The following is a 144179-nucleotide window of genomic DNA, read 5'->3' on the forward strand; positions in this document are numbered from 1 at the left end:
TCTATTCGACTTGTAACTCAGCTTGGTTGTAAGTAATGTGAATGCTCTTCTTCAACTCTAAATACAAACTCTGAAAACAGTTGTCAAGAGAGCAAGAACCTTATAATTTGAAAATCATCTACCCTTCCCCTCCCTTATTTATCACAAGTGTTGGACTTTTCTTTTGGATTCTATCCACATTTAAGCTAATATTCAGTGTGCTCTCTGGTAAGAAGAAAATTCTGAGGTTTCATCAGTATGCAAAAATAGGATCTTACTTAAAAATTTTCCATTTCTGTGGATTTTACCTGGAAGCAAACAGAGAGCCTTAACTGAATGCAATAGTCTTCTATTGAAAGAAAGTTTCCAAATCAGGTGGATGTGATCACTAACTTATAAGAAATCCTTTATGAATGAGAAAATTTGCATAGTGAGAGCTATCCATCCCCATTAATCAAATGGGAAAACCTGTTATTGTTAGAGGTTTTCTATTCTTGTTTAATCATGAAAACCAGAAAATGACCTCTCAGAAATGTGCTAATGTTAGAGGTTTCCTATCCTTGGTTTTGATGATGGGACTAAAAACCTTTATGGGACTCTGTAAGACCAGAAATTTAAGAAGTAATGCAAATTGTTATTTTTGCAGGTAAGGTATCTTCTAATAGTGTGAATGAGAGCAATTCAGGGTACCTGAAGTTTGAGAACAAGCAGTGCTTTTGTAAGAAAAATGCTGCTGTGAGGATCTCAAACGCAGCAAACAACCCGAATATGCTCTATTATAACTGTGCAGACAAAAATAAGGGTGGTTGCAACTTCTTTCATTGGTATACTACCATTGGTGAACCAGGTCAATATAGCCTCACCATTGCTCCAGGTCCACCAAATACTATGGGTGAAATTAATTTAGAAGAGCAACAAAGGAAAGAAGAGTTCCACAGTCTGAAGAATAGAGTGGATGCTCTAGAAAAGTCAAATGCTGCAATGAAGAGCATATGTCAAATTATGTTAGCTTTGTTTGTCTTGAACTTTGTTGTAATTGTTGTGAAGATGTGATGAAGTGTATGGGAAGGGCACTTAATGTATGGGAAGGGGAGTGGACATTTGGTCTTTCTTGGTCTTTGGAATGTTAAAACTAGATGGTTTCAAAGAATTTGAGAATTTTAGAGTGGTTATATGATATGTTTAATGATTTTTCTTAAATCATCAATAAGTTCATTAAGTGTATGCAAACCTTGCCATATCAACAAGGCCTATGAATGGAAATTATTTTTTTTGGGTGAAAGCCTATGAATGGAAAATTAAAACCATCAAAATAAGTAAGTTGTTTCAAACAAAGTATAATTTGACCACATAGATCCATCTATCAAATTAAAACCAATAGTTGCAAACATAATACAAAACAACTATCCCACCGTCATCACACCATTACATTCTAAATTGTTTTCCCACCAAATAGATCCATCAAAATAAAAATTATTCAAACATAATGTTCCATCAAAATAAACTGTTATCCCGCCATTATCACACCATTACATTCTAAATTATTTTCAGACACCCTTGAATCCTACACATGAAGTCAACCCCTAGAGTTCTTCTCAGCAAATGAAGTTCTATCAGTTGTTCAGCTCATACACGCACTACAACAAAAAACATTTGTGGCGACAGTTAAAACTATAGTTGTAGCCAAACATCATTTAGCACGACAGTATTATATTTTTCGTCGCCCTAGATGATTTATAGTGACAGGATATAAAGTAGTGTAGCCAAGTCTCATTTAGAGCGATGCAAAATATAATACCGTTGCTAAATATTGTTTACAACAACGGTAGTAGAATAACCGTTGCAATAACATTTTTTAACTATAGTCAATATTCCAACCGTTGTACAATATTATTTTGGGCAACAGTATAATATAAACTATCGCCTAATATAATTTGCAAGAATACTATGAGTTTTTTTATGGCAACGCTATACTATAAACCATAGCTACATATTATTTTATACAACTGCAATATATAAACCGTTGCTTTTTATCATTATTGACAACGGTATAATATTAATAGTCTCCATTTGTAATTTAGAGCAACGAAAGATTATTTGCCGTAGCATTTTCTTTAATTTTTTCCCGGGCCTTTTTCATCTTGCGCGCCTGTCTATCCTGTTCTTGCACGAAACCACCCACTCTCTCTCTCTCTCTCTCTCTCTCCAATCTCAATCCGACATTTCTTCTCTCACTCTCCCTCTTAGAAACCCTCCTATGTTCAACCCCAACCCTAACCCCCTTCTCTACAGTTCGCCTTCCCCTCTGAGCTACCCACACGACGCAGTATTCTAATCCCCGCTCAAAACCCTTCTCTACAACCCTCTCCAACCCTTCGCGGTACTAGAGAATTATAAAAATAGGTGCAGGAGGATATATAGAAGAGAATACCAGAGTTGGAGAGGTATTTCAGACTTGAGAAAATCAGGAGGTAGGTTGGATTCTCTCTCTCTCTCAGGCTGACTGCAAGTTTTAGATTTCAGGTTAACTCATTCTTCCGTTCTTCAGTGTTGCAGGCTGCTGGGGGACCTTCTGCTTGCTGTTGAGGAAACTCATTGGCCAAGGGAGTACTTCCTCTGCATTCATCCATCCATGAGAATACATACTTGAAATCATTTTATCACAGATTTTCTCTCTTCTCTCTCTCTCTCTCTCTCTCTCTCTCTCTCTCTCTCTCTCTCTCTCGCTCTCGTGTTTCATGATGAATAGTAAAGGAACAAGACATGGTACCCCCAATCCACAAGGACTTACTTAGCCGTATGGTAGTACAGATTAAGCTTTGATATCTTACTAAGAATTGGTTTTTCCCACTTTTCTATCATGTTCAAAAATTAACGATGGCTGAAGGAGGCTGAAGGGTTAGCTTCCTTTGATTGTTGTTGTTGATGGTTTCTTTTGGTTCTTCAAGAATCTGAGGATTGTTTCCCATTGTGGGTTACTCGTACCACTGACCACTGCTTTACCCCAATTTGTTGTGTGTGTGTGTTTCTTATATATAAGGGCATACTCAGTGCACTGGGCTCCCACCACTGCGGGTCTAGGATGGGTCATTATGTATGCAGCTTTACCCCCGCTTCATGGAAAAGCTGTTTCGGATATATATCAGAACCCAAATAATTGGGTTATCAGCTATGAGTTAATTTTGAATGAATCAATAGAGAGGTGACACCAAGTAGAAAGCCTCCCTCTCATATTAAGTTGTTCAGTAGGACTCATACACCCAATAAGGGTGGATATATGGACACTAAGTCAGTTAAGACAATGGTATGCCTATCAAACATGGCACATGTATTGATGTTGATGTATTGTTTTCCTGCGAATGGTTTATCTTATGTTTTTCTTGTTTAATTTCATTTGTAGGGTCGATTACAAGATGCCCTGAGCAAAGAACCTGAAGAAAGACAAAAGGACAGTGAAGTTCCAGATGAAGTCTTCCGAGGTATATTGAAACGGGATTCTCATGGGAGGGTGCGCATGTATGGGCCTGCAGTAACCCAAAAAATTGTTTGGCATAGAGGGATTACGCACTGAGAGACAAGAACAACATATTGCAGATTTGAGAGCAGAGAATTCACAATTGAAAGAGAATATTGCACAACAGGATGACAAGATATGATTGTGAAAAAATTAAAATTTTTTTTTGTTATTATAGGTGTGGGGACAGAAATTTTTCTACCTTCGCCAAAAAGCCTAACTACATCGGCCTTTGCAACAGATATTTGCATAATTTATGACGGTTTATTCCGTTGCTAAAATACTATTTTGTGCAACGGTATTATTTATTCTGTTGCCATAATATTATATTTGGTCATGGTCGATTATATACCGTTTCTACAAATAAGTTTTTTTTTTTGCATTAGTATTTCTGTGACTGTCACCAAATATCATTTTTTCCAATGGAGCTCTTTTTCCGTCGCCTATTTTTGGTTCCGGCATTTAAGGCAACGGTGATTGCAACGGCTTGGCAAACCGTCGCCCGTATTTTTAGCAACGGATTTTTATTTTTGGCAACGGGAAAAAACCATCGCTGAAAATGAGATTTGTTGTAGTAACGGCAACTCCCAAACAACTCTTCAGCTCCTCAGCAATTCAACTGTACATGGCAAAAACACATACCAGTTCAACCACAAACTCATGCAACTCTTGAAACTGGTCAATAATTCAGTAATTAAAGGAATGTATTTTTCTGTAAACAAATCAACCCATACCAATTTAGCAACCACTTTGTGCTTGGGTAGCTCTGTTGGCTCTTCTGGCTCTCCTTGTCTTCTCTCATTTTTTCTTGAAAATCTTATCTTGTTCAGTTGTTAGTGCAGTTGTAGAAGACTACTGAGAGGACATGGTTACTCTCTGGGAGCATGTTGTATCATCTGGTTGATCGCCTTTCTTTCCTCTAAAGTTGCATCAACAAAACAAAGATTTAAAATGCTATTGCTTTATGTATAAAAATCTTAAAGGAATACAGTAAATTACAGTTAGTAGTGGCACCTTGAAACCAATATTCTTAGAAGAAGATGGCCTCTTCTTTTTAACTAGACCTCCTTAGCATGTCCTTCTATTATGATCAAAGGATTTGCATCTACCACATCTAACAGTGCTAGACCTCTTCCTAATATCAACTTTAGGTGCCTCGTCAGGTTCTCTCTTCCTTGACTTATTTGGTCTATCAATTGACCTCTTGATTGATGGAAGAATGAGGGGGTTGTCTTCTAAAGTGTTGAGATCAGATAATGGATCAACCATTCCCTCATGAGCCAGAAGGTATCTCTGAATGCATCACACTATTGCAGAAGAGGTACCCTATTAAACTAAATGCATGCTCCTACATGTCTACATGCAACCTAGTTGTCATGTAGATCCCACACTCACAGGTGTTATTTGCTAGGTCCACCACATATAACTAATAGAGCCATCTTGTACCTCATACTTATCTTTTCCAGCCAATGTTGATCTACAATACCTGACGTTTTTTTTGCAAAGCATCAAGTTTTTTCTTTATTCTTGGAGTGATGGTAACTTCAAAGTTACAACCCTTTACAAATATTTTCGGTAACCTACCCATCAACTTAGCTCTGACTAGATTGATTAAGATACAGATTGGCTCTTCCTTCCAGGGTCCAACCCACTGGTTGAATGACTCAGTCATATTATTGGTTATGTGATCACTCTTGGCTCTATGATCAAATGCATGTCGACTCCATATACTAACTAGAGTATTCATCAACCAATCATATGCATCCTTCCTTTCTTCTTTCATACCATTCATGGCCTGTTGAAACTGAAAAACATTGTATGTTTTGCTAGCAGCCTAGAAATAACCTCTCAATGTAGGCCCACCTCTAAACACTTTCTTGGAATTGTTGTATAATTGTCTGTTGCAGAGTCGATAGTTTTCTTCTGGAAAAATGATTGAAATTACTTCAATAACACCCTATAAAACAAATTAAAACAAAAGATATTAATGAGTAATCTTAAGAGCAAACCATGTTTTTCAGTTTTGGCTTTAAAAAAAAATATATCGATCATACCTTTTGTTAGTTTGTCATAAATGTGAGTGATATATCAAGGGTATTTGCTCCAATGGTTGTGTCTATGCATCTCTCAATGGACTGGTGTAGGAAGAATAGCCAATTGTCCTTATCTTTAAATTCTATAACTCCATATGCAACTAGAAATATCTCATTGTTTTCATCAACTGAAACTGCAGAAACTAAGACTTCACCATATACCCCTTTCAAATGACAACCATCAAGGCCTATGAATGGCCTACATCCTTCAAAAATCGTTGTATGCATGCATCAAAAATACAAACATATAGTTGAACTGTGAATTTTCTCTCACTACTCCATGTGCATCCTCCTGTCCAAATTTATTTCCATTCTGGTACTGGATCATAAATGAATTACTAAAGTTTTTGGTCATTATCATTTCCCCATATTTTGCCAACTTATCAAATGACTTTGCATGGGTTCCATCAATTTGTTCCTTGGCTCTCCATCTTGCCCTGTATAGAAGCATAAAGTTTGTCTCCATATTGTACTAATCTCTCAACACCTGTTCCATGACCTTGTTGCTCATTGTTGGGTCTGCCCTAAGATTGGAAGTAAGTTTCTTTGCTATCCATTTCGAAGTTATATTCATGTTTCTATCTTCCCTTTTACAAGTATGATTATCAATAAGTGTCTTGATCACAAATGTGATCCTATCCCTTGGCAATGGTGAAGCATGGATCCTCCATGGACACTCTTCCCCTCATATATTACAGTCAATTAATTTCTCATATTTTTTTTTCAAAGCATGGAAGCCCTCTTGAACTTCATAATCCTGTAGGACCTCCTTAAAATGATTCACACCCTTGAATTCTTGACCAACTGTCAATGTGATCTTTTGGTCTACACTCCCTTCTCTATCAATCACATTATCTCCTCCTTCAGACTGACATTCTGAAATGTCATCATTACTGTTATCCTCTTTTTTCACCTCTTCAGTACTAACATGCATCATCTTCACTACTAGTTGTACTCTCGGTTATTTCATCTGATTCTCCAACCTCCCCATCATCATCATCTGATGAATCACTGATGAACTGGTCTTCGTTGTTATTCTCGTTGGGTGAAGCAACAGTTTCAAGTGCAATACTGGTAGCACTTGTGGTAGATGCCCTAACAAACCCACCACCTCCGCCTACACATCTAGTAGACATCCCAACCTCTTCAAATGGCATACCAATGCCACTCATAGTTGTAGTACTCTTGTTGTAAAATGTAACATCAGTAGGAGTTCCATCTCTAACCCCGAGAAGACAAATGTGACTATAATCAGTCCTCACAGTAGGATTAATGTGGGAGGTACTACCAATACCATCACCCCTCCTTACAGTGGGTGTACTACCAGTGGTACCACTCCTTAAATTGAGTGAACTTGAAATAGCACCACCTCTCCTTAAAGTTGCTTTTGATCTCCTCCTAGTAGTGGCAATATCATATCTCTTTTCTCTTTACCACTAAATAGCTCAGCAGGAGAAAGTAATGCCTCTTCACTTCCTAGTCTATCAATGGCAGTATCACCACCAATCAATGTAAGTGTGTGCCCGTTCACATAATTAGATGATACTGGATCACCTACTTGCACATTGTAAGCATACAGGTATATGTCATCTTGGTCCTTCAACACATCTCCATCGGTCTCCTAGTCTATATCTTGATTCTTATCAGGTGTTATGTATTTCACACAGAAGACCATAGACCTTCCTTTGGGTATATAACGCAACATTGAGTTATATATGCATGTAACCAATCAAGTTTAGATACCCAAATCTGTCCACATCTACCATTTAAGATTCAGACTTCACATAATGATAGACCAGCTTGCATACACTATTCTTCATTCTTCAAATCTTGTCCTGTCATCAAAAACATTATTCAAAATGCATAGAGTATTAGACTAGAATATGCACTATATTAGACCAGAATAAAATGCAATTCAGAGAATTAGACCAGAATTAAGAATTGGCCTTCTAATGCAAAGAAGGGAGTTTAATCATATGGCAATGAAATGACTGAGAAGGGTTTAGCTCCAAATGTAATTATATGTAGCACATTGAATGTAGTCTACATAGGTTTGATAGGATTGATGAAGTGAATTTGTTGTTGCAGCAATTTGAATAGTTTAGGATTATATGCAGCATACTGGTCATTCTTGGTCATGGATGCTCTAAAGAAGCCATTTAGCAATAGATTTCCTTAAGGTAACACTGGTCACACTGGATATATATGATGTTTCCTTAAGGGACAGTGGTCACACTGGCTTGAGAAGGAATCCAAGCCTTTTCTACCATTGGATGTAATTTAGGTTCATTGAGAACAGCGTCATGGCCTTGACCTAAAGAAAGTCAGGGCAATCAGAAGACAACTTGAAACCTCAAGATCTTAGCTATCCATCAAAATGTCCATGCTAAATTTAAGGAAATATCATAAATAGCCCAATATATAGACATGCATTATTAGATACAGATTTGAAGAAGCCATTTATTAAGGTATTTCACATAAAACGCCTTAAAGGAACCACAAGAGGGAAAGGGATGCAACTAATTGGTTGGGATGAAAGGCGTTATCGCTAAATCTTCAATCCGCCTGCTCCAAGTTGCAATCAAAGAGGGTGGAGTGTACCAACTTACGGCGAGCGAGAGTATGACTAGCTTCTCTAGACAAGCTTGCTGCTAGGTCAAGATTGGGAATATGAGTTGCAGGTATCTCATCTGGAAATGTTCTTGTGCAAATTGGGTGTTTTTTCAAACCTATAACGATCGAATGCTCATTCTATCCTATCACCAAGGGTAAATTGGTCAACATTTACTTAATTCTAATGTTTTTAGTCTCAAATTAACGACATAGGTGCATGTTAACTTTTTTTAAAAGTAGGGCGCATGAGTAATTATCCAAAGTTCATGGGAGTTTTATAATTATGTGATATCTCAGGGAAGGTACGTGTAAATTTCCCATTATAAAATTGGAAAGGTTCTGCACTGTGAAACCCTTTTGCATGTCCACTCACAACTCAATGTTCACCTAGGACATGAATTGTCTTAAATATCCCACCAACAACCCCATTGGTACTCTGGTGCATAGTTGGAAAACCAAATTTTCTGACTCGACTCGTCTTTCAAAAAAACCTAGTGATTCGGCCTTGTGAAACCCGATCAAGGTGAGTCAAGTTTTTTAATTTTTAATGCAATAAAATATATATATATATTAGTAAAATAATTTAAAAAATATAGGAACAAATTTGGGAAAACCATTAAAAAAAAATCAAGGAATCACACATCAATGCATTTTGAGTTTATACCATTGAACGAGAGAAGGGAGTCGAGGGGAGTTGAGGGTTTCTTATTATTTTTAAATACAGATTTACTATTTTACTCAACTCAGTTTCTAAGTGAACCAGCTTTATGGTTTTCTGAAAAATGACTAAAATTGCAGAGTTTGTCATGACTTGGGTAAAAACACCGAGTCTTATTTGACTCGGACGATTTATGACCCAATCTCGTCATTTTTTACCCTGATCTAATCTACACGACTCTTGACTAGATTTTCCAAAATTTTGACTTGACTCGAGCGACTCACCCCAGTCAAAACCCGGTTTTCCAATTATGCTCTGGTGTTGGAGGGACCCACTCTTATTAATAAAATGGAAAAATAAATTATTCAAATTTATCTTGTGATCTTCAAAACATAGACTTTTATTGTTACATGGATAACTACCCCTTTTCATTTATTTTTTGGGAATGGGCTGATATGCACCCGACCTAGATGCAACAGTCTATGGGTCTTTGTTCCACCAATCACCAGCAATGAAATGGAGAAAATCCCAAGGAGAAGAGGGGGGAGACAAGCTCAGGTTCACATATGAGAACCACTCGGCAACATGGGGGGAGGGAGAATGACAAGAAGCAAATGAACACTACTATGCCACGCGAAAACTCCTTTGGTAACAATTGGCTGGGGACTAAGGCTATGTTTGGTAACGGTTTGCCAAACGTTCTTGGGCATTCTTTCGTTCTTCGAGAACGGAAAAACAGGTAAATGTTGGTTGGCAAAATAGTTTGTTCTATTGTTCTAGAATAACAAACTCGTACAATATTTTGGTCTATGGAACGGGATTTACAAAACACCTCAAACTTGTTTTTCATTCTCAAGAACTAGTTACAACAGCACAAATACTCTCCTAAAAACGAAAAATACCCTATAGTGCCATCGATGCTTTCACATCTGTGGCTGGGAGAGGAAAAACTCCACCTGCAACGATAGAGGAAAGAAGTGGTGCAGGTGGTATCTCTCTCTCTCTCTCTCTCTCTCTCTCTCTCTCTCTCTCTCTTTGTCCTTGCGCTCTCTACTTTCGATTTTGAATGTCAATCTACCTAGGTTCTTTCCACTGATTTTGTCTCAGAAATTGTTGGAGAATCACTCTGTTGCCTTGCCTCTGAGTGATAGGTTGAAGAAATTCATTGATAGGTATGGATTTTACATAGAGCAATTTTAAGACTTTTCTTAAATATAACCTTCTCACAATAATGGAACTGATTTTAGGACTTTTCATGTTGAAAATTTTAAGGATTCTGGTTGAAGTGGCCAATCCGTGCTTTGACAAGGTAACCAAAGGGGTACGTTTTCGATCTCAAATGATGTCTGATTTCATATGCCCTGTTTTGGGTTTTTAATTGATATGGGAATCATTAAAAATCAAAGGATTTGATGGAAAAAAATGTTAGGGTTCAAAGAGGGTGTTTTTTTTTGTAGAGAAATAGAAAAAATATATATATAAAATAGAAGGCGGAGATGAAATGGGAAGAAGATGAAGAGTGGAATGGCGGTCTTTTTCAAACCTTACTTTTTTTGGATTATTATGCTGCAGTTCAATAGCTATTGCACCTTAGATTGACCAGCTCATCTTGGTTTCCTTGGTTCCTCTCTACAATATTATTTTTTGTTTCCTTTCTTGTCTTAACTCTTGTGGATATTCTTTACGTTATCCTATTTTGTCCTAGTTGTGTAATTGTATGGTAATCAATCGATAATGTGGAATTCTCTCTTTCATTTTGGATTACATTTACTTATCAGATTAGTGATTGGGGAGATGTGCTCATGTGTTGGTTTGTTACGTTTAAGAACTATTTTTTTAGTTTGGCTTCACATGCATACAAATGGGGCAAATGAGCTGGTCATAGATGAAACAAATGGGCTGATGCATTTATCTAAGCAAAATCCCCAAACATAATGGGTGCTCCCCAAGCATAATGGTTGTTTAATGTACATGCTTTTCAATTATATATCAGTTTTGTACATTGAAATTTGGGAAGGTTAGAGAGATTTGTTCTCGATCATCTCCACAAATAATGATGAAAATTGAATCTAGTAATGTTTTCCCGGCTATAAAGAGCTATAGCCCTCAATTTTCTAGATCACCATTAGAGAAGTTTTTAGCTTACGTAATATAGTCTTTATAGCCCGTAGGAAACATGCTCATGCCAACTTAATTAGATATTTGGATGTGTAGTATTTAGGCATTATGAATTAAATACCCTCCCCCCTTGGTACCAAAAAAAAAAAATTACCCTCCCCCTTCTTTTCTTTCCTCTTCCTATGATTAAGTGGATGTATGACTATTTTATCTGGAAAAATGTATGACCATGGAGTATTTTCAAGTGGATGTGTATGTGTTGTGTAAGTCACTATTATAGTCCCAAAATATTCAAAGAACTAGATTTTGTGTAGCCTGTTGTTTTTTATTGTTGAACCTTCATTCATTAATATTGTGTTTTGTTTGTTTGGATTCGTGGTTACTTGTAAATCCCAAACTCTATTTTAATGGGTCTTTAGTTCAAATTGGTAGAGCACTTGGAACATGAGCATGTCTCAACCATATTCCAAGGGGATAGTGGTTCGAATCCATTAAGACCTTTTTTATTCAATTGTTTTATGGTCTTTTGTATACTATGTAATATGCTTGGAACCTCAATGGGAAAGGGAGAGGTGATAGAAAACATGAACATCTTGACCATCCATTTCCTCTCCCAAACCAGCACCATCACCTTAATAGCAACCACATGTGGTGATGGTGGATGTGTTATACCCATGGTTCAAAATTTCACGATATATCGCCGAAATTTTGGTATATTTTGGTAATTTTGACACTACCGAGACGAGATGAGCTTCCGAAATGAAAAATGTTCAAATTTTAAAATATTTAGTTATATTTCGTCAAAATTTTGTGAAAATTCGGTATATTTCGTTAACAATGAAAATTCGGTATATTTCGTTAAACAATGTGTATTTAAATTTTTATTATACATCAGGGTCCGACCATATACTGTCAATCAATGGTGCAAACCCAAAACATCACTTTGAGATCATTTTTTAGCAATATGAAGGTTTAAATGTGTTTATTTAGCTTAAACAATGGTGTACATGAAGTATCAAGCCTTAATATGACCAAAAACCCACCGAGAAGGAGTGCCGAAATATGACAACAAAAAAAAAAACCATATTTTGGCGATATTTCGGAAATCTCGACCAGCCCGAAATGACGAGACAAGACGAGATTTTAAACCTTGGTTACACCCGCACCCAAAATACACCTTAATTTTTTGGGCCAAATTGAATTTTTATTCATAAGTGTTGCGACGTTGCCAAAAGTCGACACCTGTGATTTTGGACCATAGCAGTCAAGGGAAAAGCTTGAACAAAAGAATGGGAATCACACGTTGATAGGCGATAAGACCACACAATGGGTAAACTTTTAATCCAAAATGTTAGGTATACATACCCCCCTTGAAGCCCTTGAAGTGCGGACCAAGGCTAGGTGGCTTTATCCTTTTATTTAGCCTTTTAATAAGAATAGACCCACGAACGGACCCACTGCTGATGAGTACGTTTGTAAATCCGTTCATGCTATTGGGTCATTTGTGAAGGGAATCTCGTGGGACCCACATGTCCGTGTCTCGGACATTATTGTCGTATCCCCAGATATGGTGGACCCCACCCCCCATCTTTACCTCACCATGTTGGGTCATGTAGGTGGGCCCACATTGCTCAGCATGGGCTTTAATGAGATTTGAGTGTTAGAGATGGTCAGCCAAACAGGCCCTCAGACCCATTTCATATTATAAAAGAGGACTTGAGTTCTAAAGACTCATTTCATTTCTCCTCTAAGCAAAATAGTGTAAGGAGGAAAACAAGAGAAAGAAGAAGAAGAAGGAGATGGAGAGAGCTCGAAGGGGGCTCACCTAGCCTTGGATCCTTGCTTCCTCCTTGGTGATGAGTGTTCTTCCTATTCCTCCCTCTCCATTGCTCTATTTCTTAGCTTTAGGGTTTGGATTTTGAGGTTTGGACCCAAGGGATGGATGTGTACAGCTATGTGGACTCATAAAGAGACCAATGCCACTCTCCTAATAGCCATTGACCTCCCCCTTAATCCCATTGAAAGCCTAAGGCTTCAACCTCTCAACTCCTAGGTTTAGTTCATAATGGAAGATCAATCCTCCATTGAATCCTTCAATCCCCTCAATCCCTTGGTTTAGGTAGGTTTCCTTGACCTTAAGGTGGCCCTAGAACACTTTCCCCAAGCCCCTGAAGCCATTAATGGCCTTAGGAATCAAGTTGGATGAATTTTGGGCTGAAAACTCGTGTTTTGAGTGCGAACGGACTCATTGTAATGAATCCGTTCGTCCCCAGGATTTCTGACTACTTGACCTCTGCTTACTATTTTGGCTATAACTTGATCTATACACATCATATCGATGCAATTCAAGTTGCATTGTACACTAGACTTCAATGGCTACATTTCATATGAACAAACATCTGACCAACTTAGAGTGTATGATCCTCTAAAGTGGGCCCAACTTAGAGTGAAGCCATTAATGGCCTTGGGAATCAAGTTGGATGAATTTTGGGCTGAAAACTCGTGTTTTGAGTGCGAACGGACTCATTGTAATGAATCCGTTCGTCCTTAGGATTTCTGACTACTTGACCTCTGCTTACTATTTTGGCCATAACTTGGTCTATACACATCATATCGATGCAATTCAAGTTGCATTGTACACTAGACTTCAATGGTTACATTTCATATGAACAAACATCTGACCAACTTAGAGTGTATGATCCTCTAAAGTGGGCCCAAACTTTGTTGTTGTGTTTTGACAGCAATGTTGGAATTGGAATTGTACCCCGGTAACCCCACTTACTTCGGGGATGTTTAAGTAGACTTTGAAAGGTTCATTGGGGTTTACCTACAACTGAAAATGACTCCTAAACATGCTAATTAGGTAATCCTAAGTAGTGCTGAGGTCTACCCCTTGATGCCCCATCGATCTCCCTCCCCCTTCGTTTTGGGTTTTGGGATCTATGGGTTTGGTTTGGCTTAGGGTTTCACTTGGATCCAAGGCCTATTAATGAACTCCTACATTAATCCAAATGTGAGCTAATGCTCACCATTTTAGGCTCTAAGTACCTCCCATTGAACCCTCTTATCTTGAACTTAAGACTCTAACATTTCAAACCTAGAAATGGGATCTTTGGGGATTCAATCCATTGGGTCCCCTAATCCCTTGGGGTGAGTATGTTAATGAGACCCTAGTGGACCTTAGAGTACCCTACCGTAACCACTGAAACCTTAAAATCCATAAAAATGATGTTGGGTAGGTGAGGATCTGCAAAATCCCAGCTTGGCCTCGAACTGACCCACGATTGGACTCACCAGTCTGCCTCTGTTCGTAAGTCCATTCCACCCGATTTTATCTGACTGTGAACGGGCCCACAACCAAACTCACTTAAGTGAATCCGTTAGTAAATCCATTCCTTGTATTTTGGGCTTTTGCCCTAGGTGGACCCAGGAACGAACCCAAGTGTTGATGCCTCCGTTCCTGAGTTTGTTCATGCTCTGTTAGACCTTATTGAAGTCCAAACATCGGGGACCCTCGGAGAACCCCTCCTACACTATCTAATACGAGTTTTCAAGCATTCCTAGGCAACTGAACTACTACGGGAGGACGTGTAATACGCCGGTCGGGACAAATCTTATAAACAATACGCAAACTACTAGGTGAGTGGATTTGGGTTTGTTTGTTATTTGAGAATGCCTTGTATCTAATATATATGTATATCATTGAATATACATGTTGCACTCTTGCATTTTATAATTGTGATTGTTGAATTGTTGACGAGTATATGATGTGGATTTAAATCTTATTGTTTATGTCGGGTTACAGTGTCAGGAAGTGCCAGCACCGGAATCCTATGAGATAAATTGTTGTCGTATGTCATATTGGCATGTATGTGTCGTGTCGTGCTGGTACTCGAGTACTAGATGGAATGGGACTTTGATGCACCCGGAATACCTCTCGACATGATAGAATCATGTATTATAACTGCGGTTAGGATTATCTTCTCTATGCTACGACCCTTACCAACAGGGGTTTAGGTGTTGGGTAACTAGGGTTCTTTGCGGGCCTAATGAGTAATACAAGGCCAGGTTAGGGATGATCACTAGTTATCGGGGTCTGCCTCTGGGTGGCCTGGGGCTTCAATCGATGCGGGTCCCAAGGTAACAATTGAGGTTACACCATGGTAATAATCTAAGTGACCTGCGATGTCTCCCGAGTTGTTGTAGTAGCATATGTCTAGTGACCTAGATTGTGAGTTAGGTGGAAACGTATTAATAACATCCATGCATCATGGACTATGTGTAATTGCTATGTATGTGCACCCCATACCCTCACTAGGCTCAGTGGAGCTTACCCCTCGTCGTGCAACCTTTTTAGATGTGTGCAGGTGATGTTTTGATGATGCTCTTTTTGTTGGTTATGATCCATTCGGAGACGGTGACCTAGGACTCTAATGCTGAATGTACATTCAAGGACTGTGCAAAAGGGACACCTGGATCGAGGAATTTCATCTTTTGTTTCCTTTTTGGTTTATCATTTGCATTGTATAAATTTTGTAATATTTACTGTTGTTTTTAGTTAATCTATTAGGATAAAATGTAATATACAATATTATCTATCACTTAGACTTTTGAACCCTTCATATCGTTGATAAACGCTTCCACACTCTTGATTTTACATTTGATTACATTGTAAATGTGTTTTCTTTCGCACTCTGGTGTACATGTGAGTTGTAATTTAGTTGACTGTGATTCGGGTTATTGCATCGAGATCCTAATGATGGTTTGAGATATTAGGAAAAATCCTAGTCATACCAAAACCCTAGGGTGGGGGTTGGGGTGCAACAAGACAAGTTTAGAGCGGAAACTACTACCATTGCAACCATCCAGTTAACCTTGCATTCATTGAAAATTATTTGAGGATGTTGAAGTTGTAATTTCAATCTAAAAAAACTACAATTTGATATATTTTTACAATTATTTGGGAAAATTTCACAGACACCGCCTGAAAGTATCCAATATCTCAGAAACTTACTATACTTGGTCAAAAAGGCACAGACTACCCTTATTTTATGAAGATATATGAACTTAGTCCACTCCGTTAGGCTTTTGGGGTTAAGTTGCTGTTAGTTTTATCATAATGGTGAAATTACCCTTACCACAGGTGAATTTTCCATAATACCCTTAAGGGTAAAACCCCAAAGAACAACCATTCTCTTCATCGTCTTCCATGGTCTGAAGGCGGAAGAAGCAAGAACAGGGAAGTGCTTTGCAAGGCACCATTTGTGCTTCGATGTCGCGAAAGAGTGTGTCTGAGAGAAGGAGACTCAGAGAGAAGAGATTTCATTTTTCAGAGCATTCGAAGCTCGGTTTCTAGGGTTCCGTTCATTTTCCAGCCACTTCGGATGGTTTTGATCTGATCGCAGTGCTCTCTGAAGAATTTCTGTGTGAAGGTAAAGTAACAAGACTCGGGAGGATCTCTTCTACTCTTGCGAAAACCTAACCCTAATTTCTAGATTTGATTGCAACCTCAAATTTTCTTCTGAAGAAGTTTCAGTTCCTATTTACAGAAATCATGCTCTTATCACCGGGTCATTCTCCTCGCCACATCTCTTTCTCCCCTTCACCTTCTCCATCCGAGGGAATCCGAGAAAACCTTTGTGATTCATCGACAATAAATCCTCCCAGAAACCCTAACAAGCGCCCCAAGGTCCTCGATGAGGACACCTATGTCGCCGCCATAGAGAAGATCATCGAACGCAATTTCTTCCCCGATATTTCAAAGCTCCGTGATCGCATCGACTGGCTCGAAGCTGTTCGCAGTGAGGATCCTGTTCTAATCCGAGTGCCCAGTTGAAGATCTTGGAGCGACAAAGAGGCAAGGCTTCAAATTCCCATGCCGAAGGTAATAAGACTCGAACTCCTGGTTCTAATTTACAAACGCCCGGTTCGATTTTCTCGTTGAATTCTACTCCGTTTGATTTGGATAAAATCCCAATTCAAGCGGATGCCGAAGGCGAAGAATTCGTTGGATGATTCGGTCGATGTTTCCTTGACGCTCGACGAGTTCTTCCGGCGTTATACAAGTGAACATAATAACAGTTTTTCTAAGATCGTGGAGAAAGTGAATCGGAAGAGGAAGGAACGATTTGGGTATTTGATTGAAGGTGAGAAGGAGCAAATTAAGACAATTGAATCTGGAAAGAGAGACCAGATCACTGATGGGTATGGTATCTGGTCAGCCTCCGAGCACGTTAGATGGTTGGAAATACACAGCAAAGAATCTGTTGATGTATAATCCAGCGGATCGTGGTGAAGTCCCTTTGATAGAGGCTGAGAAAGAAGTGAGACTTAAGGCCTTGACTAAAGAAATTAACCGCACAGGTCGAGAGTTTCGTCCTCTGTCTCAATCTCACCTCCGGCAGCGACGACGGTGGCCGCAGCGGCACATCAGCCGTCAGGGAAGAAGGGGGAAGGTTGATATTTTAGGGTTAAAATGGACATTTCAACTTTGGGGTTAAAATGGATATTTCATTTTATTTTTTTAAATAACTAAGAAGGTAAAATTAACATTTTATCTTGGGGGTCACCTGCTTAACGTAAGGGGGAAGTTTGCTATTTTGACCAAGTATGGTAATTTCTGAGACATTGGTGGATTCTTTTAGTGGGTGTCTGTGAAATTTTTTCTAATTATTTTGATTATGTTAATAAGATATTTTAATTTTATACTAAGATTGATAAGAGAAAAAGATTTGACAAAGTATTTTTTTGTATAATTTAGAAGAAAATGACATTACTATAATTAATATCAAATTTGTAAGAACATATTTAAACATACGACATTTTTTGTTTTATAATTATTCCAAAAAAATTCTAAGACGGATTAGCCAAACAGTCATACACATACACAGAATGCTGTTCTGAACCAAAAATAGATAAGAACATTTCTGATCAAGAACGGATGTTCTACCAAACGTAGCCTAAAGAACTAATAATATAACTCCACCGCTCAACGGGGAAATGGATGGCGGCCGAAATGTGAAAACTAAGCCCTGCTTTTGTTAAGCTCTTCCGGGCAGAAAACTACTGCCGTTATTAATAACTGGATTTTGAGCCAAACAAAAACCTATTCCTCAACCAACTGCCGGTTTACCAATCCGACTAGTTGTAAGACATTGAATAAAATATGTGGAACTCTAGTGCAAATGCAAAATTGTGAAGTTTCTAAATACAGGGTCGCACAACCTCCTTGTAGAGCAGAAAAGTAACACAATCAGTTCCCCTGGGCGAACTTGATTCCCTTCTCAATAGAGGCCTTCAGTTCGGACTTGAGATTTTCCAGGCCCTGTTTTTCATAATCTGAGAGAGGACCCAAATCAAAGACTTCCTCGACACCATTCTTTCCAAGCTTAACCTGCACCATTGCGACAAAGTTGCAGCACCCAGTTCAGGAGAATACCCAACAATTGGCGTGAAACAGTAAATATAATCAATTTCCACTAGCAGTCATTGGACAAGAAGAAATGAAGAATCCTTCGATGGAACTATACAATATATTTGATGACAACCATTCTAAACTGCATTAGTTCGTTTCTCACCAGAGCATCAAGATACTTAATGGACCAACGCTATACACCTATAGGAGCAAAAATTAAGCTACAGATGATGCCCAAATTATTCGTTAGTTCTAAAGTGAAACTTCATTCCAGATCACCTTAACCAGATCCATTGAAGTGCTCTATGGTATGACACATTCTGCAGATATAACAGGGTTTACTATTCAGAAAGTTGGCCCAATTCACCATTTATTTTTGAGATGGGAGGAAAAACCAATGTAACACAAGTTTGGACTTAACTAAGCAGAGCCAACCCTGCTGACCAAGGACTTGGGAAATGAAAGAGGGATCGGATCAGCAGTGGTTAATCTTGGTATGATCCCATGTCAACCTGACCATGATTCAGCTCGATCGGTCCAAACTTGAGCAGAGCAATGCCACAGGGAGACCTGCTTCAACTAAATTCCAAGGGGGATCAGCGAGTCAACTCTGAACGGGTCCCAGCCAATACCAAGACATCTAGGCTGATACAGCCATTCTAATCCCAATCCCTAAATCATTGCTGCAGACACCTAATTTACTGTTCTTGTAAAGGACCCATGACGTGGTTCCTGAAGACATGTTCTTTAAATCATACCCTCATTCTGGTTTCCAGAATTCACAGAGAAAGGAAAAGAGTAATCCCACAGGAAGTGATCAACAAGATGGAATCAAGCAATAATCAACACAAGATATTAAACAGAAACCCAATGTTACTAGGAATGCTTCCCTCAGCCCTCTCTGCTCCAGAAACCTATTATTGTTGGGAAGCACTCCTAACGAGACCATATAGTATAATCTCTATAGGGATTGACAACACACAGTGTAAAGCCTCGCTCTACAATTTACATGAGAGCCACTGCTTTCTTCATATCACAGTGATAAAGGACAATGAGACTCCTTTTTCCAAGCCTCTGTCAGGAACTCTTATTGATCAGTGATTCCAACACAAGAGGCAACAGCACACTCAATTCCAGTAAAAGACATCCCTGAACCTAACCATATTAAAACGGATAGTCTTGAAACCATTGGTTACTACTAATACCATTCACATCTAACAACCACCAACCAATCTGGAGACTGCCTAACATGCTTAAAATTAAATTCTACGATTTGAACAATGCCTGCAATTATGGATACAAACAAAACAGACACTAATTAATGAAGAGATTGCAAATATAGCATGACCACCACATTGGTAACATCCATAATTAAGTGATTCAACAAAAAATTTACATAAGAGAAACCCACAGGAAGAAAAAGAGAGATTTAATGATAAACAAATGTAATAGTTAGATTTGAATCAATAAGGTTCAAGTCATTCACCTTAGAGGCAAAGAATGGTAGTTCTGTGATGCTTGATTGCACAAAAGAACATTCCACAATGTCCGGAACTCCATTAAGTCCCTTCAAACAAGCATCAGCAAAAACAGCTCCAGCATAACTGCAAAAGAGTCGCCACATTAGTACTCAAGTGGTAATTTACAGTTGACTTATATAATCCAGAATAAGATAACTGCCAAGGGAAACTTGGTGAGGTGCCAAAAAAAATAAAAAAAAGGTTCTGGTAGGGAATACATTGAATTTCCGATTAGAGGAAATTCTGCATTGTAAATCAAAATGCACATATGAGTTAAATAGTAGAGGTTACGGATTTATTAAACAAGTATTTATCAAAGCGTATTGCTTTAGGTTATTTCTGATTTGAATAAATTTTAATCTGTCATGAATAGAAAAAAAAAAAGCTACGTAGCAACAGGAGGAAAGCATTAGCAATCAGCAAGACAATGCATATTCATGTAAACTCCTAAAGAAACATCCGAAAAATCCTATGGCATCCACCACAATAAAATTCTTACATCAAACTTTGCAACTAAGACCTCGAATGTGTTTATGACCATTAACTAGAAACTAAAAGTAGCCAAAATCATTTTGATAGTGAAAGAGAACTCCACAGTAATCTAGCCAGGGTAGGAAATCAAGTTTCAACTTTCTATTTCCAACCTCAGATGACTCATCCATAAGAAGAATGACACGATTTTTCCTTACCACGATAAGCGCATAGAATCAATAAAATATGCTGTTACCCAACCTTTCAATCAACATAAAACACATCAGCTAACCAATAACATCATTCACTAGCAGAAAACTAAAGAACTAGTAGCTCTATGTTGAGGGTTTTGTGTCTACACTTACGCCATTGATAATGTCGCAGAGCCCTTCCCAGCCTTCGCTTCCACAACCTCCGTGCCTCCATCTTGTGTTCGTTTTGTAAGAGCCACAATTTCTTCATCCGACAAATTATTGGCCTCGGGCGTTGCCTTTTTTTTCGTAAGAGAAACAGAAAAAATGAAAATTTAAAACTCTGCTGATGGTCCTTATCCCCAAAAACCAATAATATAGTAAAGAAATCTATCGGATATTTAAAAAAGAAAAATACAGGGTTAGTTAGCGTACCTGGGAGAAGAGAGGGAGAATGGTAACACCGGCATGACCACCAACAACAGGAACATTGACCTCTGCAACATTAACCTTGGCCTTGCCAGCATAGAAGGTCTTAGCCCGCACAACATCAAGCATAGTCACACCAAATAGCTTCTTTTCATCGTATGTTCCCGCTTTCTTAAAAACCTCAGCAGCAATAGGAACGGTGGAATTCACGGGATTACTGATCATATTAACCAGTGCCTGAATTCATCAAATTTGCCAGTAAGCAAACTATCTCTTAGATCACAAGGATGGAGGAAGATGGACAATTGAAAGCAAATGAGAACGAGACTTACATTAGGGCAGTACTTAGCGATGGCAGTGCAGAGAGACTTAACGATACCGGCATTAATGTTGAAGAGATCATCACGGGTCATTCCGGGTTTCCTTGGCACACCGGCAGGAACGATGACCACATCAGATCCTGTTAGAGCCTGCTCTAGTTGCTCTTCGCCCATGTACCCAGCAACCTAAACAAACACAGAAACATATGAATCAATAATAGAAGGAAATTTACGGAATTGAGAAGCAAGGAAAAACCCTGAAAAGGAGTAGATAAGAACCTCAGATCTAGTGTTGATGTGGCTGACATCGGCGGCAACACCGGGGGTGCCGGCAATATCGTAGAGAGCAAGCTTAGAAACGAGAGGATTTAGTTTCATGAGAAGGGAGAGGGGCTGACCAATCCCACCCGCAGCTCCTAAGACGGCGACTTTACGGTCGGGATGAGATTCGGATGAATAAGATCGGCGAAGTAGATGAGAAAAGGAGGAAGAAGAAGAAGAAGAAGAAACCCTTCCTCTTCTGAGAACGGATTCAGCGGATCTCAACATTGAAGTCCTCATTTTTTTTTTCTTCTCTTCCTCTTCACTGCTACTGCAGAGCTATGGAATAGAAGATCCGGACTCCTTCGGGAGAGTAAATACTAAAAGGACAAAAACTGTGACGAAGAAGAGAAGGTGGGGGATGATGTGGTTTTCGAGGCTCCAAATCGGTCCGTTGTGACTTGCGACTTGTGAACATGGATTCAAGAATCGGGAATCCGATCACTGCCGATTTGATCGGAATCGGCAATCGTCGATCCCGATTCGGGTTCCTAAACAGGTTCTACTAAATAGATCCGATTCCAAGTCATTGTCTTCATATTTTTAATTGAATCAGACCGATTCTGATTCCAAGGTTGATCCTGTTTTTACATCAAAATGGTTTGGAATCGATTAGATCGGATCGATTCAGGCCAATTTCAATCTAATTCGAATCGAAATCAACACTAACTGATTTTGATCTGCTTATGAACAAACAACAAATAAGCAATGATCCAACGAACTAAGGTGTCGTGAGAACTTTTTTTTTTTTTTTTTTTTTGATAATAGCACTATATTTAGTAATGTAGAAACTCATGGCTGAAGACTACAAAACTCCAGGATCCATGGATCGGAAATAGGTCATACTATTGTACACGTCAGCGATAGGGCCTTCCTTGCCAGGGAGTCAATCAAGTTGTTAATCTCCCTTGGAATAAAGAGAAAATTACATGTTTCCAAACAAGAGGACAAATAAACAATATCTTCCAAAATAGGTCTGAGGTTAAGTGGTGAAGAAAATAAACCTCCCCGAAAATAATTGATGACACTCTTGTTGTCAGACTCCAATTGCACACGATCAAAACCCTTTGAAATGGCCTCCAATAGTGATGCTCTTATTGCCAATGCTTCCTCAACTACAGAATCATTGAAAGCCATGGGATTGGACACAACATGAAGAGGTTTCCCATGACAGTCAGGACAGATGATACCAAGACCAACGGTTGCTGAGTATGGTTGTAGACTGGCATTACAAGTGATCTTCACCACACCAAGAGGAGGAGTGGTTCAGGATGGTACAACATTGGACTGAATTGGTGAACCTGCTTGGATAGAAATAGATGGTTGAGCATTTGAGAACTCATTGAAAGCCGAAAGGGACACATGAATTACTTCCGCTGGAATCCAAGTTCTACACCCAAACACCACATCATTCTTCCTATTTTCTTGGTCAATAAGATCTCCCACCTTTTGGACAGCACATAAATCGGGTTGTGATGCGGTAACCATAAAACCCTTTGTCGTGGGTATCCATCTATCCCTCCAGATAACAATAAGATCTCCAGTGCCAATATGTCAACAGATTCTTTTTTCCAATAATTTGCATCCTACTAGGATACTCCTCCAACCCCAACTCGGTCCATTCCCTGTCTTTGTTTGTAGTATTGAAGATTTTAGATAATAAATTGACTTCATAAAAGGGCTAATATACTCCCATCATTAGACCAAAGTCTCCAAGCTATTTTTGCTAGTAAGGCATTATTATGGTACGATGGATCACAAAAGCCCAAACCACCCTTTCTCTTGGATAGACATAGACGATCCCAAGAGATCCAATGCATCGTAGGCTTTCCATTTTTCTCCCCCCCAATAAAAGTTTGGAGTAACTTGTCTCAAATGTTTATGATATAAGACCGGCAACTAAAATGCATACAAACATAATTTGACATAGAGAAGACAACTAACTTCAATAAAAGTTTTTTATCTACATAAGAGAGAAGCTTGGATTTCCAGCCCTGAAGTTTACTATCCAATCCGGTAGCAATATCTTGAAAAAGTAAGGATTTAAAAATCCCAAAATCAACAGGCAGCCCAAGATATTTTTTTGGACCATCGCCATAAGGAATATGCAACACTCTAGAAAACCACCTCTTCCACTTTGTATGAGTGTTTGGAGAGAAAGTCAAACATGGGTTTTGAAGATTAATGGTTTGACCTAATGCCTTGCAATAAGTAGTAAGCAATCCCCTAATGTACAAAGTTCCTCCAATTTAACTTTCGAAAAAAGGAGACTGTCATCAACAAAAAGTAAGTGTGAGATAGGCATAGCCCGATTCTTGACCTTGAAACCATGGATTACAGCACTTGCTTCATGTTGCATAAGAAAGCAACTTAATGCATGTGAACATAGAATAAATGATGCCGGAGATAGAGGACAGTCTTGTCTCACACCACGAAATGGGATAATATGTCCATGTGAAGCACCATTGATAAGAATTCCATATAATACTGTGGTTAGACAAACCATAACCATCTTCACCCAATGCAAACCAAAACCAAGTTTCAAAAGCATGGATTCAATAAAATCCCATTCAAGTCTATCATAGGCCTTCTTTATATCAAGTTTCATAGTCACAAAATTCTTCTTTCCTTTCTTTTTCTTTTTAATATAGTGAAACAATTCAAGGGCTATGAACACATTGTCAGAAATAGACCTATTAGGAGTAAAAGCAGGCTGGAAAGAGTAAATCACATCATCCAAGATCAATTTCATCTTTGTAGCCATAATCTTTGTTATCACCTTATACACCACAAGCAATAGGCCAAAATTGAATTGTTTTCTCTGGATTCTTAATCTTTGGAATAAGGCAAATTAAAGTCTCATTCAATTGTGAAGAGAGAGCCTCAATTTTAAAAAAGTCCAAAATTAAATAATAAAGATCTACCTGAATAATATCCCAATAGCGTTGGAAGAAAGTTGATGGAAAAACATCAACACCAAGAGACTTTAAAGCAGACATAGCAAATAATATTGTCTTCATCTCTTCAATTGAGGATGGGTTGCATAACATCAAATTATCTGCTGGTGTAATAATTGGGTCAATTGAAGCCAAATTTGTAGAAAGAGAATAAGGATCAACCCCATCAGATTGGAAAGCATGCTGAAAATAGGAAAGAACCACTTGAAACATCTCATCTTCATGCCCTAGATTCCATAATGATGGTGTTGATTAGTAGGGAGGTTGTACATGATACTTTATTATCATGTAGGGAGTTATTTAGAATTTGCTAAAATAATTGGTTATTTATTTAATTAATGGATATGGTGATAATTATAATTATCCATAAATTAACATAATTAAATAATTATATCATTCCCTATTAGATTCTACTTCTTCACCAATTAGAAGCACTTTGAGTTTAAACAGGAAAGCCAACAAGGAGAGAGAGAGAGTCATACTCTCACAGGGATTTTTCCCATCCAGGGTTTTAGAAACCCTAGGTTTTATAAAACCACCAAAAACGCAGAAGGGGGGGTAGTGCTCCACGTTTTTGGCTGTCTCCCCCCCCCCTAGACAAATTTTGGCTCTCTCCCCTCTCTCTCTTGTGATCTCTTCTTTTCCCTTCTTCTAGATCTCTAGACTTTTGAGAATTAGGGTTTTGGAAACTCAGATCTGTGACTGAGGAACTGAAGAGGATCTAGGATTGGCTTGAAGAACCTTGGCTGCACCATTGAAGGTTTAGATCTGTTTACTTGGAGTGCACATCGGAGGAAGAACCATTGTCTATTGGAGGCGCAACACTTGAGGCTCATCAGGTTAGCAAATTTATGTTAATTTCTATTGTTTTAATTTTATCATCATTCATGGGATGTGAAAGTAACCCGAATCGATTCCTTTCCACTGCACATTTGGGTATGGGATGGATCCCTCTTTCCATGGTATGGAATAGAGATGACTTTTCTCTATGACATGGATCCCATTATTTTATGGGACGTCAAATAAATAGACTGGGCATTGTTTTGTCATACCAAACCCTAGTAGGGCACCGTGAGCGAGCACGGGAAACCCTAAAAATTAAAAATAGAATGCCCAAGCCAGTTTAGGGTGCCCTAGGGAAACCCTAGGGTTCCCTAGGGACAACCCTGGAGATCACAAGAGTTTGGAACTCGAAAAACATATATTTTTATTGGTTTCCCAAGGTGAACCACCATGATCCCATGGACCATAGCATTGCCTACAAGTGATACCTAACATTGGGTGCAATTGCCGGTTCCATACTATTCCATAACCAAATCTTAACAATTGAATTATCACACATCCAGGTAGTATCGGCAGTAGTAGAATCCTTATCTTTAGGATCATGAGAAGGAGGATCTTCAATGAGATGCTGGATTTTATCTTTTGCATACAGATAGGTTTGCACAACTTGCACCAATAAAGTATAGTTAGAAAGTCCAACCAACTTAACACCAGTAATAGGTAGGTGGATATGATCCACAATAGTTTTGGGCTCGTCCATGACACCAAGACAATAGATAATAGTAAACAAAAGTATATATGTTCAAGGAGACCAAAAGTAGGTCACATGCAGCACAATCACAACAAAACTTGCAGCAAAAAAAAACTAATATCGAGAAGCACAAAATAGAGGCAGAAATAGGTTCGATTTGAGCCTAAATACAACAAATTAAAGGCACCTGATATGGCTGTCGAAGAATGCTTTAACAAAGGTAGATAGAAGCCAAGAGACTCAGAACTAGATGCCAACAGTACCACCAGTTAAAGTTGAGAGAATAGTCCCAAAAAAAAACTGGAAAAAATAGAGTATCACCAACCAAGGAAGAAGAACACCAGGAGCAGCACTTGGAGAGTTCAGATAGGCTCAAAAATTGAGTCGAGTGGCACTTATTTTAAGAAGAATAAAACCCCCAAAAAAAATTTGGAGCACATCGACTGGTTGAATGAAGAGAGCCAAAGTTAACAATCATGAAACTTGCAGAATCAGAAATTCTTCCACTCGATCCTGAAGAACCTGTAGACCTTACGGTAGTTTTAAAAATATGAAGAATCAATCTTCACACATCAAATACAATAGTAGAGAAGGATCCTAGTTTGCTTGCGTAGACATAAACTAGGATTTCAAGTAGGTAGGCAGCATAGGCTGCTACGGCCAGCAAGAAGGAAGAAAGCTGAGAACTCAATCAAAATAGTATTGTAAGATGAACAATCCTGGATTAATCAAGCCCTGATACCATGTAATAAAATAACACAAAGGAAAACTGAGAGAAAAAGGAGAAGATGCAAGAAGAGCTGCTAAAGATGGAGCAGTCTCGATTGAGAGAACTGCTCCGCCACTGCAGGAAATAAATAGAATATTACCTTCCAAAATTAGCCCTAACATAATTAGGAAACATATTACAAAGAATCTCAGAAAATAAGGAAAGTAAAACTAGCTAAAGATAGCCTAACTTAACCACCAAGACTAGTTGACCAGACTTGATCCATGATAACTGTAACCCATGGTACAGCTTGACCCCTTACAAGAAATCGACATTTAACAATCCCTATCGATTTTCAAGTTTTTTTTCTCATTTTCTTCTCTTTTTATTAAATTAAGATTCAAGTATGTTGTAGATCATATGTTATGTGCCTAATGGAGTTCGATCTAGTGCATGGGCACTAGACTGGACCAGCCTAGTATGAGAGAGGTTAAAGGGCTTGATTTAACGCCTTCCATCAACTCTGGAGCTTTTGGTGTATCGGTCAAGTACCTAACATTAAGTATTAGAGCCAGACTTCCACATATCAAAATATTGTGTCAGCAAAATTCAACATGGACAAGGCAAAAGCCATAGTGGAGCCCATAACCCAATGCACAAAAGACACGACCACCCATCGTAAGCATCAAAAGTTCGACCAAGCTGAGTTGAACAAGCAAGATCAACAAGATTATATTACAGCAACGAGGCAACATGGGGAGACCTTCCACTATACTTAAAATAAAATAAAAAAAAACCCTAAGTTAGCCGTTGATGACAAGGCCACTTTTTAAGGGGAAGCGATTTCTTACGTGCACCTTGCCATGTGGTATGTATTTAGTAGTAGTTACACATTGGTAGTCATTATGGAGTAGGTTTTTTGTTCTTTAGGAATTATGGAGTAAGTTATTGTGCATGTAATATTGCACGTAGAAAATGGAAGAAGATGTAACTAACCATAGTGGGAGGCTGAGGTGTCGGTAATGTAACTGTTGTCTCTTTAAGCAACTTTTTTTTTTTTGGGTAATAAGCAACTTATTTAATAGTAATTTATAATGAAGAAGTTGTTTGGAATTTGCTAAAAAATCTCTTTTAGAGAAGGAGATCGGGCTTCCTCCGTAAATTCTAAATATCTACAATTTCTGTCTTATGAGAAAGAGTATCGGCGACCTCCTAATTATGCTAAAGCACCCTTGCTTCGTTTGTAAAGCATATATTTTCTCCTTTTTTTTTTCTCTATCTTCCCTCTCATGTGCTCGTAACATTTTGTATTAGAGCCAGTCATCACCACGTCCATGTTCAAGTCATGGAAAGGACTACCTAGGAGAAGGGCTACTTGGAGTAGAGTTAAAATCGCCAAGAAATGGCTACCTGCTGCTAGGCAAAAACCCTGAAGCAGATTGGAGCCGATTGAAAAGGACCATCTACTGCTAGCATGAGAGATGCCTAGCCGCCAAGGATGACAATTGCAGAATTGTGGTGGTTTGTTATGTGCTTAATGGGGTTTGATCTCGTGTATGGGTGCCAGATTGGACCAACTTAGTATGGGATAGCTTAAAGAGCTTGATTTAACGTGTTCCATCAGCTCTGGAGCTTTTGGCGTATCGGTGATGTCACGCCCCCATCCTGATGTAAAATATTTTGTCACATAGGAGGTGACTGGGATGACACACATCATCCCGATACCTACCAGGATCACAGATACAGTGTCTCGAGCCACAGTCCACCCTGTCATCAATCGTGATAACAGCAAGGAACGCACCGAAATAGAATAAATCGTTCCAATCACAGAGTTAGTGGAAGCGAAATTTAATTTAAAATATGTGAAATTATAGAGCATTGGTTCTCTAATGATAACACATAGTACAATATCAATGTTTGTAACCATTCAATCTCTCCTATAATTAAACATACAGTTTATACATGATTGTGGAATGAATACATAAATTAAATAGTAAATAATTGCCCCAAGGGCACCATTCTTAGGTGTACATCTACATCCAAATCACAGCTACCGGTTCCACTTGAATCGCCTCCAATGGTGCTCGTCAAGAGTAGTACCTGCTGCATATCAACTAAAAAGGGGGTTGCGCAACGAGGTTAGCTACACCAGCTAGTGAGGGAGCAAAGGGGAATGCACATACATCATACAATTAATATCAAGCAGAATGATGCATGCTAATGTTATATTCATTTTCCACCTAGCACACAAATTCTATCGGTCAAGTGTATGCTACTGCGATAACTCAGGAGACACTGAGTGTCACTTAACTTATCGCCCCAGTGAAACCTCAATTATCACGAGGGGACCTACGCCTATAAAAACCATCAGGTCACCTAGTGGTAGACCTTGATAGTCATCACTACCCCTGTACTGGCCTCTCCCACCTCCACAGACCACAGGTGCTCAGACTATCCAACACATAAACCCTTGTTGGCAAAAGTCGTAGCATAAGGGAGCAAGCATCCTAGTCATAGATATACTATATGCAAGTCCTATAGTCCCGAGAGGTATTCTGGGTGCATCAACGTCCTATTCCATCTAATACCCGGGTACCAGCAAGGTACGGCACATACAGATCAGGATGGCATATAACAATTTTCATAATTAAATAAATTAGGGTTCCGGTATCGACACACCCGGCATCGTAGCCCGATACAATGGTGAGGATAATGTCACATTCATAACAGTCCACATTTGAATAACAATGCAATGCGCACAATGCTTATAATTATATAATAGCATGCTTAAGATTTGCTTGTTACATATATATTCAAGCCCAACAAAGTCACCCAGAACCCACTCAACGAACTCGGGTGTCACCCGGCGTGGTTGACATGAATCTCACCAGTGCACCAGCTATCCATCCAGTTAGGTAGCCTAAAAATACAAAAGCAATCATTAAAGCGGGTATAGAAGGGTCTCATGCTAGGCCCCCAAGGTTAAATCAAGTTTCAACCATAACAGCACGAACGGACTCACGGACGGTTGCAGTAGAGGTGAATCCGTCCCTGACTCCATTCTGGCCAAAAGGTAAAACACAAGGATCGGATCCATGGGTGACTTTTACTTGGATCCGATCATGCATCCGTTCGACTTCTGAGACACTCCCGAGAGCGAGCGGACCCCCGGGCGGATGTGTTTCCTTAATCCGCCCCTGCATCCGGTCGATCCCTGAGACATACCCGAGAGTGAACTGCCCCTGGGCGAATGCAACAGACTTGAGTTCGTTCCTTCATCCGTCCAAGCCAATTCACAGGGATTACACTGGGCAGACTGACGGGCGGTACCACGATTGGTGGATCCGATCGTGCGTCCATCGGCAATCTTTTTTGAGATTTCAAAGGGCTTGTTCTCCAGCTTGAAGCTTGGAGCACCCAAACACTTCAGGATCATGGAGGGGGTGTCTAAGCCTCCCTATGGTCACTAGAACCTAAGCTCAACCCATGGATCCAAGATCACAAAAGGGTTGGTCTCAATTTGGTCCGAGGGTTGGGTTCCAAAGTCCAAAACCAAAAGTAAGCAGCAATGGCTGCAAAGCAGCATTTAAGAACCATTCCTAGAGCTTAGTCAGCACCATTAGAGCTCCCAATTAGGGCTGAGCTACACCTTGAGTTCCAAATGGAACCCTAGGTTAGCTCAAGCTCAAGATTCCAAAATCCTAGGTTAGTAAATAAAGAAATGGAGAGGGAGAAATGGAAGATTCACTCACCTCCAATGGAGAAGCAAAACCCAAGGCTAGGTGAGCCCTCTTGCTCTCCTTCCTTCAACCATCTCCTCCATCTCTTCTCCTTCACCTTCTTCTTCTCCCTTCGTCCAGAGAGTAAGAGGAGGAGATGTGGGGCTGCCAGCCATCTTGGCATGGCCTCCATGTTCTTCCCTTCCCCTCCTATTCCTCTCCTACTTCTACTTCTTCTTCCTTCCTCCTCCTCCTTCTTCTCTTGTCTCTTCTCCTCCACGGTTTGCTTGGGAGGGGGAGAGATAAGGGAATGAAGGGTTTTCTTATCCTTTTAAGGGTTAAATGGGCCTTAGGCCATGTTTGGTTAGGTATCCCCCAAACACAAATTAGTTTTTTGGGTTTAATTAGGTCTTAGGGTTTGTTTGGTCCAAGTCATAGACCATTAGGTCCATTTAGTTAATTAGGGTCTGTTTGGGGTGCACACTAAGTCCATAGGACCTATTTGTCCACTAAGGCCTGTTTGGTTTAAGTTAGGTTATTTAAAACCCGTTATTCATTTAAGTTATGCATTATGGGCCCACTTAACCAATCAATGGTAAGGGCAAGGTCCACATAGTCCAAAGGTCCAATTAAAGTGTCTGGGACACAGGAATGTGGGTCCCATAGGAAAAATTATCAAAAGGGCAGGCAACAACACAAGAGGATCCTCGAGTGGATTCAGTTCGAGTGAGTACGTTCGTGACTCCGGTGTTGCTGTCAAGGCCTGAACTTCATGGAAAGTTGCAGGGCTTTGACCCATACTTCCAGGACTTTGAGGGAGTAATTATAATAATATTTTAAGTTTGTGGTCACAGGTGTTAGCCAGTGCCACCGTGGCATTACCCTTGGTAAAGGTCTAATTTACCCCGGGGCACAAGGGTATATTTTGGGTGTGGGTGAAACATCCCCCCAACCTTATTAAAAATTTCATCCCCGAAATTTGAGGCAACCAGGGTCTCAAGGGTGAGGACTTGTTGAACAATAATACCTCTAATTACCCGGCACATAAACTAAGCTAAGGGTTGGGTCAAAATAAGACAGTGCCTACATAACACAACAGGTAAGGTTCTACAATTTCTCTTCCCTATAGGGTCACATTACTATAGGAGGTGTGGTCCACAATAACCCTGGCTCCAATTGGTTGTAGAGCCGGTGGTTATAATATTCCAATGGGTAACATAAGACTTTACACACTAAACTAACCCACAAGGAACAGACGGTTCTCTGGATCTTTCAGATCAGGTGATACCACTTTGACCTTCACTACTTTGGTCATTCTTGGGTTACAGGACTTAACCTGTCCAATCCCCAACATAGGGTTCACTTTCTGAATGCTCTCACTTCAGGCCATCTAATTATCTGACCCAATTTTAGAATGATTTGGAATATTGATGGAATCTCCTATTGTTCACTCCCAATACGGAGGGAACGCATTTGGTGACCCATTACTCCATTCATCTATCGTTGGAAAAGGTCTTGTTACATCCTTTAGTTTCCAGCTTTCTCAACCTTATAACCTACTGCTCAATCATTCCACAGGGAAAGTCCACATCAGTCCTCTTTCGAGAACCACACAACCTTCTAATAGTTTTGGCCTAAGTTGATTCCTTTATGCAGGTTCCAATAACTAACCTACCCGGTTATTATTAAATTTATTTTCTATTAACTTAAGGTTTGGTTGACCCAGGTCGGGGCTTAAACTAGCTACCATGATAAGGTCAAACCAAAGTCACACTTGTGGCCCAGAAAACTAATCTAGCCACACACAAGGATTTAAGAAATATATTTATGTTTTTATTTTCACACCAGTACATATGCATAAATTCAATAATTATATTCATATCCCTTATGGACATGTCTGTAATCCTAGGCCAATTCACAAGAACAAAAGTTCTCGGTTACGGTATACTAGGTCCTTTTTCGGAAGTCAAGTTACGGTGTAGGACTCCCTCTATGAGTCTAAACAAGGTTTGGATGAACCAAGTAAAGTACAAATAGAGTCGTCACTAGCTTGAGGTGTCATGAATGATCTCCAAGTACCCGTGGTCCCAATTGATTACCCGAGCTAAGTTATTCCAACCAGCCTAGTGTTTCCTTCTTTTGTCTGGCTACGACTTGGATCCTATGTACCCCTATAAGGGTTTCTACATCACATGGGTTTAGGTTTCCCTATCCACAGGTTTTGGTTCACTCATTAACGGGGTCTAAGGATTTTCATCCTCCAAGGGTACTCTCCTTCCCTTATGTGAGAAGGGAGTCACGGTGTACACTAATGCCTGCCATTTCTCATTGGCTGGCCCAGCTAATGTAGGCCCACGAATGTAGACACCATGGTTTACATTCAAGGCAAGCAATAACTATGCATGGGCCAAGCAAGATGGGTGTCTAATCTAGGGTATGGGCACAAAATCATCACATACAGATGTGGGCAAAATGTCTCAATATTTGGGCTCAAATTCCTAAAAGAAATCGGGTGGACTCACGAGCGGTATCAGTACTCTGGGTCCGTTCGTGGCTCCTCAGTGAAGATAGAGAGAGCAGACTAGCGGGCGGATGTGGAACGTTAATCCGTTGCGTTCGTCCATTCTCAGGAGATCCAATGGTCGAGAGGATTTGAATCAAACGGATCTACGAATGGACTCATGGATGTGGATCCATTCATTGATCCGGGCAATTTTAAAAGTGAAGTTTTATGATTTTGTGCGGGGCGAATTAACGTCCAGAATCACGATAAGTGGATCCGTTTGTTCATCCATTAAAGGAATTTGGACAAAACAGAGCCGCGAGTTTTAAAACTCACTTTTGGCTCCAAAGAAAGGGACTCGACCGTAGGGGAGAAAGGCTCTACAGGGTTTTCCGTTTGGGCTTCCTAGCACTTCCTTGAGTGGATTTTCTTGTAATCTCAAACCCTAAGATCAACTCTCACACACTTAAGGTAAGGTTTCTCTTCTCTTTTCTCTTTTCCATTGTTTCTTCTCTTCATTTGTGAAGTTGTGGCTTATGTCTCTTCATATTCCTTCCCTTTTCTTCTTGGATTTGAGATGGATAATCCTAGGTTGTGATTGGATTTGATTTTGTTTACCTTTTCATTGCTATGTACACCAAGTTCATGCCAAAATCGGTTTAGGCTAAGGTTTTTGGGTTTATCAAGCCCTAATTGATCAATGGCACTATATGGTTTGATCCTTGCTTGATTATTGCATCTTTTATTAATTTTAAAAGTCTTTACAAGTATTTTAGAGATTGTTTACCATGTTTGCCATGTACAGTTGAATTTCTTAAATTATTTTCTAGGTTTTTGGGTAGTATAAAATCCTCAAATCTCAATATTTTGGGCAAACTCTTTAAGTTCATGTTTGATTCTTTGTATGCCATAAAATCTCATAGAATTCATTTCCTTGATATCCCTTCAAGTACATTTCTCATTTTCATTCAAATAGTTGCTAATAATTCCTTGGTATTTACCTCATTTTTCCTCAATAAATTAATCTAGCCTCTTGTTGGGGTATTCCACTCTATTACTTACTTATTTGGTGTTGGTTGGAATGTAAGATAATCAAAAGCACATCTTGTTTACATCAACCTCACTTCTTCACACCCACACACTAAAGATTTCATATAAGCTTCATGTGTGAATTGATCTTGTCTCTTTTCCTTTACTCCAAACACATCTCCAATGGTATCCATATCCTACATTATTATTATTATTATTATTATTATTATTATTATTATTATTATATATATATATATTTTTTTTGATCTTCTCATCATGTATGATCTTCGCATCTAACCATTCCCATTTCACTTAGGCATTTTACTTCTCTAAATTTTCATTTGCCATTCATGACTCATTATTCCAATTTGACTTACATTTGTTGTCTTTCTTTGGATGGTGCCTTTTGTGTAGGTAACTAGCCATGGCTCCTAAGAGAAAGAGGGATCTTGTTATCGTGCCTTCCATCCCCATAGCCTACAATGTGAATCGGTTCACTTCAGAAAAGATCGAGGGAATCTTTCGAGAGCACCTTTTCAACAAAAAGATTTTGGTAGAGAGAGATGTGACAATAGAGGAGCTTCTAGCATACAAGGTAGGTGTCAGATTTGATCGGTTAAAGTGGAATGGTATGCTAGTCCAGCCAGAGCTCTACTACCCCACCTTGGTCAGAGAATTCTACTCAAATCTAGTACTAGTCAAAGAGGATGATGATGAGTACAAGTTAACTTCCTATGTGAAGGGACTTATCATTAGTTTTACTGCAGTGGAGTTGGGGATTCTTCTCGATGTTTCTTCAGAGGGTGAGAGGGTTTGTTATCCTCCAGGTAGCCACCCAGACAAGTGTCTGCATCCAGATGAGAAGCGAAGGTTGTTCAAGGTCCTCTCCAATGACAGGTTCAAGGAGAACGAAGATCTTTCCCAATTCCCTCCTTCACAGCGAGTTCTCATATTCATTGCCAAAACTAATTTGGCTCCTTCTAAGGCACACAACACTCAGCCTCCTCTGATGTCTGCAGTTCTAGCTCATTCCTTGTACACTGATCGGCCTATTTGCTTACCTCATGTGGTCATGCAGCACATGGCTCGTGCAGTGCTGAATCCTGCCCGCAATAACACCTTGCCCTATGGTAGACAGCTTACCCGTATCTTTCTATACTTTAGGGTTGACCTTGATCGTGAACCCAGGGAATCAAGCACTGAGGAGCCCATTGGATTTAATGCCTTGCAGAAGATGAATTTGTACTATGATTATGATAGTGCCGCATAGTAGGTCAAGTACGGGGATGGTAGAGGGGCCAAAGATGATGAGGATGATAGTGAGGATGATATTGAGTTCATGGGCTCTGGGCCATTTGAAGCAGGGTCTTCAGGTGCACTATGGGGAGGTAGTGATATTCTGACGGCCATCAGGCGGCTGAACTTGAGAGTGGTGGATGGCTTCGATGAGGTCAAAAAGCAACTCTCTGACCAGACTCGGCGCCTAGAGGGTATAGAGAGAGGGATGGATAATATCAATACCTTCCTGGGTCGCGGTCGTGGCGGTGGTGCAAGCGATTAGCCTAGTTTTCTCTCCTCAGCAGTTCTGGAGTTATTTTGATCAGTTCTTGTTTACTTGTCCTTTGGATTTGGGATGTTGGAACTATTTTCTTTTGCTTTTCCTTTAGTTTTCTTGCATTTTCTCTTTTTCTTTCTTTTGATCAGTTGGTTTGAACAATTTGGAAACTCTTTGGAATCGATGGATGTATATTTTGATCTTGGATAGTTAGAATCAAGTGTTTTGAGTTGAAACAGGTGGAATCTTGCATTTTGGATTGGAAAGGGCACAGTCATGCCCAAGCAGGAATTTGGAACAGTCATGGTGGTTGAATTTGTGTATTTTGAGTTGGACAAGATAGAATCTCAGATGCTGAATTGAGAAGGCATAACTGCCTTCAAGGAAGATTTTAGAACAATTGGAAATTGTAATTAATCTTATATATACATATATTCACATTTGCTTATTTCTCCTTATTTGGATTATTGTTGGTAACTGTGAGTTGATTTTATTTGACTTATTGTTTATTATGAATCTTTACATATGGATGCCCATCTATTACCTATTTAAAACCCAATAAGCAATTGCATAATTATATTCAACAGCTTATGTTTCAAGCACTACTTTTCATGTTGTCTATTATTTTCTAAGTTCTTGTTTCATCACAATCAGTTTTCTTCCTATGTCCACATATAATGATTTATGTTCTTGAGATTTTTAATTTAGAACCTAATTTATGGAGAGTAAATCATGAGGTTACGTCCAGGCTGTGGTTGGTGCAAAGCATCATTGCTCTGATACAACTCTATCACGTCCCCATCCCGATGTAAGATATTTTGCCACATAGGGGGTGACTAGGACGACACACATCATCCCGATGCCTACCAGGATCACAAATACAGTGTCCCGAGCCATAGTCCACCCTGTCATCAATCGTGATAACAGCAAGGAACGCACCCAAATGGAATAAATCGTTCCAATCACAGAGTTAGCGGAAGCAAAATTTGATTTAAAACATATGAAATTATAGAGCATCGGTTCTCTAATGATAACACATAGTACAATATCAATGTTTGTTACCATTCAATCTCTCCTATAATTAAACCTACATTTTATACATGATTGTGGAATGAATAGAGAAATTAAATAGTAAATTATTGCCCCAAGGGCACCATTCTTGGATGTACATCTACATCTAAGTCACAGCCACCGGCTCCACTTGAATCGCCTCCAATGGTGTTCGTCAAGAATAGTACCTCCTACATATCAACTAAAAAGGGGGTTGCGCAACGGGGTTAGCTACACCAGCTAGTGAGAGAGCAGAGGGGAATGCACATACATCATACAATCAATATCAAGCAGAATGACGCATGCTAATGTTAGATTCATTTTTCACCTAGCACGCAAATTCTATCGGTCAAGTGTATGCTACTGTGATAACTCAGGAGACACTGAGGGTCACTTAACTTATCGCCTCAGTGAAATCTCAATTATCACGAGGGGACCTACACCGGTAGAAACCATCAGGTCACCCAGTGGTAGACCCCGATAGTCATCACTATCCCTGTCCTGGCCTCTCCCACCTCCACAGACCACAGGTACTCAGACTACCCAACACATAAACCCTTGTTGGCAAGGATTGTAGCATAAGGGAGCAAGCATCCTAGCCACAGATATACTATATGCAAGTCCTATCGTCTCGACAGGTATTCCAGGTGCATCAACGTCCCATTCCATCTAGTACCCGGGTACCAGCACGGTACAACACATACAGATCAGGATGGCATATAACAGTTTTCATAATTAAATAAATTGGGGTTTTGGTACCGGCACACCCGACACCGTAGCCCGATACAATGGTGAGGATAATGTCACATTCATGACAGTTCACATTTGAATAACAATGCAATGCGTACAATGCTTATAATTATATAATAGCATGATTAAGATTTGCTTGTTACATATATATTCAAGCCCAACAAAGTCACCTAGAACCCACTTACTGAACTCGGGTGTCACCCAACGTGGTTGACATGAATCTCACCAGTGCACTAGCTATCCATCGAGTTGGGTAGCCTAAAAATACAAAAGTAATCATTAAAGCGGGTATAGAAGGGTCCCATGCTAAGCCCTTAAGGTTAAAATCAAGTTTCAACCAAGACAGCACCAGCGGACTCATGGACGGTTGCAGCAGAGGTAAATCAGTCCCTGACTCCGTTCAGGCCAAAAGGTAAAAACACAAGGAGCGGATCCACGGGCGAAACTTTTACTTGGATCCGATCATGCATCCGTTCGACTTCTAAGACACTCCCAAGAGCGAGCGGACCCATGGGCGGATGTGTTTCCTTAGTCCGCCCCTGCATCCGATCAATCCCTGAGACATACCGAAGAGTGAACTGCCTCCGGGCGGATACAACAGACTTGAGTCTGTTCCTTCATCCGTCCAGGCCAATTAACAGGGATTACACTGGGTGGACTGACGGGCGGTACCACGATTGGTGGATCCGGTCGTGCGTCCGTTGGCAGTCTTTTCCGAGATTCAAAGGGCTTCTTCTCCAACTTGAAGCTTGGAGCACCCAAAAACTTCAGGGTCATGGAGGGGGTGTCTAAACCTCCCTAGGATCACTAGAACCTAGGCTCAACCCATGGATCCAAGATCACACAAGGGTTGGTCTCAATTTGGTCCAAGGGTTAGGTTTCAAAGTCCAAAACCAAAAGTAAGCAGCAATGGTTGCAAAGCAGCACTTAAGAACCATTCCTAGAGCTAGGTCAGCACCATTAGAGGTCCCAATTAGGGCCGAGCTTCACCTTGAGTCCCAAATGGAACCTTAGGTTAGCTCAAGCTCAAAATTCCAAAACCCTAGGTTAGTAAATAAAGAAATGGAGAGGGAGAAATGGAAGATTCACTCACCTCCAATGGAGATGCAAAATCCAAGGCTAGGTGAGCCCCCTTGCTCTCCTTCCTTCAACCACCCCCTCCATCTCTTCCCCTTCACCTTCTTCTTCTCCCTTCGTCCGGACAGCAAGAGGAGGAGATGTGGGGCAGCCAGCCATCTTGGTATGGCCTCCATCTTCTTCCCTTCCCCTCATATTCCTATCCTACTTCTACTTCTTCTTCTTCCTTCCTCCTCCTCCTTCTTCTCTTGTCTCTTCTCCTCCACGGTTTGCTTGGGAGGGGGGAGAGATAAGGGAATGAGGGGTTTTCTTATCCTTTTAAGGGTTAAATGGGCCTTAGGCCATGTTTGGTTAGGTATCCTCCAAACACAAATTAGTCTTTTGGGTTTAATTAGGTCTTAGGGTTTGTTTGGTCCAAGTCATAGACCATTAGGTCTATTTAGTTAATTAGGGTCTGTTTGGGGTGCACACTAAGTCCATAGGACCTATTTGTCCACTAAGGCCTGTTTGGTTTAAGTTAGGTTATTTAAAACCCATTATTCATTTAAGTTCTGCTTTGTGGGCCCACTTTCATGGCCCACTTAACCAATCAATGGTAAGGGCAGGGTCCACATAGTCCAAAGGTCCAATTACAATGTCTGGAACATTGGGATGTGGGTCCCACAGGAAAAATTACCAAAAGGGCAAGTAACAACACGGGCGGATCCTCGAGTGGATTTAGTTCGAGTGAGTCCGTTCGTGACTCCGATGTTGCTGTCAAGGCCCAAACTTCAAGGAAAGTTGCGGGGCTTTGATCTACACTTCCGGGACTTCGAGGGGGTAATTATATTAATATTTTAAGTTTATGGTCATAGGTGTTGGCCAGTGCCATTGTTGCATTGCCCTTGGTAAAGGTCTAATTTACCCCGGGGCACAAGGGTATAGTTCGGGTGCAGGTGTAACAGGTGAAGTACCTAACATTATACTAAGATCCACAAATATGATTTTATGAATTTTGTATTTTAGTAGGGTTTTTTTTTGGGGGGGGGGATTTTCAAAAAATGCTATATGGTAGATGAAATATTTTTATTATAAAATAATAAAATATAAAAAAAATACAAAATATATGGAAATGATGATTTATATATAAGAATGCATGATGGATAAAATTTATAATTTTTCATATTTATTAGTTTGGATTTTGTAGAAAAAACTTACTTTGATGGAAAATAGGGTTTTTTTTTTTAAGTTTTAAATAAAAAAATAAGGATATATATGTAAAATATTTTTGAGGACTAATTATATACGTTTTGAATTTTAAAATTTTTCATGTTAATAAAGCCCAATTTGTAAAAAAAAAGTTTCTTACATGAGTGAAAAATAGGGTTTTTATAAATTGTAAGTATTAAGAAATACAAGAAATAAAAAAAAATGAGATATGTGGAAATATTGGTTGATGACTCATTATGAATGAATTAACTACTTTTTTTTATGTTATTAAAGGCTATTTTTGTCAAAAAAAATGCTTAATTTTAAGGAAAATAGTACTTTTTATAATTTGTAAGTAATAAAATAGTCACATATAATTTAAAAAATTATTAATATGTGGAAATGTAATTTGATGATTGATTATGAATTATCACTAAAATTCAGATTTTTTTTAATGTTATTAAAGTCTCTTTTTCAAAAAAAAAAAAAAAAAAAAAAGAAGAAACTAATCTTTAATCCGAAACATTTTTGATTATTTGTTGTGTTTATTCTTTTATTTGTAAAATAATGCATGGTGTAATGATAAATAGAGTTTATTTTTAAAAGGAGTGTCTGAATGATACCTTTATAGTTGTACTTGGAACTTGACACCTTACTATCAAACATCATAGGAATGTGTTTGATATAATTCAAGGGCTGATGTTCTGTGCCACACCGTAGCCTACGCCCAGACAGATGGGCTTGCCATTCCAAGGGGTAGGGTGATCATTTCGCCTACCCCCATGTGTCTGGGCATAACCTATGCACCCGACACAGAGAACTTTGGTCATAATTGAATTATCTATCCCTTGTTATAATGTGCGTAAGTATACGGGATGATTTGTGGCAATAATTTCATTACTGGTCAAGGTTCTTGATCATCCATCTAAGGCAGCAAGTGACATTTCAATTACCTCAAAAACAAAAAATGACATTTCAATGGAAATCATGTGCCTTGTGTAAGACCAAGTTTGCGTGAGATGTTTTCCAACAATGGATTAAGAGCTTCAACATTTTCATTCAGTAAAGAACCATATTTGAAGGCATTTCTAGTCTTAGGATTTTTACCATGTACTTTGTATATCTCTTGTAAAATTCTTATAAAATCCTAACGTGGTCCTCATACTTTGGATGCAACTAAATTAATTTTCAAAGGCATACCTTGACTTTTTGATCTTTTGGAAAACCGGCCTCGAAAATTAACTTGACCAAAATTGAATGGTTTTTACTTGAAACATAATGAAATAACATAAAATCAAAATAGTTCATACAAAAAAAAAAAAACATAAAATTAAAAGAAAAAGAAATTAACTTAAAAGAAGAACAGAGATAACTTGCATAATATTTTATGTGGAGGAAATGACCCTACACCAAGACATAGGGAAATGACCACCGCACTCCGTGAATCCACCGTTGTTTGCATGTAAGTGCACTTCCATTTGCCCCGCATTGGCGTCGGGGCCACACGTCATGGCAGCCTAAATAATTAAACAATTCATGAAAATGCAAATTCAAAGACTTCTCCCGAACCAAATAGAATTTCCACTTCAAAGTATGTGTGCACAAACATACTCACATTCATTTTGTTTCGACTATGAATACTTTCCGCACCAAGCATTATCAATGATTACTTTGTTACGATTACACATCAGTTATAAAGGGATGTGGTTGATGGAATCCGTGGTTGATCCCACATTGGTAAAGCGGTTTATCGAGTCAAGTTCTCCCAAGAGGCGTATCATCTTTCTATGATTATTAGGATGAATTTAACTACTGGAAATTAGATTGATATTATCTTTGGTCAATCGCGGATAAATTTAAACAAGCCAGATTCGGTACACAGATGCCCTCTTCCAATGCGGAGTTCACTCAAATGTTCGGTGCATCAGCTTCCTAACATACTAACCTTCGAGCCATTCCAAAACAGGGATATACTTTAAACAGACTCAGACCAGCCTAAACCCAAATATTTACTATGAAGACAATTACTCTATGAATTAACATTACAGACAACACTACCATATACAGGGACTTCCAACAAGCACAGGATAGCAAACTTTGCGCATCATCTCATTCACCGTGGTACTGCATATGAAGACCCCCGTCCAGAATAATTAAACCTAACCCTTTCCCATTTGAAAGCTAACAATGGCAGCCAACAATAAAACCTAACACGAATCGGCATACTGAAATGAGTAGCAGAAGTTAGCAATGTACATTTGCTACACAAAGCAAACCAATCGTCACCGCTATATGCTAACAATATCATACAAGCCTTGATGGAGAAGAACCTGCAAATAAGGATGTAGTTCCAAGTTATGGCAAGAATAAATCCAGTTAAAGGTTGTCGCCTCTCTGCAACTTGAAAACAAACACAATTCACTGTAGCAGGAAGGTCAGAAAAGCTTTAAGAATGTCTGCTTCATAAAAACCATCTTATGCAACAGCCAGAAATACCATCTTTCAAGAATCATCTGGCGTCAGGTGCGTCACCAACTTTGCATCTTATATTTTACATCTGAAAAGCATGCCACATCAACTTAGTAAACAGCTGCCTATCAGCACACTAAAGTAACAAAAAAAGAAATTTACTATTTTATGCTGGCTACGGATCGCATAGACAAAAAAATTGGCTTATTAAAAGCATGCATGTAGATTTGAAGTTCAAATATAAAAAAGAATCAAAAGCTGGAAATAAAAATTCCAAAAACCGCATTCAATAATCCCATACTCTAGAATAAATGTCATATTGAGCCAAAAAAAAAGGGGGCATACCCAGTGCATGAGGCTCCAGCCATTGCAAAGTCTAGGGAGCGTCATAATGTACAAAGTCTTACCCTGCATTCGCAGAGAGGCTGTTTCCAGAAAAAAATCTTACAACATTTGCATGCTACTAATTTTACTGCTTTTAATTATAATAATCAGCCCAACTAACCAATCTAGTGACATCCTGAGCAAGTGCCACCAATATCAAAATACAATCACTTCTACCTTGAAACATACCAAAGTTGTACCACTTTCCATGTGGTTATGCATCCTACGGGCAAGGTGGTAAGACCTTCAGAATTCTACATAATGCAGGTGTGCAAGGAATCATGAAACAGCAGCTGCAAGGTGTAGGGAAAATGAGGGCAAGAATGATGCAAAGTAATGCACCACATGACCAAAAGTAATTCATTTAAATTTAGATGGTAGGTCTACTTAATTTGAATTTAGATGGTAGATTTACTGGAAACCAATACACCTTCAGAGATGGATGGGGTAATACGAAATAGAAGGAACTATGGTGAAAGGGTGTACTCAACGTTGGGAAAACATCCAACAAGGTGCAAGTGAGGTCAATGATTTCTGGTTTACAGCTCAGGACCCAGAGACTTGGCCAGTAGGGCCTCCTCCTTGGAGGACCAAGGGCCACAGTACTTCACCAAACCTATTTAGATGGTTGTGAGATCATCAATTCTAACTTTTACATCTCATCTACATGGTGGTTGAGATCTTCAACTAAAGAAGCAGGAAGGGGAAAGCGATCTTGCTCATTCAATCGCGGACATAAGTTCATCTTCAGGACAGTTGGTGGATAGTGATGAACCAGGTTCCACGACCCCGACAGTACAGCAGCTGTTTGAGAATATATGTGGGCAAGAAGAAACATTTAGGTGAAATAAACTATTTTTCTTTTTGCCTTCCAATAGCTTGTTTTGTTCATTTGATGGACTTAAGCTTCATTGAGTAGTAGTTCCCATCCTTAATATACATCATTCTAAATGATCAATTAAAGCATTTTATTGAAAAGGAGGAAAAGGGACCTTCTTCACAATGCCGGCTTTTCTTTCTTTTTACGAGCATCTTCATAAAATGTCAATCAACATCTGAAAATGTGTTCCAATATTAGAAGGTTCTTCGTGATCAAGGAAAATGCTATCCCTAATTCATTAAAAAAAATGCTATCCCTATTTCAGTTGCAATATGATGACCCTTACGTCAAAGGAAATTCTTCCCTTCGTATGGGGCAACATATGGTGATTTCACTCTCAAGAAGTCCTAACAAATGAAGCACAACATGTGCAATAGCAATGACATCATGACAATTTGCAGGAACTTAATTGCATGACAAAAAATAAGACCCAAGGAAACTTCCACTAATCTGGTGCTGAAAGAATAACCAAAGCCTTTTTGTTTGAACGTTACCATCTTCTGTTTTTAGTAGGACCTCTCCACAGGTAAAAGGGACAAAAAATGTGACCAAAGAAAGTATCATACCGATACAACTATAAAATCAATTCTTTCTTACATTCTATTTAAAACTCTCTCTCTCTCTCTCTCTCTCTCTCTCTCTCTCTGAAGTCTGAACCATGGTGTAAATCCAGCTGGAGATCAGCTTGCGACAGGATTGCAGGAGAAAAGGACCAACCAGATTAAGAGAAAATTGAAAACTAACCAAAAACAAATCAGATGTGCAGAAAACTCTGATCAAATTGTCAAATCAATTAGTAGAACATGACTGCAAAAGATGATTTAAATCTGACGGACAAATTTCAAGTTCTAAATGAATCCACCTTGTATTAGGAAACTGAAACTCAGTCTAAGAACAGAATTCAACAACAAGAATCTTTAAGGACCTGTTTGTTTGGAGGAAAAAAAGGAGTGGGATAGTAAGAGGGATGGGACCCATGTGTAATGGAGAAACCCAACAGGACAGGTTAGTAAAGGAAAGGATGGGAAAAGTGATACTTGTGGGCCCCACATTAATAAAATAACCAATTCCCTCCCTTCCCCACAAAATCCTACCTAAAAGGGAAGGATTTTGGAGAGGGATGGGTGGGAAAATTTGACTGACACGTCAGTAGACAATCCCTTTAAATTATGGAAAGTTGTCTCCTCATTTCTCCCAGTCCCACCCCCCAGCAACCAAACATAGGTATTGCTGTTTTATGGAAAACTTGAACTTTTTTCCCACCCTTGTTTTCTCACCCCCCTTTATTCTCACCTCCCTTTTTTCCCCCAAACAAACGGGCCCTAAAGGTTCAAACAGTAACCAAATATGAACTGATTTAGTGATGAACAGTAGTCTGAATCATTTTTTTGGGGGAAAATTACATGCCCCTCCCCTGACTATGGGCTAATTACACATTCCTCACCTGGACTTTCCCCAATTACACTCAGACCACCTCTAGTTTGCAATAAATTACTATTACACCCATGCCATTAGCGTCCGTTTGTAAAGTGGTGACGTGGCTTAGTAATATTTTAAGTAATCCCCAAATTAACCCTGGGTCCTTGTGAGAAGACCCTTTTACCTTTTTGATTAAAAAAGAACATAGAGGCACTTTCCCTTTCTTCTTTCTCCCAACTTCATCTTCCACCTTTGTACCTTGATATCGCCAGCGACGAAACCCACTCCCATTGCCTGCTTAAGCACTGCGGCTAGAGAAGAAAGATACACTGCGCCGAGAGAAGGTATTCACTTGAACTCCATCTTCTTTGATGCAGCACCAAGTAGGAAGAAGGAGAAGAAGTCCTGACATTAGGGCTTAGTTAGGGAACCATAGCTTATGTTTACATTCTAGTATTTCCATTCCATACTTAGTTTATTAGGGTAGATAGGTCATTTTACTGCTTCAAGTTATTAGCTTTAATTTTAATTCCTTCCCTTCCACGATTTATCAAGGGAGATGTTATTTTGTACTAGGATTTGGCCATTTGCCCTTTACTATAAATTTAGAAATCGTGGGAGGCTCCCCCACAGTTTATTTGAATTAAAAAAAATCGAGCTTTGCTTGTTGGCTGCCATTGTTGCTGCTCCTTGCTCCTTTGTAAGTGTGCATCCATGTGGATCTCAAGGTGGAAAGGGACTGGTGGAATCCAGTTGACTCCTTATGCCGTGACGGGTGGGAGGATCTTCTTCAGCTGGAAGGTGGTTCTATCTTTCTATCACATAGTTGCTGCCTCCATTGAAGAACTCCTTCAACAAGTAAGTTATTTATTTAAATACAATCATTCCCTTCTTCTCCTAGCCCTCTATAGTCCATCCCCATCATTCCCCTTTTATTTTATTGAATCCTTTAAACCTTAACCAGCATCTTCCACCCAATCGATCCCTTTATTTTTAATTTGAATTCTGTCCAGACCTGTTCCCTCATTCTTTGACCACAGCTTCTCATCAACACCATAGTTCGAAAACTCGCGAGATCTTACCGAGTTTCTTGGTTTTTGGAAAAACGAGACGAGACCTTAGGCGAGTCCAAAAGTGTGAGATCTCGACGAGATCTTGTTTTGAACCATTTTTATGAGACATCTTGTCCATATCTCTCCAAGATCTCGGCGAGATCTCGGGTTGACCCATGGAAATGACCCATCTACTATGTATTTACTTACCTAACTCGACAGAACTCTTATATGCTTGCTGTGGAGCATCATATGCAACATTACAGCAACACTATGTCATGGGAAGACTATGTGACACTAGTGGGGACTGAATACTTGATTCAAAGTCATTTTATGTGATGATAGTTGTAACATTGTTAAACAGTTTGATTTATCACTTTTAACATTTCTGATTCTTATTTAAGTTGTTTAGCTATTAATTGAATGTTTTGCTTGCTTTCTATTACTAAATTATGTGTAGAGTAGGGTATTTTAGTACATCATCGCCTACCAACCTATGGTCCAAAGTGAAACTCATATTTGGACTTTGTTTTTGCAAAATCTGATAGTGTCATTGTGTTTAAATGGCCTAAAATAGGTAGAATACCAAGTTTCAAACCCAAACTAGTTCTAAAACCCACCAAGATGAGGCTTCGAGTCCGGAAAAAAAAAAAATGCACCAACTCGCCGAGATTTCGACTCGACTCGACTCGGTTTTTCCCAGAACCGAGTTGGTTCCGAGTTTAGAGTTTTAGAACCTTGCTCAACACCCCCTATACTCGATCCAAACTGCTGCCCCTTCTCATTACTCAAACCCTAATTCCCCTCATTCACATAAAACTCAAAAACACCCTAAATTCTGTAAAACCCAATTCAGCCATCAGAAAACCTTCATATTACAATCAAACACCCCCCTCCCTGTTTAGAAAACTCGACCTCAGCCCCAGCCCTTAGATCCCACTCAAAACCCTAAATTTTATCTAAATTCTAAAACCCAAAACCCGAAACCCTAACCCTAGAATTTCAGAATTTTAATTTTTTGCTTAAACCTATTTAAAACCTATACCATTAGCTTCCTTTAGACCTGCCCAACATTATCATATATCATTCCCCTTACCTAACCCTAATTTTGAGCCAAATCAGCCTAATTTGCCCCAATCGGCTGGTCAATTTCAGAACCATTTACACCTGGCCTCTAGTAGGACTGCCTCCTATTTAGAGCTACATTATTCTTCCTCTGTTTTCAACCTTTTCCTCTTTCGAACTCCTCCTCCTCCTCCTCCTTAACCTAAAAATCGCTTCAATATACAGGTATCCATTGTCCGCTAATTGTGGTCTCTATCAATCCTTTGATCGATTTGTAGTTCTAGTATCATTGGGGAAAGAGAGAGAACTATAGAAGGTAGTTCTTTAATCACTGTACATATCAAGGAATAAGAAAGAGAAGAATGTCCAGCAATTAAGAAAATTTGTTTATTGAAGCAATGTGGTTGTTCGAACTCGCTCGCAGATGTTTTTCGCCTAAGACATGCAGCAAAATAACTTGTATTTCACGTGGAGAAGAAAGAGAAATATCCAATTTGCAGGTGCAGAACTTCAAAGCATGTGAGCTACAAGACCTCAATGTACTCCAAGAGTCTAGGTACCAAAGCTAAAGAAGCGGCGTCAGGCACCAATTATTTTCCACTTCATTGCCTTATAGCTATTTTTTGTCCTTTCCTATGAGTCATTAATTTCTTCAGCTCGGTGTATGTATATTCAGCTCTTCTTTGCATAATCCCTTCAGTTGTATTCTTATGAGACATTCTTGGATGAATTCATGAACTTCGTCTTAATGTTCAGATTCATGCTTTGGAGAGTTGGGGTAGGATCTATGTTGATGCGGAGACATGGCTTTCCTAGGAAGATTTGATTTTATCAATTTTCAAAATTGGAAACCTGGTCTGCAATAACAATTAACACATTCACTCGTGATGAAGTGGAATATGAAATAGGAATCCTTTCTCTAGGTCTGTCACCATGATTAGCCCTTTACTCTGCAAGTGAGTTGCAGATTGTCGTGACATGAATTGATCTCCCATGGACATTTGGGGCTATTATAGATTCCTATTTTGTCGGTGTTGCTCCACAATAAGGAAATGGGCATAAACGCTCCAACTTGTAGGATCCAACTTGCAGCTGCTATCATACTCCTTTCTTTTCTCTGGATAAAACTACAACTAAAATGTATTGCCGAGGAAAACCTAAACATGGAGTACCAACCGCTATTACATCAAAGAGTACACAGCAGAGGAAGTGAGAAGGCCTGAGAAGAATGGGGTGGGGGTTTGCTATGGCCAACGAGTTGGGCGACTGATTGGCAACCATATTCCCTCATGACAAACAGGGAGGTAGGTCCTTGTCCCTGTGGACAGATATTAAGAGACAATAGTGGATTGCTCCCCTCCATTCCAAGATGATGTTTTTGTCACCCTTTACGATGACCATGCAGCCCATGCTGGCTCTCTGCTGTTAGAGAAAACTAAATTCCTACTTGAGCCTTTTCTGAATGAATAGATCACCAATAAAATTCCAGTTGGACCAGGAGTTCCATGAAGAGAGTTTCTGAAAATCAACCTAATTTTAATGTGGGAAGCATATTACACTAAGGTGAGGCTGAAGTGAACGACGACTGTAATACTTACCTTCGCCGTAGATGAAGACTTCATTTCGGCCAGTTTGTGGGAGGACTAGCTTGGAGCTCATTGGAGATGCTTGGAGGTAGATGGAGATGATTCAATTTGATTCGTTTTCCTCTGTTATGGTGTTTTAAGTTGAACATAATGAAAAGGGTAGAATTGTAATTCGCTTTTTAATGTTTTAGTACAAGAGTAAAATTGACTTTTCAAACCAATAATAACAGCAAGCTAACATTGTCAGCCAGAGGGGGTCTGAGTGTAATTGGAGAATGTCCAGGGGAGGAATGTGTAATTAGGCCATAGTACAAGGGAGGGGCATGTAATTTTCCCCTTTTTTTGGCTAAAGAGCAACAAAGTATATAATAATTATAAGAAAGTATATACAAGAATAAGTCCAGACATTCCTAGACAATAATACAGGATGTCTAAATACCCAACCTTCAGCAAAGCCATCAGCAGGGAACCAGACCAACCAAATTGACTATAGCTCCACCTTCGGCATTGCCATCAGCAGAAAACCATAGCCAATCAAAACTGAAGATTACCTTCCTTACAATTGAAGATTAAAATCAAAATCAGAAATCCAAGCCAGAAAGAGATTTAAAAGTAGACTTGGAGGACTCTAGAAAATCGATTTTCAAAAGTAGACTTGGAGGACACTAGAAAATCGATTTTTAAAAGTATACTTGAAGTACTCTTGAAAATCGATTTGTTTTAGGGTTTGAAATCAGCAACTAAACTAGATCTGAGAACTAGTAAACATAATAAAAAATTTGAAGAATGGAGCACGAAAAACAACTAACAAACTAGCAAGTAGTCAAGATGAAACAGAAACTAAAGAAATGCCATGCATAGGAAGTAAAACCAAAGGAAGAATAAGCAAAAAAGATAAGACAAGAAGAAGATATCAAATTCAGGAATCACAACCTGAATCACTGAGTTGGCATCCCACCAAACCCAAGCTTGGAATCACCACCAGTTTCCACTAAATCACCACAGCAGAGAGAGCTCTAAAACTTACAAAACCAAATGGAAAAGGCCAATTTTATTCATCAAATTCGAATGCAAGGGTGACGCTACTCAGAAGAAGGGCAAGCTCGCGAGGAAGTATGAGGCATCCAGGGTGAGATCAATCGGATAGTCAGATCAGCATCTATGGGTGATTCCTAGTGGCATTAGGAATAGTAATGCAGACCCGGGTTGGAATAACCCTTACTGGGTTGCTTGTGGACCCACTCAAGGAAAGGAGCACTCAAATTCAAAATTGATGGCAAAATAGTAAATAGTTTGAAAATTTTTAAGAACAGTGGTGGAATTGTAAATAGGCAGAAACTTAATAGTGTATTTGGGTACGCAAGAGTAAAAGGATAAAGAGGGGATTTCAACTAATGTGAAGGGTCAGAAATGGAACAAAGCAAGATAAAAGGGATAAGAGAGGATAAGGAATAAAAGGGCAGGGGTATTAAAGGAAATAAAACAAAAAGAAGGTTAAAAAGAAAGACTCACGATTGAGGTCTTCTTCAACCTTTCGACAAGTGATTCCAGCAGAGGTGAGTCATCTTGCGGGAAGGAGAGCTTTCTCACCTAAGGACCAATCGAACCAGGGTCTTAGGAATAATCTCTCAACCCTCAGACCTGTTGATTCCTTCAAAGAACAGGTTCAATAAACAATACATAAGCTGGGAGAAGTCTCTGCAATCTGAACCTGGCGATGGAGAGGAAACCAGATCTGATCTTGAGTTATAATCCACAATATATGAACCGATTGGAAGCAGGGATCCAAGAGCTAACTCGCCCTAGGGAAGAGAGCCTGTGATTCAAATTTCAGGTCCAGTCGACTTGTATTAGTGATCCAATGAGACCTTTTTCTGAATCTGGTAGTATCGCCCAGAAGAGAAAAAAACAAAAAACCAATAACCAGTGCTAAATCGTGAACAGGGAAAGAAGAAGATGAGAATAGAAATAAGAAGAAGAAATAATCAAGAGAAGGAAGAAGAGGTCACGTAACCTGATTCATCCATACCATATGGTAACAAATAATTCAAAATTTCATTAATCAAATATCATTATTGTTTGATTACACTGATATTTAAAGAAAAACAATTAAAGACTCCTAATTAAACTCTAAAATCGAAACTAACCTTAACTCTAATGGACTCATAACTTTAAAAAAATCCTAGATAGACTTTACAACTAAATAACCTATTAAAACTAAAACAGAAAATTACATGATAAACTCACTAATAAAAAACCCTATTAAATAAATAAATTAAATACCCAACTGAACCCAAAGACCCAGTTGGACCCGGTTCATCTTCACATGGATACCCAAATGGGTATGGGTCGGTCCAAGGCAGTGCACCTGCATCAAATAGGGGTAAAATGGTAATTTAACTATTGTACTTAGGGTTCAGAGGTTGAAGATGAAGTGCAGGTTTCAGACATGTACATAACCTAACACGTGCATCAGTGCATGTAACCTGTTCTAATGATTTTTTCCACCTCTCTACCTGATTCTCTCAGCTTTAGCTTGTGTGAGCCTCATTTTTCTATCCTCTTGTCAGAATAAACCAATCAAAGTAGTCATCAAGACAAGCAAACTATTCATAGAATACTAGGGGATCGAGTTTCCTGTAGTACTCTTTCAACTCGAGCTTTATCATCAATAGTCCTATTATTCAAACCATTCTCTAATATACCACACAATGTATCATTAAAAAAGGGTTGGTTTGTTTGAATTCTCTGGGTTCCTCTCTGAACTCTTATGGTATTATTGGCAGTTAAATTAGAAGGCAATTCTTCCTTTGTTCTAGGATATTCAAGAATATCAGGTGAGGGGAATGGATTAGAACCATCACGTTGTCGTTCTATGGCAGCAATTCTCTCCGATATCTGACTATTATCACCATATATCTTTTGAAAACTTTCAGCAATTGGTTGTAATTTTCATCAGACTGGCTATATTAGAAGGCCTTGGCTCATTTCTAGCCATAGCTCTGACACCACTTGATGAGCTTCTAGAAACTAAGGTTACTAGGTTCAGAAATCAAATAAAACCAGAATCGCAGTGACAGTTTAAGAAACCATATTTCAAGAGCAATTCGATAACTCAATCAGAAACTCAGATGGGCTTAGAATTCTGGTCGAAGGTCAAAAGTATGTACAAGAATGACTCCTCAAAAGATGAATCTGATCCAATGGTCTGATCTGGAATTATAAGATCCTACTACGAACAGGATTCTTTAAAACAGAAATTCAAAAGTGACAATCAATGGCAGATCTTATGGAGTTCAAACCAGCAATTAAAGTGTATTAAAACATCAACATATTTCAGCAATATATAAAAATACTAATTTGAAATAGAAAATCAAATCTGATCTTAAAACAGGGTAGAATTAGAAATCCAACTCAAAGTGGGGCTCTAAGAAATCAGCACAAAAATCAGATTTTGAAACCGTGGGAGTGTCTAGAATACCATCCAATAACCAAATATGAAATAAGATTTGAAATCCCAGATGTAAACTATAAAGAACTGATATTCCAGTAAGTAGGTATGCATAAGAGCATACTAAGTAAAAATACTAACATAGTTTGATGGTGAATAAGATGAAGAAGAATGGAAGAAAGAAGGATGTGAACCAAGCATCTCAACTGGAACTAAACTTAAATCCCATCAGCCCTACCTTAGCATCTCACCAAGGGTTGCTACTACACCTCACAGAAGCAATTCTCAATCAAATTAGAACATACGAGCACAGCCAAGCTTTATTTAATATTTTAAAGCATGAGGAGGCTCTATAACCTTACATTCTTTATATAGAAACTAAAAGTGTACTTACAATAGGAAAGGAAAGTATACTTGAAATAGTCTGAGGCGATATGGTCATTGATTTTAAAAAGTCCCATGTTTCGATCCTACTCGACTAGTTTTGACCATATTTCGACCTAAACACCTATATAAGCGTCACTTATCCCCATTGAAACTTGAGGAAGCCTGACTGGAAACCAGGACATGCACTTATTTATGCAAAAAACCAGGACAGATACTTATTTATGCCTAATATCATTTAAGACAATGTTTTTATATTTGTTAAAAATATTTACCTAAGTTATTATTCATAAATAAACAAATACCCCCTATTTGAATCCAACAAAAATAGTTAAAAAATCAAATTCCAAAAGGATAAAAAGTCAACCCCCCAGGTCAAGAACAAAAATTGGATTTTTGGCAGTAGGTAAAATTTTCAACTTTCTAATGCTGAGGTTTTTTTCAAATCTAAAAATTTCATAAATCTTAATATGGAAAAATATTGCTAAAAACCAAAAGTGCGATAAAATATTCATTTATTTTGATGTCTAAAAAAATATTTTTTTAAACAGTATTCGCGCACACCAAATTAAGTTTAACTGGAATATAACTAACGTAGTTCTAGATTAGCAGGAGACCAACTAGAAGCCAGTAAACCAGGATGTGCTATGAACACCAATCGGGTAGGCCAAAATAGGGTTTTCGGTTAGGGTTAGGGTTTTGATCTTTGATGTGTGGGTTATGCTAAGTTGATGTAGGGGAGTCTTCTAGTGAAGGTCTTGTTAAGTTTTAACAAGTCTAGGCCTTTTAATTAGAATCGACAGCAAGGTTAGGGTTTTGGGTTTCGAAAAGAGGAAAATATGGATTTTTAGGGTTTAGAATGGTCAATTTGAGCTGCAACTTGGATCGAGTTTCCCAATGGGAGAGGGGAGAATTCGATCCAAAATTGGGGTTGTTTTGATGGCTGAGTTGATCTGGGTAGAAATTAGGTCTTAAGAAATGTGAAAACAAAAAGGGGAAATTTAGAGTTTGGATGTATGGAAGGATAAAAGAAGGGTAAGAGGTTGGGGATAAAAATCCAACCTTGAACTAGAACTTGAATGTAGAGTTTCAAAAGAACCACCCGGGCTTCCCACCGCAAGGTGTCAATTGGATCAAACACCAATCCCACCAACCTTGATCCAGCACAAGACAAAAATCTTCAATGAAGAAGAAGAGCAGCAAAAGCTTTTCATTAATATCAAAATTCGTGTTCAATGCTTTGCCCCCTTACAACCTTATATAAAAGACTCAAAAATAGACTACTACACTAAAAAGGAAAGGCCTAACTCAATCCTTAACTAATAAGGTAACCTAAACTGATTAGGAAATGAAATAACAAAAGAAATAGACTCAAACAAGACTCAAAGTAGAACTAGGATTCCCAATTAGGATTACAACTCAAATAGGAAACTAAAGAAGTGTCTAATAATAAAAATAACACCAACAATCAACTCTCTAAGCCAGCAGTCCACATCAGCCCCTAAATCACTATTCATGTGAATAGTGTCACGTGAACAACGTTACGAGGTACTGTTCACGTAAACAGTGTTATGTTGTACTGTTCATATGAACAGTAACTTTTTTTTTGGGGGTCTTCTTTATGCTTCGATATACATCAACTCCTCCAACAAATCTAGGATTGCTTAAATCTGATTTATATTGAAGGAATTATGTTCCAGTCAAACATTATTTGGTATGTGCAAATGATGTTTAAAATCACCCTGAATGAAAATATTTTTTGACATCAAAACAAATGAATATTTTACTGCACTTTTGGTTTTTAACAATGTTTTACCATATTAAGATTTGTGAATGGCAGTCCTGCTGGGTTCTTCCCTTCCTCTGTTGGTATCCGCCAAGGTTGTCCCCTCTCTCCTTTTCTCTTTTGCCTGTCCCTTGAGGTTCTCTCTCGCAGCATCCAATCCAAAACCGACCTTCACCTCATCTCCCCCATCCCTAAATGTAAGCCCACAAACCTGACCTACCTTGCCTTCGCTGATGATCTTATAATCTTCTCCAAGGCCGACCCTCTCTCCATTGAGTTCATCATGTCCTCCCTACACCTTTTTCAGGGCCTCTCGGGGCTTTGCATTAACCTAGTTAAGTCCCAAATCTTCCTCGCCGGAGTCCCTGACACCACCAAAGCCTCCCTTTCCTCCCTCACCGGCTTTACCATTGGCACCCTTTCAGTCCGCTACCTTGGCCTCCCCCTTATCCCTGCCAGACTTTCTGCCCACCACTGCTCCCCCATCTTGGATCTCCTTCGCAAGAGGTTGCAGCTTTGGAAAGCCAAGCTATTATCCTATGCAGGTCGCCTCGAGCTTATCAGATTGGTGCTCCAGTCTTGCTACATTTATTGGAGTGGTGTTTTTAGTCTTCCAAAGGCTACCATCAAGGCGACGGAATCTATTATGTGTGCCTTCCTTTGGAAAGGTGTTGACTCTGTCAGGTTCCTTCATCCAAGGAGTTGGGCTTCCCTTTGTGTCCCCAAATCTGAAGGAGGCCTCGAGCTCAGGAGGATAAAAGATGTAAACATTGTTGGATCTATCAAGCTCATATGGAAGATCCTCACCAATAGATCCACCATCTGGACTTCTTGGGTGTATGCTGGACCCCTTCGCAATGATTCTATTTGGTCTGTTAGCCCACGGGCTGATTCTTCCTGGGTTTGGCGCAGAATTCTTCAGGTGAGGCAGTTAGCCAGAGATGCCATCTCGAGCAGGATTGATGATGGTTCGACCACCTTGCTTTGGCTGGACAAGTGGCACCCTTCTGGTGTCCTCTCTTCTATTGTCAGCCCCAGGGATTTTTACTCCTCCGGATTGGACAGATCTGCCCCCTGTTGCTGCTATCATCTCCAGTGGCTCGTGGACCCCTCCCCCCCCCCCCCCCCCCCCCCCGCCGACCTTTGGAGCTCCCTTTCACCCCATCCCCCCTGGGCATAGGGGCAAAGGCGACACCATCTTATGGCTTTCATCCCTATCGGGCAGATTCAGCTCTCACTCCGCTTGGGATTCGGTTAGACATAGAGGGACGCCTTGTCCTTGGCACAGAGTTGTTTGGTTTCGTGGTCACATACCTCAACATAGCCTCACCGCTTGGCGCGCCCTTGCAAGTTGTCTTCCTACCCAAGCCTTCCTTATTTATCGGCATATTCAAGTCCCTCCCGGCTGTTGTCTCTGTTGGAATGGGACTGAAGATGTTGATCACCTATTCTTCACTTGCCCCTTTGCCTCCTCCATCTGGACCCGTGTTCTTCACCATTGTTGGCCTGGTCGGCGCACTCCTCTTCCTCTCAGCAGGGAATGGATTTGGATCGACATGACATTCGGAGGGAAGTCGATTTGTGACTCAGTTGGCAAGATTGCCTTTTGTGCCACTATCTCCCACATTTGGATGGAACGTAACCTTAGAAGATGGACATCCAAGTCCCGCTCTTTAGACATGATTTGGAAGGCCATCTTTTTTTTATGTTTCATCTAAAGTTAGATCCCTCCCCCTTAAGGATGTAAAGGATTCCCCAAGGAACAAGCTCATTGTTGTCTCATAGGGTCTCCTTACATCCATTTTGCGCCCTAACTAGTCCCTAGTTTCGGCTTGTTTGCCCTTGGGCTTGTATATTCCCTCTTTCTCTTTGTAATATATTTTTATTCATCCAAAAAAAAAAAAAAATTTGTGAAATTTTTAGATTTGAGAAAAAACCCAGTATTCTAAAGTTGAAAATTTCATCTACCGCAGAAAATCCAGTTTTTGTTCTTGAACTGAGGGTTGATTTTTTATCCTTCCGGAATTTTATTTTTTAGCTATTTTTATTATATTCAAATAGGGGAATATTTGCTTATTTATGAATAATATCTTAAGTAAATGAAATAACAAATATTATTTCATTTACTTTAAATGATGTTTGGCATAAATAAGTGATTGTCCTAGTTTCCAGCCAATGTCCAAGAACAATATACACTCAAACTTGGGCAAAAAACCACAAGTACCATTTTGAGTTTTTTTTTTTTTTTTTTTTGGGGGAAAATAGTTCATGCATTGTATTTAGAAGGTCAAAAATAGGCTGAATACAAAAAATCAGATAAAAAAAGGCATTTCCGGGCCTAAAAACCACCAACTCAAGTTGGCAGGGGAAAAATCACAGGTTTCAACCATATCTCGGTTTCTGGCTGGTCGAAACCCAAGTTTTAGAACCTTGATTAAAACTTTATCCAACGTAGGAACAAAAATTCGATGCAGCCAAGACTTTATCCTATCCTTAACAACCAAAGCAATGGCAATTACTTAACAAAATAAATACCTCAAACTAACCTCATAAAGAAATCCCGTATTCCTACCTCCTACCCATAATTTAGGCTCATTAAAGTAGCCTATTACAAAGGAAACCCATTAGACTAACTTCTCTGTTTTATCTGCATCATTTTTTTTTCTGTTCTGACTTCCTTTTCCTTATAGATGTAAGCAGTAAGCACTCATCAAGATCTGGAGAATAGATTTAAATGAGTAGATTGTTGTTGTCGCTTGACTGTTGGTCGACCTAACTGAGCTCAGGTACCCTGTTTTCACGACACCTTTCAGCTAGCATAACACCTCCATATCTGATTATCATGGTTCAAAATCTCGCGATATATCGCCGATATTTCGGTATATTTCGGATATCTCGACACTGTCGAGACGAGATGACCATACGAAATGAAAAAAGTCCAAATTTTGGTATATTTTGTGAGAAATTTTGGTATATTACTTAAACAATGTATATTTAACTATTTATACATCAGGGTCCGACCGTATACTGTCAATCAAGGGTGCAAACCCAAAAGACCACTTTGAGTTCATTTTTTTGCAATCTGAAGGTTTAAATGTGTTTATTTACCTTAAATAAGGGTGTACACGAAGTATCACGCCTTAACATGGCCAAAAACCCATCGAGATGGACTGCCAAAATATGGCAGAAAAAATACAATATTTCGGCAAAATTTCGGTAAATTTCGGATATTTTGGAAATCTCCACCTACCCGAAATGGCGAGACGAGACGAGATCTTGAACTATGCTAATTATATACTGATCGAGTTGGCCCCAAGTTTCATATCTGACATTTATTTGTCTATTTCTCCTGATTTCTAGTGATAATCTTGAGTTTCTAAGCCAGAATAATCCTACCTATGGTTGATGCTCTGCTTCTGGTTTTTTTCACTGCAACTACCCATCAAACCTTGATATCCTAATTAAAATATTGTTTTCGGGCCTGGGATGTACCAAAGGACCTAGGCAATGCTGTTGCTGAAGTCTCAGACTTGTTTGCGAATGATTTGGGAAGTTATAGTTTAGTCATTGGTATGGCTTTAGTGATGGTCCTGTTTTAAACTAGGTTATAAATCTAGGGGCCGAGGTGGGTTTCGACCAGCCAGGAACCGAGATTTCCCAGGTTTCAACCAAAACCAGGTTGAAACCTGGTATTGTCTGGGCAAAACCCGACATGTCATGTGTTGCCAAAACTGGTGTAAAGCACTGAAACGGGTCGAAACTAGGCTGGTCAAAATTAGTCGAAACTTGTATTTTTTGGTCGAAACTACCGAAATGTGCAGAATACGGTCGAAACCTGACTTGTACAAAGTTTCGTCTCGGTTTCTTGGGAAACCGAGATATCTTGAGCCATGGTTTTAAACAGAAGGTAGAAGAGCAACCTTTATTAATTACTTGTAAGGACAGGTTTTTTTAATTCTTCAAAAGCCCATTCCTTCACACCTTTGTTTTAACTTATCCCTATTATTGATTTTTTTACAAAATTTCGAAATAGTCCCTTTCTTTCAAGTTCTGCTATCTACCTTCTCTGAAGTTACAGATTCGTTATTCTTCTTTACTGTAATACTATTCTACCCTAGACATTGTGTCTTGCCCAAAGGGGTCCCAAACTGTTCTCAGAATGTATGAGATTGCCACTGCACATTATTTTGAGTTTTATTCACTTTCGTGGGCCCAAAGCTATCTAATTAAGGTTTTGGAACCTAAATTGCATTAATTGGTATCAAAGCCAAATCTAACCATCACAAGACCCTCCCTTATTGTTAATCCTGAGCTTCACAAGTTGTACAAGAAATTACAGGAATACCAACAGAGCAAAGGTAAATTTGACAAGTTCATGGAGGGACTCACAATGGCAGAAAATTTGGCTGAGCGAGAACATGGAAGCATGTCTGTGCACAGTGACCATACTATGCAGTGGGTTAATGAACAGATATTTTTTAGTTTACATTGAAGTGTCCAGTGACCATACTATGCATTGGGTTAGGGAACACATATTTTTGGTTTACATTGAAGTCCATTTTGTTCTTTACTTCTGATGTCTTTCAAGAGATCAGCAAGCTTTTTTTGGGTGAAAGCATAGTTGTCACATCATCACGGCGATCCAAGTCGGTGGAGGGGTGTCATGTCAATATATCGACATGTCGCCCGCCATATCGACCATGTTTTATTTTTTATTTTCTCTATTTTTAATGTAATTTAGTATGCTATAATATATACCCTATAACATCAAAAATTAACATGAAAGTGTACTACTAATCTACTATGGTTTAATTCATGAAAGTGTAATATCCATTAGTGTATATGAAATCATGGATTATCAAATAATTGATAGCAATAGTCTTGCTGATAATAAAGTTGAAAAATCATGAGAGTTGAGATATGATTCATTTGAAAGTGACTACAAAAGTAACAAAACACAAAAACAATTACAAGAACGTAATTTATATTGAGTGAATAAAGCTAATAAACAACCCATCTAAATAAAAAAAAAATTTTGCTGATGTGAATATGTGATTGTGTATTAGTGAATTGTATTAATGTTTTCTGTTTGATTTTTTTTAATTTTTTTTATGTTAAGGAAAAAGCATTAAAATAAAAAATGGTTAAAAAATTAAGTTTTATAATTTGAAACAACCATGTCGCCCGATATGGCCATATGTCATGGTATGGCGTCCATGGCGGCGCCATGGCGATGACATTGAGGCCATGGCACCACCATGGAGGCCATATCGGTCAATATTCTTACATCATCCATATCGGTGGGTCGATATGCCCACTTCTCCAACGATATGACGCCATGGCGCCGCCATGGCGTTGCCATGACAACTATGGGTGAAAGTGAAGAGAGATTCCTGAAAAATGTAAAAAACAAAAAAGAAAGAAAAGTAAAATAAGGAGGATACCTAACTCTGCAAGCCCCAATGTAATATAGATTCATTTACCTTGCGGTAAAAGCTTTGTCGTTAGCGAAATCTCTTTCTACCGGAAATTCAAAAAGTTTTTTTGTGCGACAAATAAGTAATCAAGCCTTGGACTAATCTGAATCAACATGACTTGATAAATTGGATAATTTAATTTAACTTTATAAATTCTAAGATGAATGATTTACATTCACTAATATTTTTTATTTTTAACTGATCAGATTATGGAAAAGTAAAAACACAATCAGCATGCATTTTGTTATCCATTATACCCATGAACTAGTCACACAATGTAAAAGCCAAAATCCTAATTCAAGATCTCAGCGGTGGAGGGCCAGTTAGGAAAGAGAAGAAATTTGAGATGAGATCTCAGAGCTGTAGGGGAGAGGACTCACTTTCATGTTGAGTAACCAACACTTCTCTATTGTCAAATCTGTGTTTCCATCGTTGGATTAGAATGTATAAATAGACAGAAATCTAAAGAGTCCTAATTGAAATGTAAAACTGAAACTAATGAAACTAACTTGCAATCAAACTATATCTCCTAATCCAACTCTAAAACTAATATAGAGTTCGAAATTAACTAACCTATTCCTACATATCCTACCCAAAGCAAATATAAAAGACAAAGATTAACTAAACTACTACCAACCCTTATTGGGCCAAAAAACCAGGTAGTAACGGTTACGTCTTGGTTTGGGTTTCTAAAACCAATCATGCTTGTCCAACCAGTGAAGTGCTACTGCATCACTCAGCATTTAAAAAGAACGTACCCAGTGCACGAGTTCCTGCCATTGCGGGGTCAGGAGAGGGTCATAACTCATAATGCCCACAGCCTTAACCCCCACTTCATGGAGAGGCTGTTTCCCAACTCAACCCCACAACCATGAGGTCACAATGGAGCAACCTTACCGTTGCGCCGAGGTACACCCTCTCTTTGCATCACTCGCCTTTAAAGAAGAAAAAAGGGGAAAAAATGAATAACAAGATTCATCAAGAAGTATATCAAAAATAGAATTAAGACACTAAAAATGAAACGCCTAACCCATTCCTTAACTAATAAGATATCCTAAATTGACTAGGAAAGCAAAATAATAAAGATAAGAGACTCAAAATAGGACTCTGACTAAATTAATGAAGTAAATCCAGTTTTCCTACTTTCTACCCATATTTTAAGCTTATTAAATTGGCCAATTACAAAGTAAACCCATGGGACCAAAAGCCCAACACCTACATAACCCACCCCACAACTTATTTTCAAAAACAATAAGCCCTCTAAGTGACTTATCTGCATCAACCCCATCAAAGCTGATGTTTGTGAATGCCGATCAAATGGTGCCAATTCTCTCATTTTACAAAACTCGAGGTCGAGTTTTTCTCAACACCAGGGGAATGGATGCAGGAGTGCACTTCCATGGGTTGGCTCGAACCCATCCAGATGGAGATGAACAGGGTCCAATCGGATTTTTTGGTTCAACAGGGTATTTTAGATTAGTTATTTAATATTTACATTTATCTTGTAATCTCCTCATTAGTTATAATAGGCTAATTAGTCGTAGAATTTGATATAGTATTTTATTTCAGCTTTATAAGAGAGAGAATCGTCCGGAATTTCTTAGTAACTGAAGAGGATGTTTTGGGAAAAACATCATAGGGGTTGATAATAGGAAAGTTGGTTGGGTGGATCTGTTGTTCAGCCGGGGTATAGCTGAGTTCGTACAGATAATCAACCTTCGCTGCATGAGAAGTTTTAAGAGAAACACCAGAAGAAGAAGGAGGTTGAAGACTCATTGTTGATGAGAAGTGTATCTTATCCTGAAGCATCCATGCATAGATCTAAATATGGGTTAACTGCAGAAGAGAAAAACGAACAGTGAAAACGGCAGGACTCAGACTGAAGGTAATCCGAGCGTGCCGGGATTTATAGCGGTCACAGCCTGCAACCCACACCTTGCTCAAGGAACTTTTATCGGCCTGAGGTCTGAGAAAAGACCGAATACTGTTTCCTAACAAGCCGGTTCTGATGCAGAGGATCCGTCAAAAGCGGCAAGCTGCGAGCATCTTTGTGGCATGGACGATGGCGATATCACACCATAGGAAGATAAACACAGAGCTGCGATGGATAAAATACACAAGAGGAGGTTTAGCCAAACATGGCTCTGATACTAAATATCAGAGATGTGGTATCAGAGACTGCTCATCGTCCAGGAAATGAAATCATCTCTGAAATCATCTCTGATACCACATCTCTGATATTTGGTATCAGAGCCATGTTTGGCTAAACCTCCTCTTGTGTATTTTATCCATCGCAGCTCTGTGTGTTTATCTTCCTATGGTGTGATACTGCTCATCGTCCATGCCACAGTATGCTCTACAGTTGCCGTCTTTTGACGGATCCTCTGCATCAGAACCAGCTTGTTAGGAAACAGTATTTGGTCTTTTCTCAGACCTCAGGCCGATAAAAGTTCCTTGAGCAAGGTGTGGGTTGCAGGCTGTGACCGCTATAAATCCCGGCACGCTCGGATTACCTTCAGTCTGAGTCCTGCCGTTTTCACTGTTCGTTTTTCTCTTCTGCAGTTAACCCATATTTAGATCTATGCATGGATGCTTCAGGATAAGATACACTTCTCATCAACAATGAGCCTTCAACCTCCTTCTTCTTCTTCTGGTGTTTCTCTTAAAACTTCTCATGCAGCGAAGGTTGATTATCTGTGCGAACTCAGCTATACCCCGGCTGAACAACAGATCCACCCAACCAACTTTCCTATTATCAACCCCTACGATGTTTTTCCCATAGCATCCTCTTCAGTTACTAAGAAATTCAGGACGATTCTCTCTCCTAAGAAGACACCTGGTCTCAAGGAGTACGTCCAAGCACCACCATTCTCTCAAAACCAGATCACTACTAGTGGCAAGGAACAGTATTTTTCGGTCGAGATCAGTCCCGATCTCATCAGACGGTGGATCGCCCTTGGTTACACGCATCTCCATCTTGGAGCTGTGAAGATCACGGCCACTTTTCATGGTCGCAAAGGACTGCCCATGGCTATGCGTCTTAATCTTCTTGATACCAGATTCCGCAACTTCCCACATGCCACGATCACTGATGTCCAGACCACTTTGAATGACGGCACAGTCTTCTACACAGTGTACCCAAACTACAATGTCTCCCTGCAGGATCCCAATCTCCCGGATGCCTGGCAGTTTCTTGTCCAGCTTACTGGTGCTCCTCAGAAAGAATCAGCAATTGCAGCTACTCTTCACTATCAGATCTGTTACCGGCTTCAGAATCATGCCATGAATCTTAATACTGGCTTCTCCAGTAATGACTCCGCTTTATTTGTCCAGATCGGTGAAGATCGGATTCCTACGATCACTCACGTCCCCCGGCAGATTAGTCGTGCCGAGTTGATCAAGCTGATCCCTGAATCTTGGATCACTGCCTATGAATCCACTCATGCTGCCCCAGCTGCAACTCCTCCGATCACGGCCACGAACCCTGTCTACAAACCTCTCGATGATGGCAAAACCATGGTAACCTACTCCAGGCCAACTGATTTCTGCACAGCCATCCCGATCTCCCAGAACGGCTACCCCATGTTCCCATCGAGGCGTTTGACAGTGACGGTGCTCCGATCTATCAGTTCTCTGGCCCGACTAGCCATACTTGGTTCGATGTCTGTGATTGCCCAGATTGTGGTCACATAGACGACGAGCCCGAGCCTCCTCCAAAGCCTAAGAAGCACAAGAACAAAGGCCCTGATCTTCTTTGGCAAAGATATCAAGCAGGCTGCCCTAATGTTGGCCCCCTTGGTGAAGATAGAGGCCGTTATCAGTTCATTGTTGAATACGGCTCCAGCAAGCCTTGTTTTCTAGGTTGTTGCCCCCCTGTCTCTCCAGCTCCAGAGCCTCCCTTCCAGGAACCACCTCTTGTTACGTGCAAGCCAGATCTTCCTCCGACGCCAAAGCCACCACCAGCATCACCGCCATTGATGCTTTGGCAGCAACAAGTTCAGCAAGCCATTCCCTGCTTTATGGCCTCAGGCTCAGAAGGCATAAGCAAGAATTTCCCCCCCGCGACCGATTATGAAGATTCGGATCGCCGCCGGCAAAGTGGAAAGTCACTCCTCCTAGTATTGTTGATAACTTGGGACAGATGCCAGTCAATTCCTCTGTCGAAGCTCAGCTCAATTGGCCAGCAGAAAATGCCCTAGTCCAGAACCAATATCTGCACAAATTGGTTTCTTACCAGGAACACCATACTCTTGCCTTCCAACAAACCGAAATTGATATACGGTATCTCAAAACGAGGATTGAGACTTTCCATCAAGAGCGCATACATATCCCAACCACTATGAAGGATGTTTCTCATGCCTCTGTTCTTATTTCTGTACGGGAGAAAGAAAAGAAGCACCTTGAGGACCAGCTGAGATATGCCCAAGCTCCGATACCCACAAGCCCACCATCCTACAATTATCCTTTGCTCTCTGACTCCTTTTCTTCCCCTTCTTATCCATCACAGGATGTCCCTCATACCTTCCCCACTGCCATGTTCAAAGAACTCCAAGAACAGCAAAGAAACCTGGCAGCCCAAAGGGCCAAACCCTCAAAACCAAAGAGGTTCCACCCATCTCATCCACCCATTGTTTCCCTTCCTTCGTATCCTTCATACCTTACACCTACGCCTACCCCAACTTCTCAACCTACCTTTCAACCTATTCCGGGTCACACCCCATGGGTACCTCCTGCATTCGTCCCATGGGTACCTCCTCCTAAACCCTCTATTCCTAAAACTGCCTTTGCCCTAGTCCCTTCGCCTCAGAACCCCAATACCTTAAGCACCTATCTCACCCAGTTGACCATACAAGACGCTATCCCGGTGCTATCCCTTGCGAAGGAGCTCTCCTCTGATACCTCAGGTTATGACTCCTATGATGAGCCTCCACCAGTTTTTCAGACTAATCCCAGGACTGAAACCCAAGCTCCGACTGAGAATCCGACTGAAGGTGTTACTGAACCCATTGTCCACAGTGACAGTGACCATGGATCTACTGGCCAACAGCCGCGACAAAGACAGCAACCTCCTCAGGCTACTACTCAACCCTTTGCCAATCAGGACCCTAAGCAGCTGTTCACTTTTGATGGTCTTCCATTCCACAAATGGCCTGATAGAATTTCTGAGTTCCATGCCTGGCTGACTGCGGAACTTTTACAAGAAGGTTCTACAAACAACACTTCTCAAAATCAAATGCAAAGAAAATAACTGCTCTTGTCCTTCCAAGAAGAAGTCCCACTTCTCCAAGTTCAGCACTCGCTCCAACGAAGCTTGTCCTCACCACAAGCGTACCCATTTCAAGAAAAGGCAGCATCACCCTTCTTCCCAGAAGTACAAGTTCTTCAAAAGAAAGAAGTTCCGCAACAAAACTTCTACCAAATGCTATGCTTGTGGAAAAATGGGACATTTTGCCAAAAATTGTCCTGATAAGACAAAGAAGGCCAAGCTTATGCATATGCTTACCCAGTTCTCCATCCAAGATGAACCTGATGCTGACATAGAATCATTATATTCTATAGATGATGATTTTTCTCCGAACCTGCTCTTTACTTTGGAAAATCGTGATGATGAGTCTGATAGTCTTTCTGACACTGAGTCCGATGGATTTGAACCCATCTTCCCAGTCCTCTCCACAGATCCTCCCGACCTTCCTCAGGCTCCACCACTCTCTCAGCCCGTGCTAGCTGTTACTAAAACTCCTTTACCACAGGCTCCCCTGTATATTTCTGCCACAACATGGGACCGCCTGGTCTTCCCCATCTCCGATGGAGCATCCATGGTCTCACCCATAAGAAACATTTTCTCCCCTGGACCCATGTCTCTAATTTGTTACTAACATCTCCTCTTGCAAATATAAAGCAGCAACTAATCTCCCAATGCAGTGCCAACTCTCACTGAGTTTCTCACCAAGTGTGACCACCCTCTATGGCAGAATCCAAAGTTTTTCATTCGTCTTCCATTTAAAAAGAACGAAGATGCCAATCCAACAAAGGCCAGCCATTCAAGAATGAATCCTGAGCATCTCATCCTTGCTCGTCAAGAAGTTGCTCTCCTGCAAGCCCAAAACCTTATAGAGAAGACATCTTCCCCTTGGGCATGTGACGCTTTTTACGTCAACAAACATGCTGAGCAGACTAGTGGTAAACTCAGGTTGGTCATCAATTACCAGCCTCTCAACGCCTTCCTAGCTGATGATAAATTCCCTCTGCCCACACAGCCCGCTCTCCTTCTCCAGCTATCCAAGCCGACTATCTTCAGCAAGTTTGACTTAAAGGCAGGTTTTTGGCAACTTGGCATCCATCCAGACGATCGTGCCAAAACAGGATTCTGCATTCCAGGTTATCATTTCCAATGGACTGTCATGCCATTCGGTCTGAAGGTTGCACCTTCCCTGTTCCAGAAAGCAATGCTCCAAGTCTATGAACCCATTCAATCTTAGGCACTCATCTACATTGATGACATTCTCCTCTTCTCTGCCAATGAAGAAGATCATCACCAGCTCCTGCAACGGTTTCTTGACTTAACTGTCCAACATGGCATTATGCTTTCCCCAAGCAAGATGGAAATAGCAGTTTCTATAGTCAATTTCCTAGGTGTCACTATTTCTGAAGGCAAGTTTCATCTTCAGCCTCATATAGGACGATCTCTCCTTGAGTTTTCTGATGGCCCTCTCCAGACACCAGTTACAGCAGTTCCTCGGAATTGTCAACTACATAATAGAATTCCTCCCACAGCAGATTCGGTTCACCAGCCATCTTCATCGTCTTCTCAAAAAGGACCCTCCTCCGTGGTCCCAGGCCCACACTCAGGCTATTCAATCTCTCAAGAAGCTTGCACAGGCACTTCCCACCTTACAGATACCCTCCACAGGTCTGTGCATCCTCCAGTCTGATGCCGGTGATACCCAATGGGGCGCCTTCTCTTGGAAGAAGCCTCCGACAAGACCAGAAAGCTTTGTGGTTATCACAGCGGTGAATTCAAGCCTTCCAAACAGCATTACCACTCCACTTTCAAAGAGATTCTGGCTGTTAGGCGAGGTATTGAAAAGTTCCAGTTCTTCCTCATCGGTCACACATTTCAAGTTGAGATGGACATGACCTCTTTCCCCAGGATGCTCCATTTCAAACAGAAGATTCTCCCAGAATCCCAACCCTTACGATGGGCTCAATGGTTCTCACAATGGTCCTTCAAGGTCAAGCACATAAAAGGAAAAGACAATTCTCTGGCTGATTTTCTCTCCAGAAACAAACCCCCTGTTTCACCAACCATCCCTGTTTTATGCATGCCCTTATACCCGGCAGCCTCTTCTTCCTCTGACCCATCTTCCTCCTCTGGACCACCACCCATAGACCCATTAACCTCTTTACTCCCTGCTCTCCCTCCACCCTTGATGTGTGAAATCTCCCTTCAAGCATTACAGGCTAACAGTATCCATACCTATCAATCTGTCCTCACAGCCATGATTCACAAAAATGGCCTCCAGTTTGATTGGGTTGTCTGCCATCCTGATTATCCGTTTCTTACTCCCTTCACCATTCGTGTCCCTACCATGTTCGATGAAGACTGCGTAGTCTTTTTCTGGCATCTCTTAGCCGTCCACCATATTGCCATTACCTTCAACAAACCAAGTCTTCTACACTACCTACGCACAGTATCTGCTATCTTCGCCAATCCAACTCATACGTATTTCTTCCGTCTCCAACATCCCCAGTACTTGGCCCGTTTTCTCTGCCTCTTTGCCCCTCTCCCAGTGGATTGCCATGCTCCAAGATCTCCCTAGTGACGATTTCTATGTCACGTATATATTCCATCGACCCCCAGACTTTATTCACCATGACCTAGTCTCTCCACCTACCCTTGAGCATCATTTTGTTGCTTATGACCCCATCTTCTTTCTACATGGAGCCAGCCAAGAAGATATTTTCACCCACCGTGATGACTCAGAAAGCACCAAAGAGGGATGGATTACTTTCATGCACACCATGTGCACCCACAATAATGTGGACCCCAATACTTTACCAGCCTGTCTTGTTCAGACCACCAACACCGCCTGGGAAGTCAACAATCAGCTACAGCACCCTGTCATCCACCACTTAATACGACACCACGTGGAGTTTGAGATCGACCATGCTCTGGATGAGTTTATCCCCTACTCAAGTGACAGTGGACCCGACACCAACTAAGGGTCGCCAAAAGTCCAAAAGTAACCATAGTTTGCTCAAGAAGTTCAAAAGCAATCGTAGTTTGGTTTGCTACTGTTTATGTAATAATTGCTTGGTTGTAATCATGGTTTTGTTAGTATGTAACCATAGTTTGCTGTAAGCCTATAAATATGGCTCTTCTCTTTGTACAAAACAGATCGAATTGGAAATGAAATCATCTCTGATATTTGATGAGTCTGATAGTCTTTCTGACACTGAGTCCGATGGATTTGAACCCATCTTCCCAGTCCTCTCCACAGATCCTCCCGACCTTCCTCAGGCTCCGCCACTCTCTCAGCCCCTGCTAGCTGTTACTAAAACTCCCTTACCACAGGCTCCCCTGTATATTTCTGCCACATGGGACCGCCCGGTCAAAGTTATTGGTTATTTTGACACCGGGTGTTCAATGAATATCTTAGTCCCCCCCATGTTATCCCTTCTTGGTGTTGGAAGCCCCACAAACAGTATTTCACTGCAGCTGACGGAAAAACTTTCTCGGTCGACCTTATCTCTACAGGTCCTGTCCGGTTTAAGCTTTTTCCCACTCTTACCCTTAGCCATACTGTTCTAGGCTCCTCTCTCCCCATCTCCGATGGAGCATCCATGGTCTCACCCATAAGAATCACCAGAAGGAGGAGGTAGAATGCTCATTGTTGATGAGAAGTGTATCTTATCCTGAAGCATCCATGCATAGATCTAAATATGGGTTAACTGCAGAAGAGAAAAACGAACAGTGAAAACGGCAAGACTCAGGACTCAGGCTGAAGGTAATCCGAGCGTGCCGGGATTTATAGCAGTCACAGCCTGCAACCCACACCTTGCTCAAGGAACTTTTATCGACCTGAGGTCTGAGAAAAGACCGAATACTGTTTCCTAACAAGCCGGTTCTGATGCAGAGGATCCGTCAAAAGACGGCAACTGCAGAGCATACTGTGGCATGGACGATGAGCAGTATCACACCATAGGAAGATAAACAGTTCATGTTAGAGTCAAGTTGTGTTTAAGCTTTAGAATCAAATCAGAAGTCTTTATTATATTCTTTTTTTTTTTATTATATTCTTTAAGTACTTGGTTGTACCCAAAATATTTAGATTGAATAGAATGGAATGTTGAGTTTTGGTTGAGTAGCTGTGTACCTGTATGTGATCCTCCCCCTCCCCCCTTCTTTTGTGCGATCTCTCCTTCTTCCTATTTAGTTCTGTCCAGCGGTACCCTAGCCTTCCCAGACTGGTATCGATCTCCCTCTTTGCCCTCTCTTTCTTCCAAATACTTTGGCTATGAGCTCTCCTATTTCAGGAGTCCCAAACCCCAGTTCTCCTTGTCCCTTTACTTATTTCCCCATCATGAGATTTAAACCAGAAATAAGATCTGGTTCTGAAAATACTGCCAACCCTGTTTGATCCTATTTTATTAAGGTAATACTTAACTATTGGAGTGGTGCTTGGCTGCTGCTACGAGGTTTAGAGGCTTGCGAGCCTTCACCTGAAGTTTCGGGTGCAGACGAGATCCCTTGAAGGAGTTTTAAGCTTCTTGATGTCTTAGTTTCCACCACTGATTTTGTTGCTGGAGGTTGAAGATAACCCCAAACTTCCCGCACGATACCGTCTTTTAAGTCTTTTTTCTACCTTTTCCCATATTACCCTCCCCTTGTGTCATTATACTCTCTTATCCTTGTTTTGTTTCCCCTTCCAAGTTTACCCTTTTCCATTATCCGTTACACCCCACTTACTTTGTCCCTTCTCTTATAGTATGAACTGCCATTTATTTACTGTTTTGCCACTCCTTTGATTTGAGTTTCCTATTATTTAGGTGGGCCCATAAGCAATCCAAACCGGGTTTTGGAACCTCAGATCCGCATCACAAATTTTGGAGACTTCAGTAACACATGCCTGAAGATGCTAGCAATGAAACGCCTCCATAAACTTCCCCATCATTAGCAAACCTACATCCATACCCAATATGAAAGTGGCATGTGGCATACACCCCTTCCGTGGGCAATATAATATTGGCACATGGATTCCACAACCCTTTGAAAAAGCACTCAAACACCAGAATGATGTGACCCTGAAAGTGAAGCAGTCCATAGTAACGACGTGATCTAAGGAGGCTGCCCAATGGAACAATTGGACTTTCGAGGGGAACACTTCTTTTAGACAAAAATCTCACACCAAGTACTTTCTTAAGATCTCAAGGCCACCATGTTTGCAGCTGCTGTGGTTTGGCAGAAAATTACAGTAGCTACAGCAGATTGTGAAACTCATTGTTGTTCAAGTTCCTTCAAAGAGATGGTGACCACATTTGCTTGTTAGCAATTCCCACATTGTAGACAGTACCAAAGGCAAGTTGACCTTGGCCCAACCATGGGCCAAGTCAAGGATCTCCAGGGAAAGATCTTCAAAGGTGGATGCTCTGAGCAACCCAGATCCTCCAAGACAAAGTGTCATTACCACTTCCAACCTCAAGCTTAATAACCTGAGAAGTTCGTCTCATGATGCCACGTCAAAGTTACTCCGATGGTATCACACTTCCAAGCAGTCCCACCAACCAGTGAGCCCATACTTCTATGCAATTACATGATGCTGAAGAGGGGTGTAGTATTCAACCAACACTTCCACTTGATACAAACAAACCTGATCCCCAGTTAAGTGTTATAAAGCCCAAGGTCTTCCAAGCCTCTAGGGACCACACAATTTCAAGTCAATGAGTGAAGGAAACCATGTTGGAGCATCTCCAATCCCCCAAGTAATTGAGGCTGCTATGTTAACAAAGAAGAGAAAATATGCACAGATTCGACAAAGACGAGCCCTGATCAAAGTATGATTATCCTATAGAGAGATCACACTCCACACAGAAGGATTCTGCTCAATCTCTTCAATGACTAGACCTAAAATTTATTTTTGAAGATAAAATGCATCCAACGGGAGTCCAAGAAAAACTGAGAGAAGCTGCCTCATCCGGTACTGAAGGCAACTGGCTAGATCATCTAAGTTGAAGACGTTCCCAATCCTAAAGATCTCGCCTTAGGAAAAATTAAGATGATACACCACAAATATATGAAATCGTGTTATGAATCATTACAGAAACCAATAGGACAGCAAACTGGCAGGATAACTTTCACAAAACTACAATAGCACAGGGTACAACTTATAGTAATTGCCTTTTCACAGGTTGGTTGAGCAAACAGGTGAATAATTTGATTCTTTCATCATACACGAGGGCCAAAGTTGGCTCCACTTATACATTGCAAGATGCTCATGACTTCTGGCAAGTATGAACCATAGCTAAAAGTCTCCTAGACATCTGTGTAATCAAAAATTCAAAATACTAGGAGATATATTGTGTCAGTTTTGGATATTTTACCAAGTAATGACTGTAACAAAATTAGGTCATTGAACTCAAGTTTTTTATGTAGAAAATAATTTGGCATTAAAAAGGCATACAGCCATCAAACAGAACTTCTGTTCAATTCAAGGCTAACCTCAATAGCAAGCCATGACATCTTCCATGGCCAAAGAGAGTAGAGCTCTATCAGTCAAATGCTGACACCACATATCAGTATAGTTCTTTTATTTATTTATTTATTTTGATAAGTAACATGTAAGTATAGTTCTTGTAACACAATGCCACTTCCCCACACACACAATTATTAGATTATATGGATATGTTGATACATGTCAATAAATGGTAACTTGAGCAGAAGCATAACATAAAAGCTTCATTTATTTAGTAAATAAGTGGATTTATTGAAGAATTCAAGCACAAGATTATTGTTTACAAATGAAAATATTTAATAAACAATTCAAGCAGGACTAATGCAGTAAAACAAGAGCCATCCATCAATAATGTTCCAAAGAAGCACAAGTCTACCTGAAATGAACCCATTCAAGTCCTTGGGGAATGTCCAGCATCAGATCCAAATGCAGAGGAGCTTTCACTGTCAGAATCTGTAGGATATAGCTTGGAATGAGTGAATACATCAATTAATATTGCTTGTGTCAGAGAAGACAATATAATAAAAAGAGACTCAAGTGGCATCACTGAATACGTAATGCAAGTACCCTGAACTACTAAAAACAAATTTTGTTAGAAATTCATAATATTACCGCTTGAAGAGGATCCAGAATCACTGCTAGAGCTGCTTGAACTACTTGATCTACTCCCGTTGTCCCCTTGCTTTTCTGCTTGGACAGGGGAGGAAGAGGAAACAATCTTATCATCTGTGACAACCAGCACATAATTGCAGGGATCATCGAGTCAACAAACGAAGTTGCCAGTGGGATACAAATTAGACAAAATGCAACTCATAGGGTCATTAAAGCTTTTACCTCCTTTGGTTTCTTTGTGTGCTTCTACCATTCCCGAGGCTGGATTCTGTCCAGATTTAAATTAAAAAGAAAAATCACGAACCAAACTCTAGTAAGAGAGTTGAAAATCATAAAAGTTATGATTTAGAGGCCTACCGTTTCCTGTACATTGTGCTCTGGCTCCATTTCTGCTTCTGCTCTTGCTTGGATTGCAAGTTCAGCTTTCCTTTTGTTCTTGCTCAGACTCTTCTTGTAATTGGTTACAAACCTGTCAAGTTCCCATAGAGTTTCTGCATCAACGCTATCAATGTCCACTTCAATCTCGTCATCATGCTGGCACAACGATGAATTCCTCTTCTTAATAATCTGAACAATGTTGTCCAGCTTTTCGGAAGGCAAACTCTGAAGGTTTGTGCTGAGCCTTTGCTTCTCCTCATATGTCATGTCCCTTTTGTGAGGATCCTTTGCCTTAGGCTTCTTTGGAGCAGGGGTCCGACCTGGAACTGGAGGGGCGAAGTTTGAAGCTTTCAGGCTAGAATCAATGGGAAGTGTTGTTGACTCTGATCTATCCAGAGTTCTTCTCATCTCAGGATATGGAGGAGGTGGAAGGGCCTTCCTCGAAGTAGGGGTAGGAAGAATAGCATCATGGTCTGCTCCAAGCCTTGTATTAAGATTGTATTCAACCTCTACAGCAGCCCACTTATCTTCAAATATCTTCAAAAGTTGTTCCGCCATGACATGAACATCCTGCCCTTTTGGGTTATAAGTCATCGCATTCCGGAATGTAAGTCTCACATCCTCTGCAAACTCCTTCGGAGCCATATACCAATTCTTATTCAACCTTGATTTCACTGTGCCCAAGTCCATTGGATGCTTGATAATGGTGTAGTAGTCATGAAGTCCAAGCCCCTTCACGTCCACGGGGGTATTAAACACCCAACCATGCTTGTGCTTCATCAATTTGGCAAGCAAGATACTGCAGCTCTTGAAAATCTGACTGGAATACTTGTCCATTCCAAACCCCTGAAACCCGTATTCCCCATCTCCATGTTTCTTACCATTAGACTTCGACTTCTTGTTGCTCTCTGGAGGTGGGAATTTCTCCTTTCCAAGCACAAAATCCGAATTGCGATAGTACTGGTTTGCCTTCGGGGTCCGCTTCTCTTTCTCAACAACATCGCTAACTCCTTGGCTGTTCTCTACCACTGAGATACTAAGCTGGTGCAACGGCCTCGACTCATGATGCCCCGCGGAACCAAACTCAGAATTCAACCTTTTTGTGCCACCGTTGTCTACAGCATCATTCGCAGAAAGCTGCGAGTGACTGTAACCACCGGAGAACCCAGTGAGTTGCAGTTCCCTAGCTTCAAGCTTTTTCACCAGACTCCGAACCTGATCGAGCTCGTTAGTGAGCTTTCGCCGTAGCTCTCGCATCTCCTGCTTCGACCTAGAAGAGACGTTAATCGTGACACGATTTTCTAACCTGGGGAAAACTGGGCGAACGGAGCCATTACCGGAAGGCGGATCACGACTGTTGGGAGCGGCTGATTGACGACGGTTCAGGCTTGACGAATCGTCAGAAGCGGCATCGAAACGAGTGAGCAGCAGCTGCTGAGACGAGTTGCCGTCTTCAGGACCCGTGGTTTGAGAGGGCTGCTGTTGAGGTGCGTTCTTCGAACCCTTATTGTGAGCCTTTCTGGTGTAGACTTTGCCATCTCCCCATCTATGCTTGTCTCGAGAACCATCACCGCCTCCCCCGACCATAGGCCCGGAAGCCATACATACGTTGCTGAATCAAAACCCTAAAAAATCAATCGATCCGTTCGAGTAAAGGAGACCGAAACCCTAATTAGGGTTCCGTGAATCCGCCGGGGAAGAGGACGATGTAATGTGTTATTAGGGTTTATTTGGGGGGAAGAAACCCTAATAAAGGGCGACAGGGGACGGAGGAATGAAACGTTGCAGGGGAAAAGGCTAGGGTTCACTCTTACCCTGTTTTCCGATCTGCTGTCTCTCTCCCTGCCTCTCCTTATGCTACAGATGTACGGTTTCTCCTGCTTTGCTAAGTAGATTTCGGGGAGTGTTTAGGGATTGGAAAGACCTTCCAGACGTTTTCTTCTAGAGCTCCAGCAATAAGCATCAATGGCGTCATTTTTTCCTGATTCATCGCTCATCAGACCACGAATGCTTCTGTAATTCTGTTCTGATGCTTTGGAGTGTGGGGACAATATATGTGTGAGGGCGGTGATTACATCGCCTGAACTAAACCGTGTCAAATCAAAAGGTGAAAAATGGTATCTCAGGATATCCATAAGGAGGCCGGCTCCGGTTCACGTACGAGAACATTCTCACACGCATTGAGCCGACCTGATAGAATCCACAAAATGGGGTCCACAAGTAGGGTCCACAAAGTGGGGTCCACAAAATAGATTCCATCAAGGTGACTCAGGGGAATATGAGATGGTACTCCTACATGAAGCTGAGTCGAACTCATCTTTAAGAATAATTACAAGGGTATACCCAGCACACGAGGTAGGGGTGAAACACGGCCGAGTTGGGCCAGGATTTTGAAAACCCCAACCCAACCTTAAGTCCTCTTAGCTCAGCCCAAGCCCAACCCGGCCCTAGGTCGGGTTGAGATATCTCAGCCTAGGCCCAACCTAGCCTGGCCCTAATTGACCTTGACTGGGCTGAGCTAGATTAACTTGGCCCAGATTGATCCTATTTTTGCGATCCTAACTGACATTTCCTTTTTTCCATTTACATCTTCCTATGCATTAAAGAAATGAAAAACATGTGATTAGGTATTGGTTTTAGATTTTTCTTTGAGTTAAAAAACTTAGTCCAATCTTAAAATTTTAAACATTCGTTTAATAGATAATTAGACCTTTTTTTTTGGGTAAACCAATAGATAATTAGATACTAAACAAAAATTGTAATATGTAAACACTAGATTGTAAAGCATAACCTAACATAGGGCCGGGCCGGGCTTATCCAAGACCTCAACCTTGGCCCGGCCCGACCCTAACCCCGGCCTAAAAATTCCAACCCTAACCCTTCCTCAAGGTTGAAAAATCCAGCCTAGGCTCTGTCCGGGCTCAAGCTGACAAGGCCAAACTTACACCCCTAGCACAAAGGTTTTTACCTCTGCTTTTGCAGAAAGGTTGTTTCCAAATTTATGTATAATCATGAGGTTACCCAAAAATGGCTTTCTCTTTACTAAATGGGTGAGTATGGGTATCGATGTTTAAGCACTGAGAACCTACCATAGTCACTGCAATCCATCAGAATGGTTGATCTATCTTACAGAAATTCTAACTATCCATTAATTTACCTCTCCATTTAATTATTACCAGCTATTACAGACACTACCGGTTACTATCATTTTGTATTTTGTCCACTGAATGTTTAGGGGGAAACCTAATTGAAGAGAGAGGAGGGGGGGGAACTAGCACGATGATGTACTTTCAGTGCTAGTTTCACACATTGTTCAATAGTTAATCTTTCTTTCTCATTAAAAAAAAAAAAGAAGAAGGGGAGGGGGGAACTATCCTTAACCAGCAGAAACGCCATTGGCACCGACGAAGGGATCTCTCAATGTTTAGCCAAACCCTCATAAAAAGCTAGGTGTCTCTCTCTCTCTCTCTCTCTCTACGTTGGATCTGAGGATTTTATTTCAGTATTTCAATGTTTCTCTCTAAAGTCTTGTCTATATAGCTACAATTCCTCATGGTATGAGGTGAATTAGGAACATCTTTAGGATGATATCAGTATTGTCTAATCATTTTAAATTTCTCCACAATAGAGGTCCTAGAATCTAGGAAAGAGAAAAAATGATGGCAACCCTAATGACAGAGGTAATTGTTGAATTAGAACTACTGACTAATATGAATGGATGTTCAATCAAGACCATGACGACCAACTTGCTCCTTTTATGTCTTGTGTATTAGGTTGAAGCATAGAAGAGATTGGCATAGCATAGAACAACCCCTACAATGGGGCGGCAAGAGTAGTGATATTGTAGAAGTTCCTCATGCTTTCTGTACACAGTAGCCAGTCTATTATCATAAATTTTGATATTTTACACTACCATATTTATATCATGTAATGTTGCTAACCAGATATGAATCTTCCATGCTTGATATCTGATACATCCAAGATTCACCGAACCAATCAGCGGCTACCACGTGTCACAAAGCGACCCGCTCCAGAACCAAGGAGAATTAACCGGGGGTCCCACCCAGGCGCGGCCTCACCCAGGCACGGCCTCTCACCCAGGCGCGGCCTGCACCCAGGCGTGGCCTCTCACCCAGGCGCGGCATCGTGGACACAGACGTGATGTATACAGACACCAGGGCCGCTCGTCTATGACCCAATTGTGTCACTACAGACTCATGCCACCACCAGGACTCTAGGCCACCGCTTAGAAGTCACGTCACCTAGACGGATTCAAGCACCAATGACGTCATCACCACACATGGGTATCTATCCGCCAAGGATCTTGATACCACCAAGACACTCTCTCCCTCGGGGAGATGGCCAATCAGGATAGAGCCCTGTTACCCAGGGCCTCTATCCACTCAACGACACACTCGCCATCAAACTGGGACTCTCCACACTGTCATACACTACTATAAAAGGCAAGGTACACAACCCCATCAAGGGACATCTAAACTCATATTGAATAATCACTATTCATCTGTTTGCTCAGGAGATCTAACTTTGGCATCGGAGAACCCTAGGCCGGAACCACACCGGTTCTCTCTGTTGACCCCTTGATCCACTTGCAGGTGACGGCACTGGCAGGACCACTCGACGATTTCTTGACGCAACAATATCTTTCCCAAATTCATAAATGTTGTTCGGATTAATGCTGCCATAGACATACCTCATTTGTCATCTGAAAACTTGCAAATAGTGTTTTGCATATTTAATGGTTGGTTTTAAATGTCAACTTTGAAAGCTTGCAAATAGTTCATATAACCTAGCACTTCTTAAATAAACCATGATAGCCCAGTTTAAAAAAGATGAAGTTTTACCTATCAAATGAGTAATTGAGGTCATTTAGAAATCAAGAGAATTGATTTAGAAATTGCAATGAAGAACATTTACTAGTTTGGTTCTAAACTCCAAATCTAATGGTATAAACCATCAGACCTAGTAGCTTAAATCAACCATATTAATTTAATTTAAAAAGCTGAAGTTTTTCCCATCAACTGATTAACTTAGCTGATCTTGGTGATTCCTAGGTTGCTGCTGAGAGGGGTTGAATTAGGGTTACAAAACTGTTTATAAAAAAAAACATAGGTCACAAAATTCTTTCCAAATTAATTCTCAAACCATTTATAGAACACTTTCGCTATTCCCAATGCCGATGGCACTGTCTAAATATCAACTCTCATGCCAAGGCACTCACAACACAATCTCATTACTAGTCCCATTGACGATGTATCTCACTTCCGTACACACACACAAACATGCACACGTTGACATAGTTGTCTCACAACTGCCACACACACGTAGATGAACCCCCACAAATGCTTTGCATGCACTGGCACAAACACCAACTGGTTAGGGCACCCCAATTTTACCAATCTACAACTTTCTATGTCATTTTGCCTCACAACCATAATTGGTCAGGCCAACCGGGAGGTACACACCCATCCTGTCATCACCATATAACTCCAATATCCAAAATGATAAACAAACTGCAATCACACAGGGTTTTACGTGATTCGGCAATATGCCTACATCCACTGAATAATGGTCAAACTGACTTCAGTGTTTTTTTTAACTGCAAATACAACTCAGGAACACCCTAGCCTACTTCAATACTTGCCTACACAATTGCAAGGGTTATAAACCCAAATGGTGTGTTTCAGCCACAACAATGACTCAGGAACACCTTTATGCTTTAACCCTTGACGACATAAAGGCAAGGACTACAATCCCAAACCCTAGACAAGTCTCAACTTTCTAGGTGTACAATGAAAGATCATATAAATCAAATCCCCATCCTTACATACATAATCTAGGTCTTTTCCAACAATAAACAACTCAATAAATAAAGAATTTTTAATGTAGAATACCTCTACCTGTGTAATCCTCTTGACAACTATCTACTTGAAGCTTACGTGTGGCCTCGAATACACTCAAAAACCGAATACATAAGTCATGAACATTAAAACCCTTCTCAGCAATAAACTAGAATTTTGGAACAATAGAATACCTCTCCCTAGGTATTCCCACACTCCATTGTCTCTTTAGAGAGCAACCAGTGCATTGCATGCACTTCCATCTTCACGTAGATTAAGAAAACCTTCATTGAAGCATTCACTATGAAATCCTTACTATTTATTAGTATTTCTTCTTTTTTTTCTCTGCATTGGGATAAAGCTCTCTGAGTTCTAAGCACGTAGCAACAAACGACTAGCAAATCAGAGCTAAAATGAGCAAGTTATGGTTTTCCAAAGTTGTACAGTCCAACTTGAAAAGGGGAAGGGCATTTCTATAATTTTCAGGGGTATCTCATGATGTTTTGGATCATAGCAAGTAGTGATGTGAGTTTTACAATGTCACAAAGTTTGGCAGGTCACTTTTGGACCGTCCGATCAAGGCTTGAAATGGTGAGTGGAATACAGAAGCTCGGATCAGAATCTTTTCTGTCTACGAGCGCGGGTGAGTTTTGAGCATATGAAATGGAATCTGTCAGTGGTTTATGGTGTACCTACTTAATATCATAGAGGGTGTAGGGGTGGACAACAGGTGGCATAACACGTCATCCATTAGATCATAATCCAAATTCACATGATTGATAGAATCCACATGTTTGGATCGTTCCGCCAGTCAAAATGCGGAGGCTACCAGAATCTCCCTTTTGGAATCGTCAATAATGAGTATTGTATCTATGCATAGCACAATCGAATGGCATGATCCAAAGCCCTTAGATTGGGATCTTCAAACTCAGGTGTGACATGAATCATTGGATCAGCATAGCTTCGTCACGAAAGCATTTAGATTTAGTCATTTAGAATCTTTCACGTAGTCTTGGTGTATTCACAAAGTACGATAGTGAGATCAATTGCGGGACTTATAATATTTCAAGAATTGAAATCTTTGCCATCATTTGCCTGGGAGTGCATAACACAGGAACATTGCCTGATTCAATAGAACACGATCTATTTTACCTGATACTCCCATCCAACCACAAGGTGCACTGTAGAATCTTCTATACCACCCTCGCCTGCACAAATGCATGCTTCAATAATAGCCACAGATTCGGAATCCCGCAACGTGGCCAAATCTAAACCATATAAAAGTTGCTCCAGTGCTAGACAAAAGCACCACTTTCAATGCACCAAGCCACAAAGGCTTTAAATGGCAATGTTTAAAAAAATCAATTATGATGTTGTTGTAGTCTTTTGGAACAGATCTTATATGTGTCGTCCTGTCTGGTTTTTTGGTTTTTTTTTTAAACGAACTAGGTATAAAATAAAAAACAGATTTGATGCCCTTTGTAGAAACATAACAAAGTTGTACTAAAAAAACATAAACAAAAATTACGGATCAACATGCAACGAAAAACAAAACTTATGACATTTCAAAGGATGCAACTGTTATACCCAATGGATCACTGAGAGGGGGGTGAATTAGTGATATCTAAAAATGTTTCCTCACGTACACTTTCGTCAACAGTTACTTGAAAGCATAAGAACAATCCACAAGGCACACAGAGAATTACGTGATTCACTCGAAGGCTACATCCACGGTGCAATGACCACTCGAGCACCGACTCAAATAATGGCATGTATGTATAAGCACGATACGGACCAATTTCACTAGCACCCACAAGTGAGAAGCACCCACCCCTTACAAAATATTAACACAACACCCACTGTATTTGGAGCTACAACCCCAAATGCACTTGTCACGCATCCACACAATAGTGTTTACAATTAATCATCAATAAATTCAGGTTTACAATGAAAACCCCATTACATGATCTCTACCCAAACCCAAAAGTAAACGTTCATGTAAAATTAAAGACAAAAATAAAATAAAAATTAGCTCCTTTGTCTTCTATATCTTCAACTGGTAACCGCCTTCTTAGACAGGTGTGACAACACCAATCTGATATCAGTCCTTGCTGCCCTTCCTATAAACTTACAACAATTGTAATATAATATGATGACTATGTATTACACACAGTCCCAGATTTGTGTATGAAAAATTAGAAAATATGGGTTTGATAATGCTTGCAAAAGACTATTCAAGTTCATATAAATAATAGATTAATGTGTTGAACCCAAACTTGAGATAGCTCATTGACTTTCTCTTTATTAATCAATAGGAGCAATAGAAGACTCTTGCAACTGTACACAACAACAAACAATAGCAACAACAACAAGTATTCTCTCTTCTCCTTCTCTTTTGAGCACAAACTCTCCTTCCTCTTTGTTTTTTAGAGAATGTGTAGCAGCAACAACAACAACAACAATAAATAGTAACAACAACAAAATTCCTCTTGCTTATATCTTTCTCAACCTCTCTCTTGATATTTTCATATTGCCCAGCTCTTTTTTTTTTTTTTTTTTCTGATTCTGCATTTAATTTATCTCTATGTTCTCAGTCTCTTTTTGTTTTGCATAATCTCAAAAGGAGGGTTAAGAGATTTGCGGAGACAATGTGTCTATATATAAAGCAAAAAAGAATTCTGCCAACCAAGCTTCTCAAACACAAAAATTGTGTTCTCCTTGAATTTAATTTTTGACAGCTTGTCAATTTGAAAATCAAAGTCGGCAACCACTTTGTCTTCTTCAACACAGTCTCATATATCTCTAGCTCTTAAATTTTCAACTCACCATTAATGACTCAAGTGAAAACTCAAGATTAGTATACCAGCCATGAATGACTTCTCTTTCTAAATCCGCAACTTGCTCAAGAGTTGTTCACACATAGGATAAAGAATTTCAATCCATCTTAACTTCTTTTCCTCCTCAAGTCTTTCTTTTGTTCTTTGCTATAACAACTCTTCTCGAATTCTAATCCTAGCTGCCCAATGTCTATCAATGTGCTATAGTGAAAGAAACATAGTATTTAAACTCCTTAAAGTCTTCTTGCTACAGTTGTCCAAGTCATGTAGCTTCAAGCTTTAGGATAATCAAATCTACTATTTACAACTAGTTGAAGAGTCCAATTTTCATTGGGTGCTCTCCCTTTTTCTTTTTCTTTTTTAATTTCAATAGCACAAAAGTCCAACTTACTATACCTCTCGTTAGAGTAACGTATAGGACCTTGACAACATTGATTGCTCTTCAAATTTTTTTTTTTTAATTATTATTTTTATAACACATTGATGTTGACATGGGCTGTTCAAAAGACAAGAAGTTTGCATCTCTCAAATCCTATTTCTCTCCTTCTTCTTCTCAAATTGCTGAAGTATAAGTTTTTTTAATCCAAGATGGGGCTGCCTTTTATTTTTTTGACATATATATAGTTTGTAATAAAAATCCCACTCCATGGACATTAATGCCAAGTGTTAGGCTAGTCCTAAAATTCAAACATGATAAATCAATGTGTTGGGCTGGTCTTGGTTCAAGAGGCTGCACAACCATGTAATTGAACCATTGACTCATTAATCAATTCAATGAGTAGAACCAATGATTATTATGTTCACACCAATTTCAATAATAAATGTGTTGCAACTTGCTCAATACATAGATAACAAACTCTCCCTTTGGAATTGGTGGCAACATATAACTTCAAGAGCAAAAAATGAACAACAAATCAACCTTAGGAGTGCCCACCACATCTTTCCTATTATATGAGTTGAAGATATAAAGTTGCTCACACACACACATCACAAAATATCACCCTAACTGAGATAAATCCTTCAAGTTGCCTCTCTCCCCCTTTGTCAACAATTTTAAATGGAAGATACATACCTTGGAAAAACATCAAGTAATAAGCTCGAGCTCCCCCTTTCCCATGTGCCTCAATGCCAGGGAAGGATAACCACACCCAATTTCTGATGAAGATACTCAAAAACATCCTTTAATGGTTTGGTGAATTTATCGGCAACTTGTTCCTTAGTTGGAATAAAATCTAACTAAACCTCACCTTCAACAACCTTTTCTAGTAGAAAATGATAACAAATGGCAATATGCTTCGTACGAGAATGCATGACAGGATTTTTGGAAATATTGATGACACTTGTATTATCATAAAATAAAGAGATAGGTCGTACCTGCTCAACATCTAGATCCTTCAACATTTGTAGCATTCACAATATCTGTATACAACATGTCGTAGTTGTTATGTACTTTGCCTCTACCGTAGATAGAGATACTGAATCTTGCTTCTTACTATGCCACGCAACTAGACTGTTGCCTAAGTAGAAAGCTCCACTACTCATACTCTTATGATCATCTACACTGCTGGCCCAATCTGCATCTGAGTATGCAGTAAGTGTGAAGTCACTCCCCCTGGATTACCATAAGCCATGCTCCATGGTTCCTCTCAGATATCGAAATATCCATTTCATTGCTGCAACGTGTGACTCATTTGGACTAGCTTGATAGTGTGCAACCATGCATACAACTTGCAATATATCTAGTTGTGATGCAATTAGGTATACTAAGTTCTCGATCATGGATCTGTACATCGTCTGATCAACTACAGGTGACTCATCATCCTTACTTAGCTTGCATCCTATCATCATGGGTGTACTCACCGACTTGCAATCTTCCATCATGAAATTCTTGAGTGTCTCTTTCACATACTTGATTTGAGAGATAAAAATACCATTTTTCATCTGATGTATCTGCAAACCAAGAAAATAAGATAACTCACTGATCATGGGCATCTCGAACTAATTTGTCATTTGTTCCACAAAGTCCTTGCATAACTCATGCTTGTGACCTCTAAAGAAGATGTCATCGACGTAAACTACAACAACTATCTGATTGTTATTCTCGGACTTGATGTAGAGGTTACTATTCATGAACCTCTTCCTGAACCCCAATTGACATAGATAGGTCTCCAAGCATGAATACCATGCTCTTGGTGCTTGTTTTAATCTGTATAGTGTTTTCTTTAGTCTGCACACCATGTTAGGATCTTCACTCAATTGAAATCCATCTGGTTGTTCGACGTAGAACTCCTCCTTGAGCATCCCATTTAAGAATGCTGACTTGATGTCCATCTGATATACTCTGAAACCACGATGCACTACCAAAGCTAGGAATAATTTGATGACCTCTATTCTTGCAACTGGAGCAAATGTCACCTCAATGTCAATGCCTTCAACTTGTGCGTAACTCTTGCACAACAATCTTGCCTTGTTTCTCACAACTTGGCCATCTTCATTGAGCTTGTTTCTGAAGAGCTATTTTGTACAAATGACATTCTTGTCAGCTGGTCTTAATACTAAACTCCAAGTGTTGTTCTTTTCTATTTGATCAAGCTCTTCTTCTATTGCTTTCACCCAACTTGCATCATGTATTGCCTCTACAACTAATTTAGACTCTACAAAAGACAACATGGAATAAGCGTTAGCAATCTTCATTCTTCTAGTTTATACACTGATATTTGGATCACCAATGGTTTGCTGCTTTGGATGATTCCTCTGCCATTTGGTGGGGGTTACTGTAGTGTCCTTTAACTGTTCCTCTGAGTTTTCATCTGCAGGTTCAACAGACTCAGGTGTATTGTCCTCCTTGATTTCACTATCTTCAAGGTCATTAGTGAAATCCTCAAACACTAGAAGCTCTTTAGTGGGATCTCTGGGTATTGTCTTCTTCTCCTCAATAGTGACATTAATACTTTCAACAAGCCTCTTCAATATTTTATTGTAGAATCTTTCTGCCTTGCTCTGATTGGAGTAGCCTAAGAAAATGCTTTTATCAGCACGGTCTATAAATTTTTCCAAATTTTGATCTAGCCTCTTTATATAGAATCAGCTACCAAACAATTTAAAGTGCTTAACAACCACTTTCCTTCCAAACCATAGCTCATAGGATGTTTTGGTCTCATGGGGTTTGAGCATACATCTGTTTTGTATGTAGATAGCTGTGTGTACTGCTTCCTTCCAAAATGTGGTAGTAACATTATGCGAGCCATCTCCTATTCTGTTCTGTTCTTCCTTTCAACCCCATTCTGCTTAGGTGTCTTGGCTGCTGAAAATTGTCTTCTAATGCCGTGCTCATTGCAGTAGTCTATGAAATCATCTACAGTGAATTCACCACCTTTGTCAGACTTCAAACATTTGGTTGTTTTTCCAATCATGTTCTCAGCCTGCTTCTAAAAGATCTAGAACCGATGTAATTCCTTTGACTTGTGCCTTATGAATAGTACCCATGTCATCCTAGAATAGTCATCAATGCAAAGCATGAAATATCTATCACCATTCAAGCCCATGGATCCACACAAGTCAGTGTGTACCAGCTGCAGTAGCTTTGTACTATAGTGTTCCTGTGCTTTATGAGTTACTCTGGTCTAATTGCCTTTCTGACATGAACTACATATAGAATCTGTAGGCTTGCTGAGATTTGGTATGTCTCTCACTGCCTTCTTGGAACTGATATTGACTAGGTTGTCGAAGCTGATGTGACCTAGCCTTTTGTACCATAGCCAGTTATATCCTGTTGTCCAAACAAACAAGAACCTTCCATTTTATCAGACAACATATAAAGGTTTCCAGAAGTTCTCGTACCTACTGCTACAAGCTTGCCATTGCTTTCTTTTCTAATCTCACATCCATAGGTGTTGAAGATGACATCATGCCCTTTGTCATAGATTTGACTTATATCGAGAAATCTGTGTCTCAGTCCTATTATATAGAGAACATCATAGGATTTGGCTTTGCTTCCAAAACTGACTGTGCCTTTGCCAACTATCTTGCCTCCATCATTGTTGCCGAATCTGACAGAGCCTCCATCATATTGCTGATACTTCTCAAACATGTCTTTATTGCTTGTCATGTGCCGTAAGCATCCACTGTCGAGAAGCCAGGGCTTGTGATCGTTCTATGCTTTAAGGGCTATTTTCACAACCATTGAGCTGGTCTTTGAACCATTCTGACTTTACTTCACCCAAACAGTCCTCTTGCTGGATGTTTTGTCCTTCTATTGTACGACATTCTTTGTAGCCATTTTATCTTTTCTATTTCTATTGGGTTGGTTCGGCATTTGTTTCTGCTACATGGGGTTAGCTTGCAACATACTTCTACAATATCTAGTAGTGTGTCCATAGTTGTTACATTTATAACACTCTACAACATCATGCATCAATGGAGAGAAGGGATTCCTAGTATATAAATTTCTAGGAGCAGTGTTCATCCTACACTCAGAGATTCTATAACCATAAGTATTGCATTTATAATAGTAGCCATGAAAGGGAGTGTACCTGGGTATTGTAGCTGGCTAGGTAATTGGTGCAAACCTCCTTGGTCTTTGATGTGTTACTCTGATAACACCATCATGGTCTACCACTCTGGTTATTTTCTGTCTAGGGGGTGTCTTTTTCTGCTTGGAATTTCTCAATCTGCTTTGATGACTCACCTTCATAACCTAGGCCAAACTTGATGTATGCAAATCTCTAGCAGTTTAGTATCTCATCAAGTTTGCTAGTCTGAGGATCAGTGGTTGGAGGAGTGCTTTCTCCTGATTTCTCCACTGTGATCTAAGCATGACAACCTCTTCCTCAAGCTTACAGCAATCAACAAACTTGAGGGAGAGTTGAGCTTCAAGGTCATCAATAACCTTTTTCAACTCATCGATCTGAACCTTCATTTCAAGGATTTTCTTCTCAACTTCTTTGAGTTGCTTTGTAGTCTTCTTGTGGCTTTTGCGTTCAGTCTTTAGCTCATCAAGAGGTGTAATGAGCTCCGCTTCTAAGTCTACCTCAGCCTCCTCATCATTGTTATCGGTGTCGGAACCAGTGGTGGGGTGCTCATCAGATTTCTCAATAATTTCATCTAATGCCATAAATAGTGACCCATCTGCAACATCATCATTTGACTCATTTCCAGAATTGTAATATGAAGTGCTACTATATTGTTTGGAAATGAGTCCCTTCCTCTTTGACTTCCCTTTCTTGAAGAATGACTTTTTCTTCTTGCATTTCTTGGGTTCATCAACATCTTTGCCCTTGTGTGGACACATGGCAGCAAAGTGCCAACACCTCCACAATTGAAGCACTTAAATGGTAATTTACCTCTATATTTGTCTTTGCCTCTCTTCAGTTTTCTGACAAAGTTTGTTTCACCTTCATCACTATTAGCATCAATATCATCTTCATCAGACTTGGGCTCAATCTGATTTTGTTTATGAACCTTGAATGCAACCATCTTGTCAGTAGCTTTAGGTCTGTCAATTCACATCTCGAAAGCTAAAAGGGAGCCATGCTGTTCATCCATGCTAAACATATCAAGGTCTTTTGCTTCTTCAATGGCAGATACCTTTGAGTCGAACCGGGATGGCAATGATCTCAAGACTTTCTTCGATAATTTCATCTTCAGACATTTTCAGGCACTCGAACTGAGCTCTATGTGTCTATAACTTTGCTTCTTTGATCTTGGCATCACCTTCATGGATGCTACATAGCTTGTCCCATATTTGTTTTGTAGTGGTGCAGCCCATTAACTTCACAAGTTCACAATTAACCAATCCGCTTATCAATGCATTTTGTGCTTTGCTGTCATGCTCATAGGCTTTCTTTTGCGCCTTCTCTGTCAATGGTCCTTCCACGGGTGTGTAACCAATCTTAACTAACATGCAAATGTCATAGCCAAGTGACTTCAGGTATGTTCGCATATGAAGTTTATAAAACATATAATTTGTTCCATCGAACAGTGGTGCCTTGTTGGATGGCAGTTGAGCTCAGCTGGCCATAGGTTCTTAGGATACTTCCCATGCGATCAAGCAATGTCGAGAAACCTTGATTCGATACCACTTGTTATACCCAATGGATCATTGAGAGGTAGGGGTGTATCAATGATATCTAAAAATATTCCCACATGTACACTTTCGCCAATAGGTACCTGAAAGCACAAGAACAATCCACAAGGCAGACAGAGAATTACGTGGTTCACCAGAAGGTTACGTCTATAGTGCAATGACTACTCGAGCACTGACTCGAATAATGGCATGTATGTATAAGCACAATACCAAACAATTTTAGTAGCACCCAACCCTTATAAAAAATTAACAACACCTACTGTGTTTGGAGCTACAACCCCAAATGCACTTGTTATGCACCCATACAACAATGCATACAATTAATCATCAATAAATTCAGGTTTACAATGAAAATCCCATTATATGATGTCTACCCAAACCCAAAAGTAAATGTACATGTAAAATTGAAGACAAAAATAAAATAGAAATTAGATCCTTTGTCTTCTACATCTTCAACCGATAGCCACCTTCTTAAACAAGTGTAACAACACCAATATAATATCAGTCCCTGCTGCCCTTCCTTTAAACTTACAAAAATTGTAATATAATATGATGACTATTTATTACACACACTCCTAGATTTGTATATGAAAAATCAGAAACTATGGGCTTGATAATGCTTGCAAAAGTCTATTCAAGTTCACATAAAATAAAAGATTAATGTGTTGAACCCAAACTTGAGATAGCTTGTTGACCTCCTTCTCTTTATTGATCAATAGGAGCAATATAATACTCTTGTAACTATACACAACAACAAACAATAGTAGCAACAACAAGTATTCTCTCTTCTCCTTCTCTTCGGAGCACAAACTCTCCTTCCTCTTTACTTTTTAGAGAATGTGTAGCAGCAACAACAACAATAAATAGTAACAACAACAAAAATCCCCTTGTTTATATCTTTCTCAACCTCTCTCTTGATATTTTCATACTGCCCAACTCTTTATCTTTTCTTTCTGATTCTGCATTTAATTAATCTATTTTTTCTCACTCACTTTTTATTTTGCAGAATCTCAAAAGGAGGGTTAAGAGATTTGCGGAGACGATGTGTCTATATAAAGAGCAAAAAAGAATTCAGGCAACCAAACTTCTCATACATAGAGAAAATTGTGTTCTCCTTGAATTTAATTTTTGACAGCTTGTCAATGTGAAAATCAAAGTCGGAAACCACTTTGCCTTCTTCAACATAGTCTCATATATCTCTAGCTCTTAAATTTTCAACTCACTATTAATGACTCGAATGGAAACTCAAGATGAGTATACCAGCTATGAATGACTTCTCCTTCTAAATCCACAACTTGCTCAAGAGTTGTTCACACATAGGACAAAGAATCTTAATCCATATGAACTTCTTTTCCTCCTCAAAGTCTTTCTTCTCTTGTTTGCTGTTATTTCTTCTCGAGTTCTAATCCTTGCTATCCAATGTCTGTCAAAGTGCTATATTGAAAGAAACACAAATTTGAACTCCTTAAAGTCTTCTTGCTACAGTTGGCCAAGTCATGCAGCTTCAAGTTTTGGGATAATCAAATCTACTATTTACAATTAGTTGAAGAGTCCAATTTTCATTGGGTGCTCTCCCTCCCCCCCCCCCCCTCCATTTTTTTTAAAAATCAATTGCACAAAAGTCGAACTCACTATACCTCTCTTTAGAGTAATGTATATGATCTTGACTACATAGATTGCTCTTTAGTTTTTATTATTATTATTTTTACAACACATTGATATTGACTTGGGTTGTTCAAAAGACAAAAAGTTTGCATCTCTCAAACCCTCTTTCTCTCCTTTTTCTTCTCAAATTGCTGAAATATAATATTTTAATTCAAGATGAGGCTGTCCTCTTATTTCTCCACATATACATAATTTTTAATAAAAATCCACTTCATGGATAAAGTACTCATTAAATATAATTGATGCCAAGAGTTGGGCTGGTCCTAAAATTCAAACATGATAAATCCTCTGAACTCCTACACTCTACTGTGTGCAACCCTCATCTCATAATAGCTAAACTCCTCCATGCTACTGTGCGCAACCCTCATCTCAGAACTCCTTGACGCTACTGTGTACAACCCTCATGTCAAAATCGCTAAACTTCTCTGATCTCCTTATTGCTACTGTGTGTAACCTTCTCCTAAATTTATAAATGGTTTTCAATCTCTTACTTCATATTTGTTTGGGCTCTAATGAAGAAATCGGTTGTTTATCTGTTGTTATTATACCTAAAATATATGGTTTCTCCAACCCTGCAAATGTTTTTGGGCTCTTATGAATGGATGTGTTGCATGATTACATCATGAGCCATGTTAGTAGCTCCTCTTTTCATTTTGTTGTGTTGTACTAAAAACAACAAAAGGTTTTCTAGCTGAGCAGCCATTCCAGTAGTAACTTAGAAGTTTGATGTGATCAATCCTTATGAATAATGGGTTGTGTTTTTTCCCTAAATAACTTGAATTGTATCCGGATGCACTCGTGTAAATCTCCGAATTCTCAAGGGATGCACTCATGTAAACTAATCATGTAGACTTATTATACCATTAGTTGATTAACTTATAGGGTTGTTTTTTCCCCTTAAATAACTTGAACTATATCCGGATGCACTCATGTAAACCCATGTTGTGTGTCTTTAAGATAGATGCTCTTTAATAGAGATACCCACAATAATAACTTGTTATTGGAACCCAAGATGTTTATTATTTTTCTTTTTGGTATTTTCCCTTGGCATTGTATGACAAATCCATAAGCCAACCTCAGTTCTAATGGGTGAGAATTCCTTGTGAAGGGTGACTGAGATGAGAGACTCAATCAAAGACACTCAAGTGAACTAGAAATAACTATGATAGCAACCTACTTTAAAGGATGCATTTGTTTTTTTGTCTTTTTTTTTTCCAGTTGTTTTAAGTAGAAGGTGCCTCAGGAACATGGCTACCAAAACCCAAGATACTGTTAGAAAGTGAGAGACTAATGCCTTTGGTAAAGATATTGGTTAGCTGAAAAAACAAAAGGTACAAACACATTAGAGTCCAGTTGACACATGTCTGTAATATCTTTGCTCATCTCTCTTTTACTCAAATGTCTACATAACCCTCTTAGGTGACACACTTCAACTTGATTGGTTATTGTTTTTGCTTCTTTGTTGTTGGTCGAGAAGGCTTTGAGTTGAATTGAAGGTGGGTAATAGATTTCAGTTGTTCAATTAGGTCTCAAATTTGTTGATGTATGGTTGTCATTGTTGTCAAACATTGACATACAATGTGCAGTGGCAATAGGAAGTAATGTGGCAGCTTTGGGTTGGTGCAACAACTTCATGGTGTTTGAGTCATCTTCGAGTCATGATATAGAGGAGCTCAAAACACAAGAATTGAATCTTTAAGTTAGTTTTTTAGAAAAAGAGGAATTAGAGCAAATAGAGTCTGATAGAAGAAGTTATGGAGAATAGAGTGGACAAAGGTCCAGTGTTCAGAGGCCAAACAGTCAGCCAATTGTAGGTGATGATCGACTAGATCCTTCAGACAAGGTTCCAAAGAGTGGAAACGGTCGATAGATGCTCAAAGTAGTCAACTAGTACATGTAGGATTTACTTCCACAGAGCAACCGAATGCAGCTGGATCCCCAGGCGATTGACTAGGTCCATCCAGATGAAGTGGCAGTCGACCGGTAGTTGTTTGGATGATAGTATGTACAATGAAGACATCAATCGGTTGACCGGTTAGTTGTGGTGGTCAATTGGTTGCAATAAAAAGAGGCATGTGATAGGGTTTGAGTGATGTTGTTTAAGGGCCTTTTAGGGCTCATTCTAATCACTTAAGAGCCAAAAAGGAGAAACCCTAAGATGAGGAAAGAAGAGAAAAAGAGAGAGAGGAGGAGTGATTGAATGCATTGAATCCACCCATCTACCACACCATTAATGGGATTGAAGCAAAATTGAAGACCTTGAATGGTAGTTGAGCCATTTGAAGATTCCTTATAAGAGACAGAAGAAAGAAGAAGAAGGGTCCTATTAGAAAGGGTACACTTATAAAGATTCAAGTTTTCCATCACATTGGACTAGTTGCAGACTCCAGTGTTCGTTAATGAGTTGTTGGTGACTTGTGATTCCTTTGGATAACAAGAATCTATAAGGAGACAAGGGTTGTAAGGGTTTCTATCACTTAGGCCTAGTTGTTTACATTCTTATATTCTCTAAAATAGTTAGGTTGTTTACTATTGAAATACCTAGGCTATTGAGCATCATTGTAAGGGCATCATCTATAAGCCTATTAGTATATTCGCAACATAAAAGTAGGTTATTGTCTGGTACTACTACACAGTGATGCCCCCTGCATCCATTTCCCTTCCCTTTTTCCTCACCTAAGCCTCCATTTTGCCGTAAAACTTCTTCCTTTGTTCGTATTCCTCTCCTTTCTTCTACTCTCTCCTCTCTCGTATAGAGCTAGAGGCATTTCCCTTCTCTCTATGTCCTCCTAACCCTCAGATTGCGATGACCTAGCTTTAATTTCCACAAGCCCTTTTACTTACTGATCCCACTCTTTGCTTGAGATGCCCTACCTCTCTAACCCTTTTCCTACTTTTTCTTTATGCCATTTCATCTTTTCACTGCACACTTTGGTTTCTCTCTTGCATCGAGGCATTTTTCTCTTGGATTGATGACATGTGTTTCCAATTCCAAACCCTATCTATTGATTTTCCTTGTCTGCATTGCCATTCTCCACTTTTTCAGATCTTCTATATTCTCTACTTACTCAATCTTTGAAGATTTTTTGTCACACCTCGCTCCCTAAACCTAGAGTAGTGTGACTAGGATGTATAGCGACATCCTACTAGACTTCTAGGATCATAGATGCAGTAGATTACTTCACTATCCAAATCAATAATCAATATCAGAGTAGCAGAAGATAGAAATATATCAACAAAACTAACACAGGAATCTACTGTATTATATTATACTAAATTAAACAAATATTATTCAATATTTCTTGTTTACATCCAAAGTTTCCCATTAAGACATAAAATAATATACGTACAACAGAATAATACAAGGTAGCAAAAGGATCCAAAAGAACAAGGAGTTTATGTCTTCAGCCACTGTGCTCCACATGTAGACTCATCACAGCTACGAACAACTCCATGTCCCTCAGGCTCAGGAATCCGGGCATTTGTGCGCACTGACATAGAAGGACCTGCATCACAATCTCGGGTTTCCACAAGGGGTGAGCTCCATTGAGCCCAATGAGTAGATATTGGCATACAAACAAGCACATATAGTCCATGAAAGTGCAACCACAAGGATGCAAACAAAACATGATAGACGAATCTCACAGCATCCCATACCGCCAAGGCAATCCGTGCATCAAATCCGATTTACAGTCATGAAACATGCAAGCCCACATATACAGTCCATGAATGCACAATCATATGAATGCATGGATGGGTTCATTTTAATTTCCACCTAAACAATAATTCTAAGTCTAGGGTAAAGTACTATTGCAACACATTATGTAGTATCCTTGGTCCCAAAATACACACAGCAGAACCTAGTGATATCAAACCCTAGTTGCGAATAAGTCTGCTAGTCCCCGACTATGACTTGGGTCTCCCAGCAAGCCCCAAACAACCCCGTCCTGGCGTTCGGCCTCGAAGATATGGTTGGGTAACTAAACTTGGTCCGCTTCTGGTAGAACTCTCATCGTACCATGGAAGGAGTACCTCGGCTAATCTCATCGAGCCTACACTATGGATTGTCTGACACCTAACTTGCTATCGGTAAGGGGTCATAGTATTGGGTCATATCGCATCCTAACTAGCATATATCTATATGAATAATGGAGCATGCGTATACATATACCAAAGGCCGAGATCATAGTACCGGATTATCCATCGGCCACACTATCCTCTTGTCTCCTCTAGTACAAATACACACATAGTAATAGTACGACGAATATGGCGCCGAACTTCCCTCAGCCACGCCGAAACCCATTTCCAAAACCTAGTGCAATCATTCATCTCTAGTGCATAAATTATAATATAAAGACAGTGAGTACGGCGACTATGGTACCGGATTTCTCGTTGGTCACACCACAACCCGTTTCCAAGGTCTAGTCTAAATGCATTTTTTTTTGGTAAGAAGTCTAAATGCATATGACCTACTTAACTGTATGACAATTACAAGTCCGACAATCCCTTGGCACTTGGATCCCATTTCCCACACAATCATCTCAAAATTACCACATCCACACACATACAAAGAACATAAATCCAAGAGCAAAGAGATAAAACCCGAAAATTGCTTGAACAGAACTTGATAAGGCTTCCTCTACCAAACTTGAATTCGCATCTACCAAATCTGAAAAATAAAAATCTACTCATAAAACATGAGGATGAGAGTAAATAAAAAAAAACAAAAGTACTTGAAATAAAAAGATTGAGAATGAGAGTGAAAGAAATAAAGAGGATGCGAAAGAAAGAAAGAAAGAAAATTAGGATTGATTACTCCCTTCTACCAAACTTGCAATGAATGTGTTGATTGAGCATTGAATGAATGTTGTTGATGAAGCCTACGTTGCTTGAATTAACTTGCATACCTTCCTTCTCCGAATCTCTAAATTCCTCTCACAAGAACTAGAAACCTAGAACTAGAAGGCTTGAAACAAAAACTACACTTAGAGTTTGAAGAACTTACAACCAAAATTTAAGAACAATCTTTGAATTAAAATTGCATAAAAGAAATTACAACCATTGAAATAAAAATTCAGAAAAGTAGAACTAGAAAACTATAAGCCAAAAATATGAAAAAAGACTAGAATTCTCAATTGAAATTAACTCCCACACCCACATGTATTTATAGGGAGAGGAGAAGGAAGAGAGGGGAGGAGAGATAGGCCTCCACGTTTTTAAGTGGGCCCCACCTCCAAAATTTGTTGGAGTGTGGAGAGGCTCTCTCAATCTTGAATTTTTATCCCTTCTTCCTTTTACATCAAAGCTTGATTCCCAAGAAAAAAGAAGAAAATAGAAAGTAAAATATACAAGTTCCTAGTTTAATACATCTTCTATTTTCTAATTGATTTTTGAGCATAGATTCCACTCTCATGTGTTTCCTTTTTCTTACAGATGTCTTCTCTAAGTAATGTGAATAAGGCTCCCTCAATCTTTGACTTTTCAACTTTCCAAGGATAAGAGAATATTTCCCACAAAAGATCCACCACTTGTTAAATCCCTATAGTGCCGGATTGTTATCACCTCCAATTCCTGCCCGCTCCAATTCCCTCCAATTTCTCACATAGGAGCAAAAATGACCACCTTATCCCCGGCCCGAACACACTGCCCAAGGTGGGGTAGGATGGTCATTTCTGCTCCAATGTGAGGGATTGGAGGGAATTGGAGCGGGCAGCGAATTGGAGGTGATAAAAATTCCTATAGTGCCCTTGGAAATTCGGTGGAAGGAGAGAGGGTGTGCCATGTGATATTCCTTCTTCAAGAATTAAATTGGTGCCCATTGTACTCCTTAAAAAATCGTGGACCATGGGGTCCTCTTTGAAAAACGTGGAGCATGGTGAAGGAGTCCCAAAAAACACATAAAGGGGATCTTTTGCATGAGAGAATCTCAACCCTTGATCATGAGTGTCTTCTTTGATGCCACATATATCCCTGGGAAATCACAGACTGGCTCAGGCTTGTATTCCAGCTCATTTCTGGCCCATTATTCTTTTCTATCCCAAAAAGAATAATCTCTTGCATGATGGCCTAAATGAATGCATACTTGACATGCAAGTGGTCCATCTTGCTCAGAATTCAGCCCTCTTCACAGCCATGGAAAGAAACATGGTGACTTTATGTGTAGATTAGGAGATACAACTCCCGATAGCCCAGAATAACATAAAATGACCTCAAAGTACCTAAAACCTGAAAAACATAGAAAAATACCCGCGTAACTCTGTTCAATATAGTAAAATGCATGCTTTATGCCCTAAGATTTTACACATAAATGTGCTCATCACCTATCAACCTATGATCCATATAGTGGTTCTGTTCAACTTCATGTCGACAATGGTAAGGCTCTCTCTATCTCTCACATTGGTACCTCTACCCTCCCCTCTCTTTCTTCTTTTGGTTTATTGGACCTTTTTAATATTCTACATGTGCCTGAAATATCTAAATCCCTATTATTTGTTCAAAAATTTTCTAGTGACAATGATGTTTATTTTGACTTTCACCCTGGTTATTTTCTTGTTAAGGATCGCACCACCAAGAGAACTCTGCTCTCCGGACCGAGTAACGACGGGCTATATACATTGCGTCCACCTTCCACCTCTTCTCCTGCTGTTCATGTTGCCGAGCACACTTCGATCAACAGATGGCACAATCACCTTGGTCATCCCCACGAGAGTCTTCTCCGTTTTATTTTACAAACCAATAACCTTCCATGTCAGTCCACACGGTTACAGTCTGTTTGTACATGTCAGTTAGGTAAGTCTAGTTGTCTTCATTTACGAGAAACTCATATCCGTAGTCTTTCTCCTTTGGATCTAGTTCATAGTGATGTTTGGGGTCCATCTCATGTGACATCTATTCAAGGACAGAAATACTTTGTAATTTTCTTTGATGGTAATACCAATTTATATGGTTTTATCCTCTTCTTAATAAATTTGATGTTTTCTCTATTTTTCATAATTTTCAATCCTTGGTTGAGCGTCTATTTTCTCGTGAAATGAAGGTAGTTCAAACTAATTGGGGAGGGGAGTACTGGTCTCTAACTCAATTTTTTCAACGCCTTGGCATTTCACATCGTGTCTCCTGTCCACTTACCCATGAACAATAGGGGTTTTGTGGAAAGGCGACACCGCCATATCGTTGAAACCGGTCTTTCCCTGCTTGCCCATGCTTCTGTTCCCATGTCTTATTGGAATTATGCTTTTGATAGTGCTGTTTATTTAATTAATTGGATGCCTTCCAAAGTTTCAAATTGAGTCACTCCTTTTCAGCTCCTTCATCATCGAACCCCTGATTATTCTTTTTTACGTGTTTTTGGGTGCCTTTGTTATCCCTATCTTCGACCCTATAACCATCATAAAATGGATTTTCGGTCGACTCCTTGTGTTTTCTTGGATTATAGCCCTACTCACGTTGGTTATCGTTGCTTGGATCTATCGACTAATCGCATGTATATAGTGCGGCATGTTCGGTTCGATGAAAGTGTTTTTCCATTTGCAGTGGGTGACTAATCACATGTTGCTTTGGCTGGGATCATCAACATACACTAGTATATAAGCAATGATGGAACCCAATCTATATAAAAAAAGAGACAGATTTGTTCTAGAAGCAGTGAATCCCAGTCGAAGCAAAAACTGTGATAACCTATGAAACCAGACACGAGGTGCCTGTTTAAGACCATATAAAGGCTGGTGAAGCTTGCACACATGCTTGGACTTAATTCGGTTTGTTGTTGGCACCTTATAGTATGTGACATTGACCAGTCTGGATGTGGCATTTGCTGTACATTAGGTCTGTCAGTTTATACATTCTCCTACAAATGATCACTGGTTGATGGTGAAGCGTATCTTGCACTACCTCAAGCACACAAGAACTCATGGGTTATTGATTGAATGGTCTCCTAGTACCACTTTGCAGGTTTTTTCGGATGCTGATTGGGTCAGAAATAGCTCCGATATGCGTTCAACGGGTGGTTATGCCATTTTTCTTAGACCTAATCTCATCTCTTGGCAATCCCGCAAACTGAAAACTGTTGCTCGTTCATCTATCGAATCTGACTATAAATCTCTTGCTGATGCCTCCGTCGAACTCATTTGGCCTGAGTCTCTTTTTCATGGGTTGGGCTACCCTCTTGGTACCCCGCCTATTCTTTGGTGAGATAATATTGGGGCTACCTATCTATCGACCAATCTTGTGTTTCATGGCCACACGAAGCACATTGAAATTGATTTTCACTTTGTTCGTGAATGGGTAGCCGATCGCCAACTCACTGTTCAGTTTATTAGTACTACTGATCAACTAGTCGATGCATTGACTAAGGCACAGTTCCAATTTATGCGCGACAAGCTGAAGGTTCGGTCAGCAGACCCTTCATCTTGAGGGGGTGTATTGACCGATATAAGAGAATCCCCACCATATGGAAACTCTTATTTGGTTGCTTCTCTTTCCTTATATAACTCTTCTTATTTGTGGCATGTGATATCCCAAATCTCATTGTTATCTTTCTAGCCTTTTGTAACATGGTTGCTAGGGTTGTAACACTCATGTATATAATCTCCTTATGGAGAACAAATCATATCCAAGGAAATCCAATTATTCAATAACCTATTATTCTATTATCGCGAAAAGAAATGGGCAGACGCTAGGGAGAGGGCAGCTTAGGAAAATGGTGGTGTTGTCAGTGCTATCTATGCCAATAACGATGACTCTGGTGTTTTTGGCCAGGAGAGAGTCGGCGAGATCTGGTAGTGATCACCTTCAGAGAAATCTTCACTAGGATGCTACAATCACTCCTTCCTCATCTGCGGAGACTTCTTCCCATAATCATCTACCACAACATATTCCTTTCCATAATTCCCCTAGTGCGGTTATGGAAACTCAAGGAGAGAATCCTTCTTAAAGAGGTAACTATGGGAGGGCAGGTTCTCCTATGATTTCGGCTGGGGAAATTTTAAACCATGGAAATCTTGTGGCAAGATCCTTCGAGGATACTCGCCAATACTTGAACGATCGTGGTGATCATTCCACCTTCATAGTGGATAACCCGATGGTTGATTTGAATTTGAGTAGAAATAGCAAAAGTGGGTCGGACCATGAATATGGATCGGATAAAAGCAAAAGCAGTTTACCCATTGATGAGAATGGGGAAAAATCAACTCATGGTGCTCTTTCAGATAACAACACCAATGAGGAAAGCTCAGATGAAAGCTCGACCAATGAACTTGTAGAAGATGCACAGTCTGATTCTTCCCACCATGATGCCTCTCAAGATCAGCTTGATGGTTTTGATAATACGAAATATAGAAGATTGCAGCGAGTCAAGGGTATCACTTTCTAGGTGTTGGGTCCTCCTCATTTATGAGGGCCAGTCTGTCCAAGACAAATGGCTTGGACGGTGGAATAGATTGTGCAAAAGTCAAAGCAAAAGAAAAAGAAAGAAAGAGAAGAGAGAAAAAGGGAAGAAGAATTGGGAGAATTGATAGGCTAATGGCCAAAATATGGATCGGCCATTAAATGAAAGGAAGAAAAAGATAGGGAGGGGGTGCCTCCCACCTAACTTGTGTCGCTCAACCAACGTGAAGAATGCAGTGAGCTCTCTTCCTGCATTTCCTATAAATAGGGGTTAAGAGCAAGGACTCCAGACACACATTGAACGAACATTCAAGTTCAAGAGCTGTGAGTGTAGGAGAGCTGTTTGAAGTTATTGGGTTTAGTGTATTCTCTTCAAGGGTTTGAGAGTGTAAGTCGAGAAAGGGTGTACAAGGGATATCCGGCATTGGATACAAGGTTGGGTTTGGTTTAAATCCAAGTGTTATTACTTGTACGATTATTGTCTCAGTTCTCTCATATTGAAGAAGTCCCAATTATGCCCGTGGATGTAGGCATTGCTGAACCATGTAAACACTTGAGTTTGTGAGTTTGTTTACCTTTATCATTTTTATACGCTCTTTGTACGCTATCACTTTGTGTTAATGTGGGTCCCACACATGGTTACTATTCACATGACACTATTCATATGTCGGCACTCTTCACATGATACTATTCATAGTTACTATTCATGTACTGCCGTATTTCTCCAGTTTTCTTTACAAACAGGTGGGAAAGGATTTCCGCACTTTTCCCAACTCCAGGGAGGTAGAGGTAGAGGTGCTCGTGGTGGTCGTCGTCCCCTAAGGACTACTCTTCGTAACACAAGTAAAAGAGGCAAACAATAGTTTTTCAAGCTGGCGAAGCATAGGAAAGGGAAGCTAGTTGTTGATGTGGAGTAGACTGAGCACATGTCTGGCCGCATCGTCGCCAATCAATAGTTTTTCATGTGTGTCCTCTACTAGAATATCAGAGGCTTAAAGAAGGTTACTGCAAGAGTGGTCTTATCAAACTTCTTGAAGAAGAAGTCCTTAGACCTTCTTTGTGTGGCGGAACCAATGATTGAGGTCAGTGATTTTTCAAAATTATTTTTTAATAGGTTGGGTTTTGAAGCTGATTTAATTCAAAATAATTGAGTGAATAAAGTGCCTAGTTTGTGGATTGCTTGGAAGAGATATGTTAAAAAGCCTGTAGTGATTGCTGAGTTAGACCAACATCTATCTATCAAGGTGGAGTGGCATCAGATTTTTTTTTTGACAGTCTGCGGTACTTGCGAGTTGCTTTAGAAACCTTTAAAGGAATTTATGGGCAGACCTAGCTGCTATAACTCCTGCAGGACCTTGGCTGGTTCTAGGAGACTTTAATGCCACTATTAAATCCCAGGAAAAGAGAAGACCAGGTACTTTCAACTCAGGGTCGACTGCAGAATTTAGTGCTTAGGCGGACGCCTGCGCTCTTATTCAAATCCCCTCTAAGGGTCGTAAAGTTACCTACTGTAACAATCGAAGAAGAGGGAGTGTCTCTGTAGTCCTCGACAGAAGCTTTTGCAATGACTTTTGGGTGTATCATTTTCAAGGTTGTGTTCAACATGTGTTGAACTGTATATCTTCAGATCATGCACCTCATCTCATCATCTCTGAAGTGGTGGAAAGACCTAAAAATGCCCCTTTTTGATTTCACAAGTTTTGGCTGGATCACCCTGACTTCCTTAAGGTGTTGTGGAACCATTGCCAGATAGAGATCCAAGGCAGTCCCATCTTTGTACTTTCCATAAACTCAAGAGTCTTAAACCCATTTTGAGAACATGGGAAAGAAGTAACTTTTCCAATTTCAACAGGACTTCAGTGAAAAAGGCGATGGATGCTATTCAAGATGAAATTGAAAGAGATGGGTTGGACGACCATAGGTTTGGTAGCGAGGTGGATGCAAAATCAGCTTATCTTGTGGCGCTGAAAAATCATGAAAAATTATGGATAGAGAAATCTAGAATTAGATGGATGACTCAAGGAGACAGAAACTCCAAGTTCTTCCACTGGCGACAAAAAATTCGAAGGGTTACAAACACTATTAGATCCTTGAAAAAGATAGATGGATCAGAGGTTTCAGATAAGGCATAGCTTGAGAATTATGTGATCAGTTTCTATGAGGATTCCCATCGAGCAACTCCAATGGTAAACCACGTGGATTTATTGGATTATATTCCTTCCGTGATTGGGACTAAAGACTCCCATATGCTTGAATCCATTCTAGGTGATGAGGAAATCAGATGGGCGGTGTGGGATCTTGACCTAGACAGCTCCCCTGGTTCTGACGATTTTTCTGGGGCTTTTTTTCCCCACTACTGCTGGTTTGTGATCACAGATGATGTTTGTGGGGGTTGTGAGAGGCTTCTTTTGCTCAGGTTCAATGTCCTATGGTGCAAATAAAAATTTCTTAGTCCAGATCCTGAAGATTGATGGTGCAATGTCTTTGGACAAGTTCAGACCCCTGTGCATGGACACTTTTTTTTGGTAAAATCCTCTCAAAAATCATGGCAACTAGCTCTCTGTCCTTCTCCCAAACTTGATCTCTGAAGAGCAAGGAGCGTTCCATAAGGGAAAAGTAATCCACTCCAACATATGCCTTGCATCGGAATTAGCTAATCTCATGCAGTCTACCACCAAAGAAGGAGGTATGGCATTAAAATTGACATTCAAAAGGCGTATGATATTATTTCTTGGAATTTTCTATTCCAAGTCATGCGACGATTTGACTTTTTGGAGATTTGGATTAACTTGCTGCTCCAAATCTTATGCTCTACCAAATTTTGATATTGATGAAAGGAGGTCCGATTGGTTATTTTGGAGTGGAGAGAGGGCTTCGGCAAGGAGACCGCATCTCTCCAATATTGTTCATTTTAGCTGAAGAAGTCTTGTGCAGAGGAATCCATAGGCTGATTAATTCCCAGAAGATCCTCCCTTTGAAAGGTCCTAGACGCATCTCCATCCTTGGACATCTACTGTTCACTAATGACGTGTCTATTTTTCTGAATGCCAACATCAAGTATGTTAGGAATTTAAATTGTTTTCTACCAAAATACCAAGAGTTCTCAAGGCAACACATCAACTTGGATAAGAGCAAGCTTTTTATGGGTTGCGTACCAGCTACCAAAATGCACAGAATCTCTTGGGAGCTTGGAATCCCCTTATGCTCCCTCCCCATGAGATATCTTGGGGAGGAAATTTTCAAAGGCCACATCAAGAGGAAACGCTGCTGCCCGTGATGGACAAAGTCAAGAGTAGACTACTAGGCTGGAAGGGCAAGATTTTGTCTATGGCAGGAAGAGCTGAGCTGATTCATTCAGTAATCTTTGGCATCCTTGCTCATAGTTTTGTGGTATACTGGTGGCCTTCCTCACTTATTTCCATGATGGAAAAATGGATGAGGAATTTCTTATGCACTGGAGATGCTGATAACCCCAAAGTTGTTACAATTAGATGGGACCATGTCTATAGACCTAAGGAGGATGGTGGGCTTGATATCCGTAGGCTTTGCGACATTAATAAGGCTATGATATCCAAGCCAATGTGGCGAATTCGTCATGAGGACTCAACCATGAGTAGGTTTTTTAATGCTAGATTTGTGAACCTGGGGGCAAAACCTTAAAAGAGGATATAGGCCTTCTTCTTTTTGGCCTGGGATTCGTCGTATGTGAAACTTTGTTGCAACAAAGGAGAGATGGATTGTTGGCAATGGTAGATGCATAAAATTCTATAAAGATAGATGGTTTGGAGACACCTCATTAATAAATCAAGCTCAACTGGAGGAAAGCACATTTTGTGATGCCACTGCACACGTATCTAACTATTTGGAAGCCTTTGAACGGAAATTTTCAATGGTGCAATCAAGATTGCTAATTGATGTTATTGTTGCTGCCAAAATGGTGAAAGTCCCTCAGTTTGAGATTGAAGATAAATGCATGTGGAGCCTCACCCCATCCGGTATCTTTAGTGTGCGATCTGCCTGGGAAGAAATAAGTTTGAAACACCCCAAAGTTCCTTTGTTTTCTTTCCTTTGGAGTAACCACCTTCAGCTCCGGCAAGCAAAGTTTGGTTGGCGTATTTTGAATAGAAAGCTGCTCACCGATGATCAAATATGCACTAAAGGTGCCTTGCCTCAAGATGCAACTTATGTGGAGAGGCAGGTGAATCACTATTTAACCTTATTCTTAAAATGTAAGTTCTCAACTAGCCTTTGACACATCTTCACGACGTCCTTCGGCTTTCAATGGCAGTAGTTCAGTTCTCTTTAAGACATGCTTAAATGGTGGATGAGGAAATTGTGTGGCATAAACTTAAAATCCCCATGGAAGGCGGGCCTGATCCTGATTGCTTATAACATTTGGTGGGAAAGAAATAGAAGGCGGCATGAGGCCAAAGCTAGATTTGTGTATTATTGAGAGAAAGATCACAGACGATCTTACCTTCCTTTCTCGGTTTATCATCACATGTGACATGGATCCATCCAACTATGGCAACTCAATATCAATCGGTTATGGCTGAATATTTTATATCACCCAATATTGGGTTTCCTATTCTTGGAGATCTAGAATCTCACATTATGTATCTTGTATAAATATCCCTTTGGGATCATTCATTAATTTAAGGATTACCATTCCCTCTATTATGTATCAACTCTTTGAAACAACCAAAAGGGATCTACAAGAGACAAATCTTAATCTGAAAGGTGGTGTTAAAATGGTGGATGACTTACAGTGTTGCAGAAGATTAGGTCTCCCTATTATCCCCTCTTTTGCTAGGAAAATTGTCGAGGTGTTTTGGTGCAAACCAGCTCCTCCTTGCTTGAAGCTTAATGTTGATAGAAGTTGCTTAGATAATCCAGGCAGATCTGGGGCTGGCGGGGTTCTTTGTGGCCATAGTGGCATAGTGGTTTTTTCCTTCCAAGATTTTTTTGGGAGTTAAAACCATCTACAAAGCTGAATTTGCTGGCCTCGTGGAAGGACTTCTCAAAAGCAAAAGAGTTTAACATGCCTACCTTGTGGATTGAATCGGATTCTGCATTAGTTGTTCTCTCAGTTCAATCCAGATCAATCCTTTGGTTTGCTCTTCAAGATTGGATTTTCCTTCAACCATTTCTGTGCCCGATACCTTGGAAGATCACATATTGCTATAGAGAGGCAAATCACATTGCAGACTACTTTGCGAAAGATGCTATAAAATCAAGAGTTTTAGGGTATATGCTTCAACTCCCAACTCACATTGCTGAGGAACTTGGAAATGATGCAATGTCCAGGCCTAGATTCAGATTTGATTAACTAGAGGGGGGATTCAGCTTGGGTTGAGGGCTTTGCCGTTGGTGGGGCTGTCTATTCTCTTGCTTTTGTTTGCCTTGGTGCCCAGATTTTTTATTCTTTGCAATTTTTCTTTTTCCCTTCTAATTAATGAATCATTTTAGCGAAAGATTTGCAATCTATTACTAACATCATCATGATTCATGCAATCTATCACTACCATTATCACTATGTAAAAGATTTGCACAATGCCAACTTAATTTCAAAATTGCATGCCCCCCTCATAAGACTTAGATTACTGCAGCACCCCCCCTATAAAATGTCTCATACGCCCCCTTGTTTTAATGTTTTCCCATAATGTCCCTCTGCCAAGGCATGAAACTGCACATTTCCCCTATAAAATGTCTCACACTCCCCCTTATTTTAATGCTTTCCCGTAATGCACCTCTTCCAAGGCATGAAACTGCACATTCTCCGTGTAACAAACCCTCTACCAATTACTACTATTAGCGATGATTGTTCTTAGAGTTTCCAAGTAGTTTAGGGATGACCATGTCTCTAAAATACCAGTTTACTCCAAAATATGTGAGTTGATCAACAATTGTAGGACTTGAAAATGCCTTTGTAATATTCTCTTTTCCCCCCTTGATGTGGTTAAAGTTAATAAGTAAATATTAAGTTGTCGACTACAACTGTTGAAGACAGAGTACTCTATCTCATAACCTGTACTCGAGACTTGAGCACCAAACAAGCCTATATACACATTGCAGTGGATAGACATGTTCATCGAAAAACATTCCCTTGGCTGTCAATTTGGAACCTAAATACAGCCAGAATTCAAATTCTCTCTGGAAATGTATTCAAGAGGGGTTACCTATATGATAAAGGATATAGTGATCCCTAAAAAACCAAATCTTCATTTTGTCCCATTTGTCACAAAGACCAAGAAATAACCTAGCATCCTCTTCTCTCATGTCCAATGACAAAGAGAGTTTGGTCCGCTTCATGTTTAGGAATCAAAACAGAATTCATAGGTGCAAACTCGAAAGAACACATCACACAGGTCTGGCACTCTTCCACTATGGCTCCGTTTGTTTCAGGAAAATTTTACGCAATAAATTTGTAAAATTTTACATGTTTACTAATGTTTATTTCCATAAAAAAAAAAAAAAAAAAAACATTGGAACACTTTTCAACATTTAAAATTTTACATCAAAAATTTTTTGAAATGAAAATTTTCAAGTACAATTTTTCATCTAAAATTTTACGCCGAAACAAACGGAGCCTAATGGAAAAAATGGAAAAAAGTTTTTGGATCCTAATTAGAAGAACCTTGTTTGGTATATGCTGTGTGGCAAGCTCAAAACAAATTTGTAATGGAAAATATTACCTGGAGCCCCATCAGAATCTTACTTAGTATTTTTCAAGAACAATCCTTCTCTGAAACCGAAGGTGGTCACATTCAAACTGAACCAGACTTGGAGTCAAAAGACCTAAAAGTCCAGCCAATCCCACAACAAGATCTATTTTTCACGGCTAAAAAATGCTTGTTCATCTTGTAATCCGGATTCTGCTATCATGATTATTGATTGAAGCAATCACAATAAAAATGGTCAATCCAGTTGGTGTGCATTATAAATAAAACCAGGCACAGAACAACAAGAAGCTTGAAATTGGATCAGGAAAATCAACCTCAGCACAACCAAACAAGTTTTGATTTCCTCACCATTAAAAAATAAAAAAGATGAAGAAAGAGCATCCAACATTCATCAGATGCAGAGAACAGTATTATTATAATACCAATTGCATTAAGTCCTATGTATTTGTAAAATTACCTTCGCTCTCGATCTCTCATTCCATATCTACCAATTCCCACATTTCAATGTAATCTGGCTCACACAAAAAATTAACCATTAGTAACTAATTTATCAAACTGAGAATATAAAAAAAAATAGAAACACAAGATTCGATAGAATATTGCATGTAGGTTCTAAGTTGCTTGGTCTTGGCAATTGTAAGGCCTCATAACGCTTGCCAGAAAAGAGATCCATAATCACTTCTGTTCACAGTATTTACTGGAGCAACAGAGAAAGACCTGCCTCATCATTGTCAATGAAAATGTTTATTATAGTCTTATCAACCCTGAACTCTCTTCCTCTGCATCCCACATTTCATTAGTGTTCTCCTCTTCTTGTTCAGGAATAGGTTTTGATCTATACCCATCATCAATGTTACAATTGCTTATCCCAAAAGCTTGAGTTTTTGGGTGGTAAGTGTGAGGGATTTGTGTAATGTGATGTTGTGCCCCTTGGCTAGTGTTATGTGAGGACACCATCATGTATGTTGGCATGACGTGCTGAGAGCCATGCACATGCACATGTGGGAGGTGGTGTTGTGTGTTGATTTATATTCTTGTAACCCTTAATTAATAAACAATCTCTTAAAACTCAACAAATCTCTTACCACCACTGGTGGCTGCACTGAATTGAGTGTAAAAAATGTCCAAGTTTTGTTCCTCTTTTGTTAGGAAGAGGTTCAGTTGTTGTCACCCCGATTATCCATTCACCAGCATCATTTTTATGAGCAAGATCTACGTGGATATGTGATATCTCAATAGCATCTCTGCTTTCCAGCTGAAAACCAAACCAATCAAGCCCTTCGAATTCGTGAAGGTAGATTATTATCTCTGTTCTTGTCAATTTGATACCCTCAATTATCAGCCTAGTTTTGCAGTAGCTCCTTTTATCTTTGCCATGGATACAAGCTTCAATTTTCAGAATGATTTCTGTCTCTACCAACTCCAACCGAATGCCTTTAGGTACCGGGACACTAGAAGAAACTTTCATAATCAACTTGCAATAGATCTCATCATCAGGAATCAGGTATTTATAGCTCGAACCTTCACAAATCTCTTGCAAACGTATCCCAACTTGTATAAAATTTTTGGGGTTGTAATCCCACAGAAACTTTCCCTGTAAGAGGAAATTATGGAAAAGACATTTCAATCATCAATTTGAGAAACTGTAATTGGTATTATAAGGCAGAGTTGGACAGAAAAAAGTACCCGAACATTCGTCATCCACCAACAATTTGTTAACATGAAACTTGTCCTAGAGCTCTTTGTCACATAAACTTTACACTGTGGAATGAAATCTATAACGTTGAAATAGTCTCTTAAGTGTCTCAAGTACATGCGGCTCCAACCACTGTGAAGTCTGGGGGCATTCAGATCGGCTAGAGCGGCGCACAAAGGCATCCTGCAATGACCGACATACCCTTGCCCGAGCGCCTTGCCCGAGCGGGGGTGAGGCAGTCATTGCAGGACACCCTATTTGTGCGCCGCTCAGGCCGCTACGGGCAAGGCGCCGTAGAAGATCTAGATCCAGTCTGGGGAGGGGCATCACCTTTACCCGAAATTGTTCAAAGCAAAATAACTCCAACTTTTTCATGTTTTGCATGTCTGGTAAGCTTACCAATGATTTGCAAAGAACATGAAGTTCAATTAAACTCGAGGGAAGCTTTGGGATGTATAGAAGTTTGCCACATTCAACAAGGTGAATGTGGCGCAAGGACGTCATATTCTCTAGTGATCTTGGTAGATCCAGTAGCGCTGGGCAGTATGAAAGATTCAATACCTCCACCTTCTTTAACAGTCCAACCCCATCAGGCAGCACTTTAATCATTGTTTTGTCCAAACAAAGCTCAATCAAAGAATTCTTTAGATCACCAATAGACAGCAACTCGTTGAGTGAGTGGCAACCGGAGAGAATAAACTTCTGAAGAGAACTCAACCTACAAATACTGTTTGGGAGTTTCTCAAGTAAAAAACAATTGTCCAAGATCAAGTAAACGAGCTGCTGGAGCTGTCCAATGGATTCATGTAAGTTAACCAAATCAAAGCAATTATCAAGATACAACCTCTCCAAGCGAGGAACTCTTGAAAAGTCGGGACACTCAGACAGGGACACACACCAACTGAGTTTCAGAACTTTCAATTGTTGAAACATCTGTTAAACAAAGAGATGAATATAAAATATTAATGTTCAATAATACTCGGTTATAAGCTGAGCTGTGTGAACTGGGTATGCGGGTTAGTCCCACATTGGGTGTATGAATGTGGTGTGTGTTGTGTATGTTCGCCATTCCACGGTCCTAAAATCAGTTAACCTTTTGGGTACTAGTGTGTGGCTTGTGTGTTTTCCAATATCAATAATAATAATAATAATAATAGGTAAAAAGATCTCTGTCCGGGAGTATGGCCTACGCCAGCACTCCCATGCATGAGTCTATCTCTCTCCTCCCTCATATGATAAGACACCTCTGCCCCCTTGTGTTAAGGAGGAGAGAGATAGACACATGGGAGTGCTGGCGTAGACCACACTCCCGTACAGAAAACTGCTTCCCATAATAATAATACTCGATTATAAAATAAGAGAAAGAAAAAGACATATACCACTCACATTATTTTCAAGCCAGTTATTCCAAGCTTATCTCAAGAAACCATAACTGAAGTCGAGCATAACTAATTCTTGATGATAAAAATTCGGTAGGTAGCTTTTCCAATGGACAATTGTTCCAACTCAGCCATCTTAAACTGGAAGGAAGACACTGAAAGCTCTCCTTCAAGGTTGCTCCATCAACTTGAAGTAATCTTAGTTTGGGCATCCTCTTAAAGCCTTTAGTGTGTAAACAATTGTTGACATACGTTCAACCATTTTATTCCCCTACAATAGACACAATAGACCAAGTACACAGAAATTGATAAGACATAAAAATGTAGAGTTTCTTAGTATTTATTTATATATGAGGACCACATGCTTACCTAGAGTAAGAACAAAGAAAAATAAAAGAAAAATAATTCAGGTTATTAGCTCTTACCTAACCACAATTTAATACCATCATGATTACATCATGAGACCACAACCTGCTACGTTTACCAGGTTCCATAGGGTTTTGTTTGTAGACGATTGCCCTCCCCATATCTCGAATCTGGTCATGCATCTATAATTTTTTCGATTGATTAATCTTTAAGAGAAATTTTCTATGGAGAACTTCTATACGGTACCACGGTTCAAAGCCACAAGCTTCCCATATGGAAATTATGGTTTCTTCTTCCCAACCTATGAAAAAACAAGCAGCATCAAGAAACATGGCTTTCTCAATATCATCTTGAAGATTATCATAACTTATCTTTAACTTTCCAGAATTTTTATCACCTCAAGTACAGTACACCTCAAGTGCACCAAAAAGGTACATTTGATGGTGCACCTTAAAGTGCTTTTGATTAAAACACTCCCCCAAATGTATGTGCACCGTCAGATGTACCTTTTTGGTGCACTTGAGGTGTACTGTACTTGAGGTGATAAAGGTCCAACTTTCCATAGAAATCATTATGAGGAATTTGTTCCAATATCCGATGCATGCTTTTCCATACTTCTTTATCTTTATTGATTGATAAATCAGACCCCAAAACCTCCAAGGCTAAAGGGAGCCCTCCTGTAGTGTGTACCATGTCAGTTGAAAGCTGCATATAATCATCAGGAAGTTGGTCTGTTGCAAAAGCATAGGAACTGAACAGTTGAAGACTCTCTTTCTTATTTAATTCTGTTGGCTCGTATATTTTCCTATTATTTTCAGGAATTCCACTTAGAACACTCTGATCTCTAGTTGTTATTATTATCTTACTTCCAGGACCAAGGCAATTGAGTTCACCAACCAATGCATCCAATTGGGTACGTTCGCCCACGTCATCAAGAATGAGAAGAGTATCTATGTTTCCAAGTCTTTCTTGTATCAATCTTGATCCTTCTCTCGAACTACATATTTTATTTTTCCTCACGAGAGATACTGTAGAGAAGTTTCTCTTGCAAACAAATTATACCATTGAGTTGTGATGCTTGCTCTCTAATGTCTTCAAGAAAACAACTCTTTCTAGAGTCTTTAAAGATGCAGTTGCATACGGCTGTCTCAATGGTTGTCTACCCAATGCCACCTAGACCATATATCCCCAAGAATGGAACATCCGTAGAACTGATTTTTAATAGTAGAGATAACACAGATTCAATGCGGGATTCTAATCCAAGAGGGTTTTTAACACCTATCAAGGGAACCATATTCAATCGGATCCAAGAACTTTGGACGACTGACCTGACCAACTCTGATTGATCATCCCTGTGATTGGATCACAGAAAAAGAAGTCACAACTCACAACATAACTGGAAGTAAGTTTTATGAGGGAATCATACTATCAAGATATATTTATTTCTCACTAGAATTGTAGAAACTTGAAATGATAAAACATGACCTTCAGATATGATGTGAAACATATATGGTGATCATTAGAGAAGAAGTACTTTTGAGGGACTAAGACTTACCCGTTGTTAAAAACCCATCCACTCTTATCTCCTATCGCTCGCAAAGTATCCTTCCATCTTTGTAGGGTTTCGGGCACCTCCTTGCCATGTCTCTAAGGTGAAATCTCAAAACATCGAGTTTGATTCTTAATGTCCTGTTGCACAAAGAAAAGTATTGAGGGATTTCCTCAACACTGTAACACTCACTAGAACTAGACTAGAAACAGTTACGGAAAACGAAGGTCACTCTTGAAGGTTTCTTGATTTCTCTATTGATTGAATACTTAAATCCCCTTACATGGGCACAAGGGCCTCTTTTTATACAAGTTTCTCTCCCCAACCTTCTTTCCAAAGATTTGCTAGATCTGCCAGATGGCTTCCTTCTTCGTAAGGCAGTGGAGTTGTGCTCGGATTAGGATACCCTTTGAAAGAGCGATCCTCTCCTCGTTTCCCGGGATTTAGAATCTTCTCGCACGTAGATTTCGGTTACCAGTCACCATTGATCAAGGTTCTCTAAAATTGATCTTACTGACGTGTCTAAACCAGTATGACTGCTACGCACATGGTCTGATCAGTCTTGGACGAAGAATGGTTTCTTAGAATTCAAGCCATTCCACATGTCATCCTTGGATTGGGTGGATAATATATGGTGTATCATTTGCCCCCTACTCTCTTTGCCTTGAACAAGGCATAGGGAGGATTACTTGTCTCTTCCGAGGATCAGTACACCGATTATTATGCTCGAGCATCCACGATCTTCATTCGCTATAGATCCATGATCGCTTCCACCTAGGCTCGTTAATGTTCAGTAGTACCGACCATCCCCTAGACAAGGATGCAATCCCATTTTTGAAATGTATCTTTTATTGAGAGTTTTACCCTTGGATATGAAGTGGAAGTTCCCCAAAATTATGCCGCCATCCGTCGTTTTTAACAGGTTAGACCAAAATATCTTTCGGATTTCACGCCTTTTGAGGGGACGTGAAAAGACACTTATAAAGTTTAAATTTGAACCTCTTGAACTCCCGGTGCTATCTTGTTGAGGAAGCTTTCTTCATGGGCTGGACACGCGTCCAACAAGTTCTCACTGATATCTTGATCATTGAACTGAAGATATTGGATTGATCCAGAGCGTTCATTCTTCTCCCAAGGATATAAAGGATTCTAAACTCCTGGAATTTCTCTTCTTTATCGTTCCTCAGTTTTTGAGCTCTGAAGTTTTAGGATTCTTTACCTCTATTTCACTCTGAAGCCTCTTCGTTCTGAATCTTCAATCCAACCACACTTTTCTTACTCGAGTAAGTCATCCTCTCTTTGCTTTTGTAAATGATTTCTTTTCTTTTTCCAAAAGATGTCGAGTTCTAAAAAAATTCCAACTTCTAAGACTGCTGATGAAGCAGCTTTGTTTGAAGAATCTGATTAGCTATTCCACGGTCAAAAGTCTAAGGAAGCCGCAGTGGCCCCTTCTAGGGCGTCTAGGGAGACTGCTGTAGTTCCCCCTAGGGTGTCTGATACTATTCAACGTAGGAAGTTTGGTACTTCCGCTGGTACTTCTGGCTGTAACCCTTCGAGTGAACCCTTTGCGCCCCTGTATAGTAGCTCTTCAAAGAAATCCTTTGCACTTCCTCGTGGGAAGGCTCATCGCATTCACCAATCCTAACACGACTCTACTATAGGGAAGAGTGTAGAGGAAATTCCCTCGGTGTTGAATGTGTCTAATTTCGTGGAGCTCCGTGAGATCTATTCCATTCCCGAATCCATCAACCTCAGGGCTGCTTCTCCTGAAGAGAGGTTAAATACCGAGTACCCTGGTGAAATTAGTTTGATCTCGGATTCTTTTGCAGCTGGTTTTTGTCTTCCTATTCCCCAATTCATTTCTCGTCTTCTCAAACACTATGGGGTTGCTCCTAGCCAGTTGTTTTCGAATTTCTGGAGGTGTGTGAGTGCGTTCATCCTTAGGTGTTCTCGATTACATAAGCGTCCTTCCCCTGCATTGTGCATTAGGTGTTTCCTATTCAACTCACTCAGGAATCACCCTGAGTGGTATTTCTTCCGCCAGCGTGATCCCTCCATTCAGATCATGCTTGGAAACAGAGGTTCTTCTGGGCTTCATGCTCAGAAAACAAATTCCCCTGTAAACGGGGCTCGCCCAGGACCTCTGATCGGAATACGCTCCCGCTCCTTGACAAGGAGGATCTAAAAACCCTTAATTTAATAATAGGGTCCAAGGATCCCATGGAGATAGCTGAGATCGATGCTGTAGATATATCTCAAGTTAAGCTAGGTGAGAGTGTATATAATTATTCTTGCTTTTACCTTTCTATAGTTGTACTAACTTTGCTTCCTTTTTGTTTCTTATGCAGTGGATATTAATCTATCTTCCGCATTCGACTTGCTCAAGAAGGAGGATATCACGATAACCGGGGACGAGCTGGCGTCCTCGGTTCCTTTGAATGGAAAGAAGAGGAAGCAAACTCCTCCCGAGCAGGAGAAGGCACCTATCGAGACTGAAACTCGGAAGAAGAGGACCGAGGATCCCAAGGATTTGAGCCTTCATGGTGGCAAAAAGGGGGAATCTTTGACTCTGAGAATTCTTGATGTCACCGGTCATGATGCACAGGATGGTGGTGCTTCCTCGGGGACCCAGAAGAATACTCAACTTTAGAAACCCCTAAAGGTGAAGTTGGTGCTCATTAAGAAGAAACAGAAGATAACTCCTGATCCGTTCGTTCCCAAGTGGTCAATACATGTTGACCAAAAGGTTTTGGGTGGCCCCAATGCTGCTAAGCAGGTGGCACTGAACTGTCTTCCCCCTGCCGATTGGGATGTACTCACCTCCATGGACGATGATTCCCTGGAGAGAAATGCCTGTTCTCGGACTTATGAGGTAACCTCTTCTTTGTTCATCCTCGGTAGAAATGAGTCTTCCTTGTTTTCTTGACCCGATCATCATTTTCAGGCATTGGCTTATGTCACCAGGATTGTGCAACGGAAGAGGGATCTGGCTTCCATAGATGGTAAAATGGAGGAGGAGTATAAGGAATTGAAGCGGGTTTGCGAAGATCGCGACCAGCAGATCCACACTCTTCAACATGAGATCAGGAAGCGGGAACATGAGAAGGGGGCTATAGAGGAACGAGCCATAGTTCGTTGCTTATGGGAATTCCACGAAATCAAGTTGGGACCAAGAAAAAATGGCATAATACCTGTAGACCGACGATCATGACCACTACCAGCCCAGTCCACATTAGAAAAAGCTTGGAGGAACGCAGAGCCGATCATTTAATAGAAGTCCATGATCAAGTGTTTGCTTGAGGTAACGCAGGATACACTTCACCAAGACCCAATTGTCTTCAGTGGGGGAGTGCATAAATTGACACGCCCTATTGACGGCTTCTGAGATGTAGCCATTGGGGTCAAACCAGTTTGCAGTCTGTCATACTAGTTTGTTGGAGTAAATCATTGATATATCTTGACTATGATAGAATAAGCCCTGTGATTGGAGAATGGCCTCAATGCCAAGAAAGAATTGGAGGTCACCCAAATCTTTAATAGAGTACTCATGGGAAAGTTGGTGGAGAAGTCTGGTAACCCGTGTGGGGTCACTACTTGTGACCAATATATCATCGACATAAATTAGAATATAAATAACCTACGTACCATCTTTGAGAATGAACAAGGATGGCTTAGCCTTAGAAGCTTGAAACCCCAAATGAAGTAGAAATTAAGAAAGATGATGAAATTAACCATGCATGGAGTGCTTGCTACGTCCCTGCTCATATGTCATGTTACAACCAAAATAGAATTTATCAAGTAGAAAAATTACATTGGAAAACTGAAGACTATAAAGATGGTGCACAAACCTTCGAGAGTGCAAGAACATAAATGGAGAATATGGCAATATATAATAAGGTGTATGAATGAATTTGAGTTTAAAATTCGTTCACAAATGATCAGTACACAACATTTGTTGGACATCTATGTCCGTCAAACCCGGTTTAATGTGTATTGAACTTTTTATTCATTTTGGTTTAATATCATCACATGCGATATAAACTTTTTAAGCATTATGTGTCCTTAAGTTTACAGGTTAAATGGAAGTCACGACTAGGGTACTCTTATTAGATGATCGTCACATTGGGTACGTCTAGACATGTTGATGTCAGGGTACAAATCCTATACATATTGATGTGTATTAGCAAAGAATCTAAGTATGGCCATTCCCTCATGTGTAATTATCAGATGTAAGTTTTGGATAGACATGTGTCACTGAGTCCCAGTACCTGAGAGGGCCTTGTCAATACAAAATGTGAACATATAGTTTGGTTTGTCAATGACTAAGGTTCTAAGAACAAAAACTGATATTCTGGCAATGTGCAAACATTTTGTGAGTGAAACAATCACTCAACATGGTCTCCACTGCTCGATTGGGGAACATCAAAAGAGAGATTGTTTGTGGATGATAGGATGAGAATCAAGATCTTGTTCCGTTTTGAAAATGGTTTACAAAGCTTATTTTTACATAAAATAGATTATATGTACATTTTGATTGAAATGTTTAATTGTTTTTTATGGATTCAAATCATGTACATAGACGCTTTGATATGGACATGTACTATGGAATGGGGTTTGGCAGTAGTTAAATACATGTCCTAGATTCCATAACGATGATGTTGATTAGTGGAGGGTTGGTGCATTATAAGGTGTTATTATGTAAGGGTATTTTTGAGATTTATTAATTATAAAATTAATTTATTTGATTTAATGGATATGGTGCAATTATATTTTATTATCCATTAGAATTAAAATAAATAATTGGTTTATTTTGCCTTTTAGATTCTGCTTCTTCCCTAATTAGAAGCACGTACACTAGAATTGGATGGTTGGATTCAAGTCAAACTCATGGAAAGAGAATCAGACTCTCACAAGGACTAAAGCGTCAGCTCCCCAAGGGGCATTCAAATCCACAGACGAGGGAGGGGGGGGGGGGGGGGAGCCGCCCAAGTGCTAGGCACAATTTTTGGCTCCCCTCCCCCTTAGCCGGATCCTCCTGTCTCTCATTCTCGTCTCTTCTTGCTCTTGTTTTTGAGAATTAGGATTTGTTGAAACCCTGGTATTTTGTCAAGGTTTTTGAAGAGAATTTGCATTGGCTTGGAGAAACTGGGTTACAACAAAAAAGGTTCGGGAACATTCATCTCTGTGTGCTCGTTTGAGGAAAAACTAGTAACTGGAGAAGGAGCAATACTCGATTCTTGCCGTTGCGCATTCAGGTATGGGATGGTTTTTGTTATTCCTTGCAATCATGGGAAGAGATGGTTTAATTACTATTTTTAATTCCACCCACCAACAACAGTCAGATTTTAATCCTCTCCAATTCCCTAAAATTTGTAGTGCAGTAGTTCGGGGTGGAAATGACGACACTTGGTAGCTCGGACATCCAACGGTCTGAGCTCATTGACTTTGATTTTTTTTCCTTCTCAAGCACTGTTGGATGTCCGAGCTGTCAGGTGTTGACATCTCCACCCCGAACTACCGCACTGCACACTTTCAGGGAATTAGAAAGGATTATTTTCCACAACATTTCCCTTACATGTGGCAGTGTGCCACCATGAAATTCCATTCTAGATATGCCGTATAGAGAACTTTTCCTCTGTATTATGGAATGTTTTATCTTACTTATCTTCTATCATATCCAAACGGATCTGAAGAATTTTGGGCTTCGTTATGGAGTATGGACATAAGTCCTACTTTGGTGGTGTTAGCAAATAGTGGTCCTCTTCTAGTTCTACCACACACACGTATACGACACGTATCTTCAATTTGTGATAATTTTATTTGCTAATATAACCAGTGTTGGTGGGGCCCATTGTGTAGTGGAATCTCTCCCATCTATAATCACCATCATCCAATGAGCATCTCCTTTCTATTCGGCCAAAACAAAAGCATAAAACTGCTGTAAAGCATGGATATTCTCATATTCCCCAATAGTTTAATACGTCTCAATTCATAGACTTTTACCATTCTTAGCTAAAAAACAACCAACTTACGGCCTTACGCTCCATAAATCCATACCTGATTTGCCTTTATTGGCAAGAAAACTACCACTATCGTTGTTAGTCTGAGAGTATCACAAATTTGGATCCTCTACGACCATATTGGTGATCAAGCGAGCCTACCTGGGCCTGGGATAATCCAACCCAATATTTAGATTAAGGTTGGTCAGATTTAGGAATGCAAGTTAGGGTCGGCCAGCCTAGCAGGCCTGATCCAACCCAATATTTAGACCAGGTTGGCCCAGGCCCAGCATTTTAGTTTTAGAACCTTAGGCATCAAGAGATTGTAGATAGCTAGGGTCAGGTTAAATTGACAGTGGAGCGGTATTAACTGAACTAAGGGTGTCAATTTGGGTCCGGAACCGGGAACCGTCCCAGAACTATCCCTCTAAAACCCATCACCAATTTGTCTCATTACTAAATGGGATGATTATGGGAGTTGATTTTGGGACTGATTATTAAATGAGACTGGATGATTCTAGTACGGGTTTCCCAATCATTCAAAATAGAATTCTAATAAAGAAACTGGCGAGAACCGGAATTGCTAGGACTTGTTTAACATGACTAATATAATAGTTATAAATTATATAAGAGTTATATTGTAATTAAAAAAAAAAACTAAAAAATTATCAATTATTTTGGGTTTAGTTAAGTATTTATATTTTAATAATTGATATTTGATTATTTTATGCTTAAGAATATATTAAATTATTTATATTCTTGGGAAATTATTTGTATACTTAAGAATTTTGTACATATTTGATTAATATTTGATTGTTTGAGGTTTGAGTGCTTAGAACCGTTAAGAAATCGGAATCGGATCATCCCATTATTAAACACGATCATTTAGTAAACAGAACGGTTCTGGGATTGACCCCCTTGGAACTAAAACCCATATATAATTTCATAAAGAACCGTCCCATTTGACACCCTTAAATTGAACCAAACCTAAATCAATCATATCTGAACCAACCAGGCTAATTTGCACTTCGGTTGGGTTGGCTTCACCGTTCAAGCAGACCACAATCGCACTTCGGACAGTGAGAACAGCACGCTTGTGAAACCTAGGACGAGATATGATTTTTGTCCCAGATTTGCTGGATCTAAAGTTATGATAACTTTATAAAGGCAAGAATTGACTCTTGGAAGTATAAATAATCCTTAAATATTCCTAACCTTTAGTTCTTGACTCGATTGCTATCCTTAATCACTACTTACGAGGAAGATTTATATGCTTAAAAAGAGTCCTTTTAGATCTGTTAAGATTCTAAATATAGATCCAAACATCAAACCAGAAATTTTCAGGAATGAAGAGAAATAAGTAAGGAATAAGAATAAGTTGAAATACATAACTAACCCACCATGTGGGGAGAACTCTTTCCGATCTCATCGCTATTGTTTGTGTTTCTTTGTGTCTCTGAGAGAAAGAGATGTGGACAGGACCACACATGCCGCTGCCGCGTTGGATTTGTCTGCTTATAGGACCTTCCATTATCGTATCATAGATTTTGAAAAAGCTTCAAGACCTTTTTTCAGTAAGACCTCGTACTAGAAAAACATATCACGTTCTTCCCACTAATGTCATATCCATCTACGCCCCATTTCCCTGCAAAATGGTCCTTATAAATATGGAAATATGCAAATGGGTTCTCACCTCATTGCCTACTGAGCTTGCTACTTCACTCTTCTCCTTGTTAGCTTCAGTTATTTGCTTGCACTATCGATCAGATGGCAACATCAGTTGCAGCACGAGTTTTCATATTCACCATAGTTACCTTATGGACTCTCACGTTAATGACGATGACGACGACGACGACGACGGAGGCGCGCGTCGTGTATGGTGGAGAACTCCGGCGGCTTACTGAGAAGAAGATGGATGGCCAACTTGTTTTACATGGGTTAGGTGTTGACGTATGGACAACCAAAATGGACTATAAACCACGAAGGGTTTTGCAAGACAGAGTATCACCTGGAGGACCGGACCCTCAACACCACAAATGAGAAGCACCCCCTCCCCCCACCTAAAAGCATTGCCCTAGACGCCACTCTCAACGATGGAAAGGATGTTTGGTTTCAGCAATATTTAAGTCCGGGATTGATTAAATCTTGGGATAATGAGTTATTTGTCATTTTCACTTGCGTAGTTTCTTAGGCTGTGTTTTGTATGCATTTTAGATTGATTTCGTATTCTTGGACAATGAAAACAACTATTTTTATCATCCAAGATGCAAAATTGACATGGAGGCCAAAGGCTGCCTTTTGCCTTTTGCCTTTTGCCTTTTGTGTGTTTTCCAATCTCAAGAATGAAGTTTTATTCTCTGCAGAACTTGTCTTTTGTGTGTGTGTGTGTGTGGACTGTTATTCTCTTCAGAACTTGTCTTGTGTGTGTAGAATGGAGTCTTATTCTCTTCAAAACTTGTCTTTTGTGTGTGTGTGTGTGTGTATGTTTTCACCTCCACATTCCATATGTGTAGCTTACCCACACTACACGAAAACCCTGCAATCAAACATGCCCAAGGCTGAGAGCTTTCTCTAGCAAGTTGCTTTATTCTTCGACTGAAATAATCTGTGGATGGAACTTTGTTTGTCAATGTATATATTCAGCATTGGCAAGTTGTTTTCTTTCTTTCCCTTTAAGGCCATAGGATTCAAACAGATGGAAATTGTGAATCTCTATATCTTTCATTATTGTAGAGTGGGCTATTTATACAAGAGTCTATACATTACAATAGGAGAGAATGTACAGAAAGCCAATATTACAGCTAACAATGACATCCCACCTCAAACTCAATGTGAGAGAGTCGATCCCAAGTTGAGTTTGGAAACTAGAATGTCAGAGAGTCCTGGGAGACGATCTTTGGTGAAGAAGTCGGCAACCTGGTCAGAAGATGTAACGTACTAGTACGAGGTGAAGAGTGCCACGAACAAGATATTGACGCAAAAAGTGACAATCATTCTTTATATATTTGGTGTATGCATGAAAGACATCATTGTGAGAAATCTGGATGGCACTTCTATTATCACAATTAAGATTAGTAGCATCAAAATGTATCACTCCCATTTCTTCGAATAGCCACCATAACCGAAGTGGTTCAAAGATTGTGTCTGCAATGGCATGATTTTTTGCTTCCATACTGGAGCGAGATATAGCAGTTTGCTTCTTGCTAAACCAAGAGATGAGAAAATCTCCCAAGAAGAAGCAGTAGCCAGTAGTGGATCATCGATCAGTGGGGTCTCTTGCCCAATCAACATCAAAATAGGCACATAACTCTAAAGAGGATTGAGTAGAAAAATGTAGACCATGGAATAGTGTACCTTTGACATATCGTAAAATGTGAAGCATGGCGGCATAATGGACCAAGCAAGGAGCAGACATAAACTGACTGACAAGATGTATTGCATAAGCAGTATCATGACAAGTAACTATGAGATATATAAGGCTCCCCACTAACTGATGATAGAGAGTTTCATACTGAAGCGGAGTGCCATCAGTAGGTATCAACTAGACATTAGTCTCACAGGAGGAGTAGAAGCAATCTTGTTGTTAGTCAATCCGACATGAGATAGGAGATCGGATGCATACTTGTCCTGAGAAAGAGAGTATCCATTAGATCCACATGAGATCTTGAGACCCAAAAAATAGCTAAGCGATCCAAGATCTCCTTCATCTTAAATTTTCGGTGGAGGACCTATTTTAGTTCTGAGATGCCAGCAGAATCATTGCTAGTAATAATCATATCATACACGTAAAGCACAACAATAATGGTACCTATTGACGATTTACGAAGAAAAATTGCATTATCATATGCACTCGGTGTAAAGGAAAATTAACAATTAGTGCTACTAAACTTTGCAACCCAAGCATGATGAGCTTGTTTGAGACCATACAATTCTGGACGTAGGTAGCATACATGATGAGGATGATGATCATAGTTTGGTGGTGGCTACATGTATACTTCATCTTCAATAACTCCATTAAGGCATTCTCAACATCCATCTGGAATAATGGCCAATGGCAAACAGCAGCAACTGCGAACAAGCAGCAACCAGTGGTTCGTCGTGCAACAAGAGCAAAGGTCTACTCATAGTCAATGCCATAGACTTTGGTGAATCCCTTTGCCACAAGACGAGCTTTGTAACACTCTATGGATCCATCATAATGATTCTTAACATGGAATATGAATCCAAGTAAGAATCTGATGAATTTTGCTATCCCAATCTTTAAGGGGCTCAATAAATTTAGGAGTATTGTTTGAGTTAAAATAATACCGCAAGCGTACGGGTCAATCGTAGCTACGGGTCGAACACGAGGAGATATACGCCACTCTATTTAACTAACTTAAAAGTAATGCAAAGTGAACCAAATTAAAGTGTTAAATTAAACTAATTAAATTAATGAAAATTAATGCATCCTAACTCATAAGCATCTAACAAAATTAAGGGATTAAATTGGCGTCCTAACACATGAGCATTTAACCTATCAGACTAACGCAAATTGAAAGGAATAAAAATGCAGCCACACATAATAACCACATAAAAAGGAATAAGGGAATAAAAGTGCATCCACAAATCACAACCATATAAAAAAAAAAAAAAAGAAATAGAGGGAGAAGAAGAAGAAGATAGAGAGAGATAGAGGAGAGGGAGAATGAGATTAAGGGTTTAGAGAATGAGATACCTTGATGTGCTTGAATACTTGAATAAACTCACCATAGCTTCCTCTTCTAAATCTCCATGTCTTGTCATCAACATAGGAACTTAGACTAGGAAGCTTTAAACTAAAACTATTACAACCATTAAACTAGACTTATGAAATCAAAACTAAGAACTTGAAATCAAAACTAAGAACTTAAGCCAAAAATAGGAAAAGAAGAGAAAATTTCACTAAGTGAATGAAGTAAAAATTACACTAAAAAACTGAATTAAAATTGAACTAAAAACTGAACTAAAAAACTCCCTTCTTACAACCCAAAGGCCAAGGGGTATTTATAGGGGGAAGAGAAGAGAAGAGAGAAGAGGGAAGTGTAGGGGAAATATTCCCTAAGAAAAGAGAATATTCTCTTCTCCTTCCTCTTTTACAATGCCTTGAATCCTAAGAAAAAAGGAAAAAATAGAAAGAACAAGAAGAGAAAATTGTTTACATAGAACTTCTATTTCTAGAAAAGTAAACTTCCAATTATAACAAGTGTTTCATTTTCTTTATAGATATCTTCTCCAAGCAATAAAATCAAAGATGCTTTGACTTTTCAACCTTCAATAGGTGAGAGAATATCTTTCAAAATAAATCTATCCCAAGCAGAATTCCAGAAGTGCCCTTGAGAGGTTGGAGGAGAGAGAGAGTAAGGGTGATGACTAGGATTCCTTCAAGAATAAATAAACTACCCATTCTGTCCTTCAGAAAACGTGGAGCATGGGGTGCTTATATAGGCCTCACCATTGTGTTCCTTGTGAAAAATCATCCAAAATAGACCCAAATTTCGTCCAATTTGGAGTTCGGGAGCCCAAGATATCTCAAGTTGAAATTGGACTGTCCAGAGCCCTCCAAATGGAATCTTTCGGGTACAGGAAATATAACTTCTGGTTATTGCATTAAAGCCCCTAGAATCGGAACTTTTGCTTCACTTTGTCTCCGGCTGACTGTCAATAATTACAAATAAACCCTTATAGACCATTTTCGTGCTTCGTTACGGAAACGGCCGTAACTTCTTCGTTTCAACTCGGAATCATGTGCCGTTGGAACCGTTACGAAGCTGACTCGATGAGCTACGCATCCAAACCATTAACACCTCTAAATAGATTAAAAACATTTCCTTAGCATCATCTCCTCCATTTTCACAAGAATTCACTTAAAACCTGAAAAGCACAAGAAAGCACCGAGTAACTCTGTCCAATGTGGTAAAATGTATGCTTTATGCCCTAAGATTTCACATATAAATGTGCTCATCAAGTATCTTCACTCTTTGCTTACTTGAGTTCACTAATGTTATGAATGAAAATGCGCCACAATTTCTGTCCTTTGAAGAAACTGCACATAGCTTGGGCCCAATAAGGATAGTTGGACCCATTGAGAACAGTGGAAACAGGATGAGTAGCATCAGAACTAGAAGAAGCCATTTTTTAAGGTTGGTGGACTGGTTCAAAAAGGATTTTCTTTTTTAAGGAATTGGTTAGATCGGTTGGGGAGTGTGTGGTTTGAATATACCATGGGAAAGAAAAGTAAAAAAGGGGGCAGACCATTTTGGATCTTCTACAAATGCCAGATTGCAAGTTCCCTACGAGATACCTGGGGGTGGAAATTTTTAAAGGGTGAGTTAAAAAAGATATGCTGCTTTTAGTGATGGATAGGGTAAAAAGGTGGCTTGCAGGGTGGAAAGGAAATCTTCTTTCAATGGCTGGTAGAGTAGAGCTGGTAAAATCTGTGATTTCAGGTATGCCTCACCATAGTTTTTCTATCTACTGGTGGCCTTCGTCTATAATTTCAATGTTACAGAGATGGATGAGGAATTTTATTTGGACAGGAGATGTGGATACGTCAAAAGCTGTTACGGTGAGTTCGGACAAAATGTGCAAACTGAAAGATGAAGGAGGATTGGGCATAAGAAGGATGAGGGAGGTTAATAAAGCTAAGTTGTCCAAGCTTACTTGGAAAATCAGATCGAAGAATTCTTTGTCTTGTAATTTTCTCAAGCATCAGTTTGTTAATAAATGGGGAAACATCAGACCGGGTTATAGAGCTTCTCCAATTTGGCCTGGCATAAGGAGAATGTGGAATTTTATGGAAGAGCAGGAAAGATGGATATTGGGAGATGGGAAAATTATCAAGTTCTGGTCAGATAGGTGGCTAGGGGCGGACTATGTTAAACATTTGACTAAGTTGGGGGAGGATTTGTTTCGTAACAACACTGTAAAAGTTGGAGACTTCATTATTAATGGAGAGTGGGCTTTACCGGAAGTCTCATCTAGATGCCTTACTGAGGTGTTTGATCAGATAAGAGATATTTTAATCCCGGAAGCAAAGGTGTGGAATAAGTGTTGCTGGGGTCTTTCAAGATCAAGTAATTTTTCTACGCTTTCAGCTTTGGAGGAAATAAGGAAAAGATGCCCAAAAATACCATGGGAAGATATTATCTGGTGCAAATGTTTACAGCCACGGCACTCCACCTTGGGATGGCGTCAGGTTCATGGTAAGTTGCCCACAGATGATGTTATTATGAAAAAGGGAGTTCATTTGGTTTCTAGATGCAGCCTGTGCAAAAAGGATTCAGAATCGATTGAGCATGTTTTTATAAGCTGCACTTTTATTGAGAAGATTTGGAGGGAGATTACGAATTGGTTTGGAATTGCTTGGAGTACGCACGATAATTTTGAGAGGTTGCTGCAATGGTGGAAGAGAAAAACCAAACTAACAAATCTCAAAGAAGTTTGGACGGTTGGAGCAGTTATTATTGTGTCGGTAATTTGGGAGGAGCAGAATAGAAGAAGGCATGATGGTTCCCCGTTTAATCAATCTCTACTTTTGGAGATGGTCAAAAAGGAAATTCGAGACTATGAGGTTGATATGATAAATGCAGAGAAAACTCCCAAGGAGTTGATTTGCTGCCGTAATTTGGGTCTCCAAGTTAGAGCGTCAAAGGGAGGTGAGATCCTTGAGGTATTTTGGTGTAAACCGCAGTTTTTATGGACAAAGCTTAAAATTGATGGGAGCCCAATGGGCAATCCGGGTCGAGCAGGAGCAGCAGGAATTTTTTAAGATCATTAGGCTCAGGTAATGGGGGCTTACAATAAGTTCCTGGGTGTTACCACCATTTTTATTGCAGAGTTCGAAGCGTTAATCATTGGGCTGATGGCGACTAAGGAGATGGGAGTTACAACACTCTGGATTGAGTCTGATTCTATGGCGGTTTTGGACTCGGTTCGGAATGATAATATTCCTTGGTTGGTGTTACAGAGATGGTATTGCCTACAATCTTATTTGGATTCTATTTCGTGGAAGATAACTCACTGTTTTAGAGAAGCTAATCCTATTGCAAGTTACCTCGCTAAGCAAGCACCGAAGTCTGGAGTTTCGGATTTAGGGATTTCCTTTCAATCTCATATTTTGGATGAGTTGGCGGCGGATGCCATGTCTAGCCTAGATACAAATTTTCCTAGTTGCAGCTGGGTTCCTTTGCTTGATGGCAAGGCCATAAGTGGAGGTCTGGTTATTTCTGTTCTTGGTTTTTTCTATTTTTTTTGGTTGTTCTTCTGGTTACTTTTTTTTTGATATTATCCTTTAGCCAAAAAAAAATAAAAAAGGGGCCTAATACGCAGCAAGACATAATGGGGGCTGCTAGGTGTCGATTTAGTGTGGGTACGTGGGTCTGTTGATTTAGAGTCGTGTTGACAAAATGGACTTAATAAGCAACAATGCAATTGATTTAGTGTCATGTAGACAAAATGGGGGCTGCTAGGTGTTGCAGAAGTGGGTGGTGGAGGTTTCCAGCAAAGGTAGTGGATTGCGGTTGATGGATTGCTGGAGCTGAGCAGTGGAGTACGAGCCGTGGGATTTGAATCAGCGGCAAATGCAAGTAAAAAAGGTCACTGACAAAAATTCAGACTTAATGGAACTTTTAAGGAGCAGCGAAGGTTGGGATCAACAACAGTTGCAATGAAACTTTTTGAGTGATCAATATATAACAATTGGAGAAAAAGTCAATATTACAGTTGCATCTTACATGTTATCATTAAAACTGACGTCCAGAACGTCAATATTATAGCAAACATTAACATAAACAATGGCTTTTGGTAACTTCTATCTAACGGTTAATTTATATTGTAATATTGCATGCACATTATGTTCCTTGTTTAGAGCTTCCTTGCTTATATTAACATGTTTAGATGGAAATTCTATGTATATATTTTCATCTCTATAATGAATACAGATACACAATAATACCATAGGTAACATGGTATCAGAGCCAATCTAAAATCACCCCAGTCTAAGACCTCTTGTGTTCTATTGTTGGCTGTGTTCACCCTACCCTACATTGGTCGTCTCGGTCCTACTATTCGCCTGTTGCTCGTTCCTTCCCTCTACTTAGCTGCCGCCATTGCTACCTGCCCATTGTAATACCCCCTGCAATAGAGGTTGCACTGCAATAGAGTACATGCTAATTGCCTATCACGACAATCCTTGTTGTGAACACCTCCCCCATCCCATCACTCAGTCGTTGCAAACATTTCCCCACCTGTTTGCCCCCCATTAAACCCTTGCCCTTGGTGCAATTGCACCCTTGCTTCCATCACACCCCTGCTCCCATCACACCTCTACCCCTACCGCTAGACTCCCCCCCTTTCTGCTACATCCTTCATAGTCCCTACCCCTCTTATGTCCTTCCACAAGCACATCCATTGCTACATACTCTGCCACCCCCACCTCTGCTACAATATTTTGTCTGTATATTGCTTAGCGAAAAAATATTGTAATATTGTATGTATATTATTTTTCCTTGTTTAGATATTGTTTTGTTTCGATGGCAACTTATGTATATATTTTCATCTCTATAATGAATACATATACAGTTTTTACCAAAGCTAACAATGAGGAAGATACACCCCCAAATTGGTAAAATTGTATTTTCCCTGCTAATCATGTATGGGTTTTCTATTCCCTTATAACTGGAGGAGCGACAGTTTCAGAGAGTTCTCGGAGGGTGTTTCTGGGTGCCGCTAGGGCACCGTTGGTGATGGTGGGCGGCCACCTGATCAGGGTGGATCAGACGTGGTGGACCTAGGCAGCTTCCTGGGCTTCTCGGAGATTCAGAAGCAACCTTTACAGGTTGAGTTACCGCCAAGGTCCTACGCAGCCGTGGTTAAACCTAGGTTACCGGTGATGGAGGGCCTGCCATCTCCCGTGCGTGATGGCTCTTTGACTAGGATTAAGATACCACAGTCTGCGTATATTGCCCAACTAGAAAAACACAAGTACTCCCTCGTAGGGTGGGTGAACTCTAGATTTACCACGATGGATAAGCTGCGTGTGGCTTCACAGAATTGAGCACTGCATGGCGAAGTTATCATGAAGTCTCTTGGCAAGGGATTTGTGGTGTTTTGCTTCAACAATGAGGAGGATATGACTAGTTTATGGAGGCGAAGTCCGATTCGAGTGGATGGTCAGATACTGCATTTTCAACAATGGAGGAAGGATTTCAGGATTGATGAGCAAGCTTTAAACCATAGATTAACTTGGATTTGCTTCCCACGGTTACCACAAGAGTACTAGCATGAGGATATTCTGCTCTCAATTACAAAGGCGGTGGGGCGTCCTGTAGCCATTGACAGAAGAACCAAAGACTCATTTTTGGGCACTTTGCGCGGGTTTGCATGGATATTGATGATTTGATACCCCGTGTGGAAGAAGTTTTTGTTGAGTGTTAGCAGGAAGGCTCCGCAGAGATGTATGTCTTCAAACAGGAGGTGGTTTTCGAGGACCCGCCTTCCCGCTGTTCCAGTTGTCATCGCTATAGTCATAGAGTTGATGCTTGCCCTAATCGAGAGAAGAGAAGACATCATATGCAGCTATTCCAAAGGCTAATTACATGAAGAATCTGCCTCAATTGAGGCGTCTGCGACAGGAATGGCGTCCAAGAGGTGAGCCATTGGTGGTGGCGACAAAACCTGCAGGTAGGGAGGAAGAGAGTACGGCTAAGGAAAGGGAAGCGGAGATTGCGGCAGCGGTTGGTATTTCCTTGGTTTCCCCTATGTTGAGGGCTGATTTGCAGGAAGACTTTAGAAACGAATCCTCCACAATCCCCTCTATTACCCCCTCTCGTATTTTGGATTCTCTTTCCCTTAACAACATGACAATTGAGCTTTATTTTGGAGATTCTAAGAACGTTGAGTTTTTTGTGGAAGTTGAGAATTTGGGTGACGTAGCAGTTGAGCCTTTGGGTGATGTGGCTTTGGATCAGAGCAAGTCCAACCTAGGGGATCAAAACCGTACCTTGATCCGTTCTGACTCAATTGAAGGAGGTCGGTTAGAGGTTGTTCTCTCTCCCATTTTAGTCACAAGTTGTGATAATGGGAGGACCATTGTGGCGGTTCACCCAACATCCATTCAAGGAGAGGTGGTGGGTGATGATTTACCTTTCAAAAAGGTGACTCGACGCTGACAGATTTGCGACAAGAATGTGGAGCAGGCGAACATCATCTTTGGCTCGCGCCGCCATTGCAGACGGGTTACAGAAGTGGGTCTTGTTGAAGATAGCTTGTAGGGTGTTCAACTTGAGGGCGCTTCTGAGGGGCGCATTCAAAAACCCCCTCTCATTTACCATGAAATGTATTTTTTGGAATATTTGAGGGGTAGGAAACGAGAGGGCATGTGCTCATTTGAAGAAGATTGCGGTTGAAAATAAGCCAGATTTTTTATGCTCAGCTGAGCCGAAAATTGGTGTTAACAGATGCCCACTGAGGTTTCTCACATCTCTGTGAATGCATGCTGGTCTCATTGTTAACCATTGGGATGAGGGTCCTCCGAATATTTGGTTCCTTTGGAGGGATGGTTTGTCGCGAGCAGTGGTTATTCTTGACTCTGATCAACATCTCTCTCTTCAGGTGGAGGCGAATGGTGCCAAAATCTTCATTACTTGTGTTCACGCTAGTTGTTTCAGGGCAAATAGACGTCATCTCTGGTGTGATCTGGTGTCACTTGCCAGGGTGGCTTACCCGTGGCTAGTGATTGGGGATTTTAATGTGTGTTTATTAGCGTCAGACAAGAGGGGTCCAGGGTGATTTAATATTGGCTCAGCTGAGGACTTCACAACTATAATCGACTCCGCATCTCTATCACCGATTCCGTCCTCTGGTAACAAATTCACCTAGTCCAACAACAGGCGAGTGGGGAACATTCGAGCAGTCTTGGACCGTAGTTTCTATAATGATTCATGGTGGCAGTGCTACACAGACAGTGTGCAGCGGGTTCTCGTTAAGGGTTCTTCAGATCACTCCCCTCTTATGGTCTTTAGTGAAATGGTTCCCCGTCCATCAAACATTCCTTTTCATTTGCAGTGCTTCTAGATGGAACACTCACAGTTTAAGAATTTTGTGCAAAATTCTTTGGCTGTTCCAATTAAGGGATCTCCGATTTATGTTGTAAGCCAAAAATTGAGGCGCCTTAAAGGACCTCTCCGCTTATGGGCACATAAGGTTTTCCCCCACATCGACCATGGGGTTTCCCGCTCTAGGGCTTGTCTAGAATCAGCCCAATACACGATTGAAGCTGAAGGTTTCTCTGATGATTTATTTGACAGGGAGTTGTAAGCTCGAATGGACTACGACAGGGCTGTGGTGCTTCAAGAGAAGCTGTGGAGAGAAAAGGCCAGGGATAAATTGATTAAATGTGGCAATAGGTGCACAAAATTTTTTTATTTGTCAACAAAGATCAAGAGGGCTCGTAATGTCATTCATGAAATTAAACTGGAAGATGGTTCGGTTTTGACTGATGCAAATCCAATTGGTGCTTGTATGGCCTCCCATTTCAAAAACTTCTTCAAAGGTGGGCTTTCCTTGAGAAACGATAGCCTTTTATCTGTTAGCCCATCTTTGATTTCAGACGCTGACAATGAAATGCTTGCAAAAATCCCTTCTCTTGAGGAAATTAAAAATGCTGTCTTTGATCTAGATCCCTTCAGTGCCCCTGCTAGGGCATTGTGGGTTTGGATGTCTGTCGTGGTATTCAAAATTTCTTCATGAAAGGGGTGATAACCAAGGAAGTGAACTGCAACTTTTTAAGCCTTATTCCAAAGGTGGAGCATGCTAATAAGGTGGGGAAATTTAGGCCGATTTGTTTGGGAAATTTCTTTTTCAAATTAATTCCAAAAATCATGGCGAGTCGCTTGTCAACTGTCCTTCACGAGCTAATCTCTATTGAGCAGGGTGCCTTCCAGAAAGGAAAAGTAATCTTTGAGAACATAGGTGTGGCCTCAGAGTTAACTAATATGATGTTCGCAAAATGCAGAGGCGGTGGAATGGGTATGAAACTGGACATCCAAAAGGCCTTCAACATTCTTGACTTGAGTTATCTCTTTGATGTCCTCTGTGCCTTTGGTTTCTCTCCAATATGGGTTTCTTGGGTGCATCAGATCCTTCTTTCTACAAGGATTTCTGTTTTGATTAATCGGTGTCCGGTTGGTTTCTTTGGTGTGGAAAGGGGCCTGAGACAAGGCGACCCACTTTCTCCTCTCATGTTTATTCTTTCAAAAGAAGTGCTTTGCAGAGGTCTCAGTGCTCTGCGTGAGATGGGATGGCTCAACGCTCTTCCTGGTCCTAGATAGGTTACTACCCCCTCCCATCTTTTGTACGCTGAAGATCTTTTCATCTTTATGAAAGAAGAGCTGAAAAGTGTGAAACGAGTCAAACGTTTCCTTGACAACTATGGGGCTTACTCGGGCCAAGTGATCAACCTTGCCAAGAGCAAAGTTTTTATGGGGAGAATTCCAGTTCTTAGAAAGCAACATCTTCTCTGAGAGTTGCAGATCCCAATATGTGCCTTCCCTACTCGGTACTTGGGTGTTGAGCTGATGAAGGTAGGGTGAAGCGTGATGCTATTCTACCTCTTGTCGATTAGTTAAAAAATAGGCTTGCTGCCTGGAAGGGGTGCCTGTTGTCTATGGCAGGTCATGTGGAGCTGGTTAGATCTGTGATGGGAAGTATCATGATCCATAATTTTTCTGTCTACCTTTGGCTGGCTGCATCAGTTGATATCATGGAGAGATGAATTCGTAATTTCATCTGCTCAGGGGAAGCTGACAGTTCCAAAGCTATTACAGTGCGCTGGGATTGTCTCTGTAAGCCCAAAAAAGAAGGCGGCCTTGGGATCTGTCGATTACGAGAAGTTAATTTGGCTTTGCTTGCCAAGTTTGCTTGGTCAATTAAGACGGGTAAATCAATTTTTTCAGATTTTATGCAAGGAAGATTTGTTAAATCTGATGGTTCGCTTAAAAAATCTGTTGCATCATCAACGTTCCTACCAGTTCTTCGAAAGGTCTGGGATTTTGTGCAGTCTGCCGAGTGCTTGGTGGTGGGTGATGGAAAGTCCATCCGCTTCTGGTATGATAAATAGAATGGTGATCACAGTATTGAGGAGCTTTTGCAACCTACTCAAGTTCCTCGCTCTCTCACTGCCTTGGTTTTAGATTTTCTGAAAGAAGGAAATTGGGTTCTCCCTGTGGCTCGGGTCCCTGCTCTTCAAGAAGTTTTCTCCATCATCAAGAAAGTGGATATTGCCGCTACTGGTAGGATGGACTGCAGTTTTTGGGCTCATACTCAATCAGGTTTATTCTCGGTGGTGTCTGCTTGGGATCACTTGAGAACCAAAGCCTCTCCTACGGATTGGAATTGGGCTATTTGGCATCGTAATTTATAGCCTCGTTCCTCCGTGTTTGGATGGCGTCTTTCGCATGGAGCATTGCCCACCGATGACAAAGTTCAGCACAAAGCGGTTAGCCTGGTGTCAAGGTGTGTTCTCTGTTTTGCTGCCTATGAATTAGGTAACCATATGTTTATGGATTGCGCTTTCTCGACTCATGTTTGGAAGGAAATCCTCTATTTCTTTAACGAAACTTGGTGTGGTTTCCCTTCCATCGAGCTCCTTTTCTCTTGGTGGCGTAGAAAATCCAAGGTGGTTCCTTTATCCAACATATGGGGGAGTCTCCTTATTATTATTTGTCAACAGATTTGGATGGAGAGGAACAGGCGGAGGTTTCAAAATTTGCGAAGATCACCAATGCAAGTGATAAAGTTGTGTTTCAAAGAGGTTGCGGACTGCTCCCGCATTGATGGTGTGAAGGTTAAATCAGTAAGTGATTTGATCTTGGCAAAGAAATTGCGTATTGCAATAACAAGGGCCCCAGTTAAAAATATTATGGAGGTGCGGTGGGGTCATCCTCTTTCAGGCTGGTGGAAATTAAACATCGATGGGTCTTCTTTAGGAAATCCAGGGTCCTTAGGTTCTGGAGGAATCTTTCGGGACCATGATGGCTCAGTCTCTAGATGTTTTGCACTTTTTCAGGGAGTTGGAACTAACTTCATGGCAGAAATGGCAGCCTTTTTCCTTGGAGCTAAAGAAGCTAGGGATCTTAATATTGATAACTTATGGATTGAGAGAGATTCGGTAGCAGTGGTCACCTCTATCCTCTCTCGTAAGAGTCCCTGGTGCTTCCTTCAGTCTTGGTGGTTGGTTGCTAATTTTCTTGAAGCTATTCAGTGGCGGATCACACACTGTTATAGGGAAGCTAACGCTGCTGCAGATGCATTAGCTAACCAGGCGACGAAAACAAAAACGTCAAGCTTATGGCACTCTGCTCCTAACTTCATTGCCCAATCTGTCTCTTGGGAAGCACAAGGCTGTTCCTACTACAGATTTCCATAATTCTTTTGTTTTTTTTTTGGAATTTGCCCTGTGTAGGATTTATCGGGATCTACCTTTTTGCTGATGGCAATGCCGAAGGTGAAAGGTTAGCTTATGTGTCTTTTGTAATTTTCCAGTCATTTTGTATCATTCTTTATTTATTTTTTAATATATACATTGCTGACTTTTAGGAAAAAAAAAAGTATTTTCCCTGCTACAATGGTGAGGAAGATACAACTAGTTGGATGTGCAGGGTCGAGCAATTCTCTGATTCCAACAAACCCTCAAAGAAGAAAATGTGGTATTGTCGTCCTTTCACTTTGAGCGAGATTCTCAGTTATGGTATTAACTGTACAAACAAAATGAGTATGACATGTCATGACAGGGGTTATGTGAGGGGCTAGATGCTCGGTTTAGTCAGATTTAGGAATGCAAGTTAGGGTCGGCCAGCCTAGCAGGTCTGATCCAACCCAATATTTAGACCAGGTTGGCCCAGGCCCAACATTTTTGCTTTAGAATCTCAGGCATCAGGAGGTTGTAGATAGCTAGGGTCAGGTTAAATTGACAGTGGAGCGGTATTAACTGAACTAAGGGTGTCAATTTTGGTCCGGAACCGGGAACCGTCCTAGAACTATCTCGTTAAAACCCATCACCAATCTGTCTCATTACTAAATGGGATGATTATGGGAGTTGGTTTTGGGACCGATTATAAATGAGACCGGACGATTCTGGGACAGGGTTTCCCAATGGTTCAAAATAGAAGTCTAATAAAGAAACCGGAGAACCGGAATTGCTAGGACTTGTTTAACATGACTAAATTACTTATTTTGAATTGGTTAATACTTAATAGTTATAACTTATATAAGAGTTATATTGTAATTAAAAAAAAATTCTAAAAAATTATCAATTAATTTGGGTTTAGTTAAGTATTTATATTTTTAATAATTGATGTTTGATTATTTATGCTTAAGAATATATTAAATTATTTATATTCTTGGGAAATTATTTGTATACTTAAGCATTTTATACATATTTGAATATTTGATTGTTTGAGATTTTGAGTGTTTAACCGTTAAGAAATCGGAATCGGATCATCCCATTATCAAACACGATCGTTTAGTAAACGGGATGGTACTGGGATTGACCCCCTTGGAACTAGAACCCATATATAATTCTATAAGGAAAGGAACCGTCCCATTTGACACCCATGCCTTAAATTGATCCAAACCTGAATCAATCATATCTGAACCAACCTTGCTAATTTGCACTTGGGTTGGGTTGGCTTCACCGTTCAAGCAGGCCACAATCGCACTTCGGACAGTGAGAACTGCACGCTTGTGAAACCTAGGACAAGATATGATTTTTTTCCCAGTTTTGCAGGATCTAAAGTTATGAGAACTTTATAAAGGCAAGAGGAAGTATAAATAATCCTTAAATATTCCTAACCTTTAGTTCTTGACTCGATTGCTATCCTTAATCACTACTTACGAGGAAGATTTAAGTGCAAGAGACCTTTTAGATCTGTTAAGATTCTAAATACAGATCCAAACATCAAACCAGAAATTTTCAGGAATGAAGAGAAATAAGTAAGGAATAGGAATAAGTTGAAATACATAACTCACCCACCATGTGTTTGTTTGTGTGTCTGAGAGAGAGAGAGAGAGAGAGAGAGAGAGAGAGAGAGATGTGGACAGGACCACACATGCCGCTGCCGCGTTGGATTTGTCTGCTTATAGGACCTTCCATCATCGTATCATAGATTTTGAAAAGGCTTCAAGACCTTTTTTCAGTAAGACCTCGTACAAGAAAAACATCTCACGTTCTTCCCACTAATGTCATATCCATCTACGCCCCATTTCCCTGCAAAATGGTCCTTATAAATATGGAAATATGCAAATGGGTTCTCACCTCATTTCCTACTGAGCTTGCTACTTCACTCTTCTCCTTGTTACCTTCAGCTACTTGCTTTCACTGTCGATCAGATGGCAACTTCAGTTGCAGCACGAGTTTTCATATTCACCATAGTCACCTTATGGACTCTCATGTTAACGACGACGATGATGACGACGACGGAGGCACGCGTCGTGTATGGTGGAGAACTCCGGCGGCTTACAGAGAAGAAGATGGATGGCCAACTTGTTTTACATGGGTTAGGTGTTGACATATGGACAACCAAAATGGATTATAAACCACGAAGGGTTTTGCAAGACAGAGTATCACCTGGAGGACCGGACCCTCAACACGACAAATGAGAAGCACCCCCTCCCCCCACCTAAAAGCATTGCCCTAGACGCCACTCTCAACGATGGAAAGGATGTTTGGTTTCGGCAATATTTAAGTCCGGGATTGATTAAATCTTGGGATAATGAGTTATTTGTCATTTTCACTTGCTTAGTTTCTTAGGCTGTGTTTTGTATGCATTTTAGGTTGATTTCGTATTCTCGGGCAATGAAAACAACTATTTTTATCATCCAAAAATGCAAAATTGACTTAGCATGCATTCCAAGTATGGATGCCAAACGCTGCCTTTGCCTTTTACCTTTTGCCTTTTGTGTGTTTTCCATTCTCAAGAATGGAGTTTTATTCTCTGCAGAACTTGTCTTTTGTGTGTGTGTGTGTGTGTGTGTGTGTGTGTGTAGAATGGAGTCTTATTCTCTTCAAAACTTGTCTTTTGTGTGTGTGTGTGTATGTTTTCACCTCCACATTCCATATGTGTAGCTTACCCACTACACGAAAACCCTGCAATCAAACATGCCTGAGGCTGAGAGCTTTCTCTAGCAAGTTGCTTTATTCTTTGACTGAAATAATTTGTGGATGGAACTTTGTTTATCAATGTATATATATTCAGCATGGGCAAGTTGTTTTCTTTCTTTTCCTTTAAGGCCATACGATTCAAACAGATGGAAATTGTGAATCTCTATATCTTTCATTATTGTAGAGTGGGCTATTTATACAAGAGTCTATTCATTACAATAGGAGAGAATGTACAGAAAGCCAATATTACAGCTAACAATGACATCCCACCTCAAACTCAATGTGAGAGAATCGATCCCAACTTGAGTTTGGAAACTAGAATGTCAGCGAATCCTAGGAGAATGATCTTTGGTGAAAAAGTCAGCAACCTGATCAGAAGATGTAACTGGTATGAGGCGAAGAGTGCCATGAACAAGATATTGACGCATAAAGTGACAATCATTCTTTATATGTTTGGTGTATGCATGAAAGACATCATTGTGAGAAATCTGGACAGCACTTCTATTATCACAATTAAGATTAGTAGTATCAAAATGTATCGCTCCCATTTCTTCGAATAGCCACCATAAGGTTCAAAGATTGTTTCTGCAATGGCATGATATTCTGCTTCCATATTAGAGCGAGATATAGCAGTTTGCTTCTTGCTAAACCATGAGATGAGAAAATCTCTTAAGAAGTAGTAGCTAGTAGTGGATCATTGATCAGTGGGGTCTCTAGCCCAATCAACATCAAAATAGGCACATAACTCTAGAGAGGATTGAGCAGAAAAATGTAGACCATGGAATAGTGTACCTTTGACATATCGTAAAATGTGAAGCATGGCGGCATAATGGACCAAGCAAAGAGCAGACATAAACTGACTGACGAGATGTATTGCATAAGCAGTATCATGACAAGTAACTATGAGATATACAAGACTCCCCATTAACTGATGATCGAGAGTTTCATACTGAAGCGGAGTGCCATCGGTAGGTATCAACTAGACATTAGTCTTTCAGGAGGAGTAGAAGCAGTCTTGTTGTTAGTCAATCCGACATTAGATAGGAGATCGGATGCATACTTGTTTTGAGAAAGGGAGTATATATCCATTAGATCCAAATGAGACCTTGAGACCCAAAAAATAGCTAAGGGATCCAAGACCCTTCATCTTAAATTGCCGGTGGAGGAAACTATTTTAGTTCTGAGATGCCAACAGAATCAATGCTAGTAATAATCATATCATATATGTAAAGCATAACAATAATGGTACCTTTTGAAGAATTACAAAGAAAAATTGCATTATCATATTTACTCGGTGTAAAGGAAAATTAACAATTGGTGCTACTAAACTTTGCAACCCAAGCACGAAGAGCTTGTTTGAGACCATACAACATTGGATGTAGGCAACATAAATGATGAGGCTGATGATCATAGTCTGGCGGTGGCTACATGTATAACAAGCTGTGACCACTACTTCGTCGTGCAACAAGAGCAAAGATCTCCTCATAGTCAATGCCATAGCCTTGGGTGAATCCCTTTGCCACAAGATAAGCTTTGTAACACTCTATGGATCCATCATAATAAGTCTTAACTTGGAATATGAATCCATGTAAGAATCTAATGATTTTTGCTATCCCAGTCTTCAGGGGGCTCAATAAATTTAGGAGTATCTTCACCGGTTGCATACTTGAGTTCACTAACGTTGCGAATGAAAATGCACCACAATTTCTATTCTTTGAGGAAACTGCACATAGCTTGGGCCCAAGAAGGATAGTTGGACCCATTGAGAACAATGGAAATAGGATAAGTAGCATTAGAACTAGAAGAAGCCATTTTTTTAATTTGGGTGGACTGGTTCAAAAAATATTTTCTTTTTTAAGGAATTGGTTAGATCGATTGGGAAGTGAGTGGTTTGAATATACTATGGGAAAGAAAAGTAAAATGGGGGCTGCTAGGTGTCGATTTAGTGTGGGTGGGTCTGTTGACAAAATGGACTTAATAAGCAACAAGACAATTGATTTAGTGTTATGTTGACAAAATGGGGGCTACCTAGATGTAATGGAGGAAATGGAGGGGCAGATAAATGGAGATGATAAAGATCGGGCTACTAGGTGTTGCAAAAGTAGGCGGTGGAGGTGTCAGTAAAGGTAGTGGGGATTACGGTTGATGGGTTGCTGGAGCTGAGCGGTGGAGTGCGAGTCGTGGGCTGTGAATTAGTGGCAAATGCAAGTAGATAAGGTCACTGAGTAAAACCTAGTCTTAATGGAACTTTTAAGGGGCAACGAAGGATGGGATCGACAACCTGCAATGAAACTTTTAAAAACTTGGGGAGCGGACACAGAGCGATCAATGCAAGGGAAATGACCTGCAACACAGATCTTCTATGGCCCGCTGCCCTATCCTGCCTTGCTGTGCAGACATAGGGCCACGTGCAATGACCGCCTTATCCCGTTCAGGCAGGGGTAAGGTGGTCAATATGGCTGCCTTGTGTCTACGCAGCACGACAGGACGGGCAGCCCATGTCGGGTGACAACCTTGCAGAACTCAGATCCTACAGGGGCAGCAGTGTTAATGTTGCAGACTGAGTCAAGGATGCTAACAGCTAGATATTTGCAATGGCTGAGTGTTGGACTCCGATTGGTCGGAGGTTGGCACTAGTTGCAGGAGCACAACGGTTGTTGCAATCAACAATTCTATTGTTGGCGAGAGTCTTGTGTTGGATGGTCATGTGCTGGTAGGCGTGGATTGCTGAACTAGAGAAAACGACAGAGATTCAAAGAATGACTAGAACCAGATGAGATAAACACAAGCTTGAGAGCTTACGGCTTATAAAAGTGAGAAAGAGAAGACGGACTGTGGTTAAAAGTTTAATGCAATGATAGCATGATAGAAATTGTGAATCTTTGTATCTTTCAGTATTGTAGGGTACATCATTTATACAGGATGCAGATCATCTACGGCGCAGCTGCTCATCCTGCCTGTGCTGTGCAGATATAGGGCCACACGCAAAGACCGCTTTAGCCCCACTCGGGCAAGGCGCTTGGGTAGGGGTAAGGCGGTCTTTGCACGCAACCTTGTGTCTACGCAGCACAGACAGGATGGGCAGTTGCACCGTAGATGATCCAAATTCATTTATACAAGAGTCAATATATAACAATTGGATAAAAAGTCTATATTACAATTGTAGCTTACATGCTAGCATTAAAACTGACGTACAGAAAGTCACTATTATAGCAAACATTAACATAAACAATGGATCTTGGTAGCTTCTATCATCTAATGGTTAATGTATATTTTCTGCAGTATTAATTGTAATATTGCATGTACATTATGTTTCCTTGTTTATATTTACATGTTTAGATGGAAATTCTATATGTATATTTTCATCCCTATAATGAATACAAATACACAATATAACCAAAGCTAACATGATATCAGAGCCAATCAAAGATCACCCCTGTCTAAGAGCGCTTGTGTTCTGCTGTTGAGTGTGTTTACCCTACCCTGCATTGATCGCATTGATCCTACTATTTGCCTGTTGCTCGTCCCCTCTTGCTCTGCTCTACTACCACCATTACTACTTGCCCACTTTAATACCCCTTGCAGCAGAGTTTGCATTGCAATAGACTATCCGCTAATTGTCTATTACGACAATCCTTGTTGTGAACACCTCCCCCAACCCTCATCCCCCATCGCCCAGCCATTGCAAACATCTCCCCACCCCTCTGCCCCCATTAAATCCTTGCCCTTATTGCAACCGCACCCTTGCTTCTATCACACCTCTGCTCCCATTGCACCTCTACCCCTGCCGCTAGACTCCCCCCCTTCTGCTACATCATCAATAGTCTCTACCCCTCTTATATCCTTCTACAAGAACATCCACTACTACATACTCCGCCACCTCCACCCTTTCTATAGTATATTGTCTGTATATTGCAGTAGCCAAAAAAATTATTGTAATATTGTAGTATATTATCTACATTAGTGGTGAAAGCGATCACAAGAGAGCTGCAAGATTTCTCTTCATTGAACAATATTTACATCTTCTCTGTTGCTGACCTACAAATAACAAAAAAGTTTCTAATTACAGGTTCCAACCCTCCTCCTAGGAGAATAATGGAGATTACATGGTGTTGTCCACCAGCTGGATGTCAGAAGTTGAATATAGATAGGTGCTCCCTCGGTAACCTAGGGTGCTCTGAGCTGGTAGAATTTTCAGGGACTATGCTGGTTTTCTAACTCGATGTTTTGCTTTTTATGAAGGTGTGGGTACCAATTTTATGGTTGAATTTGTAGCTCTCTTTGTATGGTTACACCAGACTCATTTAATGAAAGTAATAACCTATGGATAGAGTGTGACTCAGAAGATGTAGTAAGTTGCATTATTAAGCAAAATATTCCATGGTGCTTCCAACAAAAATGGAGGTTTTACAAGAACTATTTGGATGGAATCTCATGGACAATTACTGATGCTTTTGTGAAGTGAATGTGGTAGTAGATCGGCTGGCAAAGCACGTGGCAGAAACAAGAATAACTTAGTCTAGGATTGTGTTGCTTCTTTTGTTCTTCAGGATATTAGTTGGGATTTGTAAATGAGGCCCAGATATAGATTCTCATAATTTATATTCTATCTTTTGATTGAGTACCTGCTCTGTTGATGGCAATGCTGAAGGTAGAGCAGTGGCACTGCAGTGGCTCAATGGTCTTTCCTAGCTCTTATAGTGCTGAATATTTTTTTTACACAATTAAAATACTCCTTTGCTGACTCTTAGCAAAAAAAAAAAAGATACTGTCTTCTTTAGATGGCAATCTTGTGTATATGTTTTCATGTCTATAATGAATACATACATAGTTTTTACCAAAGCTAACACTAACCACTACTGCTACAAGCTTGGTAGGAAAAAGACCACCATTTGTCAATGCATCAGAGATGCTAATGGAGTGTGCGCTACTTACCAAGAGAAGGTGTTGCATGATTTGTCCCTTTAATCATCCTAGCTACGAGAACAAGTTACAAACATAGACTTCATCATCCTAGACAATATGAGGACTAATGTTTTGATCAATGGTAAGAGGTTACCCTAGATAAAGTGGAATGGAAGAATAGGATTATAAAGTAACTCTTGGTTGATTCATTCCTCATTCTCAAGGGGCTCTTATAAGAGATAATCTCTTCATCAGTTTATCCAGTACAATAGAACAACTGAAGTTCCTCAAAGATTCTCTGTTACGTGCACAACATGCACACAACATCATACATGGGATATCTACATTAGTGAGAAAGAGGATTGTCTAAGACAGTATCATACGTGAGTTAGTTAGGTCGGTTACTGTGGTTATGTAACTAATAGTATTATGGGAGTAGTGGGTAACAGTGGTTGTATTCAAATAGGAGGGTAGCAGTAGTTGTAAGTTGTAACTAAATAGGAGAAGTGGAAGTGGTTTATATAATGGCTATGCTGCCTACTAACTAATTATTTGGATATGAAGAGGTACGTTGGATTTAAACTACGATTTCTCTTTGAGAGAACGAGGATTGGCGACCTCCTAATTACGCAAAATTATTCCCTAAAAACTCTCCATTATCATCTTCTCTTTTCCTTTCCAAAATAAGTAAACGCGTACATGTACCAGATTAGTATCAAAGAAAGGGTATGGATGGGCGTGTAAATCTGCTAGAAGGAGAGGCTAGTTCGCTCAACGAAGGTTAGAGACAAATTCTATCCAAACTCGATGGGCAACTACAAATTTTTGCCAAACTCTCTGAAACCATTGAGAGAATGAGCTCACTGGGCCCACATGTTGTGGAACCCGAGTTGGGTGAAACATCCTGATCCACCATGCAGCCTCCTTATCCTTCTTTCGAAAACCCTTCCCTACGTACACCTATGTCCCACCAATCCTTCACCCCCAAATTGGTAAAATTGTATTTTCCCCGCTATAACGGTGAGGAAGATACAACTCGTTGGATGTGCAGGGTCGAGCAATTCTTTTGATTCCATCAAACCCCCGAAGAAGAAAATGTGGTATTGGAGTCCTTTCACCTCGAGCAAGATGCTTAGTTATGGTATCAACTATACAAAGAAGATGAGGATTACACATCCTGACAGAGGTTATGTGAGGGGCTACATGCACAGTTTGGTCCCACACAATTTCAGGATTTTTTTGACGAATTGCAAAATTACAATAGATTGGTTCTATTCGGGAGTACAAATCGAAGTTTAAAAAGACATTGGTGAAAGTAGGAGCCTTATTTGTTAGCTGACAGGTAAGCTGCTTCATCAGGAGCTTGAAAGGTAATATTAAAGCGGACATCCTTGCAAGTTGCCCCATAACCTTATCTACAACTATCGAATTAGCTCGATTGTTTGAGGTCCGCGACCACTCACTTGAGAAAAATAGCATTCCCCCTGACATAGAATCTCTTCCGTTCGTTGACTCACATCAACAGAAATGGAAGAAAGGTGGGGTAAGGGATGTTTTTACAATTGTAACAAGTGATTCATGCCTGGATATCGATACAAGAAATTATTCTTGATCAAAAGTTGTTATGAAGAGGAGGACACGTGGGAAGATCAAGGAGTTATTCAATAGCAAGTTCTATCCTACAGTCTTGAGTACAAGACCAAAGTCTAGCGGGGAGGACTTGTTACATACACAACATGCGCAAAACATCATATATGGGATATCTACATTAGTGATGAGCAAGATTATTGTAAGATAGTATCGCATGTGAGTTAGTTAGGTGGGTTACTGTGGTTATATAACTAATAGTGTTATGAGAGTAGTGGGTAACAATGGTTGTATTCAAATAAGAGAGTAGCAATTCTTGTAGTTGTAACCAAATAGGAGAAGTGGAAGTGATTATGTATTGACTATGAATTAGTGATTTGGAAATGAAGAGGTACACTGGATTTAAACTACAATTTCTCCTTGAGAGAATAGGGATTACTGACCTCCTAATTACACTAAATATTCTTAAAAACTCTTCATTATTATTTTCTCTTATCCTCTCCAAAATAGGTAAGCAAGGGGAAAAACTTTGCTACTACCCAGGTTGCAAAAATGTTCCTATTACCTAGGCTTGCGGCCAAAGAAATGGAATAGTTCACTTTCCCTTTGGATTCACAAATTCCCTCTAGGTTTTTGTATTTTCCAAAATACCCTTTTAGATTCCATTTCTTTGGTTGTGAACTGAGTAGTAGGAACATTCCTGCAACCTGAGTAGCTGCAAATTTTCGCATGTGCCATTATCCATAGTTTTTTTTTATTTATAAGTAATATCAAATTATTGAAAAAGAAGAAAATAATTACATACAAAAATAGTCAAACTGAACCTATTGTAGAGAGTTCTCCCTGTACAACCATACACAGTAACAAGGCACGTTCTACAGCTATCACATAGATTAACCACGTGTCAACTACTCTGTAGTACTTCAGTTATTGTGTCTTGTATATATATGGGTGTAATGGCTTAACAGTATTATAATGAGAATAATCTTCTACATGGTATCATGAGGGTTAGAGCGCGCTGACGAGCTTTCTTGTGTCTTGGGTCCTGTGTCTTGACTTTCTTGTTTCTTGTTTCGTCTCTTCTTCTCAAATTCACTTTTCTTGGTTCTTGATTTCCTTTTTCGTTTCTCACTATGGTGTCGCCTACTGCAACTTCGGCTACTCCGGTGGCTCTTGTCTCTGCTAATATGTCACCGCAACTGCCGTTGAAGCTTCGGGCATCCAACTACATGCTCTGGCGGGCTCAATTCCTACCATTATTGCGTGGCTACAACCTCTTAGGGTATATCGATGGCTCGTTTCCGCGCCTTGTTCCACCAATTGGCAGCTCTCCTGACTCTGCTAGCACTGCTGCTTCGGCTCAAGATGATGTTGCTACGCTATGGGAGCGACAAGATCAACTCATTCTGAGTTGGATCATCGCCTCTCTCTCTGAGGCTATTGTCTTGCATATTGTCAGCATGACAACTTCTCGCGAAGCTTGGGATATTCTGGTTGGAGTCTTCGCCCCTTCCTCTCGTACTTAGATCATGGATCTGAAGGACCGTCTCTTTTGCCTACAGCGTGAATCTGACTCCATCACTGAATACCTTCTCTCTGCACGGTCTATGGCTGATACATTGGCTACGATTGATCAGCCGATTGGGGATGAAGATCTTGTGTTAGCCATGCTCCGTGGCCTTGGGCCTGATTATCGCGATTTTACGACATCCATTTACCTTCGAGCCACTCCAGTAACCTTTGTGGAGCTTTCCAGCTTACTTCTTAGTCATGAGAGCTTCTTGCATGCCGCTGATGGATCTTTCCCTGTTTCCACAGTAAATGCGGCCACTACACAGTATGCATCTCCATCGGACACTGCAAGATCTGTGGATTCTAGCTCCAATCGTCGCTCACGCGGTGGAAATGGCAATCGGTACCGTGGCAATGGTCGTCGATTCTATCAGAACAACTTTAATCAGACAAATAATTCCAAGAAACTGCAATACTCTGATCAGAATACTGGAGGCTCTTATCGTCCGCAAGGATCTTACTGTCCTCGCTCAGATCAGTATATTGGAGGCTCTCAGGCCTCCCCAGCCAATACTCGGGGTCCTCTTCTTCCGCTGCCAGGATCCTCACCCTGCTCTGCTGCGCCATCACTGGTATGTCAAATCTATACTCAATCTGGTCATGTGGCATCTCACTATCCTCAACGTTTCAACCAAGCATTCGTTGGTACGTGTTTTTCTTTTCCATCTAGCTCTACTCTTTCTTCATCTATGTGGTTGTTGGACACTGGATCTAATAATCACATCACTGCAGACATTAGTAATCTGGCTCTGTCTTCTCCCTACTCTGGTTCTAATCAGATAATTATAGGTAATGGTAGTCGACTCTCTATCACTCATGCTAGTTCTTGCCATGTTTCTTGTCCTGATCATAACTTTGTACTTCAGAATGTCTTATTAGTACCTGCAATTCATCGAAACTTGATCTCTGTTAATAAATTCTGTTTGGACAATGATGTTCATCTGGAGTTTCACTCTTCTTTCTTCCTAATTAAGGACAACCAGATGGCTTGGATCTTATACAGAGGCCAGAGTAGCAATGGCCTCTATAAACTGCCATTGACCAGAGGTGCTTCTTCCATGTCCTATACTATTGTTCGAACACCACTGACAACCTGGCATTCCAGACTTGGCCATGCTTCTTTCAAGACTGTTCGTAGTGTCATCTGCAAATTTCATTTGCCTACTTCCACCACTTCACACTCTATGTGCGGTGCCTGTGCCTGCTCCAACAGCCATAAACTTCCTTTGTTTTCTTCTTATTCCATTAGTATGTTTCCATTAGACTTGATTCACTGTGATGTATGGGGTCTAACCCCTATTGTTTCTGTGGACAATTATAGCTACTATGTGATTTTTGTTGATGACTTTAGTCGATATTTGTGGCTCTTTCCAATGCAGTACAAATCTGATGTTCTTCCCTTATTCAAATAGTTTAAAACAATGGTTGAAAACTATTTTGTAAAGACTATCAAATGTATACAAACTGATGGTGGCGGTGAGTTTCAGGGGTTAGATTCTCTTCTCCAATCTCAAGGAATATCTAAATGGATTTCTTGTCCTCATACTCAAGCCCAGAATGGGGCTGCAGAACGGAAACACAGGCATGCGACTGAGACTGGGCTTGCTCTTCTTCTTCATGCCAATGTACCTGCGAAGTTCTGGACACATGCATTCCTCACGGCTGCGTACCTAATCAACAGGCTTCCTTCTCCACTGATTGTGTCACAATGTCCATTTCAGCGCCTCTTTCAATCGGCACCAGACTATGGTTTCTTACGCACCTTTGGGTGCTTATGCTACCCGTGGTTGCGCCCCTATGCCAAGCACAAACTTCAGCCTCGTTCTCGGCCCTGCATCTTTCTTGGTTATTCAACGACTCACAAAGGGTACAATTGTTGGGATATGTCCACTAATAGATTATTTGTTGTGTGACATGTCGTATTTGATGAGGACACCTTCCCTTACATGACATCAAACAATTGGGATTCCACCACCATGGCTCTTGATCCATGGTTTTTTAATCCACCACCATTACTATTACCCTGCATCTCAACAGCAGGCCCATCTT

General features: G+C 40.1%; 3 protein-coding genes, 3 long non-coding RNA genes and 2 pseudogenes across 7 annotated transcripts; 3 read left to right on the forward strand and 5 right to left on the reverse strand.

The window, feature by feature from the left end:
- Window positions 1–16421: 16421 nt before the first annotated feature.
- LOC122638744 lies at window positions 16422–17598 on the forward strand (annotated as a pseudogene).
- Window positions 17599–18083: 485 nt separating this feature from the next.
- On the reverse strand, window positions 18084–21915 carry LOC122640805 (malate dehydrogenase, mitochondrial-like). Its single transcript, XM_043834048.1, has 6 exons — window positions 21600–21915; window positions 21333–21506; window positions 21007–21237; window positions 20746–20870; window positions 19876–19993; window positions 18084–18368 (listed from the first exon to the last, which is right to left on the reverse strand). The coding sequence occupies exons 1-6, from the start codon at window positions 21879–21881 to the stop codon at window positions 18228–18230; spliced, it is 1071 nt and encodes a 356-aa protein (XP_043689983.1). The 5' UTR covers window positions 21882–21915; the 3' UTR covers window positions 18084–18227.
- Window positions 21916–28029: 6114 nt separating this feature from the next.
- LOC122639785 lies at window positions 28030–47376 on the forward strand. Its single transcript, XR_006329571.1, has 3 exons — window positions 28030–28039; window positions 30702–30704; window positions 47327–47376. It is a non-coding gene; the product is annotated as an uncharacterized LOC122639785 (long non-coding RNA).
- LOC122639784 (transcription factor GTE4-like) lies at window positions 41856–74413 on the reverse strand. 2 transcript variants are annotated; one of them, XM_043832743.1, is made up of 5 exons: window positions 72367–74413; window positions 72236–72277; window positions 72010–72127; window positions 71774–71850; window positions 41856–42269 (listed from the first exon to the last, which is right to left on the reverse strand). In XM_043832743.1, exons 1-4 carry the CDS (start codon window positions 73987–73989, stop codon window positions 71789–71791), a joined length of 1845 nt encoding a protein of 614 aa, XP_043688678.1. In that variant the 5' UTR covers window positions 73990–74413; the 3' UTR covers window positions 41856–42269; window positions 71774–71788. The 2 variants fall into 2 exon arrangements, with proteins under 2 accessions (XP_043688678.1, XP_043688677.1); XM_043832742.1 differs by having other exon boundaries at window positions 72010–72123; window positions 72232–72277; window positions 72367–74412.
- Window positions 74414–108570: 34157 nt separating this feature from the next.
- On the reverse strand, window positions 108571–109466 carry LOC122640580. Its single transcript, XR_006329699.1, has 2 exons — window positions 108897–109466; window positions 108571–108717 (listed from the first exon to the last, which is right to left on the reverse strand). It is a non-coding gene; the product is annotated as an uncharacterized LOC122640580 (long non-coding RNA).
- Window positions 109467–109562: 96 nt separating this feature from the next.
- LOC122640579 lies at window positions 109563–110031 on the reverse strand. The gene is made up of 2 exons (XR_006329698.1): window positions 109896–110031; window positions 109563–109692 (listed from the first exon to the last, which is right to left on the reverse strand). It is a non-coding gene; the product is annotated as an uncharacterized LOC122640579 (long non-coding RNA).
- An 8643-nt stretch (window positions 110032–118674) lies between these two features.
- On the reverse strand, window positions 118675–119745 carry LOC122640897 (annotated as a pseudogene).
- Window positions 119746–128787: 9042 nt separating this feature from the next.
- Window positions 128788–129237, forward strand: LOC122638745 (secreted RxLR effector protein 78-like). The gene has a single exon (XM_043831595.1). The coding sequence runs from the start codon at window positions 128788–128790 to the stop codon at window positions 129235–129237; it is 450 nt and encodes a 149-aa protein (XP_043687530.1).
- The last annotated feature ends 14942 nt before the right edge of the window (window positions 129238–144179 follow it).

This window comes from Telopea speciosissima, chromosome 9, assembly GCF_018873765.1.
Source record: "Telopea speciosissima isolate NSW1024214 ecotype Mountain lineage chromosome 9, Tspe_v1, whole genome shotgun sequence".
NCBI lineage: Eukaryota > Viridiplantae > Streptophyta > Magnoliopsida > Proteales > Proteaceae > Telopea > Telopea speciosissima.

Excerpts from the sequence above, each read along its gene's own strand:
- LOC122640805 (XM_043834048.1), bottom strand. The coding sequence starts at position 21,881 with ATGAGGACTTCAATGTTGAGATCCGCTGAATCCGTTCTCAGAAGAGGA. Across the intron at positions 21,507-21,599 it reads ACATCAACACTAGATCTGAG|GTTGCTGGGTACATGGGCGA; the intron begins GTTCTTATCTAC and ends GTGTTTGTTTAG. Across the intron at positions 19,994-20,745 it reads TCTGCGACATTATCAATGGC|TTATGCTGGAGCTGTTTTTG; the intron begins GTAAGTGTAGAC and ends ACTCTTTTGCAG.
- LOC122639784 (XM_043832743.1), bottom strand. The coding sequence starts at position 73,989 with ATGGCTTCCGGGCCTATGGTCGGGGGAGGCGGTGATGGTTCTCGAGAC. Across the intron at positions 72,128-72,235 it reads AAGCACACAAAGAAACCAAA|ACAGATGATAAGATTGTTTC; the intron begins GGAGGTAAAAGC and ends GTGCTGGTTGTC. Across the intron at positions 71,851-72,009 it reads TTCTGGATCCTCTTCAAGCG|ATTCTGACAGTGAAAGCTCC; the intron begins GTAATATTATGA and ends TATATCCTACAG.
- LOC122638745 (XM_043831595.1), top strand. The coding sequence starts at position 128,788 with ATGGCGAGTCGCTTGTCAACTGTCCTTCACGAGCTAATCTCTATTGAG.